This window comes from Akebia trifoliata, chromosome 14 (assembly GCF_017979445.1).
Source record: "Akebia trifoliata isolate Shusen 1 chromosome 14, ASM1797944v1, whole genome shotgun sequence".
NCBI classification, from domain to species: domain Eukaryota; kingdom Viridiplantae; phylum Streptophyta; class Magnoliopsida; order Ranunculales; family Lardizabalaceae; genus Akebia; species Akebia trifoliata.
The window spans coordinates 11,115,752-11,238,368 of NC_141388.1; the positions used below are offsets into that span (position 1 = coordinate 11,115,752).

The 122,617-nt window shown below is 35.1% G+C and overlaps 4 protein-coding genes and 1 long non-coding RNA gene across 12 annotated transcripts; 3 read left to right on the forward strand and 2 right to left on the reverse strand.

The window, feature by feature from the left end:
- The first annotated feature begins 1,475 nt into the window (after nt 1-1,475).
- On the forward strand, nt 1,476-14,254 carry LOC147386230 (protein NRT1/ PTR FAMILY 5.6-like). Its single transcript, XM_086424525.1, has 4 exons — nt 1,476-1,667; nt 10,624-11,165; nt 13,367-13,924; nt 14,002-14,254. The coding sequence occupies exons 1-4, from the start codon at nt 1,476-1,478 to the stop codon at nt 14,252-14,254; spliced, it is 1,545 nt and encodes a 514-aa protein (XP_086280651.1).
- Nucleotides 14,255-21,938: 7,684 nt separating this feature from the next.
- LOC147386231 (uncharacterized) lies at nt 21,939-32,842 on the reverse strand. Of its 8 annotated transcripts, XM_086423068.1 has the most exons (13): nt 27,920-28,602; nt 27,557-27,847; nt 26,759-27,481; nt 26,258-26,552; nt 25,868-26,170; nt 25,648-25,755; nt 25,486-25,560; nt 25,176-25,412; nt 24,725-25,052; nt 24,480-24,575; nt 23,422-23,761; nt 23,043-23,336; nt 21,939-22,830 (listed from the first exon to the last, which is right to left on the reverse strand). In XM_086423068.1, the coding sequence occupies exons 4-9, from the start codon at nt 26,336-26,338 to the stop codon at nt 24,750-24,752; spliced, it is 1,107 nt and encodes a 368-aa protein (XP_086279194.1). In that variant the 5' UTR covers nt 26,339-26,552; nt 26,759-27,481; nt 27,557-27,847; nt 27,920-28,602; the 3' UTR covers nt 21,939-22,830; nt 23,043-23,336; nt 23,422-23,761; nt 24,480-24,575; nt 24,725-24,749. The 8 variants fall into 8 exon arrangements, with proteins under 8 accessions (XP_086279194.1, XP_086279190.1, XP_086279196.1 ...); XM_086423064.1 differs by having other exon boundaries at nt 23,422-24,575; XM_086423070.1 differs by lacking the exon at nt 25,648-25,755 and having other exon boundaries at nt 23,422-24,575; nt 27,920-28,604.
- An 11,519-nt stretch (nt 32,843-44,361) lies between these two features.
- LOC147386232 (protein NRT1/ PTR FAMILY 5.6-like) lies at nt 44,362-47,135 on the forward strand. Its single transcript, XM_086424229.1, has 2 exons — nt 44,362-44,972; nt 46,229-47,135. The coding sequence occupies exons 1-2, from the start codon at nt 44,374-44,376 to the stop codon at nt 47,073-47,075; spliced, it is 1,446 nt and encodes a 481-aa protein (XP_086280355.1). The 5' UTR covers nt 44,362-44,373; the 3' UTR covers nt 47,076-47,135.
- A 13,304-nt stretch (nt 47,136-60,439) lies between these two features.
- On the reverse strand, nt 60,440-67,280 carry LOC147386233 (uncharacterized). The gene is made up of 3 exons (XR_015172302.1): nt 66,888-67,280; nt 61,248-61,340; nt 60,440-61,162 (listed from the first exon to the last, which is right to left on the reverse strand). It is a non-coding gene; the product is annotated as an uncharacterized LOC147386233 (long non-coding RNA).
- Nucleotides 67,281-76,606: 9,326 nt separating this feature from the next.
- LOC147386234 (protein NRT1/ PTR FAMILY 5.5-like) lies at nt 76,607-109,162 on the forward strand. Its single transcript, XM_086422038.1, has 4 exons — nt 76,607-76,810; nt 80,992-81,206; nt 104,055-104,620; nt 108,275-109,162. Exons 1-4 carry the CDS (start codon nt 76,699-76,701, stop codon nt 109,089-109,091), a joined length of 1,710 nt encoding a protein of 569 aa, XP_086278164.1. The 5' UTR covers nt 76,607-76,698; the 3' UTR covers nt 109,092-109,162.
- The last annotated feature ends 13,455 nt before the right edge of the window (nt 109,163-122,617 follow it).

Genomic DNA, 122,617 nt, shown 5'->3' on the forward strand with positions numbered 1-122,617 from the left:
ATGGGAAAGGATTTGGGTCGGCTAGAGGATGAAAAAAACCCCACGTCTATCCTTAATCTTAGGGTGGGTTTTACTAGTGTTGAGTTTATCACTTTTTATTTAAAAAGTGGTGAACTCGATAGTAAATAAAAAAAAGTGACGAATTTGCCAATAATAAGAGGTCATTAAGAAAATAAAAATTTACTAAATGTCCTATCGAGGTACCACGCAAAACTTAGGGACTATTTAGAAATAAATCCCTCCGCCAGGGTCCTTTAACTAATTTCTCCTTAAAAAGTCAATTTTAGGCCTTTTCTACTTCATTTTTTCTCACCGTATATTATGTCTTACATTAATCTTTTTTACTTTTCTAAATTAATATATTTGTTCCTCTCTTCTTATTCTTTTCCTTTCTTTATCTATTTTTGTACTTTTTAAGCAAATTAGTCCAAACTTTATAAAATTCTCCTTTATTCTATTTCTTTATCATTTCCAGCATGCAACATAATTGTAACACTTAGAAAGGGAATCCTAATATAAAATAGTAATATTTGCAAAGAAATTCGTTAAGTAGAATTGAATTGATATATAAATAAATAAATATTTTGTGTGTGCAGCAATTAGTACTATACAGAGGAAATTACTGAAAAATAATATTCAATTGTATTATTATTTTTATATAAATATAAAATATTCATTTACTATAGGAATTTTCAACAATTTAAATATATAAAAAGTTCTGTTTTTGCTCAAATATAAAATAATGATATTATTTATTAAAATGAATACAAATTTGGAATCTGAAATTTTGAAATGTGTGGTTATCTGAATTTTTTAGTTCTTTAATATCAATATCTCTTGATCTGTAAAGAATTCTTGACGTGAAAATACAGAGACAAAGGGCTGATCTTTTAATAGGAAAAAGAATGGATCTGCAAGGTCCCATGTGAATTGGCTTATTCAAAAAAAGCCTTAGTCTTTGGAAGATCTTTCTCGTGTCTACTACTTTATGGTTTCATTTCGCCAAAAACTCCAAATCATTCTCTTGAGCTCATCCTCTTTATGATAAATAAAATTTTAGTTGTATTATTTATTTGAGTCGTGATAATCTGACTACCCCATAAGGCACATTCAATCAAACTCTCTTGACGTGACAAATTCGGAAAACGTAGATCTGTATGACTTAGGTTGCACTTTTGTATCCCGAGACGTATATATCTACAGTTCCAAAACTTGTCACATCAGGAGAGTCAATTGAGTGTGCCATGTAAGGTACTCAGATTATCACAATTCTATTTATTTAATGCATGTGAGGCCCCCAGGCATAAATGCCTTGCCTAATGGGTCGGGGTTTGAAAACATTGCACCAAATAACAAATTCCGTGGATCCAATATAGTCTTTTGGAAGGAAAAGAAGTTGGTTATAGTTTGGTTAACTATAGAAATAACTAGTTTTATTTTTTTTCATCACAGTTGCAATCATTGTGATTGAATATATGGAGAACGCGGTATTCAACTTGATGACATTCTTCACAGATTACCTGTTTATGAGGCCCATTTTGGCCGCATCTTATATGAATGTGATTGATGCCATGTCGGGCATTCTGCAAATCGGTGGAGCCATCTTGGTCGATGTTTACCTCACCAATTATGGCATGCTATTCTTCTCCTCAATCTGCTATTTCCTTGTGAGTTCTTTGCCCCTATAAACATATTGATTTGCTCAGTTGGACAGATGGGCCATCTTTAGGTCCAATAGAATATAGGCCAGGGCTTCAATTATAATTATTGATCTAATGGATCGACTAGGCAGGTTTTATTCTGCATGCTACTTAAATAAATTGGTTAAGGCTTATATCATATCCCTTATAGGGATGGCAATGGGGAGCGGCCCCGATTACCATTATTGATTTTAAACTCGTTCTGACCCTTATTCGAGTATGATTTTTTTGACCCATCCCCACCCCTAATAGTTTTTCTAAAATCCACCCCTGCCCCACCTTTTCAAAGAAGCAAGTCGCTAACAAGTAAAAGTTGAGGTGCCAATAGAAGCTCTCTCTTTTTCTCTCTCTTCCTTAGATTTCAGGTTTTTCTGGATTTAAGATTTAATATGACCCTAATCAAAATTATAATAACTACTGAAATTGTTTGAATGAGAGTTATAATGTTTTGAAACATTGAGATAATAATTTAAGCCAAAACTTTCTAATGTTTTAATGTTGTGTTTAAATCTTTAATTAAGGTGTGATAAGTAATTTAAGAAGTTGGTCGGGGCGGAGTGGATTGGTGGGGTGGGTTAAGAGGGCAAGGTATATATCAAAACTGTCCCCGCCCCAAAACCAGATTGGTTAATCATTTTTAATTTCAAAACCAACTCAAAACCGAATCAATTTTCCATTTTTAATACCAATACTGTCCTGAAACGATTTGAAAGTGTAAGAACCCAACCTTATATGGGCGGGTCAAGGTGAGGCACCGGTGGGGTGGGGCGGGGCAAACTTGCCATCCCTAATCCCTTAGAAAAGAGTGTTTCTATTACAACACCAACTTTTGCTAAGTCAACCCCAAGATGTGTGTTAATTCTAAGGTGATTTACATAAGAATTAGGGTAGCATTAGCAAACGTTGGTGTGGCAATAAAATCTTTCCTAAAAAATCAGGTGTGCTTTGTACGGTACAAAGGGATATTTTATATGGATTCCCGCAAAATGATTTTGAAAAAACTTACGTTAATTCCTTTGGTATGTCTTTTGTCATCTCAACCATTTTTGGGTAATAGCGTGGCATTATGCCATTATTTCATCAGCTTAGCATGATAATAGAAAGAGTCGTGTTACATTGTCTATGTTGGACACTGCGTTCAACATTACACTGATGTGGCAGTGGATAGAGAACCATTCATTTTTAACTTGCATCTCGAGGAAAGATATCTTTGGTATTTTGTCATTGCCACATCAACATAGTGTTGAAAACAGTGTCCAATGAAGTCAGTCCAATATTTTCCTAAGAGAAAATCTATAAGTTAACCATAAAGGTTTGGTTGAAACAGAGATTAGAAATTTCGAAATTTATGTGCTAAGCAGATGAACCAGTGGCATGATGCCATGTATATTGAAAAAAATACTAAATAAAATACTTAAAATGTTCCCAAATTTTCTCTCTAATAACCGTTCACTCTAGGATTGGCAGCGGCAGGTTAAAGCTTTTACTGACTCTATACCCAAATTTAGCACATATACCCATACTATAATATACTCATATCCGAATTTTTATTAATTTTACTTGGATAACCACACCCGAATTTTGGGTCACTTAAATTTTTACCTTCTCCCAACTAAATCTTTTACTTCAATAATAAAAATTATGTAATAAAAAATTCTACAACATCATGTAATCAAATAGATATAACATAAAATCGGGCTCACCTCGTTGAATTTATTTATGAATAGAGAAATCCTATGAGAAGGGGGAGATTAGAGAGTAGAGAAGAAAATCCTAATTATTTAAGTATATTTTATATAAAATATAAAATAACAATTTTGCCATCATGTTAACGGGTTATCGGATAGGATATAGCATATATTCATAGCCAACCCTATATTTTTTTTTGGGTAGTATTACCCAAATTCTTAATCGGGTAGAAAAACTTTGCCCATGTCAAATTTATTTGAGTTGGACGAGTTGGGAAGCGGTTATTTTTCGATTCATTGCCAACCCAAATTCACTCTCTTTCTCATTTAATACACATGGCGTCCTACCATTAATTAGTTTATCAGCTTAGCACATAAATTCTAGATAACAAATTTGTGTTCATGAGATGGCCATGACCACACCTTAAGAAGTGGAGATCTTGAGAATTAGTCGAGTTCTCTAAAAGGCCCAGGCCTTTTAGAGAAGATTTTGCCATTAATCAACCAATGAATGACTCAAGATACTGTACACCCAAGAATTGGGTAGATATTTTATATCCATTTTCTCTTGCAAGTTGTGTGACTCTGTCTTCTAGATTCACTAAACAATAATCATTTGGCCCACCCCTTACCAAATCCACGTGCCAAAAATCAAACTTCAGTTGTTTGACATATTTTGTCTCAAGGATTGAGATATAAAGGCAAGACATTCATGTATTAATGGACCTAAATGAGTCTACTCTATGACATATGGACCTCATAATTTTTGGTACCGTTGACATGTATTGCATTTCTTCATTTGTTATTCCACCTTACATCTTAGAAAGTGTGAAGTGATTAACTAGAGGAGTGTTACCTGGCTTGACAATGTTCAAGTTGAATTTTTGTAGACACCCAAATTTGGGCGGGCCCTCCATGAAAAGTACCCAAAAGTACACGAAAAATGGAATTGGCCCCAAGTCCCAAATCCTCAAAAATTGACTAATCTCTCAAATAAATAACGTAGGGCCCCTCTTACTTAGCCCATGGGCTAGGAACCTCACTTCTGCACCTTCACTGCCTCACTTCTCAACTCAACCCAATCCTATCCTAATCAAATCCAACCCAACTTCTAAGCAATTTGGACCTAAAACCCAACCCAAAACCATCATCATCACACGTCTTAAACCCTACCTTAATAAAATTCAATTCAACCCAAACCTATAAGATCCAAAGCCCAACCCAAAATTGTTATCCTACGCTTAAACCCAAATCCAATAATCACCACCAATCATTGCAATGATCCAATATCAATAAAAGGGAACACATGTTATCACCTCAACCTACCTCCCTAATTCATCTACTAAGCCCATCACTTTTCACTAAAAAACTAACCTATCCACATCTCACCCCTACCAATGTTATAACCTACCCTCACCATTTTTTCCAAATCCCTCATCACAAACCACCTCACACCCCTTTTCCTTAATCAAATCACCTAACACACACACACACCCACACCTATTTGATACATGTCACCATCTCCTCCACGCTCTAAAAAAATCAACAATTACTCTTTTAAATCCCTCCATTCTTCTAATTAAAATTCACTTCATTCAACTCATCTAATAATCAACCCAAATGGATTGAAAGATCCAACTCATTTAGGTTACAAACAACTTGCTTACACTTCTTTCACAAATGCCATTCCACTACTCTCAATTTACACACACCCCTTCTCATAAATCTTACACCACTCTATCATTTTTCACCTTTTCATTCTATTTTACCCTTAAAAGTTATCTCTAAAATCTTATAAAACTTCACCGCCATTCTCAACACAAAGGAGGAGGGGAAGAAAAGAAGTCTTGAAAATCACTCTCAAGCTTCATTCTCAACTCTCAATTTTCTCACAACCTTTACTATACAAACACACCAAGACTAAGACCAAGAAGTCTATTTTTGAAAATCAAGAGGAAGACCTAAAGAAAATTAAGTCAAGAAAGGTAGAGTAATGACTAAAAGAAAAGAAATAATCTCTTATCTCTCGCCCCTCCATATTTCCCCCTTCTACTTCTCTCATCTTTTTCTTTTAGTTTTGTTTTTCTTTTAGCCTTAAGATGGGATGAAAGCATTTTTCTACCTCTAGTAGATCGAGCTCCGATTTGATTGAAAGGGTAAAGGTTGAAAAATCTTTTCAAAAAATATTTTTAAAATTCATACACTAATGCACACACCACAAAACACTTTTTGGATTATGGCATATCCCCCTTTTTTATGAAAGTGGGCCCTTTATCGAAGAGTCTACATTCTTCAAACATGTTCAAAGGTATGAATCATGATAGGACCCCTTCCTCAATAACATAACCCTATTTGGTTTAAATCGAAATCAAAATCCATCACACTCGAGGGCACAAAATTGGTTTATCCAATTTTTTTGCATTTTTCAAAAATAGATTGAATTCGAGGTTACCACCAAGGGTGAAGGGAATATGGTGTCTAACATCTTTCCTATCCCCTAATATGGATCCCCCTTACTTAGATTTAGGGTGAGCTAATGGACTTTATTCATACAAGAATCACTAACGAAAAATGATCTTTCAAAAATAACTTTCTAGGTAACCATTCACACCATTTTCTAAAAAAGAATAGTAATGACTCCAAAACCCAAGTAGGAGAGATCTTCGAACTCGAAAATCTCATGTCTACAATCTTTTCAGTATTTTTCAATTTATTACGCTTGAGATAACATCAACTGACTATTCTTCCCATCTCTACTAATCTATATTCCAAGGATTTGTTTTGACGTACCAAAATCTTTCATAGAAAATTTCTTAAAGTTATTCTTTCAACCTTGTTAACCATGCTTGAACCTACAACAAACGTATCATCATACAATAGAAGAATAATGTATGAATCACTAAACTTCTTAAAATAACAACAATGGTTAGTATGACACATAGTGTACCCAGTATTAGACATGGAATTATCAAATGTGATGTACGATTGTCTGGGCACGTGCTTTAACCCATACAAATTCTTCTTGATCTTACATATAATATTCTATTTTCCTATTGTCAAGTGCCTTTGTGACTATTGTATGTAAATATCTTCATTTAAATCACCATGGAGAAATAATATTTTTACATCTAACTATCCTAGATATAAGTCTTCTATTGTCACAATACTCAAAATAGATTTGACAGTAGATAATTTCACAGTAAGAAAAAATATGTATGTGGAGTCAATATTTGGATTTGGTTGAAAACCTTCCGTAATCAATTTGGCCTTATATCTCTTGGCCTCATCATGTTCTTCTTTCAATTTGTAGACCAGCTTATTATGTAAAATTTTCTTATCTTTGGGTAGCTCAACCAAATGTCATATTTGATTTGATGCCAAAGAATTCATCTCATCATCCATAATAAGTTTTCACTAATTTTTTGTCTCAACTTGCATAACTTCTTCAAGATACTCTAGTTCACCATTATCAATCAACAATAAATAATGCAATGAGGATAAATCCCCAGTTGGGGGTGTTTCCTTAGGTAAATCTTATAGATTTCCTTAGTGGAGGGAAGAGAGGCATGAGTAAGAGAAGTTAGTTTTTACTTGAATATTTCAATCAATAGGTTTTAATATACCCCTTGACAATATTTCATCAAATTTCACACACCTATCATCTTTAGGACTTTTTGAAACTTTTCTTTTCTTTATGACTTCTCCGGATCCGTTTGCATAACTTTTTTTTTATTATTGATTATGACATCCTTACTCCTAATGATTTTCTAATTTTCTTGGTTTGAAAATTGGTAGCCAAACTCATCAATGTCATATCCAATAAATATGCATTTTATGGATTGAGGGTCTAATTTACTCCTATCATTTGAATCTATATAAATATAAGAAGTACAATATAAAATTATCAAGTATGACAGACTTACCTCTTTTCCAGTCCATGTTTCTTCTTGTAGTCAAAAGTCCAATGCAATTGATGGTCCTCCGCAAATTAAGTAAGCGAAAGTGTTCATAGCATCAATCCAAAAAGATTTAAGCAACCCTACATGAATCCTCATATTTTTGGAACGTTTATAATAGTTCTATTTATGTGCACAACAACACCATTCTTTAATGGTTTCTTTGGACTATTTTCAAACATTTGATCCAACTAAATACACATCATTCTTCAAATTCATCAATGCAATACTCCCACCATTATCTAACTTGAGGGACTTATATTTCGACTTGTTTCATTTTCAACCAAAGCTTTCCACTTTCTAAACACAGTAAATCCCTTAAATTTATGTTTTACAAAGTAAATCCAAAGCTTTCTAGTATTATCATCGATGAAATTAACAAAGTAACGAGAACCACCAAGTGAAGGTACCTAGGTTTATCCTTATACATCAGTGTGAACCAACTCTAATTTCTAAAGCTTTGGAGCCCTTTTGATATTTGTAAAATTCTGCAATCTTCACAAAATTCTAAATGAATCTATTTTAATCCAGACAATTTACCTTTTAAATAAATTACCTTCATTCCCTTCTTGCTCATGTGCCTAAGCCTTCGATACCATATATTTGTATCCACCCCTGCGGTTGCCACTATAATTGAATTATTGGTATCAAATATAACGTAAAATGTACTTTCTTTCTTACGATGAGCTACCACCAAAACCCATCTTGTCATCTTCCATGAATCACCCCAGGATGTGGTAAATGTTCCTAAATCCGCAAGCTGCCCACCAGGAAAAAAAAAACTCTTTTTAATTGTTAAACATGCCTCACACTTTTCAATTGTAGAGATATATCATCTGATACGCTAATTTATACATCTTTTCAATAATTTTGCAAAAGTCATCCCCAAAGTAGACCTTTCCAAAATTACTCTGCACATAATTTTGTAAGATTTGTCGATGACAAATAACATGGAATGATGCACTAAAATCTACAACCCACGAGTCATTACGTGCAGCAACAGACGAAATTAAAGCATCATGATCAGTATCATTAGAGAGGTGTACCGAGTATTTAATTCTCTAATTAGTTTTTTCAATAGATTTCTTTGCAGCTTTACAATTCCTTTTCAAGTGTCCCTTTTTACCATAGTTCCACAACTATCTCATTTTCCTTAGGGAGGTTTCAACTTATTTTTCCTTGATTTTGAACATCCACAATTTTTGTTCCAACTTTTTGTCATTTTGCATCTTTTTTCACATTTAAAGCATTCCACGATATCTCTATGCTCCTGAAGTCTTCCTACATGTTCCATCACTTAGGAGTACACTAATAACATCACCATACTTCAACATACCAAAACTAGAAAAAAATTTCACGGCCATCACCAAACTATCCCAACTATGTGACAATATAGATAAAATCACTTTAACCCTGATTTAATCTTCAAAACTAATCCTAACAGATTCTAATTGACTCATGAATGTGTTGAACTTGTTCAGATGCTTAGTCTCATTAGCAACGTTAGCCATCTTGATATTGAAGAGTCTTTCCATTAAGAATACCTTATTTGAGGGTGAAGGTTTCTTGTACATCTTTAAAAAATAGCTATCAGATCTAATGTCGTCTTCACCTTAGAGATATTTAACATCGCAGATGAAATTAGAGATAGTCTAATCGTATCCAAGGCTTTCTTATCAAAAATATCTCAGTCGTCATCTATCATATTTGTTGGCTTCTTCAATTTTCCTCCTAAAGAGAGATAAAAATCTTTTTGGTAGAAGGTATCTTCGATTTGCCTCTTCCAAAATCCAAAGTTTGAACCATTGAACTTTTCGATTTTCACTTTTCCTTCTTTGTACATTGCACGCCTTTGAACCTAAAGGTTTTGATACTAGTTGTTAAGCTGAACATAAACAATTGAGGTAAAAAAAAGAAATAAGATGCAATCACATATAGAAACATAGATTTTTATGCGATTCTCTCAAGATTGAGGTACGTCTATGAATCACACCAATTCCACTATAAAGAGAAAACGCGCAATTACATATTTTACCCTTTCCCCAAAGAACAATAAAAATATACCTCAAGTAGGGCTGCAACCTAGGCGAGCTGGCTCGAATTCAACCCAAGTTCTACTCGATTGATGAGCGAGTCAAGGCCGAGTTATGTAGAAGATGAGTTGAGCCTGGGTTAGAATATCTCAACTCGACCTTAATTCGGGTTGAGGGTTTGGGCAACCCAACTCAATCTGAACTCAAAGTCAAATACTATTAGATAAATATTATTTATTAGTTATAGAATTTTTATTTAAAATTTTTATTCCATATTATTTTTATGGCTCGTGGACAATTGAATTCTATTGATGTGGACTTTAAGGTATGATTTGTCTAAACATTCTCTCAATGATGGATTTGAAGGTTCTATGCGATTCTATTTACTAGTGATTTATTTATTTATTTTTTTAAATATAAAAATATATAGACTAATAAAATTGAAATAATGGTAATTCAACGAGCCCAGCCCGCCCAACTTGACCAAATTGCTCAAAACTACCTAACCCGATTTTAAAAGATCAAACTCGGGTTGAGATTGGGGATGCTCCCAACTGTTTTCATGGACACTACCTCAACTAACATTTTGTACAGTTTGGTCGATTTTATCTTCAAAGCACTTTCGGCAGAAAGAATCTGTTGGTTAGCATTTAGCTTCCTAATTCTCAAATAAGTGTACACTTAATTTTGGGTTTTGATTTTTGCTTGAATTCGGACAAAGCATAAAAATGATTGTTTGGGCTAAAATGTATATAATATTTTGCTTAATGGCCTTCAAAATGTTTCTAGAGTTTAAAATTAATGACCAAAATGTCCATTACTTTTAATTCAATTATCAAAATGCATGCAAAAGCCTTTTTCACCAAATAAGCTTTATAACTTTTGGAAGCACTTCCGGACCCCAAAAGGCATATTCTTGAACATTGCCAACAAGCAGTACCTGTTGCAAATCACACTTTTTATACAAAGACAAAAGAATTTGCTCTTTACAACCTGGTCTCGAGTTTTGGCTACCTCTAACTACAGTGACGTGGCTGTCATATACACTAGTGCTATGGTCATATACTAATAGTCATAAAATGGGCTTAAACTCATAGTTCAGTTGATTTGACACATTTGAAAACAACTTTGAGGTCGTGAGTTCATGTCCAGCTTACCCCCAACATATATATATATATATATATATATATATATATATATATATACATACTAGTAAGGTAAAATTAACCATGGGCATCTTTTGCAGGGATTGGGCCTTCTAACGAGTGTGACCACGTTGTTCAAGGCTGCCGTGTTCTCCACATGTCAAGGACATGGAAATGACAATGACAATGACCACAAATGCTTAAATGCACTAGGGTCTGGACTATGTTACTTGGCATTTGCACTCGTGGTAGTTGGGAGATCTAGTTTAACAACGTCAGTCGAAGCATTGTGGGAAGAAAAAAGAGGCGAGAAGTCCGTAAAAAATTTCTTGAAAAATGGGTTTGTGTTCATTTGGGACATCGTCATTACAGCAACAATTATTTTCATACCAAGTTGGCGATTATTGTTTGGAATTGGTTCATCACTTATGATACCCATCATTGTGTTTGTCTTCTATTACCATAGAGAAGACTTTGTAAAAGGACGCACTGAACAACGTGAGAGCCCACTCAAACATGTGCTTTGTGTGTTAGTTGCTTTCATTTTGAAGTGTCGTACTCATCATGTTCAAGATCATAATAATGTTCCCTACGAGAAGCAAAACGATGGTGGGCACATTTTACCTCATACAGATCGATACAAGTAACTCTCTCTCTCTCTCTCTCTCTCACTCATATATAATGTTATTGTCCAATGTATCGTTAGGACGTTAACATTCTCCAATCTAGAAGCCCATAGACTTAACTCATCCTCACAAAACTGGCTCGTAAGGTGAGGATTGCCTTAGGTTTACATATAGCCCAAGGTCTTGATACCCAGGTGATGTGGGACTATCGCTCACATTCCCCCTCATGTGTATGTGTCTCCTACATCCCTGTAGTTACCCGCTCTGATACCATGTAGAAGCCCATGGGCCTAACTCATTCTAACAAAATCGGCTTGTAAGGTGAGGATTGCCCTAGGTTCATATATAGCTTAAGGTCTTGATACCCAGGTGATGTGGGACAATCGCACTCCAAAATTTCTATCTTTCAAGGGCATTTCGGTCCTTTGATATTAAATGCTTTTAATATAATAATTGTTGTAAACACTTTTATAGACAATTTTCTTTGAATAATGATAGAGTGATCTCAATTGACACTTTGTTGTCGTGGAAGTGTGTACGGAACCATAAATGTTTTTCATTGAGATACGAGTGAAAAGCATCTATGGTTGTGTGTGCACCTCCATGCCAGCAAAGTGTGAATTGATGTCAATCCAACACGACTCATTTTCTTTTGCGTTATGTGAACACGTTAAGAATGATAAAGAAAATTTTCCTACCAAAAACACCTAGAAATGCTTATTTCCAAGGTGTTTTATGTTTCATAACATGTACCCTTAAGGCATATGTTAATAAAACCCTTTTCTTTTCTGGTGAAGACAAGTATTTAATTTTCAAAAGGACAAAATATTTGGTCTTTTTCATTAAAAGATAAAACAATTAAGAACATTATTGAGAAATAAAAGTATTGGATGATGCTAATATCCCAATGAAGCAATGGATATCTTTACTACTACAATGAGAAGGGAGAATAAAGGATTATGACGACAAAAACTTAAGCCAAACAAATTTCTCACAATAAATTTAACTTTTCTAATTATTTGGGGGTTTTTTTTATTTATCAAAACAAAACCTGCAAATGCACGATTCTCAAAACTATGATAGTTAAAATTTTAAAATTATATATGGTCTTGTTAACGAGTGCGCTTATGGTACACGTAAAAAGTGCATTAAATTCCCCTTGATAATAAGCATCTTTGGGTAATTTTAATAAAAGAAAAATTTTTTGAGGGCAATTTCGGTTCAAATGTCAAATCCCACGGTTGTATTTAATGCACTTTAATGGGTGCCCTTAGGGTAGAGGTACAGATTCCCTCAGGATACACATTTTTATGGGGAAATGCAGTTTTGTATCTTGAGACATACATATCTACGATTTCGAAACTTGTCACATCAAGAGAGTTGAATGAGTATCCCACGTGGCATAGTCACATTATCACGATTTTATATATACATGATATTAACATCCCATGTGCCACTCTCTCTCTCTTATAAATGAATGTCCAATGTGTCATTGGGACATTAGAATCTTTCAAGGGCATTTTGGGGCGTTAGCAATCTCCAGTTCTTTATCTTTCAAGGACATTTTGGCCCTTAGTATAAAATGCTTTTAATGTAATAAATATTGTAAATTGTTCTACGAAAATATTATGCCTCGAGATCCGGTTTCCCGTTCCTGTAAAATAGGAATGATGTATACCTGGCACTCTTTAGCTGAGTTTAAGTCAGCTTGGGCTCTTCACTAAGCCGTTCGTGCATCCCAATGTGTTTATTCTAACATTCAAAGTGTGCCACATAGACATCGTTCCTATGTCACTGTACTAGATAATGACTTATATACTATTTCCTTTTTCAACAAAGACAAATATTTAATATTCAAAGGACCATAATGCCCTTATATTTTACACTAAAAGTAAAATAATTAAGAATATTATTGAAAAAAATAAAAAGTATTAGATGATACAAACATCTCAATGAAATGTTGGACATTAGCATTCCCCTTATCTCTACTATTATAATGAGAGAAGGTAGTATGTCGAATGTGTAATGTCTTTCGTGCCATTGATTTTTCTTGATTTATTATTCTTGTTTCACTTCCGCACAAAAGATGTGCTAAACAAAATATGTGGATAATTTAATTTCAAAATTTTAATACTTTCCAAAAGAATTCATTTGATCAAAATCTAACGTAGGTTCATTTAAACGTTGCGTACAAATATAATGACTTGATACATTGTAGGTTCTTGGACAAAGCTGCCATGATAGAGTCATCATCTCATAATCCGATGGAAATAAAAGAAGAAAGAAGTAGATGGAGGCTTTGCACGGTAACAGAAGTAGAGGAAGTTAAACGTTTGTTACGAATGACTCCGATGTGCATGACCTTCCTCGCGTATGGTATGGTGAAATCTGTTGGAAATACCTTCTTCCTCGATCAAGGAAACAACATGAAAGAAAGTCTGGGTGGAATAACACAAACTCTTAACATCTTTGTCGGTATAGCAACGATATCGAGTGTAGTAACTAAAAGACTATATAAGTTTTTAATATCGAACGCACTATCTGGGTCAGCAAGGAAGTATGCGCCTTCAATTAAAATTGCTGTTGGAATGATCTTCTCTACATTTTGTTGCACAATTGCTGCTTGGGTAGAAACTGAAAGGCGGAATCATCTGCCCACGAAAATAACTGTCTTTTGGTTAACTCCACAATTCCTCTTGTTTGGAGCTATGGATGGATTAATTCATGATGGTGTCCAAGATTTCTTTTACCATCAACTCCCGTATTCAATGAAGAGGTATGCTTATGCATTCACTGAAGCTATGATTGGAGGGGGAACGATTTTTTCTATATTTCTTGTTTTGATAACAAAAGCGCTGAGTGGGCAGGTAGTCCATGGATCCCAAATGAGGTGGATGACCCAGATGATGCCAAGGCCAAGTTTCATATGGACAGATATTTTCATCTATTATCTATAGTGTGCTTTGTGATTTTAAGTGCCTATACCTTTGTAGCAACTAGGTTTCCTTACCAGGATGCAGTAAACGATGAGGAAGTAAAGCAACTAGTAGTGCACCCAGTAGTGCAACCAGTAGTGCAACCGGGTGAAGTGGAGAACGACAAATAAACAATAGAAACAAGAGTCATGGTATTCTGACTTAGGCACATGGCATACTCAATCAACACCCTGACTTGATAGGATCAGAAACCATAGAAGTGCTCTCTTCGGGATACAAAACTGCACCTTTTTTATGGGGAGCCTTTTTGCATCCCAAGGAGAGCAGAGATACGGTTCCGAGTCTGTCATGTTAGAGGTGTTGATTGAGTATGCCAAGTGCCTAAGTCAAATTATCACGATTCTAGAAATAAAATGACAGGTATGTACGATGTTTGATACTTTGATTTGCATTTTCTTATCATATTATCGTCGTTACGTTTGGCTTTGTTTCTATTTTGGAAAGATTACTTAATAGACCATGTGAGAGGGGTTTTAGAAATAGTCCCTAACTTTTGTAATATTTACAATGCGTTGCTTTTTTTTTTTTTTTTTTTTCTTTTTTTCTTTTCTTTTCTCTTAATGGTCCTTCAACCTCATATCTATTTGTAATATTTTTGGAATACCCAAGCTACCCTTTTTCTCATCTACTTTACATACTTAATTTTTTCAACTGAGATTGCAATCATTTCTGACCGTGAATGATGAATGGAGATTTGTATACTTTTAATTTTGAATATTTTGATGTATTTTTCGATTTATTTCAATGATTTATAATTAAAAAATGACGAACAAAGTTGAGATTTTATTGTAACTTTTGATTTGAATGCTTGTTTTGCAATTATAATATATGTGTTTTAGGTATTTTGAGAAGAACTATCTAGTAATGAAGTCAATATATATATATATATATATAAATTTTAACACTGTGTGTGAAGGAAGGTAAGTGCAATCGTCAAAATGTTAGGGGGTCAATATGGCATTATGCAAAATGATGGGGGTCAAAGTGTAATTTACCCTTCAATTTAAAAACAATGTTGGTATATGAAAAAAATAGTAATAAATTAAAACAGTGAGAGCAGACACAATGTGAAAAAAACCCAAATTTGACGCCCTTGGGCCGTCAAATTTCATAAAATTCGACGGACCAAGAGGTCGAATTGGCAACAAAATTTTCATTGTCAATTGTTTTTTGACAGCCCGAAACTGTCAAATTAATGAAGGATGGGAGAAATTCGACAGCTCTAAGCCGTCAGATCTGGGAACATCAAGAATTTCGACGGTCTTAGACAGTCAAAATTCAGTTTCTAAAATTCGAGAGTCTTGACCCGTCAATTTTTTCGGTTGAATTTTCCAATTTTCATGTAGTGTGATAGGGTTCTAACCGCGAACCCCTATAAGATAATTCAACAAAAATTATATAAAGTTTTCAATGTGTGACAAGCAGCTTTACAGTAAGCGAGATCTACCGGGCAGAAGTATTTGTTGCAATTTTTTTTTTATTTTTTAAACTTGGTCTTTGTAATTTAGTACATTTAGCCCAATGACCCACCCAATCCAGCCTATTTCTATTTGGCCCAAGTTGCCTTAATATAAAGTTCAACCCACTACTTTAAGGCCCAAAGCCTAGCTATCCATCACGTTTCATTTGTGGAAAGAAAGTGCATATGCACCGAATAGTAACAAGATCCACTTCTATTGGTTTTATCAGCCAAGACTCATTTTCTTTTGGACTCGTTTCCCACATGCCTTTCTTTTGCAGTTTCAATTTTCTTTTCCCTCTTTTAGTTCTCCTTGAAAAAGAATGAATAATAAAAAAAATTCTCTCTTTATTTTGGCTCATAGATGTCAATCTCATCGTTGGGTTCAGAAGAAATCCCGATTAGTTCAAACCTAGTGGGATTAATCAAAAGAATGAATAATCATATCTTTTTATTTTAATCTGAAATTTTTAAAGAAATCTAGAAGATAATGGTTTTGGATTAACCACTATGGTAATCCATGTGGACCCAAAGACCCTTAGTAATATTTGAAATCTTACTAAGTTAGACTAGTCTGACTCTAAATATTAAAATGAAGGAAAATACTGAAATCTCAAGCAACGGTTGAGGTTCTTCATCAATTTTACGATTTGGAAGTTAGGGATTCCCAAAGATTATGTATCCCAATGAAAATATGTACTAATCCCTAAAAGATTTATATTCATCTGAATTTGTGGTTGTCCTCTTATCCGAACCGCTCCTTTGACAAAGACCCTCAAGTATGGGTTGTTGAAGCTAGAAAAGCCCTACAAGGAAAAACACTTTCCTTATGAAAGTTTCTTGACTGATATATCTCATGAAAATGGTTGAATATAAAAAAAATTAAGAATTTAAAAAAAAATAAATTAATAATAATTTTTTCTTTTAGATTTTAATTTTAAATTTGGGAGTTCTATAACAATCCTTTCTCAGAAGGTTTGATCCTGCCAAAAGAATTTAATTTTCTCTTAGGCTGATTTATGCCATGAACTCTAGAGGGCTGTGGTGGAGTTCGGCTAACATGCCAATTCCTGTGGGCCCAACGACCCTTAGTAATACTTCTTACTAATTTAGTCTTGTCAGATGTATTGAAAAGTAACAGTTTCCTTAATCAGTAAAGAAAGTTTCCTATAAATTTAGGTCACATCCAAAAACTTAGAGGGTTGCTTGCCCAATGTTTTCTAGACGCTGAAACTTGAGGCAGCGTACTCTACTAGCTGGTGCCTCGAGGCGTAAGCCTCAAAGTGTAAAGTGCAAGACTCATATGCATGATATTTTAAATAAATAATATAATATTTAATTATTATTAAAAAATTTAAAAAATGGGACAACTATTGCATATTTCTTAATTTCAAATCTAAACAATCAAATTTGAAGGTTTAATCCATTGCAATAAATAATGATATAAAATATAATGAAAATTTTGGATTTTTGGCTCGAATTTGGATTGAAATCTTAGATCAAAAACAATTTTAGATCAGATTCGGAATCTGCTATGAAAAAAAATGTTTTAGTCTTTTGGTTTTATTCTATGTTTATAGTTGGAAAATAGATTTTTTAAAATTCTATATTATTTTATATTTTTTGAATATTGATAATTTTAAAATAAGGCATTTGTTCGGATCTGTTTCGAATTAATGATGAAATGAAATAGATTGGATTTGGTTCACATATTCATTAATCGGATCGGATACATGTTTACAAATTTTCGGATCGGTATTGAAGTGGTACTGATTGGGTACCGAACCGATCCATCCCATCCACCCCATCATTAGAGGACCTATGAAGAATAATGGAATGAGTAAATGCACCCTCTCAATGACCTCCCATCTAGCAACAATTTTGTCTCTTGTCCCCACCATCACTATATATCCATTTAAAGAATGCTGCAATTTTCTCAGAGTAGATGATCTAGACTAGAACTTTGTTTCAGATCTAACTGCTTCTCTTTAAGCAATGCAAAGAGGATTTTGTGGAGCATCACTCCTTGCACTATTTGTTGGGCTATCTGAAGGAATGTAATAGAAGGATCAAAATGGGAAAGAACTGATGCCATTGGGTACCGTAATCTCAATTTTAACTCTTTTGTTCACTCCTCTGACACTTTATTTCCAGGGAAATGTATTTTCTTTAGTAAATTTAAGTACAAAACATCAAAAAAGTATTTAAATAAGTTATTATACAATAAAGATTATATAACCAATTTATAAAAAATAGTTGAAATCAAAACATTTGAATAAATTAAGATTTATTTGAAATTGTTATCGGCATATTTGACGTGGAAAATTCTTAGAAAGTTCAATGCCCTTGTTAAACTATGCATATGGACTTTGATTGAGCTTCTTTCATGAAAAACAACAAACAACAATAGTATGATTTAGCAGCATGAGATATTGATGCAATTGATCATTTGGCAAATCTTTGGTTTGTGCAATCAAGTTCCATTGAGATTAAAAATAAGTCCTAGTTTTAGATTCATTAACCAAGCAAAAGGAGAACAAGAGGAGGTTGAGGTTACACACCTAGAGACAAAATAAAAGGCATACAAATTAAAAAAATAAAAATAAAAATAAAAAACCGAGAAGAAAAAAAAGAGACAAAGAGGACGTTGAAACAGTTTTCACAAGTGAAGATAAACACTAAAATGCTTCTTTTGGGTTGTCCTTCATTTGTGAATTTTACGGGATTATACCTCAGCATTTTCTCTTAGAAGCCATTCAGATTTTGATAATAGTTTCCTGATGTGGGTTCCATTGTATCAAATCAACGTGTTCTAGATACATTGACGGTATGGTTCTCTCATATTTTTATGTGCATTGTTATCACTACAGTCATTTAGGGCCTATGTGAATTGACTTTTCTAAGTGCTTCTGACTCTCTACAAGAGTTAGAAGCACTTTAAAGGTGTTTGGATAAATAACTCCTGAAAAGAACTACTTTACTTTAGAGTAATTTTAGTGCTTTTTCACGGAATACAGATGATGTCTACTTCTCTAAGCTACTCTTGTGTGGAGCCACAAAACACCGTCAAAATGATAGATTGGGACAAGTATGCCCTGCATAAATTTTGAAAATTACAAGTCTACCCTAAAAAATGTAATTGGAATAATATTATATAACTATCCATTGATGTGGTAGTAGCCTTTTGGTATAGCATTTGGGACAAGTATGCCCCCATAAATTTTGAAAATTACAAGCATACCCTCAAAAAATGCAATTAAATAATATTTTATTATTATCCATTGATATGGTGGTAGCCTTTTACTATATCATTTGAATTTAGATTTCTAACTCTCCTAATTATCCACTTGATGATTTATCCATGAGGATTCCAACCATGGTTGAAAATTTCTTTTGTAAGATTGATGTGAACAATTACACACAAATTTACTATCCATTAATATGGTAAAAGCTTCTTCATATTTTTAGTAGTTGTATATATTTGTTCACAATATCTTTCATTTGTTTATAATTATTCACTTGATGATTTATCCATGAGGATTCCAACTATGGTTGAAAGTTTCTTTTGCAAGATTGATGTGAACAATTACATAGAAATTTACTATCCATTGATGTGGTAAAAGTTTCTTCATATTTTTAGTAATTTTATATATTTGCTCACAATATCTTCCATTTGTTTATAATTGTTGGGTGTTTGTATAAGTTTTTATGGATAAAAACAATAACTTTTATTTCTTTTGGAGCATAATTTGTTAAGTTATAATATTAAAAATAGTAACTAATACTCATAAGGGCATTTTGATCATTTTAATAGAATCCAAAATAATTCTCAAACACAAAACTCTATCAAAAGTACTTCTCAAAACATATATCCGAACACACATCAATTATCCACCTACTCCAGACAATACTTTAAAAAATACTTAGGGAAGTACTTATGTTTTAAGTATTTCTAGTTCCTGTATCCACATGGGCCCTTAGATTCTGCTCACACTACTGGTATGTTATTACCTATTTTACCTCTGTTCCTCAATGACCTGTTAATAGTTTTCTTCCTTGTAATGGCTCAACTCTCTTCATTAGTGGAGAGAAGTTTTCTTAGATACGTAATATTGAATTTGGTTTTATCCCAACTTCTAAACTATATTTTTCTTAATGAAACTTCTATATTTGGCAGATAACTCGATTAATGAAACAATAGAAAATGCCTACCAAGATAGTGGAGATAGTTCCCTTTATAATTTTCTCTATCCTGGTAAAGAGCTCCTCCCAGGTGACAAAGAAATGAGCATATTTGATCATCATAGGATGCTTTGCATTTTCTAAAGAATTGATAATGATCCTTGAAGCTCCTTTTAGAATGCAGGTAGTTTGCTTTCTGCAATTAACACTCGGAGAGTTTTTCTTTACAGTTGTGAATGTAATAGAAAATGCAATTTAATTCTTTGTTGTTTATTGGTTGCTTTTATATCTTTTTTTTTTTTATTTTAAATTCATCCTGATTTTTTAAGAGAGCTGCAATTAGCACCCCGACTTTACTTATTACACCCCAATTAAAAATAAAGAAAATAAGTAAATGGTGGAGAATAAGTGAAAGTTGGGGTGCCAATAGAATCTCTCATTTTCTTGCTCGATTTAAGATTTTACATGAGCTAAATCATAACGGTAAACAACTACTAAAATTGTTTGAATGAGTGTTTTAATGTTGAGATAATAATTTGAGTCAAACCTTTGTAACGTTTGAAGAGTGTGTTTTAATCTTTAATTGGAGTGATAAATAATTTAAGAAATTGGGGTGTAATAAGTAAAATTTGTGGTGCCAATAGCAGCTCTCTTTTTTATTTATATATATTGCTATTATAAAATCTATTTCTACTCATTCTCAGTGCTATGGTAATTAATCTGACTTGAACAATTCTAGTTGGTTAGAAAAAACACTTTTTAAAATCTTACTAAGGGTCATTGAGCTCAAATGGATTACCAAATTGGCAATTAACATCACAACAAACTAAATTTTTATTGAAAAACATAGATTCAAAAAAATAATATTTTTTGGGCTTGTTCCAAGGTGGGGCTTAAAATGGTATAGATTGATCTGAAATCTGAGTGATCCGAATCCGAATTTAGCGGATCTGATTTCATCAAGTATATCCAAATTAAAATATTGTTTGGATAAGAGTTGATGTCCCTTGACTCGAGTCGGATACGGTTCCATCCCTATATCCGTCAAGATCCGAATGATATATTACTTTGCAAGTTACATTATTAAATTTTTTTAAAGTCATTTTCCATGAGCCAACAATGATTAGGTGTAGTGGTTAAAGCCTCTCTTCAAAATGCAGAAGTTTTGAGTCTTAGTCAATATTTAGTCACATATTAGCAAATTTCATTTGAAATAATCTTGAACGGTTCGACATTATCCGACCCGACCAGCTCGAATCAATATCCGGATATGGTTTTAATGAAAGTAAAATGGTTAGTATATGGTCTTAGCTAGTATGATCCGAGTTGGATTCGGATCTGAATATGAATATGGACACACTTATATCAGCTTGAACCTGACCTATTTTAAAGCCCTAATCCAAGGTTTTGAAAATGGACGGTAACTGAACTCCCACCGAACTCCCAAATTTAAAATTAAAATTAATGGTGAAAGTAACGTTCTTTTAATTTTTTTTTTTTTCAAGTTCATAGAATTTTGTTCTCTACCTCCCTATGGCATCGGATCAAGTTTTTGAGTGCCACAAGTCGAGCCCAATGATCCTTAAGATTTCAAATCTTACTAAGTTTGTAAGGCTAACCTTACTCATCTTTTTATTGCAATTGACTGATCTAGTCTACCATTTCCTAAAAACCTTTATTATTGATTTTGGATGCAAAACTGGATGACCAGCCACTATGTGAAAATACCTAAAATTCGACGGCCCAAAACCGTCGAATTTTGGGTCAATTCGACAGTCTTGACCGTCGAATTGGACCATCGAATTAGGGCTTGTCGAAAAAATATTCGGCGGCTCAAAACCATAGAATTTTATAAATAATCGACGGTTTTAAAATTATTTTCGACGGCTATAGGCCGTCGAATAAATTATTTTCGACGGTTATAAGCCGTCGAATCTGTAATTATATCATATTATCGACGGATTGAGACCGTCGAATTATTTTAAACGCCATATCATATTGAACTCATTTTTTCATGCCCAAATGTTTTTGTCTTCAACTTATACCTGCAAAAATTTCACACATTCATATTCATATCCCATCCACATCGACATTCACATCCCATCCCATCCACTCACATCTCATCCCGTCCACTCTCATATTGAAGAATAATAAGATTTAAAAAAAAAAATTTACTTATATAAGTCGAAGTTATAAATCACATGTTGGAAGAATTCCTGAGATCATGTTCATATACATCAACATAATGAAATCTGAAAAAAAAATCCCACTTTCAATATTCCATTTCTTAGAAGATGGTAAGGTGTATACGGCATTAGCACCCGCTACATGGGTAGATAGCTCTGCTGCACTTTGCAATATCACCAAAGCATGAGAAGATGGGCATATGGGCAGCTTCACAGACCGAGAAGATGGGCGGCTTCACAGATTGATGCAACTGACAAGTCCTTGGGGAGTTGTGTCATTATGCCATCACAGTAAGGTAACACCTCCTCCAATGCCTTGCATATGTCCCCAACCACACTGACGGTGATGGCACAAACGTCAAAATGCAATGTCTCCCCAAGCTGTTACATCCAGAACAGCTACCAGACAAGCCAAAAGAATTCTGCGCAAGTCGTTCACACTCCCTTTAATGGCCGCCCGTTGGAGAGGAGTTAGGTCATTGATATCTTTCAGCTTGTATTGCTTGAGGAACTCATCATCACCATCATCAGATGTTTCATTATCATAATCTATAGGCGAACGACCAAGTGAAACAGATAAGATGTCTACACCATCATCAATTGCATCATCAAAAGCAGCCAAGATGTCAGCATCAGCACACCCTCCAATCCAGCAAACTTTGTAAACAGCGATCCTCGCAGATGGAACAGCTCCTCTCGCAGTTCCTTTAGCAAGGCCATAGAGGCTTATGTTTCTCACTTCACGCCCGGCCACCGTGATGCTGTGTGAGAGCCATGCCCTATTGTGTCATGAGGAGACTTTTCTTCCTGTTCCCCAAATGATTTGTCGGCTTTATAAAATTTCGCACCTATAATCTTACTGTAATTTCCATGGCAAAAAAAATCAAATCAAAGCACATCTATTTCTAACTTAATTAATCTATAAACAACATCTATGTTGCACAGATACTTCAAAATGAATGTAGACCATGATATACCCACAACACGTCCCAAAATAAACATAGACTTGCATTAAACTGAAATCAGTTTTCTTTGTGGTTCATGTGCAAAATTTGATTGAAGAAAACTTACTTGTTACACTTGAAGTTTTTGCAAACACCTTTCCATTTACTTGGGGGTGGGCCCATTCCTTCATCATTGAAGCTTTCCAATTCTGGCCAGATTCCAGTGTCAATGATGCCGACAACAAGGTGTATGTGTATCAATAAAGGATTCCTTGAAGAGTGCTACTGTGTGCATCAAGGATAGCTAGAGTTTGTTAGCTACTCAACTACTTAAGAGTACAGGATCTAGAATTAAGGTACTAGTGATATTTGGTGCACATCTCAGAGCAAGAACCAACACAACCTTTCACTTCTTCTCCACCTGCCATTCAAATCAACCATTTTGTAAATCAGTAAAGCAGTAAGCACTGTGTGTGTGTGTGTGTGTGTGAGAGAGAGAGAGAGACCTGGGTTTTGTTGGGTGCTGATGTTGGTGCAGAGGGAAGAAGCACAACCAAGGTTGCAGTAGTAATGGTTGAATGAAATCGAAATCCCAAATGCTAGGTTGGTAGTTGGCTGATCGTCTAGCAACCGATGGATCACAGTTTTGATGGGTACTGACAAGGCAATGAACACGTCGAGGAGCCAAGCAAGACGAGCTTCTTAGAAAAAGTTTCAATGGAAAAGTTCTTGGAGATGAGAAGCCACTCAAAGAGCAGGGTGGTATTAGGAGGTTGAGATTAAGAGCCATTGTAGTAGTAGTAGTAGTGATATCTCTAAATGGTATTTTTGGTTAACCATCCTCACCTTGGACCCCATATAAATACACAATCATATACCACACCAATTAAACAGAAAATTTCCCTTTCTTTTCACAAAGACATAAGCATGTGCAGTACTTCTTCAAGTGATAGATATATGCAGTCCTTTATTGAACTGATAAACATTTGATAATTATCAAAAGGGAGCCATTCAATTGCCAAATATTTGACCAACATTTTGATGATGGTGCATATATCTATCACTTGACCATCCCAATCACTATAACCATCACAACAAACCCAATGAGTTTGGGTCATGTCTAGCCCAATGAGTTTGGATGAAGGTAGTTTAAGATGTGAAGAAACATGCCTCAACAGAAGATATGTCCCAGGAGAAATCATAGACAAAGGAGCCAACACACACAAAAGAAAAAGAGCTTCAAAGATGATAGAAAATGAAGACAACATGACAAATTTCTATTGTTCTACTCCTAAAGTATTTCCATGATATAGTTTTCACATCCTTCCAAGCAGAGCCACTTCAGACTTGCATGCAAAACAGACGATTGAAAATAATGAAGGGTTTTGTTACATGTGCTCTAAGGGCACACGTTAAGGTGCATTAGATACACCTTGGACATAAGCATTTGAGTGTATACTTGGTAAAAAGACAAATTTTCAGATTCTACAAATGGGTATCCTAATTCTTCTAGTAGGAATAAAGAAGTATACATCCTCTCAGAAGAGCACTAATAAATACATACCTTATGGGGGGAAATTGATGAATAAGGGGATTTGAGAGGATTAAACAGTGCTTCTCAAAATTTGTCAGCAATTTGTTGAATACACCTCATAAACATCTGCAGCAAATGACCCAACTAAGTTATTTTCAGAAAGGATACAAAGGATACAAACATTAGATTCAACATGTGAGCAAATGCAAATAACAATAATAACATTGACAATTAGCCCATGAAGTTACCAAACAAAAGGTAAAAAACCTTCTTACCCCAAGCGTTGTCTTGACTTAACCCTCAAAATACACGACAATGACTCCTAGGCCATCTAATCACCTCACCACAAAGAATATCAATTAAAGTCCCTTGGGGTCCATCTCTATCCATTAGCTCAGTCGAAGAGTCAATGATCTCATCGATACAGATTGAATAATACTCGATATCTGGCTTCTCAGGATCTACTAGTGCTCCTTTGGCGTAGATCACATTCCTTCTGAAGTTCATCAATAAGCATACCCTACCATTATTCAATGATGGTAATGATTCTGATACTGGTTCTTTACCTCCTCGCCTATTAGGAATTGTGGAATCTGATGTCGCCTATAAAATAGAATTATTGTTTATGATTAGATATGTAAGTTAAAATCCATCATTTATATGAATTAAATATTAATGAAAAATTAAATGAAGAATCTCTAAAGTTAAAGTGTTTTTACATCTTACCTGAGTAGAAGGACCTCCAACTTCAAATGTAGATGATTTTTTCTTCTTGTGCTTGTTCTTGTTCTTCTTTTTCTTCTTCTTATCTTTCATTAGTGTATGAACTAGTTGAGTTAAGTTAACCATGTCTCTTTCAAACTTATCCGTATAATTTCGACTTTGAGTTGTATAACGTAATGAAGTCTTTGAAACTCCACCCCCCATGCCTCTTATTCTGCCTTTTCCATCTTTCCCAAACACCTATGCACAAACTATGATTAATATAATGTATGTAAATAAAAAATTAAAATTAAATAATCTAAGTCATACATACAATGGAAATAGGATCATGGTCGATATCCTTATGGGTAAAACTAGGATCTTCTTTAATAAGATTGTTTAATTGACCCTATAAAACAATGAAAACATTACGATGATAAGTAATTTTTTTTAAAATAAAAATAAAAAATTTGACCAAAAAAATGACATCACTTACGAGAGATTTGGTCAACTCAGGAGTGAGAGCACTACCATCACTCCTCGTATGACTATCGATGAAAAGCTCTGTTCTTGTGGGGTGCCGACCATCCGTCTTATATTTTTTCTGTTTAGATCAAAAATGTGCCACATCAAAAATGCATACAATCTTAAAAGCAATATAAATTAATGAACATTTGAAACAGAGTATGTAAATTAATAATTAGATTAATACTTACCATTTCTTCTGCCTTTTTTGCTATACCCTTTCTACCGGTTGTGTGTGGAGTTTTATTTTGCTTACGAAGCTTTTTCATTTTATCACATTTTTCTTGGTCAGTCGATGTCGATTTTAAATCAACAAACTTCTCCCAATCATCCTGTTTGATCCATCCACTTTTGGGCTTATTCAACTTTCGCTCTGCATCAGTATTACCAACTCTGCAATATTCCTTCCCCAATCGATATTTCCAATCTCTCCATGCATGACCAGCTTTCTGTAGGCAGAACTTCTTGTAGTCCTCAGAAATATCGTAACGGGACTGTCCAAATATGAACAAATAAATCAATTATAATATAATGAAAATATTCATCATTATTACAACTAATCAATAGAATATTTATACTACCTGGAGAAGACGCCAAATAAGTTCAAGCAACTCTGTCGGTACTTTCCTCCAAGAAGAATAGAAAGGTGGCACGTGTGCCATCGCATAGCGGCTATATTGGTCGATAAGTCTGTCGAATTATCCCCAATGCATTGCCCCATAGCATTGAATTCCACATGAAGACGTGAATCAGATGATGAATGTGGATCCGATGTCGACGAACTCTGATGACTATCTCGTGTAGGAATCGAGGGTGTCGAGCTATCAGAATCCGATGTCGACGAGCTATCAGAATCTTCTATCAACGTCATAAGGTCTGTATGGAATAACATTAAAAAAAATAGTATAAATATTTGAAAGCAATAAGATTAAAAATGAAAGCAATAAATCAAATGGTGTGTTAAATAACAACCAAAGCAGAAATATTACACAATATCAACAATGAATTTGTATTTGAAAGAAATAAAAGTAGATCATTACTATTATAACACACTATTTTTCATAAATATATACATAACGTACCAATATAGTTAGTTTTCATCATCATTTTCAATGATATCTTCTTTAAGAACAGATGATAAAGCATCCACGTTACTTGCCGCAAATGCTAAAGGATCTTCAAAAGCGTCTACATCTTTATTCAATCTCTTTGGAGCTTCTAAAACCACGTGCCAAGCTTCCGTAGGCCGACTTTGATCTTTACAATAAAAAACTTGAGTTGCTTGTGAGGCAAGAATAAACGGTTCATCGTCCACTTTTGTATTTCTCATCAATCTCTCTAGATTAACATATCGTAAATTTGTGTCTCGATCAACCATATACCCATTTGAATCTTCTATACGCACCCAATCACAATAAAATACCGTCTCTTTGAAATCTAGGTAGTCCAACTCAATTATTTTCTTTACAATACCATAATAGGTAACTTCTTCATCTACATAGTTCGTATCTCTAGCATTTGCCCGGAAACTCGTTACAGCTTTCATTGACACCCCAGAGTTTTGTGTTGATAAATTCATTTCATATTCCGCTGTATAGAAAACATACCCATTTACTGCATATGCGTTATATGAAATTGCAGAAGCATTTGGGCCAATAGCAAGTCTTTTTGTGATTGAGGGGCTGAAATCGTCATGTAGTTGTTCTCTAACCCAATGAGCGTATGACATTTCTTTCTCTACTTGTGAATTGGTCTTTCGACTATTAGCCCTTGACGCAAGACTTTGAAGGTATTTATCATATTTCCTATAGAAGATAGTATGAATTAATGAGGTTTAAATTCATATAATATAGAAATAAATTTGAGTTGTTGCTACATACTTTTCCCATTGAGAATTCTCAGCAGACTGACGAAGTACCCATTTGCGAACTTGTTCGTACTCCACATTGTTCAGAACATAACGTTTCCCATTCTTATCAATAGGGTAGGCAGGTTCACAGCCATCATTCATAATCATATGTTGGCCTCGTTGATGACTTCCTATTTGACGTAAATCATCGGGCATGTAATGCATAGCATACATCATTGCTTCTTCCATAAGATAACATTCTGTGATAGAACCTTCTGGGAATGTTTGGTTCACCACATATCGTTTATAACTCTTCATCATCCTAATAATGTTTTACGAATTAGACAACAATAAGACAAATAAAAATATTCATTACTTATTGATCATCACATACCGTTCAAAAGGATACATCCATCGATATCTAACTGGTCCACACATCAGCGCTTCCTCCACCAAGTGCACAAGGAGATGTATCATAGAAACAAAAAAAGAAGGTGGAAAATATTTTTCGAATACACACACTGTTTCTACAATACGTCCTTTAAAACTTTGTAGCTCCAAACGATTGATTTTTTTCGAGCATAAGACATTGAAAAACATCGACAGTTGTCGAATAGCGGCACGCAATGGCTTTTGATTCTTCATCTTGAATGCGTGCATTAGCAACACCGGTAATAAATGTTGCATAAGTATGTGGTAATCATGTGATTTCAAATTTTTCAATTGAAGTTCTTGTAAACTCACATTTTGTTTCCAATTTGAACTGTATCCGACAGGAACTTTCAAATCCCACAAAGTTTTACAAATTAATTCTTTTTCCTCATTAGACAGTTCGTAAAGAGCTTTTGGTAAAACCTCATTGCCATTAATGTTCATCGGCCACAAATTCTTTTTTATCTTCATTTCTTTCAAGTCTAATCGAGCTTTACGGCCATCCTTCGTCTTATCCTTCGTCTTCATAATTGTTGCGAAGAGATTTTCAGTCACATTTTTCTCAATGTGCATCACATCAAGATTGTGACGAAGTGGCAAATCCCTCCAATAAGGCAAGTCAAAGAATATTGATCTTTTCGACCATGGAGTTTCATCATTCATAGAGTTTCATCATTCATGAGCCATCCTCATACCTGAATGACGTAAAATTCTATATAAAAAAAAATCTATTTCCATAAGTAAACAGTTCCAATATAAAAAAATTCAATAAATATTAGACTAAAATTAGTTAATCACAGAAAAGCCAGGTATGACAGATGTATTTGGATAACTTAATGAATCTTATAACAAACATGTCCAAGACTAAGATGATTAGGATTGGCCCAAGTAGAGACAAAGCCAGTCTAGGTATATAATTAAACCAAACCGAGTTGTTAGCAAGTTGAATCAATCCAGTTAAAGCAAAGACAGGCTGACTTAGTATGAAGACCCAGAGAAGGGGATCGATGATCATAACAATTGGTTCAATTACTATCTTTTGCAATATACATTATATATATATATATATTTATGGACATCATATAGTACATTGGTCATTGACATTGGAAGAATCCTTTTACAAACTTTGGGGGGACTATCAAGTGATTTTGTACCGATTTTCCAGCCAAAATGCATGCACATGGAATTCTGGACAAGAATCAAAGCTCTTGTTTAGTATCCAAAGGAGTAAGCCATTTACAGAGAAGAGATGCCCTTTGAAACATAAACTAAACTCCAAGAACTGTCCACGGTTGATATTTTCACAGTAATAAGCTAGGAGAATTACTTTGTAAGTATAATAAACTAACGTAAAAACTTTCAAGTCTTTTGGTATTCAAGCAGCTGCTTCACTAGAATCTTCAATACCTAAAAGGATTCCAAATAATTATGATAGAACTTAACAAATACATCCTAAACAAAAAATAATCCCTGACAAACCAAACTATCCCCACAAAGTTTCCGAATGAATTTCTAAAAGTACATACCTAACTGAACATTAGATTTTATTTTTTTTTCATGCAATTTGCAAAAATGCACAGAACACAATAAACTAGCCTGCAATTATCAGCAATGCACCCACATTGTATACCATGGGTACAGTCAACAATGTGTAGACAGCAGACTAGCCTCCTAGCACCAAAAACCTGAATGCCTATATAGTTCCATCATTACTTGTCCTAGACTCCGTGGACTCATCCATAACTACACTAAGCCGTTCACACATACATCAGATAATATAAACAATGAAATGCAAATGATTGCTGCAGAACACAATAGTCTGACTGAATGAAGTAAACTCAATTGCAGATATCCTTAAAAAACTCTCCTCACATGCTACATGCTAGAAATGTTCATAGAAATACTAATAATTGTTACCAAAAGATAAAGTCTCATATAAGTTATAACTCCTTTCTCATTCCACTCTCAATTTTAATATATGGAAAAAAGAAAATAAAATTAATGGTTAATTAGAAACAATTATCAATAAACCAGATATCCTCTAAGCCTCTCCTTATATGTAACATGTTATAAATGTTTATGGAATTACAGGTAATTGTGACCAATCACCGTCCACCTCCTTGAACTGCTAGCAGTTTGACGACACACCATTTTCTTTCCTAGTTGGGTGCCTTAAATATAAAAGCCTCATGTAACTCCTTTCTCCATCCACTCCCAATTACATTGTACCAGACATAAGAAAATATAAGTGATGGTTAGCAAGGATTAGCAATACATTTCCATTGTTTTACAAAATGGATACATTTTATCTTGCTTTGGAGGCTTCAAGCAAGAACCGGATATCCTCGGAAACTATCCTCACACGCTACATGCTACAAATATTTAAAGAAATACAAGCAATTGTTACCTATCACCAACACACTCATCTACCCAGCCTATGCAAACTTAATTTTGCTCGTTCATAGTTATCCATCATTAATTAGTAATGTGATCTATAGAAGTATCAAAGCGATATCGAATGTATGGAGCCTAGACACACACACACACACACATGCAGCTGTTGACTGTCATACAATATTAGCATTCTATTAGAACCTAAGAATACTGCCTCAAAATGAAATATAGCGGAATCAGATAGGAAGAATGGAGTAAGGAACAGATAGGAGTGGTGTTTGACTCAAGTCAAAACCCCTATAACCTTTAAAAATTATAGGAGAAAACAACATTTTTCACTTTCGTTTGAGTTCTCTTATGTATGCATGTTTACAACAACAAAAACTCAATCAAGTAGAACAAAACTTGCCAAATTGTTGCATAGTAAACAAGTGTTCTTGGGTTTCAAACATTGAGTTACATCTGTAACTTAATCTGGGTCTCAATTAATTGAGCGTCGAGTAGCTACACTTCAGGTTCTTTCTCTAGTAACACAAAACAGTTCAATTGCAAAATTAGACCAAACAAGATAACAAATTTAGATTACATGTGTGTATCTGTGTATCTCTATTGCATATATGGCATATGTGTGTATCTCTTTTGTGTAATAAATAGATAAATAAAATTTTCTTTAAACACAGAAAAATGCCACATCCACATTTTAACATTAACAAATACCATTAGAGATTTGTAGGCACTACTAAAGAAATTAAAGGTTTGTCTGAAGGATCAACTTTCAAGTCCATATCCTTTGAAAGGAGAAATTTGAGGCAAATACTTGAGGAAATAAGGTGTTCCAAGGGAATCACTAATACAAAATCTCTACTTTTATTCCTGCTCAACAAACCCTCCTTAAGCTGGACCTCTCAGGTAAGAGTCTTTTTCTTCCAATTATTTTAATTACTACTACTAGCAAGAAAAAAAAAATGGAGATGAGAGCGACATAACGCATCCAATTTTCAAATTAAGAAGCACTCAATGTATTTTATTACAAGAAGTCGGACTTAGTATGTTAGACAGCCCTCAATCCATAAGGGAACTAATTTTGAATCCAGGAAATCCTAAACAATCATGAAACGTGCTCCATTCTATCATGCAAGTGTGAATCACGTAGATAACTATCAAACAGGATTATAATCGAATCACATAAATCTTTCCACTAATTTCAATTCAAACCAAATTATAGACTTTAAGGTCTAGCTCAATGAGTGGGTGGGTCACATGTGTCTAGCTCAATGTGTAGGTGGACCATGCACATGGTACACATGACGGAAGATTGAATTTTAGTTGCTCAAGTGGACATGGTTGTGTCATGAACTTGAACTCAAAGAGGTATTTAAGCATGGCTCTTAGGTGATTGCTGAAGAAGTGGACCAATTTTGTTGGTGTTGGCGTATCTGTGTTAGTAATGGCTTTTAATTAAAGTGCTTGCTTTTATATACAGAATCTGAGAGTACAAGGTGAGACATTTTTTGGAATGCTAAATGGAACTAGGAGGCTTGAAGCAGGAGTAACTATATTGTTGTTGTGAAATTATGAGAGTTTGATGTTTGGTTTCTATTACAAGAATAAGAGATGAGCAGAGGAGTGTGTCTGTTCAATAATATGGGTGAGATGGACCATTGGCATGTATAAGAGGTCACATTATACATATAGAGGGAAATCACAGAGTTGACAGAGAGCTCCAAAAATAGACCCTTAACGAACTAAACTCAAATCAAAGAAACTACATTCATATCATCTAAGCTAAATTCATAGAAAAATGCATCCAATTAGATTTCTCCAATTTTAGATCCAAATTTATCAGAAAAGCTCCAAAAAAAACTATAGATCACCATCAAAACATAATAATTAGAGAATATTAAAGTGAAAAATAGAAGCAGTAAAGAAACTAGAATAAAAATATAAGAAATAAAAAGAAGTGAAGATGGCCGACTGGAAAATTAGGGTATTTACCAAAAAATTCGCTAATAACTCTACGATTAGAAGTTCATTTTAGCACAAATAAGCTCGGTAAACAAGATTAAAGAATCTAAAGTAGAATTTTAACAAGATTAAACTGAAATTACAGAGAAAATTATAAAATGTACCACTTAAAAGGCTAAAACGAGGCAGGAAGAAAATCTGATTTGCAGAAACACTAAAGATCTCTGGATTTGAAGCAGATCAAAAATCTATCAACGAAGTGATCGATCGATCGATCGGTTTGATCAATCGGTGTTCTCGAATGCCTCTCGAATGTCTGGTTTGATCGGTGATCAGTGTTCTCGAATGCCTCTCCAATGCAGCTCGAATGCCGCTCGAATGCCTCTCGTATGCCTCTCGAATGCCGCTCGAATGCAGCTCGAATGCCTCTCCACAGTCTATTTTGGTAAGAAATTCAGAGTCGAAGAGGGAGATTGAGAAGAGTAGATCGAAGAGGGAGATTGAGAAGAGTAGATCGAAGAGGGAGATTGGAGATTGAGAAGAAATTTCAAAAGGAGAGGGAGATTGAGAAGAGAAGGAAAATCGAAACTGTTCGATAATTTTATTAAAAATAAAAAATAAAATATAAAATACCGGTGGGTCGTTGGGCTGGGGCTGTCGAATACGCGTGTTGGGCTTAAATGCGGGCTTTGGGCCGGCGAATATAAACGTGAGATTTGGGCCGTCGAATTTACCGTTAAATAAGTGCAGAATTTGGGCTTTTTTGACGTAGTGAGCCAGTTTTCAATAGAATCAGCCAATACATAGTTGTCCCCCGATCCTGACCCTATTCATTTTTCTTCTCTTGCAGAGGCCACCTAGCTTGGTTGTAGGTGGTATATTTCATTTCTTTTACCAAATGAGATGTCATAGAAAACATAAATAGATTAAATTTCTCTCTCCATATAATGTTAGATCTTCTCTATCCAAATGAGATTCACATTGTAGTCATCAGTTGTAATATTCATTTTTATCCATTTGTAATTGAAATCCTGATATTTATGGTGTTGTGATACACATAAAGATGAATAATGTTTTGTGCCACTAACATGAGGTTTTGGGTTGGATCCAAAACGAAAATTGATTCAATACCTAAGGTTGATAATTTAAGTAAATAATATTTACGAAAGAGATTGCAGATGACTGAAAGCAAATTTGCAGCATTAGATTTTTCTTAAGTTAGGAAAATTTAGGGGTAAATAAAAATGGGAAAATTACTTAAAGGACCCTGAAGGAGGGATTTTTTTCTAAATAATCCCCAAGTTTTGCTCGGTTGCTTGATAGGACATTTAGTAAACTTTTTTTTTTCTTAATGGTCCTTCATTATTGGCGAACTCACTGCTTTTTTATTTACTGTTGAGTTCACCGCTTTTTTATATAGTGTCGAACTCGATGCATTTTTTTATTTAGGGTCAAGTTCACAATTTTTACTGTTGAACGCACCATTGTTTACTGTCGAGTTCACCATTTTTAAATAAAAAGCGGTGAACTTGACACTAGTGAGACTTACCCATTTCCAATTTTCTAGTTTTTTCAACTAAAATACATGGAAAGGTCGACTAAAAACTTGAGATAATGATTTGTTTAGATGATTTCAATCAAAATAATCATTCTTGATTGATTTTTTGTTAGGAATCTAGTTCCTAATGTGCCCACTCAAACTCAAACGAAAACGAAAGAAGGGGGCGATATCGAGTACTCAAGACACAAAGAATTGTGTAAAAACACAATTAAAACAATATTCTCTACTAGTTGACAAGAGAATTACATCCTTTTATAAATAAAGAGTCCTAGTCCTAATAATTTACTAATTCTACTTTTACTAAAATATATATTCAAATCAAATACTTACTAAATCAATAAATAATCCTTCCGATAGAATCATAATAGAAATAGAAACTAAACCTAACGAAAATAGAGTCCTAAAAATGCCCCCTCTAAAAATCGATCATGTCCTTGTGGAGGTAAAGTAACTTCAATTGGAATATTTTCATCATCCACTTCATCTCATCCTTCTAGTAAATATATTTGCATCTTCTTACAAGTATGGCTTGGAGTGTAATATTCATCGTAAGTATAATACAATCCTTTGTCCCATTGAACTTTCATCTCATTGCTTAAAATTCGTCATGTGGGTACCGTGATTATCTCATTTAGATTTTAGGTGTGTGTTTGACCATTGGTAACCATCCCGATACTGATCGATTTGCATGTCGATGTTAGAATAGTTAATCTTCTTGTTTTCGAGCCAACATCGTTGCCTCTTGTAATGAAAGTTGAAACATCAACACTTCTTGCCCGATCTTATTTCGAAGGCCTTGGTAATTTTGTACAAATTCGAAACCTTATTGTAGTTATACCAATATTCCATCAAGATTCTCGTAATCAGTTGATCCAAAATGAACCAATATGACTTTTGCCATTCTTTTTCACTTCATATATGAATTTCTATAACCATACCATTGAAATCATTTTGACACAACTCCCTCCGCATGGAAAGAGGAAATGAAACGTTTTCGTTTTTAGCAAATTTATGGTAATAGAAAAATTGCTTTTCTTTATATATAAATTAATTCCAATAGATTATTCCCATCAAAACAAGGAAAATCAATCTAAGCAAAGCGTGGCATCAATCTTTCTTCAATTCAATTTTCACGAGGTCATGGAATCATTCGATTATCATGCTCACCAACCTGATCTCCTACTTTTGAGTTTCCACCAATGACCTCAATGGCTTGTACTTGAGGATTTGGTAAAGAGGGTGGTTGTTGAACTACCAATTTCTCTATAACCTGCTGGATTGACACCAAGGTAACTTGCATAGTGGTTGTTGCTTCCTCTAAACAATCAACGTGTTCCTCCATGAAACCCATGTTTGTTGGCTTCTTCTTCTTCTTTGTTGACATACCCCAAACAGTGCTCTGATACCAATTGCTAGGAACATAATTCCTAACGTGCCTACTCAAATGAGAGAAAGAATGATCTTAAGTACTCAACCACCAAGGATTGTGTAAAAACATGATTTAAAGCGTAATCTTGACTACTCAACACATTGAGGGGTTGGCTGGCAATGATATGAAATATACCTAATGTCCGAATTGATTTAATCAGAAAAAAAAAAAAAAAAAACATGAAAAATCGGATTTTCGGATCGGATTCAAATTAGAATCTTAGATCCGAAATAATTTTAAATCAAATTTGGATCTACCCCAATCCGCTCCGAACATATTTTCATAAATTTTTTTTTTTAAATTCTTAATTTCATATAAATACACATAGATAAAACGTTTGTCTTTTTTCGCCTTTATATTTGTTGCTGGAAAATATATTTTTAAAATTTTTATATTTTTAATTTTTTGAAAATTGACCATTTGAAAATAAGTCATGTGTTTGGATCAGGTCAAATTGATTTCAAAATAAGGATGAAATTAATGGATTGAATTCGGTTCACATATTCTTTAATCCGTTCGGATCAGATTGGGTACATCTTTATAATTTTTCGGATCAATATCAGAGTGGTACTGATCCAGTACCAAACAGATCCCATTTCCAATCATACTTGTAGGTCATAAGTTCGATACCTAGTATGAGCATTAATTCTTTAGGGGCCACTTGCAAGGGCACACCCTCACTTACCTAGTGCGTGTGATGTGCGGGCGTTGCACGTGCCCTGAGACTATTTCTTGGACAAGACTATGGTGTATGAACTGGGTAAAGCCCAGATACATGCATGGTCCATTGTCTACAGAGATATCTGATTATCAAAAACTAAAATAAAAAACAAGATTAAAGCAATATTTTCTATTAATTGATAAGGGGATTACATCTTTTTATAAATAAAGATTCCTAATCCTAATAATTTACCAATTCCACTATTTACTAAAATACCAATCTATATCAAATACCTACTAAATCAATAATTAATTCTATCGACAAAATTCTAATAAAAATAGAAACTAAACCTAACGAAAATAGACTTATAATATTTTCATTCAAATATTAAGAAAAATGTAAAAAATATTCCAAGCTTTTTTACATACAACTTCCAAATGTTTGAAAAAACCATTGAAAATGACTTATTCTTCCTTCTTAGATCATTTTCGATGGAAAAGAGCCTCCGAAACTTGATTGAGATGTCAAAAATTAAAATTTTTTTGGATGAAAACGATTAGTTTGAATGGTTAGGGCATTCAATCGGATTATTTAAAAAAAAAAGAATTTACTAACTGGACTATTAAGAGAACGCTCAAAATTTAAGGACTCTTTAGAAACAAATCTCTCCTCCCACGGTCCTTTAAGTAATTTTTCCTATAAAAATTCACCTGCACGTTGCTTGGGTGTTACTTTCAAATATAAAGAACACGAAAAAAATATGAAGACGTGTTGTGCGTTAGAGGAGTTCAAAATCTTGAAGCCTCTTCTTTAAGGTCTCTCTTATTGTGGTCCTAAACGCCAAATATTTATTAAATATTTGAATGAAAAACATTTTTCTTACCAAATTAGGAAAGTTCCTCAATCGTAAGATCCTTACCGTGTCTCAATGTGGCATAAAAAAAAGTAAAGTGATAACCTGACTTTAAAACTGTGATGATGCGAGTGTGCAGAGAAATATTCTTGTATCCTTAGGAAAGAAATGTATGATATGCTACCACATCAGTGCGCAATGTCAAGAGTAGTTTTCAAAGAAGTAATTTAGAAGGGTTCTGAAAAATATGCTTACAAAATTTTAAGAATTTTTAAAATAAAAATTAAAAATAAAAATTTTCAAGATTAGATTTAAAAAAAAAAAAAAAAATTGAATTTCTATTAACATACCAAAATTTACTTATAACACACCATTCTCAATAGAGACAAAGACAACTATTTTATTTCAAAAGGATCAATATGTTGTTAGTAAAAGACAATGTGCCAATAGAATCTCTAAAAAATAATACTAATTAAAATAAATAAAATTTACCCTTAAGTTGCAGATGATTGAAAGCGAATTTTGCCATAGAACCATAGATCTTTTTCTTCAGGATACACAAGAGAAAAGATCAATAGTTCTATGACCTTCCCACGTCAATCATGTACACATGTTTTGTCACGTCGATTTATCATTAGTCAATAAAATACTCATCAAATTCAAAATCCCACTATTAAATATAAGGGAAATTACTTAAAAGACCCTCACAGAAGGGATTCTTTCTAAATAATCCCTAAGTTTTCAATGGTTGCTGGTAGGACATTTGGTATACTTTTTCTTTCTAAATGGTCCCTAGACCTCATCTCCCACATTTCTCACAATTGAATGTCTTAACCATTCAAGCTCATTGTTTTCATCCAAAATTTGGATTTTTGACATTTCAATTAAGTCTCAAGACTCAATTCCGTCAGAAAGAATAAGAATCATTTTCAAGGGTTTTTTCAAATATTTTGATGATGTATGTAAAAAAACTACGGTTTTTCAGATTATTTTTCTTAGTTTTTAGATAAAAATCGATCAAGAATAGTTCTTTTGGGTCGAAATCATTTAAATAAGTCATTATCTCAAGTTTTTAGTCGATTTTTTTTTCTGTATTTTAGTTGAAAATAACTAAAAAATTGAAAATGAGAGGATTTTACTAGTGGTGAATTCGGTAGTAATTAAAAAGCGCCAAGTTCAACAATAAATAAAAAGTGGTGAACTCGACAATAAATAGTTGTAAGTTCGATAGTACGAAGGGTCATTGAGAAAGAAAAAGTTTACTAAATGTGTTGTCAAGCTACTGTGCAAAACTAATTAGGGACTATTTAGAAAGAAATTTTTCTATGAGAGTCCTTTAAGTAATTTTCCCTAAATATAACGTAACTAGGAATAAGTATGAAAACGTGACTCAAAGTCCAAGCCTTGCTTTAACGTCCCTTTCATGTGGACCTAAGCACCAAATATTAAATATTGGAACGAAAATGCTTTACCTTCCAAGTAAGTAAAGGTCCCAGACCGAATCTTGAAGAAAGTTTAAAAATATAACTTTTACAGTAGGATTTGAAATTTAAATTTATGAAAAAAATTATGAGTTTCATTCATGTAGTACATTTTCAAAAGATTGGAGCTTAATTGGGACCTCCTTCTTTTACTTTATAAAGATAGATTCCTAATTAAGATAAGAAAATTTCTTTGAGCCATGATATGACCACCGCACGTGGCATACTCAATCGGTTACCTGACGTGACAAGTTTGGCAACCATATATCTGTGTTCATCGGGGTACACTATTCCCTCAACATACATTTTTTATGAGAAACTGCAGCTGTGTATCCTGATGAGTGCAGATCTACGGTCCCGAACTTGTCACATGGGGTAGTCAGATTATCGCCATTCAATTTCTGGACTCCTATTCATGTTCCATCCAAAAACATGTTAGGATGCCATTGTGATGTGGGGCAATAAATTTTCAGAATATTAAAAAACTAAAATATAAGAAAGAGTCATGCCTGAGTAACATTAAAATGACATCATTTGAGACATTGGTGTGCACAAAATCATAAATGTTTCTCACTCGTATCTCGATGAAAGCATCTATGGTCTGTACACACATCCACGTCAGCAGTGTCCCAAACGATGTCAATTTCAATGTTACTTCAACATTTTCTAATAAGAAATATTATTTTCAACCATTGGATTTTAATTCTAAATTTAGAAATTTGGGGGTCGGCCACTAGCTAATCCTCGGATCCAGCCCAAATTAGGATTTTTTGTTATATTTATTTTTAAAATCTCATCTACGAGATGAACTTTAGGGGACTGCAATGTTATTTGGCCAAAATGACAATCCACATTGATCCCATGCCTCATAGTAAGATTTAAAATCTTATTAAGAAAGTTATTACGTTAGCCTCAGTCTTTATTGCATTAATTGAGAGATCTAGCTCTGTGATAAGATTGAGTATATAAGAAAGGTTGGCATTGAAGCCCATTGTCACTGATCTACAATCGTGCGGCACTAAAGCTAATTAATCCCCACGATTTGGCTCATGTCAGTCTTACCACTTGTCCTAGGAGCCACCCCAACTCACTTAGGTACACAAACATACTCAAGAGAATTCCCACACACACCCTTGCGCAGAATTTGAAAGCCTTAAAACTTCCAAGTCATAAACAAGTGTGTGTCTAATTGAGTTGGGGAGACTCTTAAGACATGTGGTTAAAGCTGACCTGAATTAGATCGTGGGGATTAGTTTGAGTGCCGCACATGCTCTAGGTAACGAGGGACCAGATGAGAGACACCATGGTACAAATTCTACAACCCAGCAGCTATATATGATTTACCAATGGTGCTGATTTTCGAGTTTCTATGTCCTCCAAATGGTGAGCCAGCCCATTTGACATAGAATAACTTTCTATGTGGCAAAAAGAAATCTCGGTTCCTTTGAGATACACTTTTTTTTATGGGGAAGTGCAGCCATGTATCCCGAGAAGTTCAAATCTACGGTTCAAACTTGTCATGTCAGGGTATTCGATTGAATTTGCCACGTGGGATAATCAGATTATGACGATTCAGTAAAATATTCTCAATAATAAGCTACTTTGTTAAAGAGGAGACCATGTAGTCCATCAGTTGAACTACTAGAACTTTTGTTAGCCTCACGTCTCTCTCCATCAAATAAACGGTTGAGATGGAAGAATATTCTCCCAAGAGAACATAATGATCCCTAAAAAAACGGTTCCCATCTCTAGACGAATTATACTTTACTTCTTATCTCATCCTTATGTTTGATGGGAGATCAGCCTCAAACAAAGTTCGAGGTCAAAAAATCCTAAGTTGTATGCAAAAGAAACTCTTTCTCTCTCTCTGATTGTGCAACATTCAAGAATTTATATTAATGGTGACCTGATCATCAAGTGTCCATTGCTGTGTGTGAAGTGAAGATATTACAATGGACTGGGTTGATATGAAGCTCCAAACGTTCTTATGTTACTTGAGTTTTGGGGTAGGGGCCTGTGAAGGCTTCAGTTTGTTGAAGCGAAGTTCCCTTATCTCAGGTAAATTATAATCTCATGTTTAATTATATAATTAATGACAGTGATATATCATATTAAGAATGAAATCCTTTGGCGAAACACACTTCATTTTGATCTACTTCTATATTTTGGTCCGTAGATTCTTTCCAAGTGATTTGCTGGAATCTAATTTAAGATGCTTGGTTACATTTTCAATTTTATTTTATTTTTTAATTTTTTTATTTATTTATTTATTTTGCATTGCAAATGATTTGCATGAAATTCTTAAGCCCTTCACAAATTTCAACAAATAGTTTACGGCCCAAAAAATGTTACAAATCATTTGCAGTGCAAATCTTTTGCATTTGCAAATCATTTGCATAGTACCGAGCAAGGCCTAAGAAATAAAGATATTAAAGATATAAAATTTTAGGTCATAAAATATAGTATACTAATTATAGTTTTTAAACTTGACAATATGATTTATTCGAATGTTCATCAAGTCAAGTCAAGTAAAAAACTAGCCAGTCGATGAGTTATGAGATAATATTTTCGGGAAATAGAACATGACTTAGTTGTTCTCTCATAGACCAATGAGAAATGAATTAAATGCCATTTTCTTCAATCTCTAACAAAAGACCTTTGATTTTTATCCCCAAATGCACTCATCTTCAAGATCTTCAAGTTCTTCAACTCCTCGCCCCACCCTCCTTATAGCTTAGTGAAAAATGATATGTAAGCTTTGACAAAAACAACAAAATCCAAACTGATTCGGATCTCTTAAAAAATTGCAACAACTTTTTTTTTTTTTTTTCTAACAAATTTGTTGGAAATCAATGCTAAACCAACTATAATACTATGTACAACAAAAACATAATACATGAGTATTACATAAGCAATTAAGGAAGTAATGATTAATGAAATTGATTAGAGAGCAAAGATCATCACAAGAGAGGTAAAAGAAGATTAAAATAATAAATAAAAGGGAAGAGAATAAGGAGAAGATGCTTATTAATTGATCTTGTTATGAAAATTGGCAGTTACTCCCTCTAATACAAAGCTTAGACAGAAAATAAAAACTAAAAACTAAAATCTAAAAATTGAAAATTGAAAATGGGAGGAGAAGAAAGAGAGATAGAAAAGAAGATAGAAGACGGTCTTGGCTTCTGCTTTTGGTCTCTATTTATAGTGCTAAATTAGGGTTTTTCTCTAATTTAGAATCTCAGAAATATCCACAAATGAAACCCTAATTCGCTTGGTCTCTTCTCTACGTAACCAACACATTGGAATAATCTCAAGATGTAAATTATCGACTTCACTACGTTGTCATATCCTTTCATCGTGCCGCAGCTCTAATGGGCCCTATAGGCCGAGGTCTTGAACTGAATCTCAATTGTGGATTTTCTCTTTTATTTCAACTTTGTCCTTTTATTTGTTGTGTTTTAGACTTGTCATAAACAAATAACCAAAATTAAGCCAAAAATCATATATTATTCGAGAACAATGATAAACATGGACAACAAATGAATTATGTCTACTTAGGGGTTATAATGTAGAATTAATTTATTCTTAAAGTCTCTGTAAATCAGGCCTTAGAAATGATTTTCTAGACACTGATAAGATATTTTAGGCACTAATTCTGTGGATTATGACTACATGGCATGTATTAAGGTGTGGGAGGAGGATTTCAATTCTCTACCACCCTCCAGACTCATTAAAATACTAAATATAATGTACGGGATGTCTAATCACAAGTGGTGCTGGCTATAAATTTTCCTTACTAATTTGGTAAGGGAAGTGTTTTTCAAAAACTAAAGTATATGGGAAGAAGTCAAATAGGGAAAACACCGGTGTCTCAAATATTCATAGAAAATAAAAGGGTATCCCTCAAACATCCCTCTAGTGAAAAATTTCTTGTATCTCATATATGGATGCAGGTTTCCTAGGGATTTGTGCTCATAGGAATCAAGGTTACAAGTATATTCTTTGCCAAACTAGGAAACCTGTATTTTTCCTCCCATCTAAGCTGGACTTTCATCCAACTTCTTCGAGGTTAGAAAAATACTATTGAAAATATGTTTGATGTCGACTTTGAGCCAAAATACAAATTTTTTTTTTTTTTTTCATTCACAGCTGCCATTATTGCAAATGTGTATGAAGAGGCGGCACTGTTCAACTTGATGACATTCTTCACAAATACTTGATGGTGAGGCCTGTTGAAGCCGCAGCTTATACGAATGTGATTGATGCCATGACGGGCATTATGGGAATCGTTGGAGCTATCCTGGTCGATATTTACTTCACCCATCACGGCATGCTCTTCTTCTCTTCTACCTGCTATTTCCTTGTAAGTTCTTTGCCCCTCTAATACGGCTGAGAATGGGTCGGGATTGGGTCGGATCTGAGTATATCCATATTTGAATCTGACTTGGATCCTATTAACTAAAGTCATATCCAAATCATTTTGCTTTCATTAAACCTATGTCCGGATCCGACATGACCAAATCACTTTATTCAGGTCGGCCAGGTTCAATAGTTTCGAACCATTTAACAACTTTTTGTTTTTTTTTTCAATATTTCGTTTCTAATTGCTATACTATTCTACTTTAATATTATGATTCTTTTATTTTATAGGGATTCATGTTATATTAAAGTAGTAGAAGAAAGATATGTTGAAAAGCATTTTAAGAAAATCAAAGTAATATATCATTCAAATCTAGGCTGACATAAGGATGGAATCGTATCCCATCAACTGACATCAATCCATATCTGACCATTTGTTTATTCTGATATACTCTAAGTACCAAACTCTCTAGATTCGAATCACTCGGATTTCGAACAAAATCGAACCCATTTTATGCCCTACCCTCTAAGCATATATTGATCTGCTTAGCTGGAATGATGAGTCATATTTTGAGTCAGATGGTATAGGTTGTGGTTTGCATGCCTTTGTCAGATGGAAAGCTCTGCGTCGATATCCACCAGGGGTTAGCTGAGATGGTAAGGAGCAACTGGGTTTGCTCTCCAGATCGTGAATTTGAGTCTCTGCGTACCCCTTCACATAAATGTGACTACTTAAATGCAGTAACAAGTGACAGTTTGTTGGATGGTGCGTGCGGTCCAATGAATACACGAGTTAAAACATATTTTCTAGGGATTCCCCAAAAAATGGGTTTCTAAATGATCTCTAGGTTAGGCAATATTATTTCTTTTCTCATCTGAGTCGCTATGTAAGCTAAAATGTCTATAATATCTTGCTTAATAACCCTCAAAATATTTAAAAGAGTAAATTACCATTTCGTGTGCTGAATACGGGAAAATTCGATTCAGTGCACTGTTGATTTTAATTCCCAATTAATATGCTTTTTTTAGTGACATTGTCACTTTATAAAATCAGAGCGATCGGTACTTTTTGAATAAATAGCAATGAACTCACTACTTTTTAGCGCGATCATCACTTTTATAAACTAACAATTTGTCACCTTTTGAGTAAATATCACGATCTCGCTACCTTTTAGTCAGTGAGATACTTTAAAATCCCTACCATCCCGTGGTACTTGTTTTTGGAATTAAAATGAACAATACGCTGTACTGGGAATTTTAGCAAAGGAAAATGTTGGAGTGACTTTAAAATTTACATCGTTTCACATTTTGCAGATGTGGAGCATCTATGGTTATGTGTGCACCTCCACGTCAGCCAAGTGTGAAACGATCTCAATTTTAAATTCAATCACACTTCTTATAGAAATCAGACAATGACAAGTGATACGCTCTTTACAACTTTGTCTCGAGTTTGTGCTAGGCCTCTAACATCAGGGACATGGGAGTCATATACCCTACTGCCATGATCATACTCTTTAATAGTCAAGATAAAATTAAGAGTTGTGATAAAATGACTCTCCAGGTGGCATTCTCAATTGACTCACTGACATGGTCAAGTTCGGAACCGTAGATATGTACACCTTAGGATTCGCGACTGCACTTTCCCATAAGAAATGTATCTTGAGGTGTACAGATCTATGTTCTGAACTTGTCACATCGGGGAGTTGATTGAGCATGCCACCTCGTGAGTCATATTATCAGGACCCTAAAATTAAACATGGGCATCTTTTGCAGGGATTGGGCCTATTAACGACTATAACCCCTCCAGTGTTGTTCAAGGTCGTCCTCTCAACATCATGTCGTGCATACTATCATAAAAATGATGCTATATGCTTCAATGCACTAGGGTATGTACTGTATTACTTGGCATTTGCACTCTTGGTAGTTGGGAGGTCCAGTCTAATGCCGTCTGCGATGGCATTGTGGGAAAGAAAAAGAGGCGAGAAGACCTTCAAAAAGTTGTTCATAAAAGGATTTGGGTTGATTTGGACCATCATCGCAACTGCAGCAATTATTTTCATACCAAGTTGGAAGTTATTGTTTGGAATCGGTTCGCTAATTATGATACCCACCATTGTGTTGGTCCTCTACTTCAATGGAGAGGACTTCGTAAAAGGACGCAGTGACGAACGCAAGAGCCCTCTCAAACATGTGCTTCGTGTCTTCGTGGCTTTCATCCTGAAGTGTCGTATTCGTTATGTTCATGATCATAAAATGCTCTACGAGGAGCAAAATCTTGGTGAGCACATGTTGCCTCGAACAGATCGATACAAGTAACTCTCTCTCTCTCTCTCTCTCAAGATCCCATACAGTGTCCCGTTTCTATAGATAGAAACGATGTCTATGTTACACAATTTGATTGGGAAATAAACACATTGGGCTGCATGAACGGCTTGATTAAGAGCCTGAGGTGTTTTAAACACCAACTAAAATGTGCCACTTAGACACTTATCCTATTTTACAAGAATATGACGCCGTATTTATTTATTCATTTATTTTTTATCAGAAAGCTGAGGCTATAGAGGGTCCCACATGGCACACTCAATCGACTCTCCTGACATGACACTGTAGATCTATACACCTTGGGATACATGGTTCCCTTGGGATACACATTTTTATGGGGAAGTGCAGTTTTGTATCCCAAGGCATACAAATCGACAATTTCAAGCTTATCATGTCAGGAGAGTCAATTGAGTGTAGCATGTGGGGTAGTCCGATTATCACCATTCTATACATATATATGATGTTAACATCCCATGTGTCACTCTATCTCTCTTATAAATTAACATCCAATGTGTTATTGAAGGGCATTTTGGGACGTTAGTTTTCTCCAATTCTTTATCTTTCAAAGGACATTTTGGCCCTTAGTATAAAATGCTTTTAATGTAATAAATGTTGTAAATTGTTTTACAAAAAAATTATGCCTCGGGATCCAATAGGGTTTCCCGTTCCTATAAAATAGGAATGATGTCTACCTGACACTCTTTAGCTGAGTTTAAGTCACCTTAGGCTCTTCATTAAGCCGTTCATGCAGCCCAATGTATTTATTCTACAACCAAAGTGTGTCACATAGACATCGTTCCTATGTATAGGAATGAGTCACTGTACTAGATCGTGACTCATATACTATTTCCTTTTTTCAACAAAAACAAATATTTAATATTCGAAGGACCATAATGCCTTTATATTTTTCACTAAAAATTAAATAATTAAGAATATTATTGAAAAATATAAAAGTATTGGATGATGCTAATGTCCCAGTGAAGAAGTATTGGACGTTAGCATTCCCCTTATCTCTACTACTATGATGAGAGAAGGTAGTATGCCGAATGCGTAATGTCCTTCGTGCTATTGATTTTTCTTGATTTATTATTCTTGTTTCACTTCGGCACAAAAGATGTGCTAAACAAAATATGTGGATGATTTAATTTCAAATTTTTAATGCTTTTCGAAAGAATTCATTTCATCAAAATCTAACGTAGGTTCGTTTAAGCCTTGAGTACAAATATAATGACTTGATACATTGTAGGTTCTTGGACAAAGTTGCCATGATAGAGTCATCGTCTCATAATCCGATGGAAATAAAAGAAGAAAGAAATAGATGGAGGCTTTGCACGGTAACAGAAGTAGAGGAAGTTAAACGTTTGTTACGAATGACTCCGATGTGCATGACCTTCCTCGCGTATGGTATGGTGAAATCTGTTGGAAATACCTTCTTCCTCGATCAAGGAAACAACATGAAACAAAGTCTTGGTGGAATAACACAAAGTCTTAACATCTTTGTCGGTATAGCAGGAATATCGAGTGTAGTAACTAAAAGACTATATAAGTTTTTAATATCGAACGCACTATCTGGGTCAGGAAGGAAGTATGCGCCTTCAATTAAAATTGCTGTTGGAATGATCTTCTCTACATTTTGTTGTACAATTGCTGCTTGGGTAGAAACTGAAAGGCGGAATCATCTACCCAGGCATATAACTCTCTTTTGGTTAACTCCACAATTCCTCTTGTTTGGAGCTATGGATGGATTAACTCATGATGGTGTCCAAGATTTCTTTTACCATCAACTCCCGTATTCGATGAGGAGGTATGATTATGCATTCACTGAAGCTATGATTGGAGGGGGGACCATTTTTTCTATATTTCTTGTTTTGATAACAAAAGCGCTAAGTGAGTGGGCAGGTGGTCCTTGGATCCCAAATGGGGTTGGTGATGCCATCACCGATTCTCGTATGGACAGATATTTTCATCTATTGTCTGTAGTGTGCTTTGCGATTTTAAGTGCATATACCTTTGTAGCAACTAGGTTTCCTTACCAGGATGCAGTAAAAGATGAAGAAGTAGCGCAACCAGCTGAAGAGGAGAATGACGAATAAACAATAGAATCAAGAGTCATGATATTCTGACTTAAGCAGGCCGCATACTCAATCAACACCCCTGACGTGATAGGATTCTCTCTTGGGATGCAAAACTGCACCTTCTTTATGGGGAACCGTAGTTCCGTATCCCAGGAAGAGCAGATATACGATTCCCAAGTCTGTCATGTCAGAGGTGTTGATTGAGTATGCCACGTGCCTAAGTCAACTTATCACGATTCTTGAAACAAAACGATAGGTATGTACAGTGTTTGATACTTTGATTTGCATTTTCTTGTCGTATTATCGTCATTTAGACTAATCATGTAAGTTCATTAGTATTTTGAATTTGTTTCTATTAGTATGTACAGCGTTTCTATTTTGGATTTGTTTCTATTCTGGGAAGATCACTTAATAGAACATGTGGAAGGGGTTTTAGAAATAGTCCCTAACTTTTGGAATATTTACAGTTTTTTTCTTCTTTCTTAACGGTACCTCAACCTAATATATGTTTGTAATATTTTTGGAATACTCAAGCTACCCTTTTTCTCATCTACCCTACATACTTAAGTTTTTCAACTGAGATTGCAATCATTTCAGACTATGAACGATGAATGGGGATTTGTATACTTTTAATTTTGAATATTTTGATGTATTTTTTTATTTATTTCAATTATTTATAATAAAAAAATGAAAAAAAAAAAAAAAAAAAGTTGAGATTTCATTGTAACTTTTGATTCAAATGTCTGTTTTGCTATTATAATATATGTGTTTTAAGTTTTTCGAGAAGATCTATCTAGTAATGAAGTCGAAATATATAAACAAATTTTAACACCGTGTGTGAAGAGAGGCAAGTGCAATTGTGAAAATGTTAGGGGGTCAATGTGGCATTATGCAAAACCATGGGGAGTCAATGTGTAATTTACCCTTCAATTTAGAAACGTTGTTGGTAGATGAAAAAAATAGTAATAAATTAAAACAATTGAGATCTAAACTAAAGCAATGAGAGTAGATTTGGGTTCTACCGAGCAGCTTTATATTAAGGGTATGTTTGATTGCACATGAAAAATAGGGTGGAAAATCAATTTCCATAGAAAATGACATTTTTATGTGTTTGATTGCACATGAAAATGAAAATTCATTTTCCACCCCAATCAAAAAGTCCACCAAAACATAGATTTCACTTTCCTACCCATATGGGTGGGAAAGTGAAATCCACCCATATTTTTCATCCTCAATTCTTCCTTATTCATATCTTTTTCTTCCCTACCATCACTATCACCACCACCACCATCACACTTATCTCATTGTCGTCACCATTGTCATTGCCGTCGTCACCATCGCCATAGTCGTCATCACCATCTCCGGCTACCTCCTCTCTCTCTCTCTCTCTCTCTCTCTCTCTCTCTCTCTCTCTCTCTCTCTCTCTATTTTTTCTTATCCTTCTCTATCCATTACTTCTGCCGCCACCACCACCACGTTCTCCCCTCATCTTCTTCACTTACCTCCGTCGCCACCGCTACCATCACCATCACGTTCTCCCTTCTTCTTCTCACTTACCTCCGTCGTCGCCACATCCTCCCTTCCCGATTCCTCCTCCTCATCTTCTTCTCCCCTTCCTCTCATCTTCTTCCTCATTCTCCTCTTCTCCTTATTCTTTTTTTTGTCATATTTTTTCCATGATTTTATCCAAGTAAATCAAACAATGGAATTTGATTTTCCAACCCTACCTATTTTCCACCACTATTTTTCCATGAATTTCAAATTCCATAGAAAATCACTTTCCATGCAATCAAACATACCCTAAGAGAAATCTACCGAACATAAGTATCTGTTGCAATTTTCTTTAAAAATAAAAATATAAAATTGGTCTTGTAATCCAATACATTGAGCCCAATGACCCACCCAATCCAGCCCATTTCTATTTGGCCCAAGTTACCTTAATATAAAGTTCAACCCACTACTTTAAGGCCCAATGCCCAGCTATCCATTACGTTTCATTTGTGGAAAGAAAGTGCATACGAACCGAATAGTCCCAAGATCCACTTCTATTGGTTTTACCAGCCAAGACCATTTTCTATGAATAATGTCGAAGTATCTTGATGAAAAGCATCTATGGTTCTTATACACTTTCACTTTAAATACAATCTTGAGGTCACCCTAGCACGACTCATTTTCTTTTGGAATCATCTCCTACATGCCTTTCCTTTGCGGTTTCGATTTTCTTTTCCCTCTTTTAGTTCTCCTTGAGAAAGAATGAATAATAAAAAATAAAATAAAATAAATTCTCTCTTTATTTTGGCTCATATATGTCAATCTCATCTTTGGGTTCAAAAGAAATTCCACTTAGTCCAAACCTAATGGGATTATCTCTTTAATCAAAAGAATGAACAATCATATCTTTCTTTTTTTTAATCTGAAACTTTTCATGAAATCTAGAAGGTTATGGTTTTGGATTTGCCAATATGGTAATCCATGCTAGTCGGACTCAAAATATTAAAATGAAGGAAAATACTAAAATCCCAACCAACGGTTGAGGTTCTTCTCCAATTTGATGATTGGGGATGTTAGGGATTCCCAAAGATGATGTATCCCTACAAAAATGTGTACTAATCCCTAAAAGATTTATAATCATCTGAATTTGTGCTTTTCCTCTTATCTGAACCGTTTCTTTGACAGAGACCTTCAACTATGGGTCGTTGAAGCTTAGAAAATGGTCGAATATAAATATAAAAAAAAAAAAATTAAGAATTTTCAAAAAATAAAATTAGTAATAATTTTTTATTTTAGATTTTAATTTTAAATTTGCAAGTTCTATAACCATCCTTTCTCGGAAGGCTTGATCCTGCCAAAAAAATTTAATTTTCTCTTAGGTTGATTGATAAATCTAAGTCACATCCAAAAGCATGGTAAGATGTCATTGGAATGTAGAGCACGAAATTTTAAGAATATAATGATATTTCACAGTTGGATTTTAATTTTAAACTTTTAGAAACTCAATGGTCGACATTTACCAAAGCCTTGGATCTAGCCAAAAAAAAAAAAATTGTTTTCTGAATTTTATTTTTATTAGGATCTACACCGTGAACTTAGAGGATTGCTGGCCGAATGTTTTCCAAACATTGAAACTTGAGGCTGAGTCCTCGACTAGCTGGTGTAGCGAGGCGTAAGTCTCGAGGTGTAAAGTGCAAGCCTCACATGCATAATATTTTTAAATAAATAATATAATATTTAATTATGATTAAAAAAATTAAAAAAGTAAGACAATTATTGCATATTTCTTAATTTCAAATTTTAAAAAAAAATTTAATCCATTGCAATAAAAAAAGAGATATAAAATATTATGTAACAATATTGAGCTCAATTTCCACTTGTGGTAAGTAGGGACCATCCATTTTCCTCTATAGATGCACTCGCATCTCGAGAGAAAGCATCATTGTTTTCTACCCATAGATACACTCTAACCAATGGAAAATAATACAAAATGCCACGTTCTTGTAACGTGGAGGGTTCCTTCAAAATTTGAAGTGGACTTGTCCGCTTCAAAATCGGACTTGTAGTCCAACACTTGAAACACTAAAGAGTCCTACTATAGTTTTACTAATTAGTAAGGATTTCACCTTCAGTAAGGGTCCTTGGGCTCCGCTCAACTTGTGGCATAAAAAAAACATGATTAAATGTTTCAGGGTTGTAAATTAAGAATAAAATTCTATGAATTTTAAAAAATAAAATCCTCAAAAAAAAAAAAATTCTTTTTTTTTTTAATTTCAATTTTAAGTTTGAAAGTTATGTGGAAGTTCGATAGCTGTGTCAATTTTCAAAACCTTGCATCAAATTCAAAAAAATATTATTATTATTATTTTAATTTGAGTTTTTCGAAACAACTTAGAGGTTGTAGCGTTGGATTGTTGAGGTGGTAAGCCATTTGAGCAAAACAACCTTTGGTAAGGCTCAAATCTTTACTTAGTTAGGAAAATGTTTCTCAAACACTAAAATTTCTGTTGAAAGAAAAAAATCTCACACTGTCACATGACCCTTTTCATCATTAGGGCTAGTATTGATCTAAAATATACTCATTATCCAAACCGATCCGATCCAAAAAGGTATGAAAATTTTGGATTTTCAGCTCGGATTTGGATTGCAAATCTTAGATCAGATTCGGAATCTATTTCGAAAAAATATCCAATCTGAACATAGTTTAATAATTTTTTATTCTTAATTTCATACCAATACATATAAATAATTTTTTTTAATTTTTTTGTTTTCTTCAATGTTTGTACTTGAAAAAGTAGAGTTTTTAAAATTTTATATTTTTTGAATTTTTTGAATATTGATAATTTGAAAATAAATCATGCGTTCAGATCCGTTTCGGATTAATAATGAAATGAAACAGATCGAATTCGATTCACATATTCATTAATCAGATCGGATATATGTTTACAAATTTTTGGATTGGTTTTGAAGTCGTACTGATCCGATTCCGAACCCCTCCATTGTCAACTTATTTATCATCCTAATACTGATACAGATCTCTAGAAAGTATGCTTCACTTCTTTTATCGTCCTTTTGTGTGATGGGAGAGCCTCAGCCATAGTTTGAGTATAGAAAATCCAAAGTCGGATAAAAAGTAAGTCTTTGTTTCTCTTTTCATTTGAAAATTCAACAAGATTACCAACTGTCCACCAAAAAAGATTTTACGATGGGATCCGGATGGGACAATACGAATCTTAAGATTTTCTTTTGTTTCATGAGTTTCGGCGTAGGAGTCCAAGAAAGCCTCAGTTTGTTGAAGCAAAGTTATCCTATCTTAGGTAATTTCGATGAAACCCTCTAATTATGATCTCATGTTTAATTAGATAATTAATGACTTGGATTCATTGTTGATATTTGTGTTATTTTTGTTCTGTAGTTTAATTCCTCACCATAATCATAAGGATCGATAGAGATGTATTATACAGCAGAATTTAGTTTTTTTACTTAAATGAATTAATATGCCTTCTTAGATTATAAAATTAAAAAAAAGTCAAGTTTAATTTATAAATAAAATAAACAAAGATTATTGAAGGTATTGAATTTTAGATCATAAATTATTGTATAGTAATCATTGTTGAAAAGGATTTTCTTTGAGAGGTTAAAGTCGATGAATTAGAGAAGGTATTTCTATCTTGAGTGAGACAGAAAGTGAATTGGAAATCTCTGTTCTCAATAATGAGAAACAAGAGAGAACTACCATTATATATATATAGCTAAACAAGTTACAATAACAGCTGTAGCCTAACAACTCTAACAGTTAAAATAACAGACTCTCACATGACTTTGTTACACAACTCATGATCTGTTACAACTGCCTTAACTGTAGTTGGTATTGGACAAGTCTGGCTATCATCCCCCCTCAAGCGAAAGGGTCGAGGGACAATGCACATTTGAGATCTTAAACGCAGAAACCTTGAGCTTGTAAGATGCTTAGTTAATAAATCAGCAAGTTGATCTTCACTTGGAACAAATTGCAGTTGAACTTTGTTTTGTAGAACCTGATCCCTGATGAAATAAAGATCAATCTCAATGTGTTTTGTTCTTGCATGAAACACTGAATTTTTGGCCATATAGCATGCACTGATGTTATCATACCAGAGAATGGGTATTTGATAAAGTGGAATACACAACTCCTTCAACAAAGCTTGTGTCCACACAATTTCTGCAGTGGCAATGGCAAGACCTCTGTACTCTGATTTAGCACTGCTTCTTGATACAACCTTCTGTTTTGAGGCTGACCAAGACACCAGATTATTGCCAAGATAGACTAAGTAACCACTCGAACTTCGGCGATCATCTGGTTGTGTACCCCAATCTGCATCGGTGAAAGCTTCAATCAAAAGTTCACTAGAAGACTGTAACAAAAGTCCATCAGTCATTGTCCCTCTAAGATAACGTAAGATTCGTTTTATGGAGAGCCAGTGAGCCAAAGTTGGTTGTTGCATAAATTGACAAGCTTTGTTGACAGCAAAAGCTATGTCTGGACGTGTTATGGTGACATATTGTAAAGCTCCTACAACACTTCTATACAGAGTCATATCTTTCATAAGTTCACCATCAAACTTAGACAAATGCTTCCCTATAGCCCCTGGAGTTTTTGCTGGCTTGCTATACATGTCTGTCTTATGGAGAAGATCAGAAATATATTTTGTTTGACTCAAGTGCATAGATCCTTCATTATAGGAGACTTCTATTCCCAGAAAATAAGAGAGATTACCCAAGTCCCGTAAGGCAAAGACAGAATTTAGTTTTGCTATCAAAGTATGAATCATTGTGGGTGAATTTCCTGTGACTATAATATCATCCACATACACTAAAACTACCAAAGTGGAGACCTTATCAAAGTAAAGAAACATGGAGCTGTCTGTCCTTGATGAAGTAAAGCCCCATTGGAGAAGAGCGGAGCTGAATCTTGTGAACCAAGCCCTTGGGGCTTGTTTAAGACCATACAAAGCCTTCTTTAATCTGCAAACCTTATCTGGAAATTGAGAGTCAGAAAACCTAGGTGGTTGTGCCATAAAAACTTGCTCTTCGAGCTCTCCATTTAAAAAGGCATTATAAACATCAAGTTGCCGTATTAGTGAGTATTATTCGGATTGTTGTACCTTTAACCACAGGACTGAATGTTTCAAAATAATCGAGGCCATGAGTTTGAGTAAATCCCTTAGCTACGAGTCGAGCTTTGTGTCTTTCTATACTTCCATCTGGTCTGTATTTGAGTTTATATACCCATTTGCAGCCAATAAGATTTGTCCCGAATGGTTGATCAACAAGCTCCCAGGTATTGTTGTTGTGCAAAGCAGCCAACTCAATCTTCATTGCTTCTATCCAATTGGGGTCTTTGAGAGCTTGCTTTAGAGTCGTTGGTTCTACTGTTTTAGTTGCTGCAAGATCAAAAATTTTCTTCTGTTTAGTAATTCCATGCATAGCCCTGGTAGTCATTCTTTGTGTTGGAACAACAGAGATGCCCGGAATTGGAGCTGCAGAATTAGGAGAAGCAATAGACCTAGGAGAGGCAACAGTAGATGGTAATGGTTCAGCAATGGGAAGGTGAAGAGAGGGTGAAGACTCAAGAATAGTAGGCTGAGGAGAAGGTGGAGGAGTGACGATTCGTTGATTTTTATCAGATGGGAGTGAAATAAGAGCAGGAGGAAAAGACTCTCTATCAGTATTTTCTGGTGATATTGGTGTGTTTTTCGGAGCCAGAGGATACACAGATTCATCAAAGATAACATGAGGAGTAACATAAACTCGGCCAGACATATTATCAAGACATAAGAATCCTTTTTGAGTAGAACTATAGCCAAGAAATATGCATTTTACTGACCTATATTGTAGCTTATGATTGTTATATGGTCTAATGAAAGGATAACATAAACAACCAAAAACACGAAAAGCCTTATAATCAGGTTGCTTGTGAAAAAGTATAGAGTAAGGATTATCAAACTTTAACACTTTGCTTGGCATTCTGTTGATAAGAAACACTGCTGTTTGGAAGGCATACTGTCAAAACTTCATTGGCATAGAAGCATAAGCCAACAAAGCTAATCCAGTCTCAACAACATGTCTATGCTTCCGTTCGACTCGACCATTTTGTGATGATGTATAGGGACAAGTAAACCTGTGAATAATGCCATCAGATTTCAGAAAAGAGAGAAAAGACTTAAACTCCCCTCCATTATCAGATTGTAGACACTTGATCTTGGTTTCGAACTGTCTCTCAACCTGCAATTTGTATTGCTTAAAAACAGGTAGAGCTTGATCTTTAGACTGTAGTGGGAAAAACCACGTGAATCTAGAATAATCGTCAACAAACAAGATGAAATATTTTGCACCAAGAGTAGATATGATAGGAGCAGGACCCCAAATGTCCGTATAGATCAGTTCTAATGGTTTTGATGCACGAGAGGAAGAAAGAGATAAAGACAATCTATGACTCTTGGCTAATTGACATGAAGAACAAATTGAATGTGTATTATTGGAAGCTGAAATGCTACAAGTATGTAAAATCCTGGTTACAATATCAGAACTAGCATGGCCTAATCTACAATGCCATAGCTCAGTTTTATTTGTGAAAGAACTAGAATCAGAAACGTTGCTGTGATGATTATTCTTAGTACTGACAAAGGCTCTCTTCGTGCCTGCAACAGGAAACCTGTATAGTCCATTCTCAAGCTTGCCTTGAGCAAGAACCTTCTTCGTATATTGATCCTTCACAAAGAAAGAATTAGAGTGAAATTCTATTAAAGCATTGTTATCCGAACAAAACTTAGCCACACTAATCAAGTTTGCTGAGATGAAAGGCACATGAAAAACTTTCTTGAGCTGGAAAGAATGTGTACTAGAGACAAGATCTGATGAGCCAAGATTAGAGATGGAAAGTTGCTTACCATTCCCAAGAGTCACACGATCACTTCCTGTGTAGGCTTTATCATTGTTGAGATTGGCTGGGTTTGGAGTCAAGTGATGACTGGCACCTGAATCAAGGAACCAGTTCTCATCTGCAGCTGCATTTGACGAAGCAATCATAGCAGGCATTGTTCCTGTATTTCCTGGAGAGTGGGAGTTGTCATTCTGACCTCCTTGGAAAGAAATATCAAACCGGTGATAACAAACATGGACAGTATGTCCAAATTTGCCACAAAATTGGCATTGAGGTTTATCATTAGAACTGAAGGTTCCTCTTCCACCTTGTGCAGTTCTACCTCCACGACCACGACTTCTATTGTAATATCCCTGTCCATTGTGACCTTGTGCAGTTCCTTGACTACGGCTACCATAGCTTTTTCTTCCACCACCTCTATTGTTAGAGGATGAAGCAAAATTAGCAGACATGTTTGAGCCATTCTCAATTGAGTTTTGTTGCTCAAGACGATGTTCAAAGGATAACAACATGCTGTGGACAGCTTCAAGAGAAATTCGATCATCTCTTGTATTTATTACAGTGACTACTGCATTATAATCAGCACCAAGCCCGCCTAGAAGATTTAATATCTGATCTTGCTCAGATACAGGTTCTCCAATGGCAGCAAGATTATCTGAAGCTCCTTTGACTTTCATGATGTAGTCAATCATGTTCTGAGATCCTTTCTTGGAATTCTGCAATTCTAAGCGAAGTTGCATGATTCGAGCTCTTGAAGAAGAAGAGAAAATTCTCTCCAAAGCAACCCAGGCAGAGTGTGAGGTGGTATGGCCAATGATCTGAGCCATAATTCCTGGGGTGAGAGAAGAGTAAATCCAACTCAAAATAGTGCGATCTTGTCTTCTCCATGTGATGAAAGCAGGATTAATCTCTCCAGAATCTAACTCCTGTGCTGGACAAACAGAGGTTCCTTCTATGAAATCTTCGAATCCATTGGCAAAGATAACATTGTCAATTTGAGATCTCCATAGGATGTAGTTGGATCGATCAAGCTTCACAGGTAAAGAATGGTTGAACATCTGTTGAGTAGGAACAGATGCCATTGAACCAGATCCAATCGAACCAGAAGTAGAAGAAGATTGAGAGCTGGCGGAAGTCATGATTGGATCGAAGGAAAAAATGGAGAGAAAGAAATCCTAACCTTGCTCTGATACCAAGACAGAAAGTGAATTGGAAATCTCTGTTCTCAATAATGAGAAACAAGAGAGAACTACCATTATATATATATATAGCTAAACAAGTTACAATAACAGCTGTAGCCTAACAACTCTAACAGTTAAAATAACAGACTCTCACATGACTTTGTTACACAGCTCATGATCTGTTACAACTGCCTTAACTGTAGCTGGTATTGGACAAGTCTGGCTATCAGAGTGAACCACATAAAATTTTTGCAATTAAAACCCACGTTAAGTAAGTTAAAAAATTTTAAAATGGTAAAGTCTTTGGGTTTGGGAAAGAAAAGTTAAAAAGCTTTAAGATGGTGAGCTTTGAGGAGAATAACCAAGGATTTTTAGGAGAAAATTAAGGTTTATAAGTGAAAATTTTAAGCCGATTCAGTACATTTTTAGATAGACTTGTTTGAGTTTTCGAGTAGACTTGTTTAAATTTCTAGGGAGACAAACCAGTTCCAACAATTTTATAGGGAAGACGCCCAGAAATCCTATCCAGTCAACTTAGCCAAGTTTCGAGTTGACTCGATGTGTTTTACAACGAGTGTTATTTTGATCACAGACCAACACCAGATTGACATACAGGCCATATGACGTAAAAAATAAAGAGAAAATTTCTCTCTCCTGCCCGTGAATTTTAACTTTAAGATTTCAAATTTTAAAATGAGTGATTTATTGGGCAGATTTATCTGTTATAATTTTATTACAAAAACTCCCCTACTCTATCAAGTTTGTTACTAGCACAAACCTTAATTTATGAATCAAGCTACCATGCCTTATTTAGTAAGATTTCAAATCTTACTAAGGATCATTAGGCCCACATAGACAATCAAATTAGCAATCCAACAACACAAACTTTTAGATTGCATGTAAAAATTCAGATTCCAAAGAAAAAATTAAAATAAAAAAATCTTTTTGATCTTGGTAGTAGATGTTGAAAATGAATGGATATGGAACTCCCAAATTGAAAATTTAAATCCAACGATAAAAATTATTATTATTATTATTTTCAAATTTTTGTTTCTATGTTCTTAGAATTTTATCCTTTATAAACTCGTATGCCAGAACATGTTTTTGAATGCCACAAATTAATGTGGTTATAAGAATCCACTCCAAGGTATGTTAAGTAATAAATTAATTTCAAAAATTTAGAAATTTATGATGTGGATCCCGCTCTAAGGTTTTCTCCATAACAAACTTGATAAAGTGAGGTTTGGTGGGTAATGAACTTCAAAGTAAGGCTCCCTTTGAGTTGTTAGAATTCCAAGGGAGTTTTTATAATAAAAATGCAATAGTGAGGTCTACCGAGTAAATTTCTCTTCTTAACAAAGTCATGGGGCTCACATATCATATTGGAAATGGAATACCATAGCTTTTTAGATTTCATTTAAAAAAAAAAAAAAAAAACTCATGATTAAAAAGAAAATAATTAAAAAACAAAGTTTTTCAAGTTTGATCTAAGATATTGAAAATAGATGCTTACCAAGTATCCAAATTTAAAATTAAGGTTTAACGGAGAGAAATAACTTTTTTTTATTTTTTATTTTAAAATTTATAGATTTTCATCCTCTGTAACATTGTGGTATTGGATTATGTTTTTGAATTCCAAAAGATCATCTAATCAAGAAATTGCATTCTTTTCACTGTGAGTAGGAGAGATTTTTTCTCTTATTACTTACGTGTCATACGTCAAACTCGTGTTGGGTTTTGAGCAAAATATCACTCGTTTTACAACTATAATACCAATATTAAGAGAGAAAATTTCTCTCTCCTGCCATGATGGAAAATGGAAATTTCATGATCGGATCACCCCTGTAGCATTCAAAGACATGATCTGATGCCATGAGGTTGTAAAGGACAAAATTCTACGAACTTTTAAAAAAAATGAAAAAAAAACTTTAATTTCCAACAACGAATTTTAATTTTAACATTGTTTTTTAATATGAATTTTTTCATAAAATTTACCAGACTATAATATTAGCTTGACAATATGATAATCCATGTAGTCTCAATAACCCATTTTTAGACTTTAAATCTCAAAATTGAAATTTGTTGGCAGAGGTCGTGAAAGTAGGATTGCTGATGTCATTTGCACCACATGTCAAACGGTGGCTGTTAGCAAATTTGCTCACAGTACTCTATGCCCAAAAACTCATTCTTCTACAATCACGATTCATGTAAAAGGATAAAAATACCAATTAAAAATAAAAATGATTGAAACTAAGAAAAAGTCCGGGTGCCAATAAAAGCTCTCTCGATATTTAGCTGAATTTCCAATATTATTAATTTTTTAAAATATTATATGAGTCTAATCATAATTTATAAATAATTACTAAAATATTTAGAACCATAATTGTGGTGTGCAAAATAATTTAAGAAATTGGAGGGTAATAAGTAAAAGTTTGGGTGCCAATAGCAGCGCACTTTCTTATCCTCCACTCCTTATTTCTTGACCCACTTTCCCGTTTCTCTATGTTCTCACCTTCCTCTCACTATGTGAAAAAAGCCCATATTTGACGGTCTTGGCCCATCAAATTTTGAAAAATTTGACGGACCCTCCCGTCAAATATTCTTTTGTAGAATTTTTTTTTTGGCGGCCCTGGACTATCAAATTATTGGAGAATGGATTTAAAAAAAAAACAAAAAAAAAAAATCCATAGAATATGACCATCGAATTTGGAGGTTTAACAAACAATAGTTCGGTTCTCTAATTCACCAATCACAATGAACGAAATAGTAATAAAAAAATCGAAAAAATAAAAAACAAAACAAAAATCATAAAACAAGTTCCAAATTAAATTAAACAACTCAAAATTCATTTTATATATTGAAATTTCATTACTAAACAAGCTCTAATTAAAGCAATTGGGCACTTACATATGACATTGAGTCAAATATTGCTTAGAAATAAAACACAATTAAAACACAATATTGCCTTTGATCTCTTCTAGCTCTCTCTGCTCTATCGTATCCTCTTACCATGTCTAATCATTTCTTGAACTTTAGCTACAAACTCAGGTAAAGAAAAAGACCTTCGCCATGCCAAATTTCATGGACCCGAATAAGAAGGTTATTAAAGATAAAATCACAAATACAATAACTCACGGGTCTCGACAATGTATTTCCTTGAAAGATAGTGGAGCAGTTGTTTCTCCAAAATATCAACATGGACTGCCTATACAACCAAAGGCAAGTCTTAACATAGAAATAGAAGATTGCTTGAACCAATGTTTATATGTAGAATTTTACCTAAGAAGAAAGATCATCAGTTACTATAATATGAACAAACTGCATATAAAGGAAAGCAAGTGAAAAATAAGTTAGAAAATTAGAATATCAATCTGAATACTTAGTTGCCTAATTATAAAGGAGAAAACTTGATGTGTTGGTCATAAATACTTAGTCACTTGTTATGACCAACCAAATGTAGCCAAGTGGTTCACAGTTTTGGGCCAATTCTTACCCATATCTCGACTTGATACTTGATAGTGACCCCAACCATGTCTCCATCATCGTTAGTCACAGACCTGAAGAGCCATTCAAATAGCTAGAATGAGAGCAAAACAAAAAGTAGCTGAGAGGGAAATTGGTGGAAGATGGATGACAACTTGTCGAGTTAATGCAAGGAGATGACCTTTAAATATGCGTTATTGATTGTTGTTCTATTTCATGGTGGACCTGAAAACCCATTCCAATAGCTAGAATGCCTGAGGTGAAAACAAGAGGAATTCATCAACTATAGTAAAATGGGTGGGTGGGGCGGTGGTCTTTCCTGTCCATATAGGCAATAAAGACTTCATTTCTGTTACACAATCACCATATGATCAATCTGACACGTATTCTTGTGAATGCCGTCCTCACATAGCATCAGAGAGTAATCTGAAGGTGATGAAATATCGAGGAATCTATGTATTTGAGCCAGTAACAAAGAGGAATCACTATAAACTTAGGTCTATCATTTCCTTGGTGTAAAATGTTTAATGAGTTCAAATGTGTATTTTTTGAGGATTTTGTTTTAAGACAGATCCTTATGTGTTTTGGTTCCGGATAATCTTGTAATCTCGTTCTCCCTATGTAGGTGTCCTCGATCTCCTTTTCCTTAATGGAATTATAATTATCAAAAAACAGCACCTCTATAAACTGGGTAAATATATTACCCAAAACTTTACTTAGTTTGAAGAATAAAAATCAGCTGAACTTAATTCCTATAGATTCAAACATATAATATATAACTCGAAGAAAAAAGTACAAAAATAAACAAAAGCAAGCAGATTCAAACCTTGAGGCCACTCAGTTGCTAGCCTTTCCTTCAGTGTTGCAACAGTAGTTGATGGGGCATAGCTACCATGACTGATATCCGTACCATCATAGATACGGAATTTAAGTTCGATACTCTCCCGTCTATCTTCCATTATATCTATTATTCTCAATCACCGAGATTTCAGATCCTTCCAAAACCACAAGAAGACTCTCCCTGTCGCCTAAAGAAACATCAACAAATCTCAAATTAAATTCTTGAAAATTTTCGTTTGCCAAAATCTAGAAATTAATTTCCCAAATTTATACCTTTTCACACATTTGGACATCAAATCCTTACTAAAACCTATAATCCGATAATGAATCTGCCATCTCCAAGACTCCTAAAACCAGAGCTTCAATCTAAAGAGAATCAAAACGAAAACAAAACAATCAAACAAGAATTTTGAAATTCTTTCTGATTCAAAGTAACTACGAAAGTTAGATCTGAGAGAATCTTTCCTATTTTTAATTTCTTTGTAAATTACATCGATCAAATACAACTCCATAAAAGCCAATTAATTGCGGAAAGGGAAAGTGTGGGGGGAAATTCTTGAGCACGGACACGTGGCTCGATCAGGGGCCAAGATTAATGATTTGAGGTCGTGGCTCGGTCTATTTATCCCGACGAAGCTCGAAACTGTGCCATCAGCTCGTAGGTCGGTATGACAGGTCTGACAGATAAGCCTGCAATGCCAGTTCTAACCACCCACGTCATGTCAGACCAAACCTGACTTTCTCAGAAGCGATAGGGCAGTTGCAACAACTCCTGCAGCTGACATGTCAGGGAGTAGGCTAACTACCCCAAGTCACCTCAAGGGGGGGCATAGAAAACGATCAGGTTGAACGCCTATATAAGGGAGAAAACTACAAGTAAAAAAGGTTCGAATTCTTCTTCTCTGAGCACATTACACTGATCAATTTGGCTAACTTGATCGTCGGAGTGGGCTGTTTTGCAGGTCCCCCCGAGCTTAAAGAGAAGGAAAGTGTAGAGCCATTTCGTGCATCTACAATTTGGCGCCGTCCGTGGGAAACTTACAAGGAGAAAAACGACCAATATGGGAAGAGCTAGAGGCGAAAATCGTGGAGAGCCATCAAATCCACTACCAGCAGACTCGCCCCCAAATGCGCCGGATCCAATGCTAGCAATGTACAACTTACTCACAGAGATGAGGGATGAAATGCGCAGGGGGTTGGAGAAACAAAATGATGAGATAGTGAAAATTAGAAAGGAAAACGAAGAGCTCAGGCAAAGGTTAGGCGAGCGTGCGGAGACCGAGGAAGGCCCAGGGGCAGAACAGAGCAGTGACCATCCTGTTCGAACGGCAAGAACGGAGGTAGATTGGACTGAAGATTCAGCAGCAGTAAAAACGCAGCAGGGAAGCTCCGAAGTTAAAGAAACCATGACGAGGAAGGAAGTGGAGGAGATGCTCAAAAGGAGGGATGAGGAATTCGCGCGAGGAAAGGATCCCGCGCAAAAGGTACGGAACGCAATTCGGGAGCTCAAAGGGACACCATTCTCGCAGGCGATAATGAAGTCCGAACCACCCAGGTCGTTCCACATGCCAAAGTTTGAAACTTACGACGGGACGCGAGATCCTATGGACCATATACTGCACTACAGAAGTCAAATGGTGCTGTACCAAAATGATGATCCGTTGCTCTGCAAGCTGTTTCCGTCAACCTTGAGGCTCGGGGCCATGACGTGGTTCCAGGCCTTACCAGCTGGGTCCATTACGAACTTTTCCGAGCTGGAAGAAGCGTTCGTTGGGCAGTTCGTGCACCTGCGAAGGAAGAAGGTCGGAGTTAACACTCTATTTAACCTTCGACAGGAGCCCGGGGAGTTGGTCTAAGGAAAAGCCTCGGCCCCTCCACAGGAGCCGAGCCCAACTGAGGAGTTGGTTCGGAAGAAAGCCTTGGTCCCACCACGGGGACCAAGCCCAACTGGGGAGTTGGTCTAAGGAAAAGCCTCGGCCCCTCCACAAGAGCCGAGCCCAATTGAGGAGTTGGTTCGGAGGAAAGCCTTGGTCCCACCACGGGGACCAAGCCCAACTGGGGAGTTGGACCAAGGAAAAGCCTCGGCCCCTCCACAGGAGCCGAGCCCAACTGAGGAGTTGGTTCGGAGGAAAGCCTTGGTCCCACCACGGGGACCAAGCCCAACTGGGGAGTTGGTCTAAGGAAAAGCCTCGGCCCCTCCATAGGAGCCGAGCCCAACTGAGGAGTTGGTTCGGAGGAAAGCCTTGGTCCCACCACGGGGACCAAGCCCAACTGGGGAGTTGGTCTAAGGAAAAGCCTCGGCCCCTCCATAGGAGCCGAGCCCAACTGAGGAGTTGGTTCGGAGGAAAGCCTTGGTCCCACCACGGGGACCAAGCCCAACTGGGGAGTTGGTCTAAGGAAAAGCCTCGGCCCCTCCATAGGAGCCGAGCCCAACTGAGGAGTTGGTTCGGAGGAAAGCCTTGGTCCCACCACGGGGACCAAGCCCAACTGGGGAGTTGGTCTAAGGAAAAGCCTCGGCCCCTCCACAGGAGCCGAGCCCAACTGAGGAGTTGGTTCGGAAGAAAGCCTTGGTCCCACCACGGGGACCAAGCCCAACTGGGGAGTTGGTCTAAGGAAAAGCCTCGGCCCCTCCATAGGAGCCGAGCCCAACTGAGGAGTTGGTTTGAAGGAAAAGCTTTAGCTCCTATACGGAAGCCAAGATAAACTATGGAGTCTAGTTCGGAATCGGAGCTTCGGTTCTTTGCTAGCATCAAATCTATGGAAAAATCTTATGATCGAACCTAAGAACTTGAGGATACTAAGTTATTTCGTTTGTCTTCTTTTTAAGCAGTATGCTTTAACATAAAAGAAAAAAGAAAGAAGGAAGAGAAAGCAAAAAGGGAAGCACAAGAGTCAACGAAAAGTATATATATATATATATGTTGGAATTACACCCGCATTTACAAGACTGTGCCAACAAAAACAAGAAAAACTAGGTATCTACTTCGGGCGCGACTTCGGCTTCATCGGGGGCATGACTCTCGGTAGGAGCAGTCGAATGATCGACGGGAAACTCGGGGACCGCGGCCGCTGTCACCTCTGGGATCACCTCCGGCTTTTTTGCTGCCGCCTCGGTTCTCCTCAGCTTGGCCTTCAATTTGTTGTAGGCCGCTTCCCAGGCCTCCTCCGAGGAGTCAAGCTGGGCCTGGAGAGAGTTGAGCTGGTCTTGAAGAGCTCTCTCTTGCTCCGCCTCTTTCGCTTTGACTAGTTCCTCAAGTGAGGAAATCTTCCCCTCTGCCAGAGCCAGGCGGTCCTTATTTTGCTCCAACTCGGATAGTGCGCTATCCAAGCTTTGTTGGAGCTTCTGGGAGCTGGCCGCAGCCATGTCCCTCTCAGCCTGGAGCTGAGCTATGCGGCCCTCCGCCGCCTTGAGGTCTTGCGCGGAGTTGTCGCTAGCCTCGACAAGTTTGGCCATGGCATGTTGGGCCTAAAAAAAAAAAAAAAAAAAAAAAAAACGTTAGAAGTGTACGAACGCAGAAAAATGATATCGAGGTAGAGTAAGAGGCTTACCATAGCCAAAGCTCGGAACGCCTCGTTGCAGAATTTTGCTGAGTCACCAACAAAACTGCGGCGTACTTTTTCAACGTCCCGCGGAAGCACGGACGCATCGAAAATAGCCCTAGCTACAGCCGGGTCGGATAAGGCCGAGTCCCTATCCGACACCGGCCTCCCCCTGACTAATGGGCGTACCACCCAGGGGGTAGGAAGAGGCTGATTCTCCCTTCGGGCAGATCCAGCCGAGGACGTGTGCGATGGCTCGGCTGGATGTCCTGCTTCGTCAGCGGCGGGAGGCGGAGGTAGTTGCAGAACCGGCGCTGGTGCTGGGGACCTAGAAGGATGAGGCCCCCTCCTCAGCCTCTTAAGAAGAGGCCGGTGATCTTCTTCTTCTTCTTCTTCTTCAAAAGCAAAGCCACCCACCCTCGGGGCCTCGGTAGGTAGGGTGGGCGCGACTTCCGTAGCCTCGTCCTCGGAATCGGATCCCAGGACTGGTGGAGGACGCTTGGACTGGAGTGCCATGGATGAAGGGCGAAGTGCTGGTGGCAGAAGCTCGGTAACGTGAATGAAAAGGTCGGGGTTCGATAACAAGTGCGTTATCACCACCGATTCCTCAGAGAACTTGTCCTTGCTAGGACCTGCGAACATGACGGAGAAAAGTTAACCTCAGGAGCCTAGCAAATACAGACTATAACGAAAACTGGATAATAAGAACAGAGTAGGACTCACCATGAGGGTTGAAGGAATGGTGCGTCAAGGGAGGGAGCTCGTCCCCGGGAGCACTCTCCCACTGCCCGGACAGCTGAATAGGGAATAAGAACCATTCCTTATCCGAGTCGGGAAGCTCGATCAAGGACGGCTTCCCTCTCCTCTTGGAAAGATAGAAGAAACCCGATCTACTCGGGCACTTTTTAAGGGCAAACTGAGCCCTAATGTCCGCTAGGCCGAGTTGCAGGCCTTCTTCCAGCCTCTCATTCATTAGCTCGAAAGCATGAATGAGACGGAAGAAGTTCCCGCTCATCTGGCCCGGAGCCCTCCTGAAGAAGTTCAGGACCTCTCGAGTTAGCCTGCTAAGGGGAACTCGGAGGCCTGCCTTCAGCTGCCCCCAGTATACCACCGAGGTACCTGGGGGGCATTCACGCTGGACAAAGGTCTCGTCCACATAGGACAGACGCACGGCCCTAGGGACACCGAAAGTATCCCGGACGGTGTCCAGTGGAGGGCGAACAGGGGAATAGGTTTTCCCCTTGGCCATTTAGAAGAGAGAAGGTGAGGGGGAAGGGGCAGAGGAGAGAGGATGGGCCTTGACCGGATTACCTCTACAAGAAAAGTTGGTAACTCCTGGTCTCTGAACAGCGATCGGCAGAATGGCACGGCGATGGCGCAGCGGAGGCACGATCAGGAACGTCCGAAAAGACTGAAGGGTTGCGAGAGAACAATTGGGCAGAATAACGGCAAGGTAGATGAGAGTGAAAATGAGAAGGAGAAATGGATGGGATATTTATAGGCCTGAGAGGCCTCGAGATGCGTTATCAAAATCAATGGCTGGGGCCTTTTAAGCCCATAATGATGAGGTATTAAATGCTGAGAAACCCAATACGACCGTTCGCCCCACTGCACGCGAATCGAGCCATTCCCCGGGCGCCACGTGTACACCACGCAATAATTGCGCCGTTTAAACCAGCAGACAGGGCGCGAACTGCGATAAGAGCCCAACCGACCACCGCCCTCGAGAAGTGAGAACGATCTCTTTATTCGCCGTAAAGATATCATTAATCCTAGCTGAGACCCAATGAGAGGCATCCACGTGTCAGTTTTTGTTATTAATATTCCCGAGTACCCGATCATTCTGACCGAGCCCTCGGGAGGGGGTATTGTGGGGGGAAATTCTTGAGCACGGACACGTGGCTCGATCAGGGGCCAAGATTAATGATTTGAGGTCGTGGCTCGGTCTATTTATCCCGACGAATGCATGTATTCGAAGCTCGGAACTGTGCCATCAGCTCGTAGGTCGGTATGACAGGTCTGACAGATAAGCCTGCAATGCCAGTTCTAACCACCCACGTCATGTCAGACCAAACCTGACTTTCTCAGAAGCGATAGGGCAGTTGCAACAACTCCTGCAGCTGACATGTCAGGGAGTAGGCTAACTACCCCAAGTCACCTCAAGGGGGGGCATAGAAAACGATCAGGTTGAACGCCTATATAAGGGAGAAAACTACAAGTAAAAAAGGTTCGAATTCTTCTTCTCTGAGCACATTACACTGATCAATTTGGCTAACTTGATCGTCGGAGTGGGCTGTTTTGCAGGTCCCCCCGAGCTTAAAGAGAAGGAAAGTGTAGAGCCATTTCGTGCATCTACAGAAAGAAACCAGTTACCGTAAATGATCAAGAGTTCAAGACGCCATTAATGCAAAATTCGAGCTCACAGAGTCGATTCAGTCTCATTAGGAATTGTTGGTGCTTCTGACTTTTGCCACTAATAACAGATTTTTAGTTCTCTCTCTCAAAAGGTATGAAATGGACATACTAAAATCTAATTGTAAGGCATGTTAACCCAAAAATCTAATTTTAAGGCATCCATACTTCCCAAAACCCCTACACATACAGTCCTTTGCCCCAACCAAATCCAGTATACCCCTTCCACATAAATTCCATCAAACGATTAACACCTCTAATAAACCAATTGACCATTCCTTTGAACATAACTACTATTAATACTGCTGGGTTCTTTATTGAATGTTTACTACATGTTCACAATTGTAAAACTTTATATTTATTCAATCACACATAGCCAATTGAGATTATGAATTCACTTCCTTACGATCAATCCACGCAAGAGTACATATTTCAAGCTCCATTAATCAACATAGTTGTGTTGTTAATTGTTGTAAATTATTCCTTAATCCTTATCAGTGGTTGGGATCACCAAGACAAGTGTTCTCAATCCGTAATTAGGAATATTTAAACCTACTAAAATGTGGTGGACTAAGAATCAACATAGCTTAGCCATCTCCTCCACAAAAAATGAAGGGTGACACCAAAAATCACTAAAACTAATAAAAGAAATGAAACATGACATACTCTCACCAATTTGTGCAACCTATTGTATAAAAAGGCAAAATTGATGAAAAATTAATCTACTCCCACGATAAGCAAGCGGTTTAGTGGGTACTAATTGGTATATGAAGGCGGATTTTGAGCCAAGGTCATATGGTACTAAACATGTAGACTTTAATCAAGCTAGTAAGTTGGCACCTTCATTACGACAAATGTAACAAGCATGTCAATATGATGGCAATCATTACTGAAAAAACCCAAGTTCCACATATTTTCTATTAAATACTTCATTCAGGAATGATAATCAGGTATAAAGTGATTTCATGCAATTATATACACGATGTGACATGAATTTAGCTCTGAGTTGCAGCAATAAGCTATTTGGTAAGTAGCAATTATATTGTCATAGTACCTATTTGGTAAGCATCAACTTTCATCTTTTTAGGAGTTGCAGCAATAAGCTCGTAAGTTCTTGCTAAGAAGAAATCTTTGCATTTCTCCATTACTTCTGAGTTGGAACTTGTATGACTCTCGCCCTCCTTATTAAAACTACATTCCTGCAAATTCAATTCTTTTCAGAATACATATAACTGTAAGATTCTCTCTCACACATATGCATGATGAATGGAGAAAAGGAAAAACATTAAGTTCAATTCTTATGCTTCTATTAGCAATGGGCCACCAAGATAATGGCAAAAATTGCATCATGCCCCACTGCTACAGTCCCATGACTAGAGAAATCAATATTAATAAAGCAAAGCTCGATACAAGAGATTAAGCCCAATTGGACCACATGATCAGCTAACATGCTTTGCTTTGGTTCAACTAACTCAGGTAGTTTCAGGCACGTTATCCATATGGACATCTTTGGTAAAATAAATCTCTTTTGGTTAACTCCACAATTCGTCTTGTTTGGAGCTATGGATGGATTAACTCATGCTGGTGTCCAAGATTTCTTTTACCATCAACTCCCGTATTCGATGAAGAGGTATGCTTATGCATTCACTGAAGCTATGATTCGAGGGGGAACCATTTTTTCTATATTTCTTGTTTTGATAACAAAAGCGCTAAGTGAGTGGGCAGGTGGTCCTTGGATCCCAAATGAGGTTGGTGATGCCATCACCGATTCTCGTATGGACATATATTTTCATCTATTATCTATAGTGTGCTTTGTGATTTTAAGTGCATTGCTTACCAGAATGTAGAAAACGATGGGGAACCGTTTTGTATCCCAAGGAGAGCAGATATATGGTTCCTGAACCTGTCATCTCAGAGGTATACATTGAGTATGACATGCGCCTCAGTCAAATTATCACGATTCTAGAAACAAAACGATAGGTATGTACAGATTTTATACTTTGATTTGCATTTTCTTATCATATTATCGTCGTTACGTTTGGCTTTGTTTCTATTTTGGAAAGATTGCTTAATAGACCATGTGGGAGGGGTTTTACAAATAGTCCCTAACTTTTGTAATATTTACAGTGCCTTCATTTTTTTCTTCTTTCTTAATGGTCCCTCAACCTCATATTTGTTTGTAATATTTTTGGAATATCCAAACTGCCCCTTTTCTCATGTACTTTACATACTTAAGTTTTTCAACTGAGATTGCAATCATTTCTAACCGTGAATGATGAATGGAGATTTGTATACTTTTAATTTTGAATATTTTAATGTGTTTTTTGATTTATTTCAACTATTTATAAAAAAAATGATGAGCAAAGTTGACATTTCATTGTTACTTTTGATTTGAATGTTTGTTTTGCAATTATAATATATGTGTTTTAGGTATTTCAAGAAGATCTATCTAGTAATGAAGTCAAAATATATATATATATATAAATTTTAACACTATCTGTGAAAGGAGGTAAGTGCAATTGTCAAAATGTTAGGGGGTCAATGTGGCATTATGCAAAACCATGGGGGGTCAAAGTGTAATTTACCTTTCAATTTAAAAACGTTGTTGGTAGATGAAAAAAATAGTAATAAATTAAAACAACTGAGATAAAAAAATTTATAAAGCTTTTAATGTGAACGGGGAATACCTAACACAAAATTTTTTTATCGCATGGCCAATGCCCGAGACAGGAGCAATCACATCACGAGGTTGTACGTGAACGAGGAATGGGTAGAAGGCGATGTGGCGGTAGCCAAGGGGATCGTAGATTTCTACTCGGAATTGTATACCGAAAGGGCTGTTAACAGACCAAAACCTGATCTACTAGAGTTTGATAGAGTCTCTGAGTTACAAGGCGAATGGTTAGAAAGACCCGTTGAAGAAGATGAGATATGGGATGCTATCTCAAGCATGAAGAGCGATAAAGCACTAGGGCCAGATGGCTTTCTTGTGGAATTCTACAAAGCTTGTTGGGAAATCATCAAGAGTGATTTTATTGCTCTAATCAATGAATTTTTTAGAGAGGGAGTGCTGGATCGTGACTCCAATTGTACTTTCATTGCTCTAATTCCAAAGATGGTAGGGATTGAAGATATAAAAGGCCTGAGGCCTATCAACTTGGTGAACACTAACTACAAAATCATCATGAGCATCCTTGCTAAAAGATTTAAATGTGTCATCCAAAGGTTAATAGGGTGTAATGAGAGTGCATTTGTCAAAGGGAGACAGATTCTGGATGGGGTTCTAATAGCAAACGAGTACATTGACTTTAGACTGAAATCTGGGAAAGTAGGTGTGGTGTGCAAGGTGGACTTTGTGAAGGCTTACGACCACGTCAACTGGCAATTTTTGAAATATATGCTGGAGAATATGGGCTTTGGCAGGAAGTGGATCACATAGGTTATGGCATGTGTGACTTCCCCTTCATACTCGGTCTTGGTAAATGGAACGCCCTACGAATTCTTTAAGAGTAAGAGAGGCCTCAGACAAGGGGACCCTCTATCTCCTTTCTTGTTTATCATAGTAACAGAAGCTTTTGGGAAGATGATGGAAAGAGGAGTAGAGTATGGATCTTTTTCAGGATTTTTAGTAGATACAGGCACTGTTATTATTTTGCATCTCCAATTCGCAAATGATACTCTAGTGTTCCTGGATGATTCCATAGACCAGACAAGGAGATTAGGCATATTGCTTTGTTGCTTCGAAGCGGTGTCAGGTATCCCAGTCAACACGAGGAAAAGTAAGGTTCTCCTGATCGGTTTGGCTAGATGCGTAACTCTTCTGGCAGCTTCGTTGGGTTGGCAAGTGGGTAGTCTTCCCCCTTCCTACTTGAGAATGCCTCTGGGGGCCCCCTACAGGAGGGTGGCGATCTGAGACCTGATAGTGGAAAAAATTAAAAGGATACTAGCAATGTGGCAAGCCAATTATTTATCCAAGGGAGGTAAACTAACTCTGATAAAAAGTGTTCTTTCTTGCATTCCAATATATTTTCTCTCTTCTCTCAATGCCTCAAAGTGTAGAACTAAATCTAGACAAGTTGTTCCGTAACTTTTTATGGCATGACAGAAATGGGAATAGAAAACATCATCTTGTGAATTGAAAACAAGTTTGCTCAACTAAGAAATAAGTTGGCATCGGCATTAGAAGACTTGGGGAAATGAACATGGCCTTGAGGGGGAAGTGGTTGTGGAAGTTTGGGAACGATGGGAACAACTTATGGAAACAAGTTATAAAGCAAGTATAAGTCAAGCCAGACATTGTGGGAAAGCGGACCAACCAAACAACCATATGGGTGCGGGATGTGGAAGGGCATCATGAAGATTATCCCCCTGTTCAAAGCGAGAATCAAGGTCAAAGTGGGTCAAAGTAGCCGAGTAAGGTTCTGGGAGGACACATGGTGTGGTAATCGACCTCTAATGGAGGTATTTCCAACGTTGTACTCCATATCCTCGAAGAAAGGGCAACCAATCACATCCGTCCGTCGAGCTATGGGCGAAGGCTGGGCATGGGACCTTGATTTTGAAGGGGTATTAATGAATGGGAACTTCAAGAAGTTGGCAGGTTAGTTGATGACGTTTCAAGAATGGGGCTATGTACGGGAAGGGAAGATGAGAGGATTTGAACGACAAGTAAGGATGGAAGATTTTCGGTTCGTTCATTTTACCAATCATTGATCAACAATGGGGTTTCGTTTTTTTCCCATGCTTCAATTTGAGGTTCAAAAGTGCCAAGCAAACTTGCTTTCTTCATGTGGACGGCGGCTCTAGGAAGGATTCAAACAACAGATTTGTTGATGCGGCGTGGTTGGTGTGGGGCGAGTTGCTGTATGTTACGTATAGAAATTAGAGAATCATCGAACCATCTTCTAATCCATTGCAAATTCTCACATGACATTTGGGATCATTTTTTAAAGTTATTTGGGGTTTCAACATGCTTACCGAGATAGTTAAAGATATCTTCATTGGTTGGTCGTCAATTGGACACGCGTTTGGTGGCACAAAGAGGACGTTGTGGAACCTTATGCCCTCCGCAGTTTGTTGGGGGGTGTGGATTGAAAGGAATAGGCACATTTTCGAGGGGAAGCAGAAAGATCGCCCACAAACAATTATGTCTATCTTGGGTCTTATCTTTTGTTGGTCCAAAGTTTTTAAGGAGCTTAGTGGTTTTTTTGTTTTGAAGATTTTGTGTTTAAGTGGGATGGGATTTGTTGTTATGTTCGTGAGTAGTTTTGTCTTGTAAGGTTCTCCCAGATTGGTCATCTCGATCAATTTGATTTTGATTCATGAATACAATGCTATTTATAAAAAAAAATAAAGCTTTCAATGCGTGACAACCAGCTTTATTTTATATTAAAAGAGATGGATCGGGCTGAAGTATCTGTTGCAATTTTCTTTAAAAAGAAAAATAATAAATTGGTCTTTGTAATTTAATACATTTAGCCCTATGGCTCACCCAATCCAGCCCATTTCTATTTGGCCCAAGTTACCTGAATATAAAGTTCAACCCACTACCTTAAGGCCCAAATCCGAGCTATCCATCACGTTTCATTTGTGGAAAGAAAGTGCATATGGTCCCAAGGTCCACTTGTATTGGTTTTATCAGCCAAACTGTTTTCTTTGAATAATGTTGAAGTATCTTGATGAAAAGCATTTATGATTCCTATACACTTTCACTTCAGGTGCAATCTTAAGGTCACTCTTGTACGACTCATTTTCTTTTGGACTCATCTCCTACATGCCTTTCCTTTGCGGTTTCGATTTTCTTTTCCCTCTTTTAGCTCTCCTTGAAAACGATTGAATATTAAAAAATAAAATAAAATAATTCTCTCTATTTTGGCTCATAGATGTCAATCTCATCTTTGGGTTCAAAAGAAATTCCGCTTAGTTCAAACCTAGTGGGATTATCTCTTTAATCAAAAGAATGAATAATCATTTCTTTACCAATTTGACGATTGGGGATGTTACGGATTCCCAAAGATCATTTATCCCTACGAAAATGTGTACTAATCCCTAAAAGAATTATTTTCATCTGAATTTGTGATATTCCTCTTATCTGAACCGTTCCTTTGACAGAGACCTTCAACTATGGGTCGTTGAAGCTAGGGGTGTCAATGGATAGCCGAAATTCGAATTCGAATTCGAAAAATCGGATATTATCCGAAATTTTCGGATAGCGGATTCGGATTCGGATAGTTTTGAATATCCGATAATGTTTCGGATACGAATTCGGATATCGATAAATTCGATTCGATAATATCCGATCCGAAATCAATAATATAAATATCATTTTATTTAATTTTAAAATTAAAGCATTTTCTCTTTCGTTAGGGTTAGAAGTTCTTAAAGAAGTTGAAGTTCTGTCGAAGAACACTCGACCTCCTCGCGGCGAAGCACAGATCTACAGTTCTATCGAAGTCGAACGCCCTGTCGTCGTCTTCAACGATCTCACGCAGCGGCTCAGCTCTTCCTCTTCATCGCGGCATCGCCTCACGACGTCAAACCCTCGCAATCGCAATCTCAGGCAGCGGCTCAGCCCCTCATCGCCTCACGACCCCACCTCTTCCATCACGGAGCGATTCAAAGCTGGAAGGTGGAAGAGATGCTTTCCTTAGCAGCAGTATGCAGATGGTGTTCTCAATGGGGTTCATCTACTTGCAGGTGATGGACGCTTACAGCAAATTTGGGGATGATGTTGAATCGATGGTTTTTTACCTATTGGAGACTGGCAGTAGCAACGGATGCAAAGGGAAGGCAACCGAGCGAGCAATAATCAAACCAGATTGATAAAAAGGTTTGAGAGAGGAGTGTAGAGTTTTAGTGGCTTTCTTCTGTTTATAGATTTAGGTAAAATAGGTGAAGTAGTAAAATCATCTCCTGTACCGGAAGCTTTTGAGAACACGCCAAACACATTTTAGAAGGTTAAATTCAATGGAAGTTTATCCATCTAATGGTTTGTTTGTAACACATTCTCTGAGATGATTTTCAATTTCTTCTTTTATAAAATAAAAAAATTTTATGAGCCTCATGGTGTTAGATGTGTTTTTATATTTTATTATTTTTATTTTTTATTCAATAGATTTAAATAAATTTTCGGATAGCAAATAAGTTTCGAATAGTAAATAAATTTCGGATAAATTACGGATAGTTTTCGAATCGGATAATATCGGATATCCGATAATTTATTCGGATACGAATTCGAATATTAATAAGTAATATCCGATCGGATTCGGATTCGAATTCGGATATCACTAAAAAAATTCGAATTCGGATTCGGATATATCACTATCCGTTCGGATACCTATCCGTTGACACCCCTAGTTGAAGCTAGAAAAGTCCTAGAAGGAAAAACACTTCCTTACCAAAAATAAAAAAAACACAGGAAAGTTTCTTGACTGAAATCTCTCATGAAAATGGTTGAATGTAAGAAAAAATATATATATATTTAAAATTTTCAAAAAATAAAATTACTAATAATTTTTTTCTTTTGGATTTTAATTTTAAATTTGCGAGTTCTATAACCATCCTTTCTCGTAGACCCAACGACCCTTAGTAAGACTTCTTACTAATTTAGTCATGTCAGTTGTACCCTAGCTCCATTAGTAGCTCCTTTTATTGTAAAATAACAGTTTCCTTAATCAGTAAAGAAAGTTTCCAATAAATCTAGGTCACATCGAAAAACATGGTAAGATGTCATTGGAATGTAGAGAACGAAATTTTAAGAATATAATGATATTTCATAGTTGGATTTTAATTTTAAACTTTTAGAAATTCAACAGTCGACATTTACCAAAACCTTGGATCTAGCCAAAAAAATTAATAATGTTTTCTGAATTTTATTTAAACTATGATCTACACCATGAACTTAGAGGGTTGCTGGCCCAATGTTTTCCAGATATCGAAACTTGAGGCAGAGTGCTCGGTTGCTGGCCCAATGTTTTCCAGATATCGAAACTTGAGGCAGAGTGCTCGACTAACTGGTGTCTTGAGGCGTAGGCCTCGAGGTGTGAAATGCAAGCCTCGCATGCATGATATTTTTAAATAAATTACATAATATTTAATTATTATTAAAAAATTTTAAAAATAAGACAATTTTTGCATATTGTTTAATTTCAAATTTCAAAAAAGGTTTAATCCATTGCAATAAATAATGATATAAAATATTATGTAACAAGATTGAGCTCAATTGGCTCTGAATACTTTCCACGCGTGGTAAAAAATTTCAATAAAACTATGCGTGCAGGGGACCATCGATTTTCCTCTACACATGCACTCGCATCTCGAGAAAAAACAATTATTGTTTTCTACCAACAAATACACTCTCATCAATGCAACTCGGAGAGTTATTTCAAAAAAACTTTAGCATTTTTCAAAGCATTTATGGGAATAAAGCATATTCAGAATCTCCAAAAGCTCTCAAGATTCCAACTGAAAAAAAAAATTTGCGTACGTGTAACATTTCTAAGTGTTATTTTAAATATTAACAAAAACGTAGCGTGTAAAATAATACAAAATGCCACGTTCTTGTAACATGGAGGGTCCCTTAAAATTTTGAAGCGGACTGACCTGCTTCAAAATCGGACTCGTACACAGTTGAAACACTAAAGAGTCCTACTAGTCTTACTAATTAGTAAGGATTTCACCCTCATTAAGAGTCCTTGGGTTCCCCTCAACTTCTGGCATCCAAAAAACATGATTCAATGTTTCGATTGTAAAGGATAAAATTTTATGAAATAAAAAAAAAAAAAAAAAAAATCCTCAAAAAATTATTTTTCACCGTTGAATATCAATTTTAAGTTTGAGAGTTATGTGAAAATTTGATAATCGCGTCAATTTTCGAAACCTTAGATCAAGTTCAAAAAATTATTATTATTATTATTAAATGAGTTTTTCGAAATAACTTAGAGGATTGTGGTGTTAGATTGCTGAGGTGATAAATCATTTGAGCAAAACAGCCCTTAGTAAGGCTCAAATCTTTACTAAGTTAGTAAAATGTTTCTCAAACACTAAAATTTCTGTTGAAATAAGAAAACCTCACACTATGGCACGTCCCTTTTTATCATTAGGACTAGCAATGATTTGAAATATATTCGATGTTCAAATCGATCCGATCCGAAAAAACATAAAAGTTTTGGACTTTCGACTCGAATTTGAATTGAAATCTTAGATCAAAAATAATTTTGGATCAGATTCAGAATCTACATAAAAAAATATCCAATCTAACATAATTTAATAAAAAAAATATATATTCTTAATTTCATATAAATACATATAGATAAAATGTTTTAATCTTTTTATTTTCTTCTATGTATGTAGTTGGAAAGTACAATTTTTAAAATTTTATATAATTTTATATATTTTAAATTTTTTGAATATTGATAATTTGAAAATAAAGCATGTCTTCAGATCCGTTTCAGAATTAATGATGAAATGAAACTAAAGGATTAAAAATACATATTTACAAATTTTCGGATCAGTATTAAAGTAGTACTGGTCTGGAAACGAACAGATCCGTTGTCAACTTAATCATCCTCTTAAAAAGGGTCACAATGCTTTACTTCTTTTCTTGTCCTTTTGTGGGATGGGTGAGCCTAGTTTGAGTCTAGACAATCCAAAGTCGTCGGCTAAAATGTAAGTCTTTGTTTCTCTTTTCATTTGAAAATTCAATAACATTACCAACTGTCCACCGAAAAAGAATTCACACCACTGCCGTCTGTGAAGTGAGGAGGAGGTTTCGATGGGATTGGGATGGGATGATACGAAACTTAAGATTTTCTTCTGTTATTTGAGTTTCGGCGTAGGAGTCCAAGAAAGCCTCAGTTTGTTGAAGCGAAGTTATCCTATCTTAGGTAATTTCGATGAAACCCTCTAATTATGATCTCATGTTTAATTAGATAATTAATGACTTGGATACATTGTTGGAATTTGTGTGTTGTTCTGTCTCACCATTGATTTATAAAAAAAGTTTTCTCATGTCTAAAAAAAAAGTCAAGTTTAATTTATAAATAAAATAAACAAAGATTATTCAAGATATTGAATTTTAGATGTAATCATTGTTTTTAAACTTAAAAATTGGAGCGACTCATTAATTTTAGACTAATTAATGCCCCTATTTTTCTACCCAAAACCCATTATGATTATGAACATGGTACCCTCCTCTACAACTTTAAGATATATATCTCCTTCGACCCTTAACCTCGAGAGTGAGAGAGTATTTTTGAAAAATAGATATAATAGATTTTTAGGTTGAAAAGGGTCTTCTTTGAGAGGTTAAAGTCGATGAATTAGAGAAGGTACTTCTATTTTGAGGGAATCATGTAAAAATTTTGTGATTAAAATTCATGTTAAATAAGTTAAAAAGCTTTGAAGTGGTTAAGTCTTTGAGTTTGTGGAAAAAAGTTAAAAAGCTTCAAGATGGTGAGTTTTGTGGAGAAAAATCAAGGATTTTTGTGAGAAAATTAAGGGTTTTATAAGTAAGATTTTTAATTAAGGGTTTATAAGTAAGATTCTTAAGCCGAGTCAGTACATTTTTAAACAGATTTGTCTGAGTTTTCCAGTAGACTTGTTTAAATTTCCAGGGAGACAAATCAGTTCCAACAGTTCTATAGCGAAGTCGCCTCGAAATCCTTTCCAGTCAACTTTGCCAAGTTTCGAGTTGACTCGATGCGATGTACAACGAGTGTTGTTTTGCTTACAGATCACCGACCAACACTGGATTATGACGTAAAAAATAAAGAGAAAGTTTCTCTTTCCTACCCACGAATTTTTATTTTAAGATTCCAGATTTTAAAAAGAGAGATTTACATGACAGACCTATCTGTTACAATTTTATTACATAAACTCCCCTACACTCTCAAGTTTGTTACATGGAAAAACATAAAAAAAAAAAAAAAAAACACTTACTTTATGAATTATACCACCATGACTTATTTAGTAAGATTTCAAATCCAACAACACAGACTTCTAGATTGCATATAAAAAAACTCAGATTCCACATAAAAAATTAAAATAAACATATCTTTTTTATCTTGATAGTAGATTTAAAAATGGATGGATATCGAACCCCAAATTTAAAATTAAAATTCAATGGTGAGAATTATTTTTTTGTTTCAATTTTTTTTTCATATGTCAAATCATGTTTTTGAACGCGAAAAATTAATGTGGTTAGAATCCACTTCAAGGTATGTTAAGTAACAAATTAACTACAAAATTTTAGAAATTTATGACGTGGATCCCGCTCCAAGATTTGCCCCATAACAAATGATAAATTGAGATTTGGTGGACAACGAACTTCATAAAGCAAGGCTCCCTTGGAATTGTTAGAATTCCAAACGAGCTTTTGTAATAAAAATACACCAATTAAGTTTTTGCGAAAAGGTCATGGAGCCCACATGGATTATAATAATGGAAATGGAACACCACACAGCCTTTTTAGATTAAAAAGAAACTCATGAATTAAAAAACAAAAATTTTCAAACTTGATCCAAAGGTATTGAAAATAAGCGCTTAACTATTTTTATTTTTTATTTTAAAATTTATAGAATTTCGTCCTCTGTAACACTCTGGCATTGGATTATGATTTTGAATTCAAGATCATTTAATCAACAAATTTCGTGTTTTCAGTGTGGTTAGGAGAGAGATATATTTTCTTTTATTACTTACATGTCATATGTCAATTCTGTGTTGGGCTGTGAGCAAAATATCACTCATTTTACAAATATAATACCAATACCAAAAATGCTTTTTAGCTCACAGTCCAATGGCCATTTGACATGTGGAGAAAATGACATCAATAATAAAAGAGAATTTCTCTCTCCTACTATGATGAAAAATGAAAATTTCATGATCGGATCACCCTGTAGCAATCAAAAACATGATCTGATGCCATAACATTATAGAGGACGAAATTCTATGAACTTTAAAAAAATGAGAAAAATGAAAGAAAAAAAAACTTTATTTTTCACTATTGAATTTTAATTTTAACATTGCTTTTTAATATGAATTTTTTCATAAAATCTACAAGGCTGTGATGTTAAATTGACAATATGATAATCCATGTGGTCTCAATGATCCATGCCCACCCTCCTTTTTTCTTGACCCACTTTCCCGTTTCTCTTTGTTTTCACTTTCCTCTCCCTCATATAGAAAAGGCAATGTAAAAAAAGAATTATAAATACCATAAGCAGTCCAAAAAGATAATGTTTACATTGATATTACTGGCCTCCACATAAAAGATGGTACATTTTTATTATCCCCATTAAATATAAAAAAATTATTTAAAGGACCCTGGTAGAGGGGCTTTTTTCTAAATAGTTTTGGACGATCTCTTACTAGTCCATTTATGAAACTCTTCTTTTCAAAACAGTCCATGAAGCTCATCTCCCACATTTCTCACGATTGAATGTCCTAGCTGTTTGAACTCATTGTTTTCATAAAAAAAAATGAATTTTTGACATCTCAATTGAATTTTGAAGACTTCATTTTGTTTGAAATGAATTAACAAGGAAAAAAAATCATTTTCAAGAAAATTTTCAAACATTTTGAAAAAAAAGATTTTTTCACTTTTTTTTTCTTAATTTTTGAAAATCAATAAAGAATGGTTCTTTTGGGTTGAAGTCAACTAAACAAGTCGTTATCTCAAGTTTTTAGTTGATCTTTCCATGTATTTTAATTAAAAAAACTCAAAAATTAAAACGGGTGGATTTTACGAATGTGTCGAGTTTATCACTTTTTATTTAAGAAGTGGTGAACTCGATGGTAAATAAAAAAATGTGGTGAGTTTGCCAATAATAAGAGATAGTTAAGAAATTAATTTACTAAATGCCCTATTAAGGTACTGTGCAAAACTTAGAGACTATATAGAAATAAATCCCTCTGTTGGAATCATTTAAGTAATTTCTCCTTAATAGGTCAATTTAAGCCTTTTCTCCTTCATTTTGTGTCACCATATATCGTTACCCATATGTTATGTCTCACATTAATTTTTTTACTTTTCTAAAATAATATATTTCTTCCTCTCTTCTATTCTTTTCCTTTCTTTATCAATTTTTGTACTTTTTTAAGCAAATTAGTCAAAACTTTATAAATTTCTCTTTTATTCTATTTCTTATCATTGCTAGCATGCAATATAATTGGAATACTTAGAAAGGGAATTCGAATAGAAAATAGTAATATTTGCAAAGAAATTCGTTAAGTAGAATTGAATTGATATATTATACAGAGGAAATTATTGAAAAATAATATTCAATTGTATTTTTATTTTTCAATAAATATAAAATATTCCTTTTACTATAGGAATTTTCAACTATTTAAATATAAAAATAATTCTTTTTTTTCTCAAATATAAAATAATGATATTATTTATTAAAATGAATTAAATTTGGAATTTGAATTATAGAAATGTGTGATTAGCTGAATCGATGTGAAAATATAGAGACAAAGGGCTGATTTTTGAATAGAAAAAGAATGGATCTGTAGGGTCCCCAGTGAATTGGCTTATTCGAAAAAAGCCGTGTTCTTTGGAAGATCTATCTCGTGTCTCATATTGCATGGCTCCACTTTGCAAGAATTCCGAATCATTCTCTTAAAGCTCATCCTCTTTATGATAAATAAAATTCTAGTGGTCTTATTTTATTGAGTCGTGATAATCTGACTACCCCATGTGGCACATCCAATCAACTCTCCTGATGTTACAAATTCAGGAAATGTAGATCTGTATGTCTCAGGATACACTTTTGTATCCCGAGGCATACAAATCGACAGTTCCAGAACTTGTCCCGTCAGGAGAGTCAATTGAGTGTGCCATGTAACATAGTCAGATTATCATGATTCTATTTATCTAATGCATGTGAGGCCCCCAGGCAAGAATGCCTCTCCTAATGGCTCGGGGTCTGAAAACATTGCACCAAAGAGCAGATTCCTTAGATCCAATATAGTATTTTGGAAGGAAAAGGAGTTGGTTAACCAAAAAGACTGAGTTGGTTTGAGAATGATAAACCTGCAACTATAGAAATAACTCTTTTCATCACAGTTGCAGTCGTTGTGGTTCTATATGTGGAGAACACGGTATTCAACTTGATGACATTCTTCACAGAATACATGTTTATAAGGCCCATTTTGGCCGCAGCTTATACGAATGTGATTGATGCCATGTCGGGAATTATGGGAATCGTTGGAGCGATCTTGGTCGATGTTTACCTCACCCATTATGGCATGCTCTTCTTCTCCTCAATCTGCTATTTCCTTGTAAGTTCTTTACCCCTATAAACATATTGATTTGCTGGGTTGGACAGATGGGCTATCTTTTGGGCCAATAGATCTATAGGTCGGGGCTTCGATTGTTATTATAAATCTAATAGATCGACCAGGCGGGTTTTATTTTGCATGCCACTTGTATAAACTGGTTAAGCCTTATATATATCCCCTGTAGGGATGGCAATGGGGAGGGTATGGGCCGATTTTAGTTAAACTCGGACCCAACCCGCTCTGACCCTAATTTGAGTATGATTTTTTTAACCCATCCGCGCTCCTAATTGTTTTTCTAAAACTTGGCCCACCCCACCTTTTCAAAGGAGCAACTCACCAACAAGTAAAAGTCGAGGTGCCAATAGAAGCTCTCTCTCTCTCTCTCTCTCTCTCTTCCTTAGATTTCAGTTATTTTTGGATTTAAGATTTAATATGATCCTAATCAAAATTATAAATAACTACTGAAATCGTTTGAATTAGAGTTAAAATGTTTTGAAACGTTGAGATAATAATTTAAGCCAAAAAATTCTAATGTTTTAATGTTGTGTTTAAATCTTTAATTAGGGTGTGATAAGTAATTTAAGAAATTGGGCATGGTGGAGCAGATTGGTGGGGCGAGGAATATCAAAACCGTCCCCACCTCGAGTTGGTTAATCATTTTTAATATCAAAACCATCCCAAAACTGAATTTATTTTTCATTTTTAATACTAAAACCGTCCCAAAACCATTTAAAAGTGTAAAAACCCAACCTTATATGGGCAGGTCAAGGCGAGGCACCAGTGGAGCGGGGCAAACTTGCCATCCCTAATCCTTTAGAAAAGAGAGTTTCTATTACTACACCAACTTTTGCTAATTCCATCCCAGGATGTGTGCTAATTATATGGTGATTTACATAAGAATTAGGGTGACATTAGTAAATGTTGGTATGGCAATTAAATCTTTCCTAGAAAATCAGGTGTGCTTTATTCGGTACAAAGGGATATTGAGTCGTGCTGGGGTGACACAGGATTTACTGTGATTCTCACAATACTGATGTGGACATGCATACATAACCGTAGATGATTTTTACTCGTATCGTGAGGAAACACATTTATCGTTATGTGCACATCCCACGTCAGACTTGTGAGAATCACAATAAATTCTTTTTGTCATTTCAGCATTTTCCAGGGATATTTTATACAGATTCCCACAAAATGATTTCGAAAAAACTTACTTTGATCCCTTTGGTATTTCTGTTGTCCTCTCAGCCATTTTTGGCCAAGGCTCAAGCATCCATTGGAGGTATCCCATGGCATTATTTCGTCAGTTTAGCATGGTTTTCTATTAATAGAAAGAGTCGTGCCACACTGCCCACGTTGGACACTGAGTTCAACATTGCACTGATGTGACAGTGCATGCATAACCATTCATTGTTTAAATTATATATTGAGGAAAGAGATCTATGGTATCTTGTCGTTGCCACATCAACATAGTGTTGAACACAGTGTCTAACAAAGTTAGTCTAGGATTTTTCTAATAGAAAATCGATCACTTAACTATAAAGGGCTGGTGAAACAGAGATTTGCTATTTGGAAATTTATATGCTAAGAAGATGAACCAATGGCATTATGCCATGTGTATTGAAAAAAAATACTAAATAAAACACTGAAACTGTTCCCAAATTTTCTCTCTAATAACCATTTGCTCTAGGATTGACAACAGCCGGTTAAGCCTTTTACTTACTCCATACCCAAATTTAACACATATACCCATATTGTAATATACACATATCCGAATTTTTACCCAAATTTTAGGTGGATAATCACACCCGATTTCTTTCCTGAATTTTGGGTCATTTAAATTTTTACCCTCTCCCACCTAAATCTTTTACTTCAATAATAAGAATTATGTAATAAAAAAAATTCTACAACATCATGTAATCAAATAGATATATTATAAAATCAAGCTCACCTCATTGAATTTCTCTATGAATGGAGAGATCCTATGAGAAGGGGGAGACTAGAGAGTAGAGAAGAAAAATTCTAATTATTTAAGTATATTTTATATAAAATATAGCATATGTTCATTGGGTTACAGGTTATCGCGTAGGATATAGCATATGTTCATTGCTGACCCTACAATTATTTTTGGATAAAGGGATATTGGGTAGTATGACCCAAATTCTTAACCCGGTAGAAAACTTTGCCCATATCAAATTTATTTGGGTCAGATGAGTTGAGTAAGCGGTTATTATCCGACTCATTGCCAACCCTAATTCACTCTCTTGCTCATTTAATACACATGGCGTCCTACCATTAATTGGTTTATTAGCTTAGCACATAAATTCTAAATAACAAATTTGTGTTCATGAGATAACTAGGACCACACCTTAAGAAGTTGAGATCTTGAGTTCGAATCACCCCTTAGTGGTTTCTAGTGTGTTTGGTAGTGAACAACAATGTTTGAGAATTAGTCGAGTTATCTAACAGGCCTGGGTACCTTGGAATCGAAAAAATGAAGATTTTAATCAACCACTGAAGGACTCAAGATCCTGTACACCTAGGAATTGCGTAGAGATTTTATATCCATTTTCTTCTTGCATGTCGTGTGACTTTGTCTTCTAGATTCACTAAAATGGCCCACCCCTTATTAAATTCACGTACCAAAAATCAAACTTCGGTTGTTGGACATATTTTGTCTCAACAATTGAGATACAAAGGTAAGACATTCATGCATTAATAGACCTATACCCTTCTGTTCTACGACATGTGGACCTCATAATTTTTGGTACTGTTAACATGTATTGCTTTTCTTCATTTGTTATTCCACCTTGCATCTTAAAAAGTGAGATATGATTTACTAGAGGAATGCTAATTGGTTTGGTAGTGTTCACGTTGAATCTTTTCAGAACTTTTCAATTTATTGCCTGAGATAACATCAACTGATTGTTCTTCCTATTTCTATTGATCTGTATTCCAAAGATTTGTTTTGATGTACCAAAATCTTTCATAGAAAATCCCTTTAAAGTTATTTTTTCAACCTTGTTATTTCAATCATGCTTGAGCCTGCGACAAACATATCATCATACAATAAATAGAAGAATAATGTAGGAATCACTATACTTCTTGTAATAACAAAAATGGTTAGCATGACACAAAGTATACCCAATATTAGACATGAAATTATCATACGTGATGTAGTATTGTCTAGATACCTGCTTTAACCCATACAAGTTCTTGATTTTACATATCATATCCCACTTTCCCGTTGTCAAGTACCTTTGTGATTGTTGCATATAAATATCTTCATTCAAGTCACCATGTAGAAATGATATTTTTACATCTAACTATCCTAGATACAAGTCTTCTGCTATCACAATACTCAAAACAGATTTGACAATGGATAATTTCACAATAAGAAAAAATATCCATGTGAAGTCAATACTTGAATTTCGTTGGAAACCTTTCATAATCAATTTGGCCTTATATCTCTTGGTCTCATCATGTTCTTCTTTCAATTTGTAGACCAACTTATTATGTAAAGTTTTCTTGCCCTTGGGTAGCTCAACCAAATTTCATATTTAATTTGATGCTAAAGAATTCATCTCATCATCAATAACAAGTTTCTACTTATTTTTTGTCTCAATTTCCATAACTTCTTCAAGATACTCTAGTTCACCATTGTCAATCAATAATAAATAATGCAATGAGGATAAATCCCGAGCTGGAGGTGTTTCCTTAGGTAAATCTTGTAGATCTCCTTAGTGGAGGTAAGGGGGGCATGAGTAAGAGAAGTTTGAATTTTTTACTTGAATATTTCAATCAATAGGTTTTAGTATACTCCTTGATGATATTTAATCAAATTCCACATACCTATCATCTTTAGGACTTTTTAAAGCTTTTATTTTCTTTATGACTTTTGTTTATACATAATTTTTTTTTATGGATTATGACATCCTTACTCCTAATGATTTTCCAATTTTCTTGGTTCCAAAATCAGTAGTCAATCTCAGCAGTATCATATCTAATGAATATGCATTTTATGGATTGAGGGTTTAATTTACTCCTTTTATTTGAATCTATATTAACATAAGAAGTATAATATAAAATTCTCAAGTATGACAGATTTACTTATTTTCCAATCCATGCTTCTTCTAGTAGGCCAAAGTCTAATGCAATTGAATGTCCTCCGTAAATTAAGTAAGCAAAAAATTTTATAGCATCCATCCAAAAAGATTTAAGCAATCTGTTGTCTAATTTTACGAATGCAAATATACGTATCAAAACAAGTAATAAAATGATGAGAAAGTATCGTTTCCACAGAAACTTAATACCAATCAATTGTTAATTACTAATCTATCTCACTCTAATTTTATCCAAACAATAGTAAAAATAAAGTTTAAAAATAAATAAGGAAAATAACACAGATAATAAATTTTAAGATTAAGATCAATAAGTGATAAAACATATGCTTATAATTTCTCCCAAACAATCTACTTGATTAAATTTTGCTTCCTTCTATAATAAATTAATCTACTATGATTGTCACCCAAGAGTACTAAATTCTCTACAAGTCTCTGTCGATGGTAATGTAAAAATACCTTCTTAGATTAACTTGATCGTAGTACTTTTATAGATTGCAAAAATGTAAATTGAACAAATATTATAATGAAACATGGGTAAGTAGGATTGGTTCTATAAGGACAATCGTGATTCACATTTTCATTCGAATTGAAAATCAAAACAGAATTTGAAAACAAATTCTTTAAAACAAAATAGAAAATTGCAACTAAGAAATAAATTAAAACTGAAGAAAGAAATTAGACATTGAAAACAATGTAAAAGGGCTTAGAGAACTCAATTCAACCCTTGCAAGTCATCTGTATTGCTGAATAATTCTAATTTTAATTCTATCAACGTAACAAGTCATTACTTGTGGATCGAAAGATAAATCGATTAAAAACTGATTATAACCAAAGAATATCCATATGAATCCTGAACTTAGAAGAGATTATCCGACTTATATCTCAATTTATCACAGAGCATGATTATTCTTGAACTTATCTAAGCAATAATCATCAAAGTTTGAATTAGAGGTACAAGTTGGATAATCTCATCATAAAATGCTTTACTAGATCACAATATAAAATAGAGATAATAGAATTAGAACAACAATGTTAAGATGAACTTGCTCTGACATCCTTGATCTCTCTAAGGAGAGTCTAGCCGATCATCATAAAAGTAAGTTACAACAACTGTAAACAGGTCAAATGTGGTAGAGAAGAAGTTGAAGAAAAATATGTTGCACTTTTGATTCCTCTTTTGATGATCTCACATAAAATTACAAATAGAACTGAAAAAGAGAAATTAAAAGAAACACTATTGATGCTTTCACTACAATCAAGAATTATTTCTCTAAAAATCAAAAGAATTACAGAGGATTACAGAAAGAAGAAGAGACAGAGAGGAACCCCTTTCCTTTGGGACAACCCATCAATTTATAGATTTATATTCGAGTTATTAGGTCAGATTTTTGCTTGAATTGATTCGAGAAGGGTCTTCAGTTACAACAGCCAAAGCATCTAGAATGTTCAGCTCGAATCTTGAGGCACATTTTCTCGAGATTACAAGAGAGCAGTAGGGACCTACCGCGGAGTGGTGACATGGCACTCTTTGGCTCCGAGATTTGGTTGGCTGCTGTGGCGTCCCGCCAAACGCTAACAAAATCCTTATGTCAGATCTCGAGGTACTAGGTGGCACCTCGAAATTTCGGCATAGTCTCCTCTGTTTATGTTAGCATTCCAAGGCGTTCAACCTGTACCTGATAAACGACATACAATCCTGCATATAACAAACAAAATATAATACTAGCGGAGACCTATATACGTACGATATATCAGAGTGCGGAAGAAGAAATTATAATACAGGATTATATGAAAATTTCTCACTCTAACATAAGTCTTATCGCTCAGAAAAAAATCTATAATACTTTTTTTAGACAAATCGACACCACTAGGGGTAATAACCCCAATATTCACTAAATGACGAATTCTGGTTGTCTGTCTGACCCACCAGATGATTTTCACTCGTGCTCTATACCTGTCTCGCCAAGCTTCGATCTGAAACTAAAAAAATGGAGAAGAAAAGGGTGAGTAACAATGGTTACTCAGTAAGGAAGAACACAATTTCTGCCAATAACCTCTTCTAACATGAACGAATAAGCATACTAAATCATTTTAAAGTCTGTAAAATTTTACAAAAGAAACTACGATTAACTGGTACATATACCCAGTGAAGAGCAACTAAACATTTTAAAACTCACATTACATCAATCAACAGTACTTACTATAACATTCTCGTTTTATACAAATCTAATTGATCAAATTGAAATAAAATATGGATTTCATATATATATATATATATATATATGGAAATGTTCAGCACTAAGTTTTACTTTTACATAGAATATGACATGATCTCTATGATTAGAAGATCATCCTATTTTAATACACGTTGAAAAATCGTGACCGTCCATTTTTGTAATCAATGATAGGGTTAGAAGTTTGGAATGAGCTGATTTTTGTAAGGATGATCTCCTCACCATAGAGATCATCCTCACCAAAAATCAGCTCATTATAACCCATGTATTTGTTAAAGTGTGTGGTTTATATATATATATATATATAAAAATAAGCAACAGAAACATAATACACAATGGTGGAGTATTAGAATTAGAGAGTTGGGATTCACGACTGGATCGCTCCCAGTCGGGACATGATGTTACAATTCTTTTCTGGCTTTTAGTTCCTGATTTTGTGGTCGGTCGTTGCACTTACCACGTTTGGTTGACCATTTATCTGGCTCAGGCTGGCCGTTTGACGTGACCGTAAGCAATGGGTCTCTTTTCGATGTGTTAGAACGTTCGACTACTATAGATTGTTAGTGATCACTGTCCAATCATCTTCGTCTATGCCTATCAGGCGTGCATGTGATTCCCAAATATACAGACCATTCGTATACGACCACCTTTACATTACAAGTTCACTGGTAAAGATAGAGAGGAATATCCCGGATTCCAGTTGTGACTCCACTCTCATATGCGTTCCATACCACGTATGAACTTGGTGGTCCCTACCGTACATCCCAAGATAGTACACCACTCCGGATGATATGACGCACTATCCCTTCAGGCATTCACAAACTCTTTAACAGCTCACAAAATAGTTACATATATATATATTATTTTTATTTGAAAACAAAATAGAAATTAACAATATAAGGTTGAGAATAGATATCGAGTTTCCTACCATGCAAGTGTGGCCACCCGGCCTAAAATAAATAACAAAACGGAAACGTAAATAGCGCCTCGCGCTAATAGAAATTTAAATAAACATGCAACCAACAATATTATCCCTAATATCTGTTCACCAACCTGCACATAACACAACAACGTAAAATGCGGACATCACCCCTCGGGTGTGACTCTGACATTTTACCGTTTCATACCCTTTTTTTTCTTTTTTCGATTTCTTTTTTACAGTTTTCAATCTCTTCATAAAATATCCATTTTCTGATATTCATCAACTCAATATGAGTTCATTGAATATTAAATCACATTTTTCAACTATAGAATTTATTTCTATCAATAATATTGAAAAAAAAATACAAATTTCATATCAAAACGGGGTCCGAGCAATGCACAAGACCCAATTTATGGAAATAACTCGTTAAAATACCCTACCCACATATAATTTATTAAAAATACAATTAAACATATCAAACATGCAATTTCTGGCGTGAATTTTTGAAATAACAAAAAAATTCTATATTATAAAAATACATCCAAATTTTTTTCGATAAAATTTTAAGTGCAATTTTAACAATCTATGATTATTAATAGAAATTGAGAGTTCATTACAATCTCTAGGCGAAAGGATCAAAGTTTGTGCGAGAAAATCGAGACAATCGGCACGGGAATTGAGACGGATAGAATTCTGAAGCGGCTGATTTTTGAATCTGGCCTGATGATTTTGAAGATCTCGACGTCGTCGTCCTTTCTCCCTTCTGCGACGGAGGACGGTTTGACACCGAAACTGATGAAATTCGAGGTCGAAGTTTTCGAAATCCACGTATATACGTACGGCTGATTTTTGACGACACGGGTTGAAAAATACGAGAAAACGGAAGGAATTTGGTTGGGTTATGTAGAGAATGAGGCTGCGGACGTTTCTCCCTTCTGCGTCGGAAAACGATTTGACCCCGAAACGGACGAAATCCGAGATTAGAGTTTTGAAATTCCCGTATATAAATACGACTGATTTTTGACGATATTAGATAAAAAAGAAAGTGAAATGGAAAGAGGTTTGGTGGGTTTTGTAAATGTCGAGGCTGCGGATCTTTTTTTCTTCTACGGCGATCGTCGAAAGTGCGTTGTTTGTCGTAGATCTACGATTGAAATTTGAAGAAAAATAAATTTTTTCGTTTTTATTTTCATTGGCTGTTGGACGGGTTGGAGAAGACGAGTTTAAAAAAAATTAAAATTTTATTTATAAAAAATTTGGGACGAATTCGGTATTTTCCTTATTGTTTTGATCGACGATAACTTGACCGTCCGGACTCCAAAAATGACGAATGAATACTCTATTTCGCCTAATTTTTCATTCTGGATCTAATGGTATAGTCAATTTCTATAAATTATGTCTTTATCAAAAATTTACATTTTTTGCCTGAGGTGACCCCTAAACTTAATGTCGTTTTCGTTTCTGACGATAATTCGACTTTCTGGTCTCCAAAAATGATAAATAAATAGTCCATGTTGAATAAATTTTCATTATGAACCCAATGGTATGATCGAATTTTAAAAATTATTGTTCTAACAAAAAGTCACTGTTTTAGCCTGGTCCGACCTAGTAATCGAGGATTTTGCAACTTTTATATTCGGACTCGCATTTGAACGTGCTTACAGGCTAAAGTATGTTTTTCGATCATTTTGAATCCAATGATGAGGTCAGATTCCATTAAAAATGATCAGAAATATTCTAAAATTTTACCCCTAAGTCCCACTTTCAAGATTTTCTTAAAATTACACTACTTTTTTTCCGCGAGATACGAATTAAAAATTCAGGGTTTTACAGCTGCTCTCTCGTGACCTTTACATTATAATAAAAATTATTACAAAAATATTTGCCTCCGAATTTTTTCCTTTTTACCTACAAATAGTAAAGAAAATCTATTAAGTTCAATAATTTAACAAATTAATACAACTTATGTTTATTTGGGACAAATAGTAATTAGGTGTCGATAATTCTTATGCAATTACAATCTCAAAAATGGCTTTTTAGGACCTTATCGCAACTCCTTATATGTCAATGAAAATTAAATCAAGAAGAATTCATTAAGAATAAACTCTCATAAAGAATGCACACGCAACGTGAATATATGTCTATATCAAATTAACATATGTTCTTCTATATAGGTCATGAACACAAAACAACTCTGTCGATATTTTTAAGGTTCACTAATTTAATTTAATCAATAGTCAATTAATTAAATTGCTTTAATCATAGGATAGCATAAATAATCACATGTAGAAATAACCATAGAAGAAAGAAAGAGAATTAATCAAGCATCATAAATTGATTACATTATAACCCAAGAATGAAAATTAGTTCATCATTGAAAATAAAATGCAATCACATAAGTATTCAGTCATGCTTAAAGATTACAACAATCAATAGAAGAGATAAAATTCAGGAAAATAAAACTCTAAAGTAGATCTCTAATTCTCGTCATCCTTCTCAACTTTGTGCCACCAAGAAAATAAAAAATTACGAACCCTCTAAAAGTCTTAATTTTTCTTATTTATAGGTATGGAGTCATTAGGATTAAGTACACCAAAATTCACCTTTAATTTGGTCCCACAAATAAATGAATAACATTGAAAACGTAATCGGGCTGCACCCTCAAACATGCCATGTCGCGGCCTTTCGTGTTTCATCTCCGTGTTATGCAATTCTTGAACTCGTGTTGCAGCCTCATTTGCTATCAAGCTATGGCTTGATGACTTTTTAACTAGTATACATATTTTTCTTCTTCGAGAGTAAACCAATTTAGAGTTAGAATTTCTTCTGAATGTTGACAATTATCCTAATGTTCCATAATGCTTCTGAGCTACAAACTAAGTATAAAAATCAAATAAAAGCACAAAATCACACAAAAATATAAAATAAACTAAACTTAAATAAAAAAAATTAAAAGACTCTAAAATTAATAAAATATTATACCTAAAAGTGATTAATTCGTAAGTATAAAATCCACTCATCAAATACCCCCAAACTTAAGATTTTGCTACTCCTTGAGTAAAACAAAAACAAATAAAGACCTAATTAAGATAAAGAAATCCAAAACAATGAAAACACAAGTAATGATACTAGCCTGATTCTCCACACTTACCTTATAGATTGTGCAAATTTCACAATTCTCAAAAAAATTTAGAAATTGAAACAGTCTAGATTTTCAACTCCAAATGTCACTCAACCTCAACTTGAACCCCAACATATGTGCAAACGACCCATTATCACTTAATTAGTTTCCACCCAAATCAATTTATGCAATCAAGAGTAAAATACAGTAAATATTCAGATATTGACATTGATGAACTCCATAGGCCTATTTTTCATGTTATTCTCCACTAATGTAGGTCGTCACTCAATCAAGAATCAATAGGACTTTTATTCAACTTGTAATGTGTGGATGGGTTAAAGGTAAGACAAAATGAAATTTTGTGACTCAGATCACCCCTTAAACACACCAATTTCTTTGGATTCTCACAGAGCTCAAACTTACATTTCAACATCAAGTCACTCCACATTCTCAATCTCGTTTCATTTCACTCCCTTGACAACCCTCAACCCTTTATTCACCATTTTTTTTTTTTCATTTTTTCATCATTTTTTTTCAATTTTTTCTCTTCTTTTTTGAATGGCCCACTGTACCCCAAACTTAGCTGATTCAAAGCATTCTTTAACAAGGAAGGGTGTAGTAATGAGAAATTTTTTTAAACATAAGTAACTTTCCGAAACCTCAAATAAATATTCTTGAAACTTCATCTTCCACCCTTATTTGCATAGCTCAAAATTATCTAGTAGAGATCAATATGCCTAAGTGGTGATGGGTCAAATTTTGAAAAAATTAAACAATTAAAATTGTGGGTGCTAAAGAAAATGGAAAACAAGGTTCAATAGGAAGACTAGTGATAAAATCAACACAGGTAAACTTAAAAGGCTCAATCGATCCAAGAATGGCCTAAATCATGTCCTTGCCTCGAGTAAAAATCGAATAAGTTCTAAATTTCATTAAGATCATGGAAAACACTCAAATACATAAACATTCTCCAAGTATATCAAACAATCAAGTGCATCAAGATTATAAGCTCAATGTGAAAGAATCCAAAACAAGGCTGAACTTCATCAGAGTTAAGCACACAAACAAGTTCAACCTCCATCATTTTTCAAGTACCATGTATATGTTCAATCAAAATCCTTATCATTAGTTGTAGATTATCAGGCAAAAATCATCACAAAACACAAATAAATTTTTTATTTTTTATCTTTTTTAACATTGACTTAAACACATCAAAATCTAAACTTAAACACATTAAAGCGAACACACACAAAAAATAAACAAACAAATTTCAGAAAAATACTCCCACCCCCAAACTTAGTTATTACATTGTCCCCAATGTAAACAATTAGAATCAAAAGTAGGTGAAACCACTTCCCTGAAATTTTTATTGGTAGTTAGGATTCATCAGCACCATCTGTGCCATCTTTATTGATTTAACACCATTGATTCCTTTTTTCGCAATTGGCTTATGATGAATTATCAACCTTGAATACCGCTCTTATTGTCAAATGGTGGTGATGAAGTTGAAGCTCATGTTCTTTTAGGCACCATGATAATATTCAATAACCCAATCAACCTATTATTGATCAAAAACAACAAACAGCCAAGCCTCACCAACCTATTACTTTTCACAACTGGCGACAAAAAATCAAGACTCCAACAGCAAGCAATCAACCCAATCACCAATAGTAAAAATCACAAGTATAGCAACTGCACTTGATTATATCTAACAAGCACATATACCTCAAATAGCCCCCAAAGATAATGATCTCTCAAAATCAAGTAATACCAACCACTGTCACAAAAGTCCGTAAATATCACAACCCATAGCACTCCACCAATCAAACAATCCAAACACCCACTCCAGCAATCAAACAATTCAAATGCCCACTCTAATGTCAATCATCGGATAAATAATTGAAACACTTCCAAATAGCCACAATTGCAATTAAAAATCGAATTTCTCAATCCAAATAATCAAATTTTTGTTCACAATATGCAATGTAGGCTAATTGAATGTAATATAATACTTACAGACAAAACCTGATGCTATCCCAATTGATTTGGTTGAATCGGCAAAGAGAGTACTTAGAAGATCCACTGAAATCTGGTGAAATGGTGCCCACGGATTTGATATTTCTTTAGCCACCTTTGAATATTGAGAGGGAAACATAGGAGTAATGCTAGAGAAGAGGGAAAAAGATGAAGAGTATTGTGTCGTAGAAGTACTAAGAGAGGATTGGGCGTGAAATTGTGTAACATTAAAAAGATTAGGGTAAGTTCACCCCTTTTCTACATGGGTATGAGTTTAGGCCGCGGCTTGGTTGAATTAGATGCCACGACCCACAATTCTTTTCGTCTTCTCAATTGTCTGTGTACGACTCAATGATGTGGCTTGATGGATATTGATGCCATGGCCCATGTTTTTATATTTATGATTAGGTCTAGCATGGATTAATGTCGCGGCTTGAGAAAGGTTGAGGCCACGACATCTTCGAACTATGAGATAAGGACCTATTTCTATTTTAGATGTCGCGACTGTGAATGAGTAGAGGCCACAACTTCTTCATTTTGTACTTCCAAAGCCTTGTGTCATGTTACCAATGCCTTTGATTTTCTTAAAGCCTCCTAATCTGTTTCAACAAAATATAATTAAATAAAAGTAAAGAGAATTCTAAAATTTATAACAAAAACAAACTAATAACCCTTTTTTTATTAGTTTTTAAAAAAAATTAAAAAATAAATAATGAAAAATAATGAAAATCAAAATAAACGAAGAGATAGAGTTTAGAATACTTGGGTTGCCTCCCAAGAAGCGCTTGTTTTAAAGTCTTTAGCTTGAATTTCTTTGAGGTCATTTCGGATTTGCTAGAATGATGATGGATTAATAACAATTCCACCACCCCAATAATACTTAAGACGCTGCCCATTCACCTTGAAGATGTCCTTCGTGATTTCATCTTGGACCTCAAGAGCTCCATATGGATATACATTAATCACGGTGAATGATCCCGACCATCTTGATTTGAACTTATCCGAAAAAAGTTTCAAACGAGAATTGAATAAGAGGACAAGTTGTCTTGGCTCAAAATGTAGATGGAACTCATCCATCTCATTGAGCTACAAAAGATGTTTTTCTTTGGCGACTTTTAAATCAAAATTCAATTTCTTTATTTCCCAAAATGCCTTGTGTTCTAGTTCAACCAGGAGATGACATGCCTTGCCAAAAACCAACGGGTAAGGTGACATTCCAACTGGTGTTTTGTAGGCGGTCTGATAGGGGACCATAATGCGTCATCTAAATGTTTAGACCAATCCTTGCAAGAAGGGTTCATAGTCTTTTTCAGAATCTGCTTAATTTCTCTGTTGGAAATTTCTACTTGACACCTGATTTGTGGATGGTAGGCCGTAGCGATCTTATGAGTTACCCCATATCTAATTAGAAGGACTTCAAAATATTTATTGCAGAAATGAGTACCTTCATCGCTAATTATTGCCCAAAGAGTACCAAAACAGCTAAAAATGTTCTTCCTTAGAAAGTCAACACTACCTTAGCATCATTGGTGGGCAATGTAACCACTTCCACCCATTTTGACACATAGTTGACCGCCATTAGAATGTAAAGATTATTATAGGAAGAGATGAAGGGACCCATGAAGTCAATTTGCCACACATCAATTATCTCCACCTTTAGAATCTTGTCGAGTGGCATCTTATGTCTCTTTGAAATATTATCAACCCTTTGGCATCGATCACACCTTGAGACAAAGAAATGCACATCTTTAAACAATGTAGGCCAACAAAAACCTGATTGTAGCACCTTGGATATAGTTCTCTTTCCCCCAAAATGACCTCCATATTCAGACGAATGATAATGTCGATGTTTTCAATTTCTTCTTTAGGAATACAACTCCTTATAATCTGATCTGCACATTGCTTGAAAAAGAAAGGCTTGTCCCTAATATAATACTTGACATCATACAAGAATTTTTTCTTCTGTTGGGAACTTAACTCATGAGGGAGCACTTTGCTGACGATGAAGTTCACATAATTTGCATACCAAGGCAAGTCCTTATGATCACAAACAAATAATTCTTCATCTAGGAATGACTTATTGATTACAGTCTCATCATTAACTTTCCCCCCATTATCTAGCCTTGAGAGATGATCTGCCACCTGGTTTTCGGTCCCCTTTTTGTCCCGAACCTCTAAGTCAAACTCTTGTAATAAGAGAACCCACCTAATACTTGATAGCAACATGATCAATAAAAACAATCACCTTTGTCCCGATAAGATATGCACAAAACTTATCAAATGCAAACACAACTACTAACAACTCCTTCTCAGTGGTGACTGTGCATCATTTAATGTCTTGCTAGCATAATATATAATATGAAAATTTTGATTTTTCTATTGGCCAAGAATCACACCAACAGAAAAATTGTTAGCATCGTACATAAGCTCAAATAGGAGACTCCAATCTGGGGCAACAATAATGGGCGTTGACACTAACCCGAATTTCAAGATCTGAAACACCTCAAGACACTTTTCATCAAATTTGAAAACCACTTCTTTTTCCAACAAACTACAAAGCAGTTTAGAGATCTTCGACAAGTCTTTAATAAAATGCCGATGAAACTGGCGTTGCCAAGAAAGCTTCAAACACCATTGGCAGTGGTAGTTTTTCAATAGTATCAATCTTTGCTCTATCCACCTCAATTCCCTTAATTGATACTCGATGGCCAATGACAATTCCTTCTTGCACCATGAAATGGCACTTCTCCCAATTCAACACAAGATTTGTTTCTTCACATCTTTTGAGAACTAATGCCAAGTTATCCAAAAAAATATCGAAAGAATCATCAAATACCGAGAAGTCATCCATAAATACCTCTATAAAGTGCTCCACCATGTCAAAAAAAAATTCCATCATTCACCTTTGAAATGTCACCAGTGAATTGCAAAATCCGAAAGGCATCCTACGAAATGCAAAAGTTCCATAAGGATAGATGAACGTTGTCTTCTCCTGATCTTCAGGTGTTATAACAATCTGATTGTATCCGGAATACCCATCCAAGAAACAATAATAGGAGTGTCCCATTAATCTATTAAGCATCTGATCAATGAACGACAAGGGAAAATGGTCCTTTATTTAACTTTCGATAATCCATACAAACATACCACCCAGTTACTGTTCTTGTCGAGATAAGTTCGTTATTATCATTCGTCACAACAGTCATTCCTTTCTTTTTCGGTACACATTGCACCGGACTAACTCATGAGCTATCAAAAATAGGATAGATTATGTTTGCATCAAGCCACTTTAGAATCTCCTTTTTCACTACTTCCTTCATAATTGGGTTAAGCCAACGTTGGTGCTTAATAGAAGGCTTATGATCATCCTCCATAAGGATTTTTTGCATGCAAATAGAAAGACTAATCTCCTTAATATCCACTATGGACCATCCCAATACTTTCTTGTACTCTCGCAACATCCTTAATAACTTGTCTTCTTGTTTAGTTTTAAAAGAGGCAGAAATAATAATCCGCAAAGCAGCTGATTCACTAAGGAAAGCATATCTCAAATGACTAGGAAGAGGCTTGAACTCTAGTGATGGCGGTTCTTGAATTGAAGGCTTCAAATGAAAATCTAACGATGGCACTTCTAACAAGTCAAACTCTGGCTTAGAACATGTGAATTTTGGCGTAGCTTCCAAGTAGTTCACCAACTCCAAATCTTCCTCATTGTATGCATTAAGGATTGCTAATTCAAGCTAGTCAGATGAGAGTGTTTCTTCATAGCCATATCGAGCACATGTGTCCACAACATCAATTCTATAGCAATCTTTAGGCTCTTCAATGGGGATCTACATAGCTTTGAAAACATTAAACTTCATTTCTTGATCTTGAATTCTCATAGTAAACTCCTCATTTTGTACATCAATAAGAGTTCTACCTATGACTAAGAATGGTCTGCCAAGAATGATTGGAACCTCCCTATCCTCCTCTATATCAAGAATAATAAAATTCATAGGGAATATAAATTGTCAACCTTAACACGCACATCTTCAATAACCCCTCTTGGATATTTCAGTGATCTATCCGTTAACTAGAGTATCACAGTAGTAAACCTAACTTCTCCCAATCCCAATTTTTAAAATATAGACAATGGCATTAGATAATACTAGCTCCCAAATCACACAAAGCGCTACTAGAGAATTGATTACCTATGGTATACGGTATAGTAAAGTTCCCTAGATTCTTAAGCTTTGCTAGAAGTTTCCTTTGAATGATAGCACTGCATTCTTCAGTCAAACCCACCGTTTCGAATTTACTCAATTACTTCTTTTTAGTAAAGATATCTTTCATAAACTTACATACCTTGACATTTGCTCCAAAGCTTCAGCGAATGGAATATTAATATGCAACTTCTTGAAGACATTCAGAAACTTTGCGAACTGCTCGTCAAGTTTTTACTTTCTAAAATATTGAGGAAATGATAGGGGTGGGTTGTAAGGAGTAATCTTTTCCAAGCCAGGCTTTTTGTGCTCCTGCATTGTAATTTCTTTCTCTTGTTCACCCTACTCAGAAATTGTTTCTTTTACCATTGAAACATTCAATTTCTTTGATTCCTTGACAACATCATTCAGCTCTTTTTCACTCCTCAATGTGATAGCTTTGGAATGTTCCTTGCCATCTTTCTTCGGATTAGTCTCTATATTGTTAGGCAAGATTCTTTGAGGACGATTGTTAATTGTTGAAGCGAGCTGACCCAACTAAACTTCTATATTCTGGATAGAAGCTACGTGGTTCTAGAGTTGAATTCTAATCTCTGTCACGAACTGATTAGTTTTGGTTTCCATCTAATGCACTAGATCTTCCAAAGAAGGTTTATTTTCTCTAGGAGAAGTTTGAGGATGATAATTCAATGAAATCATGGGCTTTGCAAATAAAGAGGCCTCATCTTGATTGTTAGTTACTCCAAAAAAAATTAGGATGATTTTTCCAACCTGGATTGTAATAGTTGGAGTATGGATTATTTTGCCTATTACCAATAAAATTAAGAGACTTTGATTTATTAGAACACATATCTCCTGAATGATTGTCTTCACAAATCTCGTATGAAGCAATAAGAGTTTGAATGGTATGAACTCCAAATGAATCTAACTTCTTAGATAATGAGGTCACTTCAGTAGTCAAAGTAATAAAAACATCTAATTCATGCACTCTTGTTGTTCTTCTTGGATTAATCTTCTATGTATGGTATTGGAAGTTGTAAGAAGCTATCTCCTCTAATAAATTCTACACATCATCAAATGTCTTCGTCATAAGAGATCCACCTGTTGCAGCATCAATACTTGTTCTGATAGATCCAACCAACCCATTGTAGAAAGTTTGGATGATCAACTAGTCTAGTAGAGCATGATGAGGACATCTCCGAAGCAGATCTTTATACCTCTTCATAGAGAGACTCACAATCCAACTGCATGAAAGTAGTGATATCATTCCTCAACTTAGCAATTTTTGACAGTGGAAAGTATTTAGCAAAGAACTTTTTTGCCAAGTCATCCCAAGTGGTGATAGACTCCCTTAGCAATGAGTTCGACCAATGCTTAACCATGTCCTGCAATGAGAATAGAAATAACCGCAATCAGATGGCATCATCATCAACACTATTATATCTGAAAGCGACACATATCTCTAGAAAATTAGCTAAATGTGGTCTTCAACATGTGAACCCCCACACTGAGATGCTTATACCATCTGAATAATAGTCAGTTTGAGCTCAAAGTTATTGGCTTGCACCACTGGATGACAAATACTCGTGTGAATCCCATCCACCAATGGAACAGCATAGTCTCACATAGATTTAGGACCCTCATTACCATTATTTTGGTTAACCCAATGTTGAGAAGCTTCTCGCTTATTTCCTATTTTTTCAACAAGTTTTCTCAATCTCAATATCAAAAGGAATACGCTCCAAATTTTTCATACTATACATACACTAGCCAAACACCTTCAAAACAAAGAAAAGTTTGGTCTAAAATTATATATGATTTAATTAATATTAATAAAAATATAAATAAATTAGTCTCCGACATTGGTGCCAAAAACTTATTGTCTAATTTTACGCACGCAAGTATACGTATCAAAATAAGTAATAAAGTGATGAAAAAGTATCGTTCCACGGAGACTTAATACCAATCAATTGCTAATTATCAATCTATCTTACTCTAATTTTATCCAAACAATAGTAAAAATAGGATTTAAAAATAAATAAGAAAAATAACACAGATAATAAATTTCAAAAATAAGATCAATAAGTGATGAAACCTAAGCTTATAATTTTCCTCAAACAATCCACTTGATTAAATCCTTCTATAATAAATTAATTTACTATAATTGTCACCCAAGAGTACAAAATTCTTTACAAACCTCTATCGATGGTCATGTAAAAATACCCAATTAGATTAACTCCTTATATGACTATGATGATTAAATCAAGAATAATTCCTTAAGAATAAATTCTCATAAATAATGCACACGCAACATGAGTATAACGTGAGTATATTTCTATCTCAAATTAACATATGTTCTTTTATTTTGGTCATGAACACAAAATAACTCTGTCGATATTATTAAGGTTCACCAATTTTAATTTAATCAATTGCCAGTTAATCAAATCGCATTAATCATAGGATAGAATAAACAATCACATGTAGAAATAATCATAGAAGAAAGAAAGAAAATTAATCAAACATCATGGATGGGTTCTATTATAACGCTAAAATGGAAATTAGTTCATCATTGAAAATAAAACGCAATCACACAAGTATTCAAGCATACTTGAAGATTATAACGATCAATAAAAGAGATAAAGTTTAGATAATAAAATTCTAGAGACGATCTCCAATTCTCATCATCCTTCTCAACCTTGTGCCTCTAAGAAAATCAAAAATTGCGAACCCTCTAAAAGTCTTAATTTTTCTTATTTATAGGTATAGAGTTATTAGGATTAAGTGTCTCAAAATTCGCATTTAATACAGCCTCACAAATCAATAAATAATGCTAAAAACATAATCGGGCCGCGAACTCAAAACATGTCATGCTGTGGCCTTTCATGTTTCATCTTCATGTTGTGCAATTCTTGAACTCGTGCTACGGCTTGATGACTTTTTAGCTTGTATGCATATTTTTCCTTTTTCTAAAGTAAACCAATTTGGAGCTAGAATTTCTTCTAAATGTTGGCAATTATCCCAATATTCCATAATGTTTTTGAACTGCAAAATGAACATAAAAATACAAAATCATACAAAAATATAAAACAAACTAAATTTAAATAAATATAACTAAAAGACTCTAAAATTAACAAAATATTATACTTAAAAGTGGTTAATTCGTAGGTATAAAACTCACTCATCACAGCCCTGCATTAATCCTCATATTTTTGGAATGCTTTATAATAATTCTATTCATGTGCACAACACCACCATTCTTTAGTGGTTTCTTTAGACTATTTTCAAACATTTGATCCCACTAAGTGCACATCATTCTTCAAATTAATCAATGCAATACTCCCACCATTATCTAACTTGGGGAACTTATATTGCAGACTTGTTTCATTTTCAATCAAAGCTTTCCACTTTCTAAACATAGTAAATACCTTAAATTTATGTTTTACAAAGTAAATCTAAAGCTTTCTAGTATTATCAAGGATGAAACTAACAAAGTAACGAGAACTACTAAGTAAAGGTACCTAGGTTGATTCTTTTACATCAATGTGAACCAACTCTAATTTCTAAAGCTTTGGAGCGCTTTTGATATTTGTAAAACTCTGCAATCTTCCCAAAAGTCTAAATGAATCTATGTTAATCCAGACAATTTGCTTTTTAAATGCATTACCTTCATTCCTTTCTTGCTTATGTGCCCAAGCCTCCGATACCATGTATTTCTATCTACCCCTGTGGCTGCCACTATAATTGAATTATTGGTTTCAAATATAACATAAAATGTACTGTCTTTTTTACGACGAGCTACCACCAAAACCCATCTTGTCATCTTCCATGAATCACCTCAAAATGTGGTAAATGTTCTTAAATCTGCAAGCTGCCCACCAAGATAAAAAAATAAAAACTCTTTTTAATTATTAAACATGTCTCACACTTTTCAATTGTAAAGATATCTCGTCTGATAAACTAATTTATACATTTTGCAACGGTCATCCCCAAAGTAGACCTTTCCAAAATTATTCTGCACATAATTTTGTAAGATTTGTCTATGACAAATAACATAGAAATGATGCACTAAAATCTACAATCCACGAATCATTACATGCAGCAACAGACGAAATCAAAGCATCAAGATCAATATCATCAAAGAGGTGTACCGAGTCTTTAATTCTCTGATTATTGTTCTCAATAGATTTCTTTACAGCTTTACGATTCCATTTCAAGTGTTCCATTTTACCACAGTTCTAACAACTATCTCATTTTCCTTGGGGAGGTCCCAACTTATTTTTTCTTGATTTTGTACATCCACAAATTTGGTTTTATCTTTTTTGTCATTTGGCCTCTTTTCACATTTAAAGCATTCCACGATGTCTCTGTGCTCCTGAAGTCTTTCTATATGCTCCTTTACTTAGGAGTACACTAATAACATCATTGTATTTCAACATACCAGAACCAGAAAAAAATTTCACGGCCATCACCAAACTATCCCAACTATCTGGCAATATAAATAAAACCACTTAAACCTGATTTCATCTTCAAAACTAATTCCAATGGATTCTAATTGATTCATGAATGTGTTGAACTCGTTTAGATGCTCATCCTCATTATCAACATCAGTCATCTTCTTATTGAAGAGTCTTTTCATTAAGAATACCTTATTTGAAGGTGAAGGTTTCTCATACATCTTTAAAAAATAACCATTAGATCTAATGTTGATTTCTCCTTAGAGATATTAAACATTGCAAATGAAATCAGAGATAGTTTGATCGTACCCAAGGCTTTCATATCAAAATTTTCTCAGTCGTCATCTATGATATTCGTAGACTTCTTGGATATTCTTCCTAAAGAAAGATAAAAATCTTTTTGGTAGAAGGTATCTTCAATTTGCCTCTTCCAAAATCCAAAGTTCGAACCATTAAACTTTTCGATTTTGACTTTTCCTTCTTCATACATTACTCTTATTCAAACCTAAAGGTTTTGATACCAGTTGTTAAGCTGGACATAAACAATTGAGGAAAAAAAAAAGAAAAAAAATAAAATGCAATCACATATAGAAACATAAATTTTTATGCGATTATCTTAAGATTGAGGTACATCCATGAATCACACCAATTCCACTATAAAGAGAAAACTCGCAATTATAGATTACACCCTTTCAGCAAAGAACAATAAATATATACCCCAGGTAGGGCTGCAACTTGGGTGAGTTAGCCCTAACTCAACTCAGGTTCTACCCGATTGATAGGCGAGCCTAGGTGGACTTATGTTCGAAGATGAGTTGAGCTTGGGTTAGAATATCTCAACTCGACCTTAATTCAGGTTGAGGGTTTGGGCAACCCAACTCAATCTGAACCTGAAGTTAAATACTATTAGATAAATATTTTTATGTTAGTTATAGATTTTTTTTTTTTTTCATATTATTTTTGTGGCTTGTGGACAATTGAATACTATTAAAGTGGACTTTAAAGTATGAATTGTCTAAATATTCTCTCAAAATTAGATTTGAAGGTTATATGTCATTTTATTTACTTGTGATTTAGTTTTAACGTTTAATTTTTTTTTTTTTTAAATATAAAAATTTATTTACTAATAAAAATGAAATAATGATTATTCAACAAGCCCAACCCACCCAACTCGACCAAATTGCCCAAAACTACCTAACTTGAGCTCAACTCGATTTTAAAAGATCAAACTCAGGTTGAGATTGGACATGCTCCCAACTGTTTTCTTGAACACTACCTCAACTAACATTTTGTATAGTCTGGTCGATTTTGTCTTCAAAGCACTTTTGGTAGAAAGAATCGTGTTGGTTAGCATTTAGCTTCCTAATTCTCAAATAAGTCTATACTTACTTTTGGGTTTTGACTTTTATTTGAATTCGGACAAAGCACAAAAATAATTATTTGGGCTAAAATGTCTATAAGATTTTACTTAATAGCCTTCAAAATGTTTCTAGAGTTTAAAATTAATGACCAAAATTTCCATAACTTTTAATTCAATGATCAAAATGCACGCAAAAGCCTTTTCACCTAAGCTTTATAACTTTTAAGTCATACACTAGTGCTATGGTCATGTACTAATAGTAATAACATGGGCTTAGACCCATAGTTCAATTGGTTTGACACATTCCGAATCAACGTTGAGGTCATGAGTTCATGGCCAGCTTACCCCAAAATAATAATAATAATAATAATTGTAATGGTAAGGAAAAATTAAACATGGGCATCTTTTGTAGGGATTGGGCCTTATAACGAGTGTGACCTCTCAAATGTTGTTCGAGTCGGCCGTTTTCTCCACATGTCAAGAACACGAATATGAATACACATATCATTATGAAAATGACAATGACCACAAATGCTTAAATGCACTAGGGTATGTACTATATTACTTGGCATTTGCACTTGTGGTAGTTGGGAGATCTAGTTTTAAAACGTCTATCGATGCATTGTGGGAAGAAAAAAGAGGCGAGAAGTCCATCAAAAAACTCTTGATAAATGGGTTTGCAATCATTTGGAACGTCGTCGCTACAGCAACAATTATTTTCATACCAACTTGGCCATTATTGTTTGGAATCGGTTCATTACTTATGATACCCATCATTGTGTTTGTCTTCTATTACCATAGAGAAGACTTCGTAAAAGGACGTACTAAACAATGTGAGAGCCCACTCAAACATGTGCTTCGTGTGTTAGTTGCTTTCATCTTGAAGTGTCGTATTCGTCATGTTCAAGATCATAATAATGTTCCCTACGAGAAGCAAAACAATGGTGAGCACATTTTACCCCATACAGATCGATTCAGGTAACTCTCTCTCTCTCTCTGATATATAGTGTTAACGTCCAATGTATTGTTAGGACATTAACATTCTCCATGTAGAAGCCCATGGACCTGACTCATCCTCACAAAACGGGTTTGTAATGTGAGGATTGCCCTAGGTATACATATAACACAAGGTCTTGATACCCAGGTGATGTGGGACTATCACTAACATTACCCCTCACGTGTACGTGTCTTCTACATCCCTGTGTTTACGCACTCTAATACTATGTAGAAACCCATGGGCGCAACTCATCCTAACAAAATAGGCTTGTAAGGTGAGGATTGCCCTAGGTTTATATAAAACCCAAGGTCTTGATACCCAGGCGATGTGGGACAATCGCTCTCCAAAATTTCTATCATTCAAGGGCATCTCGGTCCTTTGATATTAAATGCTTGTAATATAATAATTGTCGTAAACACTTTTACAGACAATTTTATTTGAATAATGCTGGAGTGACCTCAATTCACACTTTGTTGATGTGAAAGTGTGTATGGAACCATAAATATATTTTATTGAGATACAAGTGAAAAGCATCTATGGTTGTGTGTGCACCTCCACGCCAACAAAGTGTGAATTAAGGTCAATCCAACATGACTCATTTTCTTTTGGGTTATGTGAACATGTTAAGAATGATAAAGAAATTTTTCCTACCAAAAACACCCAGAAATGCTTATTTCCAAGGTGTTTTATGTTTCAATACATGTACCCTTCGGACACATGTTAAGAAAACCCTTTTTTTTTTTTTTTTCCAGTGAAGACAAGTATTTAATTTTAAAAAAGCCAAAGTACCTTATCTTTTTCAAAAGACAAAACAATTAAGGACATTATTGAAAAATAAAAGTATTGAATGATGCTAATGTCCCAACGAAGCAATGGATATTTTTACCACTACAATGAGACCGGAGAATAAAGGATTATGACGACAAAATTTTAAGCCAAACAAATTTCTCACAATAAATTTAATCTTTCTAATTATTTGGGTCTTTTTTATCAAAACAAAAACTGCAAACACACGACTCTCGTAACTATGATAGTTGATTTGTTATAATTATAAAGGGTCCTGTTAACAAGTGCCCTTAGGGCACACGATAAAGTGCATTAAATACGCCTCAATAATAAGCATATGAGGGTAATTTTTGTAAAAGAAAACTTTTTTGAGAGCAACTTCGGTGCAAATGTCAAATCCCTAGGTTGTATTTAATGCATTTTAAAAGGTGCCCTTTGGGTAGATGTAAACAAAATCCAATTATTGAATACCCTTTTAATCAACAATATTATAATGAGATAAGGGTATGATGGAAATTCAAAATCTCTCTAATTAATTTTTTTAATTACAAAAGCATCCATGAAAGATTTTAAATAATAAATCTTAACATAAAATTAGATTATCTATTTATAATTTTTAAAATAATTTTAATCTTACATAATTTCTTTATAATACATGTGCGTTTGCAACCACTTTTTTTCATTTTTGATCGCATGGTAAGTTGGGGTTGATGAAAGAAACCCCCCCCCCCCCCCCCCCCCCCCAAATCTATATATAGGGAAGTGTTCAGAGCCCTAAAGAGAGCCAAGCATTTTTCAATGTATGAGCTAGAAATTTTGGAATGGGATGATTTTTTGTAAGGAGCATCCTCACAAAACATCAGCCCATTCCAAAATTTCTAACCTCATCAAAAGTAGCTTATAAATAACCGACAGTCCATGATTCTTCAACTTGTAAATTGGGGTTAGAAGTTTCAGAATTCATTGATGTTTTGTGAGGATGATCTCCTCACCATAAAGATAATACTCACAAAAAATCATCCCATTCTAAAACTTTTAACCCCATATATTGAAAAATGTTAATTTGGAATAATGTTTGACTCTCTTTAGGGCCTTCGAACACTCTCCATATATAGAGAGAGTGGGTTGGGGTAGTTGACTCCTAAGAATGACTCATGAAAAATAAACATATGATCCCAACCTGTTAAAGGCAAAATCCAATGGTTGAGATTTATCCTCAAGATAAGTATCTCTAAGATTTGTATTATCAAGATACTCATAAATCTCAAATCATTGGATTTTGTGTTTAAAGGGTTGAGATCATGTGTTTCTTTCATAAGTCATTCTTAAGAGTGAAGGGATCCCAACCAACATAATTAATATATATATATAGGGTTGGGATTCGTTGACTCCTAAGAATGACTCATGAAAAAAACACATAATACCAACTCTTTAAATGCAAAATCCAATAGTTGAGATTTATACTCAAGATAAGTGTCTCCGAGATTTGTGTTATTAAGATACTCATAAATCCCAACCATTGGATTTTATGTTTAAAGGGTTGGAATAATGTGTTTTTTTCATGAGTCATTGTTAGGAGTCAGACGGATCCCAACCCTATATATATCCCAAGATTTTCGAAAAATCATGCCTAGAAGCTCAAGTTTTTGCCAAAGAAGTCTCTGCTATCCTATTTGTTTCTCTCCAAAGAACATGCATGAACAACAGAAAAAAAAAAAAATATATATATATATATATATATATATATATTTTGATATTGACCAAGCTAGTCTGATATTAATTATGTACCCATGGCAAATATTTCCACCCAATATCTATCTCACCGTTTATGCAGTTAATGACTTACAAGGAGTCCACAGAAATCGCATATTTCAAGCTTTCTTGGATGGAATATATCTAGATCTCTATGAAGCATACATCTAAAGAATCAACCCCTCCTACAAGTACTCCAAATTCCAAACAAGAACCCACCCATCGAGATCCTCCCAATAAATCCAAAACTACCACCATTTGCTGATGAAGGCCCCTCTATATTTATATTTGTTGTACCATCATCCGCCTTCCAAAACATGCTCTTTGCAATAGAACCAACGAAATTACCCCATCCGTCTAAATGATATATGGACCACTCTGACTAGAGAAAATGGTAGCAATATGAAAAATCTTTGGCTCAAAGAAAAAGTTAATTTGGGATTTCACAAAATCTTTGATCGACAAATCACATTATCCAACATGTAGTGTGGGCATTCCTAATTTACAAAACTACTCTCATTAGGTTTCATGGGATTGGTTATTTGGGATTCCTTGAATTCCCATAATGACTTTTTTTAGCAAAAAATCTATCATAGCAATGTGTCAGTTGCAAACCACTTTACTCAATACCAAAAATTCCAAGAAACATTTATCCAGAGAAAGTAATGCACCCTCCAAGGAATGTCTATCCATTTAGTTTCATTATCGGACGATGTTACAAGATGTTTAGTATACCTAAGTTTGGCAAGAGCTTCAGGAGACTAATTCAGATGTTTGAGATGTTGTAATCTTGATCGTTTATAGTGGATTAATAGACGGAAGCAATTTGTCAAATCACTTGAGTCCTGTGTTCTTTGTGTAACTGAATCACGTGTTCTTTATGTAATTAATTTCATTTTATTTCTAGAAACAAAAGTTCATACACAACAAAATAAGGTATCTTCCATTTTTGTGGTTGTCCATAAAATAATAGTTGTAAATAATGGTGATTATAGTTATCCATTTTTAGAAAATATGCAGATAATTTAATTTCAAATTTTTTACTACTTTTCTAAAGGATTCATTTGAAAATCTACTGTGACGATGATACATTGTAGGTTCTTGGACAAAGCTGCTATGATAAAGTCATCGTCTGGTGATCCGATGGAAATAGAGGAAGAAAGAAAGAGATGGAGGCTTTGCACGGTAACGGAAGTGGAGGAAGTTAAACGTCTATTACAGACCGTTCCCATGTGCATGACCTTCCTTGCATATGGTATGGTGAAATCAGTCGGAAATACCTTTTTCCTCGATCAAGGAAACAATATGAAACAAAGTCTTGGTGGAACAACACAATCTCTTAACATCTTTGTCACTATAATAGTGATATCAAGTTCAGTAACGAAAAGACTATACAAGCTTATAATATCGAACACACTATCTGGGTCAGGAAGGAAGTATGCTCCTTCGATTAAAATTGCTGTTGGAATGATCTTCTCTACATTTTGTTGTACTATTGCTGCTTGGGTAGAAGCTGAAAGGCGGAATCATCTACCTAGGAATATAACTCTCTTTTGGTTAACTCCCCAATTCCTCTTGTTTGGAGCGATGGATGGATTAATTCATGATGGCGTCAATGATTTCTTTTACCATCAACTTCCCTATTCGATGAGGAGGTACAGTTCTGTGTTCACTGAAGGTATGATTGGAGGGGGAACCATCTTTTCTATATTTCTTGTTTGGATGACAAAAGAGATAACTGAGTCGGCAGGTGGTCCATGGTTTCAAAATGAGGTTGGCAATAATATCACCGATTCGCGAATGGACAGATATTTTCATCTACTATCTGTAGTGTGTTTTGTGATTTTAAGTGCTTATGCGTTTGTAGCGACTAAGTTTCCTTATCAGGACCCAATAACATATGATGAGGAGTAGCGTAACCTGAGGAGGAGAATGTAATAAACAATATAAACAAATCGATATGTATTTATAGTGTTTGATTTGCACTTTCTTATCGTATTATCCTTACTTGTTATGACTATCATGTTGACTTCCTTAATATGTGGCACACAAGTATTCTCCCTTCTTTCTCTTTTAATTCCAAAAAATTGAAACATTATACCAATCCATGTAAAGTCTGTACCTATCTCAAGGGAATTGTGATTTGACTCTTTTCTTCACCGTTTGTTGGATATGGATTGGGGAATCTAAAACAAAAACAAAACATAAACATTTGACATTCATTGATAGGAAAAAATTGAGTATTGATTTTCTAACTCAACCTAACATGATAACTCAAAAACTCACTTACGTGGCATGTGCAAGAACCATAGATTTTTTCCCTTGGGGTACATAATTGCACATGTTTTATGGGATGTGCAATTATGTATCCTGAAGAAAAAATCTACTATTCTTGCACATGCCACGTCAATGAACTTTTGAGTTGGTTTGTAAACACTCCAATTTTGTGTAGGCCGAGATAGGTTTGACCCAAAGTTTATTTCTTCAAGGGCCTCAAAACCCATCAATTGGAAAGACACAAGGCCCCAAAGGCCGTTTTAATACAGATTCCAAACCTTGCTGTGGGTGACCCAAGGACATACCATTTTTGCCCTAGTCCTTGTCTCACCCATGGACCAGTGTTGATTTTGCCTAGTATGGGAGTGACCCACAGCTAGTGTTAATTTTGCTTGTCCATGGCTCACCCAACGACAAATCTCTTGTGCAGTTACAAGCCCATGTGAAATCGAATTTGCTTAAGTGAAATTACTCTCTAAAACCTTTCTAAGTGTCTTTTTTATTCAAGAAAATCATTTTGGTTCGTCTTTTATCCTCTTATTAACCTTCTAATAATTCCCCCACCTTGACTTTTTGGTAATTCACCAATTCCTTCAATTTTGACTCCAAGTCCTTCTTGGTCCCCACTTGAGTTGAAATACTACCTTAACCCCATCTCATTAGAGCTAATTTGTGATGATTTACTCTTGTGCCCATCATTCTTATTTCTAATTCAAGAGAGGTCAAAGTAATTTAACCATTTTTCATGGATCATGACCCTTTTATCCTACCAAGAGAAAGCTCTAGAATTTGTGTGCAAAGACTCTTTTAGTCTTAAGTTGTTAGAAGCCAGCTATGTAGAATATCCAAAACTCAAGTACCAATTTATATGCCATCTAACCTAAGTCTCTAGAGTTTGATCTAAAGTCAAGGGATTAGGAGTTAAGACACTTTATCCCTCATTTAGAATTCTCTAGAAACTTGTTGTCTTTTACAATCCTATCGTTTGATCATCATGATTGTTAAGACTCATAGGAGTGTAAAAGACCATCAAAGACATTTTAATGGAGGGTATTTAGAGTCATTATTTATGGTTTTAGTGGCAATATTGGGAACTCGAGGACTTTGAACAAATTTATCTCCAAGGGTCTCCAAAAAACTTATAAATAAGACTCCTATTCAAAGTATAAAAAAAAAAAAAAAAAAAAACAGGAGAGGAGCTCAAACCATCTCAAAATTCTTTTAATTTTCCACCTCAAAGTTTTCACACATCCCAAAACTCTGTCCAAGTCTAGTCTCACTCATTTAAGAAGCTAAAACCAAGAAGAAGAAGAAAAAGAAGAGACCAAGGTGGGAATAAGATTTAATTTTATATTTGTCTTTATGTAATAATCACCTTTCACTCCCATACTTCTATCTTAACCTTTTTTTTAAAAAAACTTCTAAGCATCTTTAGTTTTAAGTTCTTTTACTTTTAAGAAATGTAGACTTTTATTTTTCTTAGTTTAATGCTTGGGGCTTAGAGAATAATCCCTCCTTGTGAAGTAATCCCCCCCTATAAGTTCTTAATAAGTTTCATGGGAGCATTTTAATTTCCTAAAAGTGTTGATTTAGCTTATCATGCTTTCTATGAATTTACAATTCCTAGTGTCATTATTATTCTTATGAACTACAGGTTCTCTTTTTTCCTGATAACAGATACCTGCAAGTACTGAACATTCCTTTCAAATTTATTAACAGACACTGTATAGTAGTCTAAAGTTATAGTCATACTTGTTGAACACTAGAGCATCTTGATCTCGTTTATATTGAGGTTGGCCAAATGAAAGGTTTTAGTCAGATGGCTAGACATGACATTTTAAGAACCAACAAATATAGTTGCTCGGATATGTTGGTACAGTTTAACTTGTTTTTCTTCCTTTCTTTTCGCACTATTAGTCTCCCATGTCTTTGATTTATAGTTACTGATGCCCCACCCCATTTATATTCATTTCTTTCAAATCATATGCTATGAAAAGCCTCTGTAATTTTTACATGAAGACCAAGCTAATGGATTGATAATCAGAATGTCTCTACAGATAATTTGACACTAAATAATGCAAGCACCATCCATTGAACATTGCATCTTTTCCCCAATTCCTCATAAGAACAACTAGGGTGTCTGGTATCAATTTGGTCTTCAGTTCTTGTATAGTGGTGTGGTCTGGTGAGTCAACATTCAATATTTTCTTGCAATATAAACCAATAGTGATCAGGTCCCAATAATGTGATTTTGAGACCATAATTTCACAAATTCTATCCCATTTTAAATGTTAATCCCTTTAAATAATTACAAATTTAATTATTTCTCCAAATTAAGAGAGCTAATGAGATTTTATTGTTAATTGTAGATAAATAAAGCGCACGTGAAAGTTATCAAATCGCGAAACAAAGACGGTTACAATACGCGAGCAAAAAGGAAGCATCCAACAAAATCTCGATGAATTCGACCGCCACGTCACCGTGCAGCGGTTGGGCTTGGGTGCTCCGTGGTGATCTCGAGGAATTTGTCCTTGAGATTTGTACAGAAATTTCCAAATGCTTCGGTGGTTGTAACTGAATGGGTCTTTCGAATCAAATCATCCGAAAAATCAACCCAATGATCCGATTACGAATGCTATAAATTAGACGGTTGATTTCAAAGAAGGGGTCCCCTCTTGGGTCCCTCTTGACCCTCTTCTTCTCTCTAATTTCTCTGTATTTTTCCTGGTTTTTATTTTAGAGAGTTTGTGTAGTAGTGAGAAGATCAATTGCTTCTTTAGTTCTTTTTGTAATTCTCTTGAGAGACCATCAAAGAAGGAATCAGAAGTGCAACATTGTTTTACATTCTCTTCTTCATCTACTATCTTCTTTTATTTTCTTATTGCTGTAATATGATCTTTGCAATGATCGGCTAGATCCTCTTTAGAGAGATCAAGGATGCCGGAGCAAGTTTATTCTACTCATGTTATTTCAATTCTATATTTCTGTGTTTAATGTTAAATCTGTGAATCTTTTCAGGATAAGATGATCTAACTCATGCTTCTAATTCAAACTTTGATAAGTATTACTTAGATAAGTTCAAGAACATTCATGCTGTGTGATGAATGGAAGCATAAGTCGAACAATCTTGCCTAAATCAGAGATTTTCATGGATACTTTTGGGTTCCAATCAATGGATACATTGAATCATCTTCTGATCCTCAAGCAATGACTTGCTTCATGGATTGAGTCATATTTAGAATTAGTTAGCATTTTGGATGACTTGTAATAGTAGACTTGAGCTCTTTAAGCCCTTTTTCACTAGTTTTAATTTATTTTTTCTATTGCTAATTTTCATTTTCTAATTTGCAACAAATCTGTTTTGTTTTTAAAGAATCTGTTTTAAAACTCTGTTTTGGTTTTTAACCGAATGAACATTTGAATCCCGACTGTCCCTGTGGAACGAATTCGACTTACTCAAAGTCTATCTTTTAATCTCTATTTTACACAGCAAGTTCTACAACTGATCAAAATGGCGCCGCTGCCGGGGATAGCGAGTTGATTCATTTTCCAATTCGGAAAGTATTCGAAACAGTTTTCGAAACAGAACCGAACTTGTTTTGCTTAAAACAGAAGTCAAACGAGCAGAAAAAAAATTTGAAAAAATTTTCATTACAATCCTCAGGATATCAGAAACTATTTCCAATTTGAAAAATCGATTTTCATCAAAAGTTCACCGCTCCGCGGTTGCCCCCTAGTGCTCCACGGTGATGTGGCAATATTTTTTACTTATTTTTGTTGAAAAAGTTTCTGACATCATGGACATTGTAATGGTCATATTGTTTTTTTTTTCTTAGCATTTTGATTTGAATAATTTTGTTACTTTCAGGTGAAGGACTCGATGGAAGTCAATGAAAATTAACAAAAGGCGACACGTGGAATTTTTATCCACTGAATTGGTTCTCTCACCAAGAAGATCAGCAACTTTGAATTTTCTCTGCATTTTATTTTTCTTAGAAACCAACTTGTAATAGGAACTTGAATTTGTATTAAATTTTAATTGTATCCGAGAGGGCTCGGATTGTAATAGATTTAGGGACGGACGATAGTGGGTTGGTGGCCCGAGTCGACTCAACTCGATCATCCCCCGTCTAGAACGGGAGGTAAATTTTCAAAACACTCACGCATCACTCGCTAGTGAGTTTCTGTATTGATTTTGAGTGACTAATCTGTACACCGTGGATTGCACCTAGTAATAAGGGCACCCTTACGAAGATGGCATCATAAGATAAGAATCGGATTTCATCACCGATATCTTGCCCTTCTAGGAAAATCAAATTCACAGCAAATTAATTAATTAAAATTTAATTAGACTGGACTCTAGGTTCCATCGAGCTCATTAAGCAAAGTTAATCAAAAGTTGCACCAACTGCACTTCTTGATCGTGAACAGTACCTAAGCGCAATCCTGCCATGTAGTTCTACGTGAATTCGAGGGATAGACTACGTCTATTCTAGACGAAAGGTGATCTAAGAGTGCTCTTGTTCAGCATTGTGCGCCACCTCTCCTCTGGGGATTAAACTGGCTGTTTTCGATTTCAGATATTTGGGTTGGAGGCTTAGATTAATCCTTTGAACCAGTTAGGAGCTGTCTAGTCATAGGAACCCAGTGATCACATGTGAAAATCCAAATTTGCACGAACCCATTAGGAAAATCCAAATTTCCTCGAATTGATTCCGATTTAGAATTCAAGATTTTCGATGGACCCGCATTGCCACGTGTCATCATTTTTCATACATACATGCATCATACCACATAATTTTGCATGCTCAACCTTGTCCCTAACCCGTAACCATTTTTCATTCACCATTCCATCACCCATACCATAACCAAGGTCCATTTCCTCCTCCAACATAACTCAAGTCCATACCCTAAATTCAAACCCAAGTCCATATCCTAAAATCAAACCCAAGACCATCTTAAGTCCAAACCCAAGTCTATATCCTAACCCAAACCTAAGCCCAACACCAAGCCCACTCCAAGTCCATTCTCTCACCCCTTCACAAGATGACACATGTTGATACCTCATAAGCCCCCAATACCCAATGCATCATCTAATTGGAGGGTCAACTTCCCTTTTGTGAAAACTCAAGAATGCCCTTCTTAAAAAGTCTAGTCAAATCAAAAAGGTTATTTGGTCTTTGGTAATAATCCATAAAAGTGAGATAACTTCCCATTATGCCCTCAAAAGGTGAGAATCTTCAAGTACATACATGGAGTTCTCCCATTGGTCCATTTCAAAATTATACTTCCACCCTTACTTTATTTGTTATTTACAAATGAACCAAGATCTACTTTTCACCTACCACTTCACCTTTACACATATCATGCTCCCATTCACCCTCTCAAAAGTACTTTTGTTCTCAATTGGTCCATTTCAAAAATTATACTTCCACCCCTTGCTTTATTTGTTATTTACAAATGAATCAAGATCTATTTTTTACCTACCACTCCACCTTTACACATGTCACTCCCTTATTCACCCTCCCAAAAGTACTTTTGTTTTCTCACCTCTATTTACCAAAAAACCAAAGATCAAAGAATGCTTTTAGGGTTTCTTCACAAATGTCATCTTTACCCTCATACAAATGGAAAATTCAAAAAGAAACAACCTAAACCTCATGTCCATTTTCTTTATTTTTAGGGTTGGACCACTTTATCTTCAAATTTTTTTCAAAACCTCTATAAATACCCTCATTTTCCATGAACAACTCATACTCTCAAGCCCCTATCTCTCAACCTAAAACTCTACCAAATTCTCTAATCATCTCTTATCTCTCAACCCTCAACTCTCTCAGCCCTCAACTACATCCTTCAACTCTCAAGTTCATTACTCAAGCTCAAGTTATTTCAAGACTTCCAAAAGGGACAAGGTGTGACAATAGTTATTCATTTATCTTTTAACTTGCATCTTCTTCTTCTATCCCTCTCATTTTTTTTAGAAGCCTTTAGGATGTAATAGAGAACCCTCCTTCATCCCAAGTAGATTGAACCTCAACCTTGGGCATGGAATGCTTGAGGCGGTTTGGTCAAAATGATGGAGGTTGAAACCCTTTTTTTAACCCATTCTCATATCATGCATCATAATGTACACTATGCACACACATCACACATGTTGGCTATGATGAAGAAATGTGTAACTCTCTTGATGGGGTTAAAACACTAAGTTTCTAGCTAAACATGCATGCATTAAGGTTATAGATCTAAGAGAACTCCTTTCATAGAACTTCTCTAAAATCATAAACCAACATTTCAACTCATGCAAAAGTGTATTGACTCCATAGGATACCCTTTTCTATAGGATACTCCTTATGTCCACACTAATATTAAATTCTCTTTTAATGAGGTACATACACACTATGTGCACCCACCCACTTCATGCATCTCATGCATTCTACTTATTATTTTAACATTTTCCAAAAATGACCAAATCTAAAGGTAACCACCTTAGGTGGAGAGAATGGGATGCTTAACACCTTCCTCATTCTCTAACCGAATCTCCTTACTTAGATTTTAGGTAGACCATACATTTTCCATGATTGAGAGTCACTACAATGCTATAAAAAAATGGTTTTCAAAAGAATCGATTCGGGTGTCCATTCACACCCATTTACAAAAAAGAATGGTGGCAATTCCAAACAACGTAGCATTGAGGTTCAAAGATGAACATTCTCATGTCTACACATCTTCTGTGTGCAATTTAATAGTGTATGTTACAGTAGATACATAACCTCGAGCAAATTTATATCGTCATGGAGTTTAGGAGAGAATCTTTGATCTCGTGCAGTTTATGTGATAATTATGGTCATTCTCCCGAGCATTGTCCGAGTCTGCCCATGCTTCATGCTACACAGGCCAATATGCATCATTCTCAAAACTCGTATTGGATGCCGACACCCAGTTCGTTCGACCAACCATACCATGTAGATAATTTGTTTCCCCCAAATTCCATACCTGTCAGAACGAGTTCACTTAGGGTAGTCATTTTAATAACCATGAGGATTTTTATTTGCATGACACCTCGATGATGAATCCAACCATAATTTTCCAACAATCTTATGATTCTCAACATTTCTCCGATTACAGAACTACAGAGCCTGAGCCAACATCCACTCACTCATATTTGTCTTCTCCTCAATCGTCGTCATTAGAGTCTATGATGTCTGCCTTCTTAATTCAACAACAACAGTTCCATTAACAAATGTTGTTAAATCATCAACAACAGTTGTTAAATCATCAACAACAATGAGATATGGGTCAAGCCTTAATCAACATAGAAACTCAATTGAGTCACCTAGCGTTATCCTTAGAAGAAGGAAAATTTGATAAATTCAAAAATGAAGATATCTCAATCCCAGAAAATTCATCATTCTTTCAAAATAACCTTAGTGACCAGTTCTACTATTTTGAAGATTTTGATGATTATCTATCAATAACTGATAATCTCGTCTCAACGGAAGTTCAAATACAAACCAATGGGGTTATAGTTCCAACTGAAGTAATGATAGAAGTTCAACTAGGTCCGATCACTGTGCCCTTAGAAGAAAGAGAGAATGGTCAATTTTCAAATCAGATAACCCATGAGAGCCAACCAATGTTTCAAATTCCCAATGGGCTAACCAATTGTATAAATTTGGCTAAGGAAACTAATCCACCATTTGAGGAGACTGTTGTTCAGGAAGAACCAAGGATGGATTCTAATCTATTAATCACACCAATTCTGATCATTACTGATCTAACCTCGTACCCCATCAAGCCTATCTTTTTATAAGATTGTAAAGATCCTGTTTATTTTACAACTTCCATTCTCTTAGGGAATACGATGGTTGAGAATTTTTTCGAAAAGGTGATGACACTAAGAACTAAGTACAAACGAGGGTTGTTGATCATTTTAAAAAATCATTTTCATATCCTAACGATAATCAAAATTTGTCTGCCTATCAATTGGGGTGGGAAGTCGATCGTTGTGTCCGTCAAAATGAATGTTAGAAAAATTCCTACATATCAGACCTTTTGATAAGTCCAGCTGAAGACGTTGAACTTAACGCTGCTTGGGAGGCAACCCATGTGCTTTTATTTTAATAAGATGTGTAGTTAGGAAATAAAAATTTTCTTTAAAAAAAATAAAAAATAAAAAAAAAACCTCCAACCTTAATCCCTTTCTCATTATCTTCCCCTTCAAAGCCCACTCTCAACCAAATCAATCAATCAACGCCACTAGGACTGCAGCCTAGTCACAATTGTTGATTAAGTACTAGCAACAAATGTTGGTCTATATTTAGGAGACAAAGACACAAGCCATTGAATGTTCGGATTAAGATAGGTTTAAATTTTATATTAGGATGTTTTTAATTTATTAATTAGGTTGTTTTTCTATTTTAGGAAGGATTTCTTTTATGCATCTCAAAAAAAAAAAAAAAAACTGCTTCGGAAATTATCATTGTTATAACTTTCATTCTTTTCAGATTAGTTGTAACAAGACTTTGCACATTAATGTCCAATCCGTTTCAGGTGTGATCTAACCTTTTTATTTTTCCTTACTGCTTGCATATTGAGGACAATATGTCATTTAGGTTTGGGGGTATTAGATTAGCTCACAATTGCATAACATTTCATTGGTAGTTTAGTTTCATGTTTATTTCATTGCTAGTTTAATTTCATGTTAAAAAAAATTCAAAAATATTCAACACTTTCAAAATATTTTCTTCAAAATCTTTGTATATACTTTTTACATATGAATTTAAAATCGCAGGCCCATGTCCTAACTTTTGATCAGAAGTTCTTTTTGGTTATTCCTCATTAAGAAAATTATGAAAGAATTACTTTAAAAATTCACTTCTAATTCAGTATTTGGAAAGATAAAATTTTATGGAACAAAAGTTGACCCTCTTCTCTATCTAGAGTGTTAGGGAAAACCTAGTCTAGTGAATTATGACTTCTTTGTCCTTTGGTTGGCTGGTTAGAAGAAAAACAGAACTGAAGTTAATATTACTTGGACAGCAACCATAGGATTAGATTGGGTACCTTGAAAAGGGCTATTTGTTTTTTGTAAAAAGAACACCAGAAAATGGTGAAATGTGATAAACTCGAAAAAAAAGAAGTAGAAAATACAAGAAAAATGTCAAAAATGGCTAGAATTACAAAAATGAAAAGAGTCCAGTGAGACCAAATAATGCAGTAGGGTGAAAGCCGTCAATGGTAAAAACGTGAGTAAACTGGAATATCACAGATAAAGCCCCTTAGAGGTATTAAAGTGAACATCCACACCTCTCACAATCCCAGACAAGATGTTTAGTTTTGAATTAGAACTTAGGTAGAACCGACCATTCTTAGCAATTAAGAGGTGAAATCTTATTCCTAAAAAGATGTTTTTAAAAGAAAAAAAAATCAGAAAAATAGCACAATCACTCAAGATGTCTTTGAAATTTTCTAAAATGAGGAATAAAAACTTAGAACTTTGTTCAAACATAAATGACCTTTGACTGATTTATGAAATGTCGTTATTTTCACTTTACATACTTTGATTTTGATTTTAATATTTCTGTAAAGTGTTAGAATTTTGTGGGTATATTTTCTATAACCCTTCACGAGTCAACCTCGTCCACTAGGGGTAACTTAGGGGTTTAAGGGCTTACTGCATAAGCTAAATGCAGTCGGGAACCTCACGAAAGAGGAATTGTTTAGATTTAAGTTTTGCTCGGGACTAGCAAAATTGAGGTTTGGGGGTGTGATCAAGTCCCAATAATGTGATTTTGAGACCATAATTTCACAAATTCTATCACATTTTAAATGTTAATCCCTTTAAATAATTACAAATTTAATTATTTCTCCAAATTAAGAGAGCTAATGAGATTTTATTGTTAATTGTAGATAAATAAAGCGCACGTGAAAGTTATCAAATCGCGAAACAAAGACGGTTACAATACGCGAGCAAAAAGGAAGTATCCAACAAAATCTCGATGAATTCGGCCGCCACGTCACCGCGCCGCGTCTAGTGAGTCAACATTCAATATTTTCTTGAAATATAAACCAATAGAAAACAGATTGGAGAGGCAAATGAACTACTTGTATTTTTAAAAGAAGTATTCAACACCACAATGGTTCATCTTGTATGATACGCACATGAATTCACACTAACTTCATTCATAAGTTTATTAATAGTTATCTGTATCCTAAGGTTTTTTGTGTATAAGATATGGTGGCTATGATTATTCCTCTCTTATTTTAATCTACAATTTCTGTAATAAGGTTCGGACTGTAGAGGAACAAGTCAGAGCAGCGGCTGAGCACAAACAGGGAGTTGCTAATCAGAGCATCACTGCCGGTTTCTTTGACAATAATACAAGGTAATTTTGGATCCTTGTTTGTTTTTTTGTTGAGTGCTAACACCTCGCTCGGCTCGCTGAAAGGAGCGTGGCGGTAACTCTCCCCTTTGAGCAACATGTGGCATATCTAATCCCGGTAAATATTTTAAATACCACTTTTTGTGGTATTTAAAATATTTACCCCAATCATCTTCTTGTGCTTTGCTTTCATTAGTGGCATTGGTCTCTACAACTTATTCAAGTATGTAAATCGAACACTCCCAATCAATTTTCAGAAACTCACAGATTGCCTCCAGATCGGGGACCATTTCTTTTAAATCTATTACTTGGTGAAGTCCCCAAGCAATACTAATACAATGACTTTTTATCATGGAATTACAGATTAGTTCACTGGAATTGTGTTTCCAGCATTACTATGTGCTGCTATATTGGACAAGCTGCATATATTGTCAAATTCCCTGAGCATGTCGCTGATACTTTCTACAAGTCAATTCCAAGTAAGTCAAGTCAAGCAAGCTGCATGAATGTCACTAATTTAGAAATTTCAGCTTTTTTTTCTTTTGGGTCTCATCATTTGAGGTATGTAGGAGGCCATAGTTTTACTTAATTTACAAAGATCACTTCATTGGATGGCAGATGCATTGTACTGGCCAACATTTGTCGTTGCGGTCTCTGCTTCCATTATTGCCAGCCAAGCTGTGATATCTGGAGCATTTGAAATCATATCCCAATCTCTAAGTCTAGGCTGCTTCCCAAGGGTTAAGGTGGTTCATACTTCCGCTAAGTACGAAGGACAGGTTTACATTCCTGAAATCAACTACATGCTCATGATTGCCTGTGTAATTGTCACGGTAAGCTCTCAATTCTAACTAACCCGAGAAAACATGTCTGTCTATATAATTAATGTATAACTTGTTCATGTATTCGGGATGTTGGACACTAAGAAACTCCGACTTCAACAAATCAAATACAAGTATATTATTAAGAAAGTGTGACAGATCATGTAAACAATACCCAATATATTGTTTTGTGCTTACAGTAAGTATAGAACATGAACCTTTGAAACTTGAAAGAATAGAACAGGGCAAATAAATCAGACAAGGGTAGTGATAATTTTGAACTAGTACAGGAAAATAATACTAGAGAACAAAAGGAACAATTAAATATTATGGGGCAAATTACCAAGTCCAATCGGTTATTAATTGGACAAAGATCAAAAGTTGTATTCCTTTCTAATGAAACATCTTATTTATTTGTTTTGATGCAGGCATTGCAGTGGTTGCTGTGATGGTAATCACAACATTTATCGTTACTCTTAAAATGCTTGCGATATGGAAGACAAACATTTTGTAGATAGAATTGATATATCTATCCTCAGTCCTGTATAAGTTTACACAAGATGGTTACCTTCCATTGGCATTTTCACTTTTGCTGATGATAATAATGGGTACATGGCATTTTCACTTTTCCTTTGTCATCTTTAGTGTTTTCATGTCACCAAATTGGCCACAACTATGTAGCGATGGCATGTGTTTTCCTTTATGTTTAGAATGAATTGATCTCTCTGCTAAAGTAACTTCCACATCTAGCCCTTCAAAATACTAATGCTGAAGTGTTATTTGATAAATGTTTGGAAGCTGATGGTTTGAAAATGTGATGGCAGGAATTTAAAGCACAACAATTTAAACGGAGTCAGCCCAGTGTACCCTACATGTATTGTTCTTTATAATAGGTTCTTTTATTTTTATGGTGTTGCTATTCTTCATGCTTATTTTGGAAGGTAATTGTTCAGATAACATGTAACTTGTGCGTCTATTTTAGGTTAAGATTTTGCTTTGTAGCATGGGTTTCTTTTTATATGTGGCATCTGTTGCGGCAGGCCCAAAGGAACGCACACATTCTGCCATTTCAACATCTCATCTTGTAGCATGTTACAGCCCAATAGCACTCCACCACTATCATTTGATTTGTTGAAAAACTGTTAATGGGAACACATGGAGCATGTTTGTATCTATTGATGATTAAACTATCCCATTCCCATTTCATGTGACCTAGCTGTGCTATAATTGGCAGGTCTATTAAAGTTGCAAAAACAGAAGCCATTGCAAAATTGTTGAATTAATTTCCTTTTTTTTTTTTTTTTAAAACAAAATAACATATACCGACGGGTAATAAGTCTGTCGGTAAAGGTGTAAACAACTACAGAAAAAAAAATTTCCGCAACAAAAATTTTCCAGAAAATAAGGGATATATATAGCGACGGTACTTTCATGTGACCGTTGCTTAAACATTTACCGACGCATTTATCTCCGACGAGTGCCGACGAAAAACCTAACCGTCGGTATAATATTTTGCGACAGCCTTATGAGCATATAGCAACGGATCTAACCGTCGGTATAAGTGACTTTTCTAGTAGTGGATCCTGCCAAAAGAATTTAATTTTCTCTTAAGTTGATTTATGCCAAGAACTCTACAGGGCTGTGGTGTTGTCCGGTCAACATGCCAATTCCGATGGACCCAACGACCCTTAGTAAGACTTCTTACTAATTTAGTCATGTCAGTTTCCTTAATCACTAAAGAAAACTTCCTATAAATTTAGGTCCCATAAAAAAACATGGTAAGATGTCATTGGAATGTAGAGCATGAAATTTTATGAATATAATGATATTTCACAGTTGGATTTTAATTTTAAACTTCTAGAAATTTGATGGTCGACATTTACCAAAGCCTTGGATCTAGCAAAAAAAAAAGAAATGTTTTCAGAATTTTATTTTAACTATGATCTACACCATGAATTTA

Excerpts from the sequence above, each read along its gene's own strand:
- LOC147386230 (XM_086424525.1), top strand. The coding sequence starts at position 1,476 with ATGGAGAACGCGGTATTCAACTTGATGACATTCTTCACAGATTACCTG. Across the intron at positions 1,668-10,623 it reads CCTCAATCTGCTATTTCCTT|GGATTGGGCCTTCTAACGAG; the intron begins GTGAGTTCTTTG and ends CATCTTTTGCAG. Across the intron at positions 11,166-13,366 it reads CCTCATACAGATCGATACAA|GTTCTTGGACAAAGCTGCCA; the intron begins GTAACTCTCTCT and ends GATACATTGTAG.
- LOC147386231 (XM_086423063.1), bottom strand. The coding sequence starts at position 28,530 with ATGCACATTGAGAAAAATGTGACTGAAAATCTCTTCGCAACAATTATG. Across the intron at positions 27,848-27,919 it reads TGGATGTATCCTTTTGAACG|GATGATGAAGAGTTATAAAC; the intron begins GTATGTGATGAT and ends AAACATTATTAG. Across the intron at positions 27,482-27,556 it reads GAGAATTCTCAATGGGAAAA|GAAATATGATAAATACCTTC; the intron begins GTATGTAGCAAC and ends TATCTTCTATAG.
- LOC147386232 (XM_086424229.1), top strand. The coding sequence starts at position 44,374 with ATGCCACCTCGTGAGTCATATTATCAGGACCCTAAAATTAAACATGGG. Across the intron at positions 44,973-46,228 it reads CCTCGAACAGATCGATACAA|GTTCTTGGACAAAGTTGCCA; the intron begins GTAACTCTCTCT and ends GATACATTGTAG.
- LOC147386234 (XM_086422038.1), top strand. The coding sequence starts at position 76,699 with ATGGGATTGGGATGGGATGATACGAAACTTAAGATTTTCTTCTGTTAT. Across the intron at positions 76,811-80,991 it reads GCGAAGTTATCCTATCTTAG|TTGCAGTCGTTGTGGTTCTA; the intron begins GTAATTTCGATG and ends TTTTCATCACAG. Across the intron at positions 104,621-108,274 it reads CCCCATACAGATCGATTCAG|GTTCTTGGACAAAGCTGCTA; the intron begins GTAACTCTCTCT and ends GATACATTGTAG.